Here is a 141,175-nt window from a genome sequence, read left to right on the forward strand (position 1 = left end):
CAGACCACTGAATTCTGAATCCTATTGTTCTAGGACCAATCAGACTGCTGCATTCTGAACCCTATTGTCCTAGGACCAATCAGACTGCTGCATTCTGAATCCTATTGTTCTAGGACCAATCAGACTGCTGCCTTTTAGATCCTATTCAACTCAGTACATACCAGGTTGACCCTCCCCCTTCCATTGCACGGCAGTAGCCACGAGTAACTCAAGCAAGTGATCCAAGCTACATGCTACAAGGGGAGACGGAAAGAGCAAGAGTGTCGCCCTCTTGATGAGATGAGAGAAAATCTGCTTTGTGAGCCCAGATTCCTGCCAAGGAGATTTGAGCTAGAAGATCAGAGGTAGACCACTTGCCATGCATGAAGAAGGTCAACGATTTAATCTCTGGTATCTCCAGGGAGGGCCGGGAGGAGAGATTCCTGCTTGAAACCCTGGCAAGCCATTGCCAGTCAGCGAAGAAAACCACCGATGAGTTTGTATAAACTAGCAACTTTTTAAGTTCCTAGGATCTCTGCAACTTGACCCCATGCACATTACTCCAGAAACCAGCAGGATTTACTCCCAGTTAAGTGTATCTCGGATTTTGCTTCGCAACAATAAGCATTTCAACACTCTTTAACTTTCTGTAACTTTCTGGGACGCGGGTGGCGCTGTGGGGTAAACCACAGAGCCTAGGCTTGCCGATCAGAAGGTCGGCGGTTCGAATCCCCGCGACGGGGTGAGCTCCCGTTGCTCGGTCCCTGCTCCTGCCAACCTACCAGTTCGAAAGCACGTCAAAGTGCAAATAGATAAATAGGTACCGCTCCGGCGGGAAGGGAAACAGCGTTTCCGTGCGCTGCTCTGGTTCGCCAGAAGCGGCTTAGTCATGCTGGCCACATGACCCGGAAGCTGTACGCCGGCTCCCTCGGCCAGTAAAGCGAGATGAGCGCCGCAACCCCAGAGTTGGCCCCTAATGGTCAGGGGTCCCTTTACCTTTACCTAAGTGTATCTCGGACTTTGCTTCGCAACGAAAAGCATTTCAACACACTCTAACTTTCTGTAGGATCTTATCAGCCTATTAGCACTCAGCTTCTGCCTCCGATTTCAAAAGAATATTGAGGGACGCCCGTTCCTGGCTGAAGATTCCTAAGATCCCAGCCTTACAATAATGGAGGCAATTCTAAATGGGGATCAAGCTGTCTGGAAGCCTGTCAATCCTGGATATATGAAGGCAGCAGAATAAGGGAAGCGCACTCTGCCCATGCTCAGAAACACTCTATTCCAAGGGGTGGAAGATAAAGGAGATAAAATTCCGTCAAAAGAGGAGTGGCAAATAAAAATGCTTGGAACTAGCATACATGACGGAAAAGATCAGAGATCGACCAACCCAAAAGTTTAAAAGGGAATGGGAGATCCATAGACAATATTTAAAAGAACAGGGTCCCCATATAAAAACTTTAGAATGCTTTGAATAACTCTCGGAATTGAAAAAGGTATAAAGATCACAAACAAGATTTAATAAAGTTTATTGAAAAAATAGAGGCAAGTAATTAAGGAAACAAAGAACCCATAACAAGGAAGTCGGAAGTTGATGGCTGGAATATTTCTGTGCATTTGTGATGTATTGTTCTATTTCTTCTTCTTTTTGGTAGGAGATGTATTGTGTTTTTTCTTTTCTTTTCTTTTTCTAAGCTTCCGTTGTGTGTGAATGTGTTAATTTTAAACCAATAAAGATTGAATTGCAAAAATAAAAACAAAAAAATTGAAACACTCTCTTCTTTATACTACGTCACGCTCTCCGGCGTTTGGCAAAGACAGATTTTGCAACGTGATTTTGGAGAGTTGAGTGCTGCCTTCTGCTCAGTTATGAATGTACACCAAACAGTTGAAGTGCAAATGCTACCCCCCCCAAAAAAAAAAAATCCTGGGGAAAATAGTTTACCCCATCCATCATCCTTAACAAACTACACCTCCCAAGATTGGCAGGGGGCCAACTTTAAACGTTTGGGGTGTCACTGGGTGACCTCATTGCTGGGCCAGTGTCGGATTTACGTACAAGCTAAACAAGCTATAGCTTAGGGTCCCACTCTCTTGGGGGGCCCCATAAAATTTAAAGGAAAAAACACCTGGCTGTACATTTCCAAAATATAAGATAAAAAACAAATAAAACCGACATACAGCAACAGTGTTTTGTGTTGTGTAGGCTCCTATGATGTAAGTAATGGGCCTCGCCTGCTAGCCTGCTCCCTAAAATATCACTGGTTTGCTCATTTCTATATATAGGGTGCCTACATTCTGCATGTTGCAAATGGCTTTAGATACCTATTAGGTCCATAAATTACCATATAGCATATACAGTGGACACTCGGGTCGTGAACGTAATCCATGCGGGATGCACGTTTGCAACCCACAGCGGCACGTCTGTGCACGCGTGGGTTGCGATTCAGCGCTTCTGCACATGCGCAAAGCGCAATTTAGCACTTCTGCGCATGTGTAACTGCCAAAACCCGGAGGTAACCCGTTCCGGTACTTCCGGGTTTCAACGGTCTGTAACCCGAAAAAAACGAAACCTCAAGCATCTGAGGTAGAGAGGTAGAGTGCATGATACCCAGCTCTACCTCTTTTTTAAATCAGAACCAGTGAGGGCGGTGAAGGTCCTGTGTGAGTGTCTGGAGGCGGTTGGAGGATGGATGGCGGCTAACAGATTGAGGTTGAATCCTGACAAGACAGAAGTACTGTTTTTGGGGGACAGGAGGTGGGCAGGTGTGGAGGATTCCCTGGTCCTGAATGGGGTAACTGTGCCCCTGAAGGACCAGGTGCGCAGCCTGGGAGTCATTTTGGACTCACAGCTGTCCATGGAAGCACAGGTCAAATCTGTGTCCAGGACAGCTGTTTACCAGCTCCATCTGGTATGTAGGCTGAGACCCTATCTGCCTGCGGACTGTCTCGCCAGAGTGGTGCATGCTCTGGTTATCTCCCGCTTGGATTACTGCAATGCACTCTACGTGGGGCTACCTTTGAAGGTGACCCGGAAACTACAACTAATCCAGAATGCGGCAGCTAGACTGGTGACTGGGAGCGGCCGCCGAGACCATATAACACCGGTCTTGAAAGACCTACATTGGCTCCCAGTATGTTTCCAAGCACAATTCAAAGTGTTGGTGCTGACCTTTAAAGCCCTAAACGGCCTCGGTCCAGTATACCCGAAGGAGTGTCTCCACCCCCATTGTTCTGCCCGGTCACTGAGGTCCAGCGCCGAGGGCCTTCTGGCGGTTCCCTCATTGCGAGAAGCAAAGCTACAGGGAACCAGGCAGAGGGCCTTCTCGGTAGTGGCGCCCACCCTGTGGAACGCCCTTCCAGCAGATGTCAAAGCGATAAACAACTACCTGACATTCAGAAGACATCTTAAGGCAGCCCTGTTCAGGGAAGTTTTTAACGTGTGATATTTTAGTGTATTTTTGGTTTCTATGGAAGCCGCCCAGAGTGGCTGGGGAGGCCCAGCCAGATGGGCGGGGTATAAATAATAAATTATTATTATTATTATTATTATTATTATTATTATCTGTAACCTGAGGTATGACTGTATTCAACACAAAAACAGTGACAGTTTGTTGTTGACAAAGGACAGCTGGGAGGAGCTGAGGGCCTCATCAAACCTAAATCCGGCCCTGCATTGCCCCCTAACCTCGCCTCTGCCTGACCACCCTATACAGCACCGCTTGCTCTGAAGCTACAACTGCAGCCAGAAGGATCCAGTGCCCCAAGAATGGCGGCTAGGAATCTTTTTTTGACCCTAGGGGAAACGTCTTAAGAATAAGTTCAGATATATAAGTTTTAATGAGAAATAAGATTAAATAAAGTAAAAGTGGATGGTTAATTGGTGAAAGAAAGAATGGAAAATTACAGTATATTAAGATAAGATAAAAGGATAAAAATAAGATGAAGGATTTGCTGAAATATCTATATGAATTAGAATACAAAGAGGGGAGGTGTGAGGAGGTCAAGGAGATAAGTTAAGAAAGGGAGTTATATTGAGGCTTAACTTGTCCTTTTGTTTTGTTTTTTGATTGTATCTTTTTTTTCTTTTTTAGCTGTTTTTTCTTTTGCTATTTTTCTATTTTTATTTCTTTCTTGGATATGTTTTCTTTTTGTATATTGTGTTTTTTTTTGTAACCTTTTAAAACTTGAATAAATATTATTGGGGGGGGGGGGAGAGAATGGCGGCTAGGCAGTGCCAGGCCCAGCCCAGAATACAGAGAAGAGGACCTCTGCTGCAACCCCCACCCCCAAAGCTGGCCCCCCCCTCGGCTCTCAACAGTCTCTCCAATGCCTTATAAAACCAGAAATGAATGGTCACAAGAAGGAGCACATATCATTTCCATGCAATAGGCACCTGTGTGTTTGAAGAGGCTTTGTGTGGGTTTGCTTTCCTCACAGAAAGAACCCTGAATTTTAATGGGGGGGGGTTTGGTAAGCAGAGCAAGCACTTACCATACCCTCCAATATTTCTCCGATGAAAATAGGCATCCTAAATCAGTGTTTCCCTACCTTTTGGTCTCCAGCTGTTTATGGACTACAATTCCCATCATCCCTGACCACTGGGTCTTGCTAGCTAGGGATGATGGGAGTTGTAGTCCAAAAACAGCTAGAGGCCAAAGGTTGGGAAACACTGTCCTAAATAATAATCATCATAATCATAACAACAACAACAACAACAACAACAACAACAACAACAACAACAACGTTTTATGCGTTGGAAGCTACACAGAGTGGCGGCTTCCAACACATTATTTTATTATTTATTTTTATTTTATTTTTTTTATACTCCATCATCTGACTACTTCACCCCAGCCACTCTGGCCAGCTTCCAACACATATAACAACATAATTAAACATTTTAAAACTTCTCCCTATACAGAGCTACCTTCAGGTGTCTTCTAAAGGCTGTTTTGTTACTTGTCTCCTTGGCTGGGGGGTCCCCTACCTCCAGGCCCGCCAACATTCCTCGAATAATTAAAATAGAGATACCCTATGGAAAAATGGGACATTCGGGGATCAAATAAAAAAACTGGGGTGGCTTCTGTAAATCTGGGACTCTCCCTGGAAAATAGGGACGCTTCGAGCGTCTGCAAAAGGCGGCTGTGGGTTTGAGGATGTTTGCGTCCTGGATATTTATTTTGGTTCATTTTTTTTTTTTTTTTTTTTTTTTGCGTGAGCGCAGCAAGCACTTTCCCTTGCCAGAATCAGCCCTCCCCCACGCGCCCAGCCCCCAAACTCGCGTGGAAACCTCGCCGCCACTTTACCGGTCCTTTCTTTTTTTCCTCTCTTTTTTGTTTATATTTGTGATCTTGTCTTTTTTCTCTCCCCCCCCCCCGTTTTTCTTTTGCTGTGATATGTGTTATATCTGTAAGAAACTTAATAAAAATTGTTATTTTTTTAAAAAAGAAAGAAACCTCGCCACCCAGTGGCGTAGCGTGGGTTGTCAGCACCCGGGGCAAGGCAAGTAATTTGCGCCCCCTAACCCGTGGATTTGCGCCCCCTAACCCTAACCCCCAGATGTTGAGCCCGGTGCGGCCGGCCCCCCCTGGCCCCCTAACCCGTGGATTTGCGCCCCCTAACCCTAACCCCCAGATGTTGCACCCGGTGCGGCCGGCCCCCCTGGCCCCCTAACCCGTGGATTTGCGCCCCCTAACCCTAACCCCCAGATGTTGCACCCGGTGCGGCCGGCCCCCCCTGGCCCCCTAACCCGTGGATTTGCGCCCCCTAACCCTAACCCCCAGATGTTGCGCCCGGTGCGGCCGGCCCCCCCTGGCCCCCTAACCCGTGGATTTGCGCCCCCTAACCCTAACCCCCAGATGTTGCGCCCGGTGCGGCCGGCCCCCCCTGGCCCCCTAACCCGTGGATTTGCGCCCCCTAACCCTAACTCCCAGATGTTGCGCCCGGTGCGGCCGGCCCCCCCTGGCCCCCTAACCCGTGGATTTGCGCCCCCTAACCCTAACCCCCAGATGTTGAGCCCGGTGCGGCCGGCCCCCCCTGCACCCCCCACGCTACGCCACTGTCGCCACCACTTTCCCCGTCTAGGATGGGCGTGCAGAAGCATCCACGCGAGCCTGGCGAGTTGGACGGCGGCGCGTCCTGGGCAGCTTGGGGAGGGGCGCCGTCGGGCGAGTGCGGGGAGCTGCCGGGCGTCTCTACCTTGGGAGAGGGGCGGCGGTGGGCGGAGGAAGGCGCCGGAGGGCGGGCGGAGGAGAGGCGGGGAGGCGGCGGCGGCGGCGGCAGGACGGTGCCTGGAGGGGGCGGTGCCGCGGCTCCCGTCTCCGGAGCGCACGTAGCGGCCGCAGGGCGCACGGGCTCAGTCGGCAGGCGCTCCTTCTCCGTCCCGGGTGCCTCCGCTCGCCTCGCCTCGTCCGATGCTCATGCTGCGGGCTCCCGATCCCGGCTCGGGCGCCGGAGCGCCCGACGGGGCGGCGGACCCGGCCGGCTGCGGCGTGGACGACGAGGCTCTCCAAGCCGCGCGCCTTCGCGGCCGCAGGCTGTCCGGCCGCCGCGGCTCCAACTACAAGATCAGCCGCCGCAGCTCGGCCGAGCTGGCGGCGCTCAGGGGCTTCGACGGCGCCGACGAGCCCCGACGGGAGCTGCAGGCGGCGGTGGCGGCGGCAGGAGCTCCGGCCGGCGCGCCGCCGCCGCCTCCCTCCTGCGCTCCTGCCGCGCCGGGATCCGCCGGCAGCGAGAGCCCCCGCGAGGCCGCGCCGTCGCAGCCGCCCACCGAGCGCGATCACTGGGAGCAGGAGGAGAAGGAAGAGGCCGAGACGCGCGCCGTGGCCACGTCCCCCGACGGCCGCTTCCTCAAGTTCGACATCGAGATCGGACGCGGCTCCTTCAAGACCGTCTACAAGGGGCTGGACACCGAGACCACCGTCGAGGTGGCCTGGTGCGAGCTGCAGGTTGGTCAGCAACCGGTGGGAAGGAAGGGGGGGGTCCCGTTTTCTTGGGGGTCCCGCTTTGGTTTCAGCCGTCGCCTTTAGAGGCTCAGCCTCTGGGATTTGCTGGAGTAGGGGAAGAGGAGCGAAGGAAGAAGAGCGCCTCTGAGCGCGTGCAGAGTGAATTCCCGCCAGCTGCAGCCGCGACTTCGCCAGTTAGGGTTTTGTTTTTGTTTTTGAACTTTTTTCTTTATTGGTTTTCACAACATTATAAGACAAACAAACATAAATCATAGCCTTATTGAAAATAACACTTGTTAACATTGTTAAGGGACTTCCTCGCTTCCCCTTGGTTGAATTTCATTGCATGTCCTTTTAACGGTTTTCCAAATCACAGTTCTTATAAAATGTAACTTAAACATTAACATCTTTAGGGTTTTGAAGGGCTTTGAGGCTCAGGGAGTGTCCGAGACGCAGCCCCTCTCTTTTGGGGAGCTCAAGTGTGAGGTAAAGGGTAAAGGGACCCCTGACCAATAGGTCCAGTCGTGGCCGACTCTGGGGTTGCGGCGCTCATCTCGCTTTATTGGCCGAGGGAGCCGGCGTACAGCTTCCATGTCATGTGGCCAGCATGCCTAAGCCGCTTCTGGCGAACCAGAGCAGCGCACGGAAACGCCGTTTGCCTTCCCGCTGGAGCGGTACCTATTTATCTACATGCACTTTGAGGTGCTTTCGAACTGCGTTTAACCCACAGCAGCACCCGCGTCCCTAGCTCAGGTGTAGGGAGAGAAAATAGCGGTGCCACAAGAGCACAACCCCCGGGAACCGCAGTTTACCCTTTTCCGAGCTACAATTCCCAGCACCCTTAACAAACGGCATTCCCCAGGATATTTTGGGGGAAAGAATGTGCTTTCAATGTGCAGTGTGAATGTGAAAGGTGTTGAATGTCAGGGTGTCTGAAGCTCTGAGACCCTTTGACCGGTGACTTAAATTTTTCTCACTTACATCTTCCTCGCTTTCCTAATGCCAGCTGGCACAGCTCTGCTTAGGACCTGCTCTAATGTTCCACCATTGTTTTCTTTCTTTATGCCCCTTCTCTGGAGTCGGGTACTTATGGTTCGTCGATTTATATGGGCTTAGTTCATTCCAGTGATTTCAGAGCAGAAAATTCTGCTCAATGTTGGAAAAAGAGCTCTAGCTGTTAGGTGTGAAAGTCGCCAAAGTGAATCACTGCTTCGGTTGTTCGTTCCTTCCAGGAAACAGAATGCCAAGATTGGGTCGAAATTTTATATATAAATATATATACATAGAAAATGACAGGCACTGCATCCAGTAAGCCTATTTCTAAAAAGAGGAGTTCAATAAATTGGAAATTGGGGGGCGAGTGGTTGTAGGGAGAACCCTGTTAGAGACTTACATACTCTGTGGGACCAAGGTGAGAATTTCTGGCATCTTCTCATCTTGGTGGGGGGTGGGGGTGGGGGGTGGGAGAACCAGTGGAGCTCAGGTCCAGATGAGGTAATGGAGAGGAACAGGAGCACCCCCCCCCTTGAAGAAAATCTGCCTGCTTGTCTGGTTATGAAAAAAGGAGGGCAGACGATATCACAAAATAATAACATGTCTTCTGCACAGCAAATTGTTGTATGGGCTTCTGTTATGCATCTCAGAGGGGAATTGCAGGTTTCTTTACTGGCTGCGGGGTACAGATCCTATTGCTGGGTCGCAGACCCATGGGATGTAGCTGTCTGCCTGCTTTCATTCTCTTCGCTGCTATTCTGGAAGACTAGAAGCCAACTTTGCCCTCTCCCTCCAGATGTGATGGAGCGGGAGGGGAGGGGTGTTGTCAAAGCCAAAGGGTCCAATATTTAGTTCTTGCCTTCTCTTCCTCCAGAGGTGTAGTTCTCAAATCTACATGATCATTGGAAATGTACTCTGCATATGCTCAGAGGCACAACTGCATTGGCACCTTTTTTTCAGAGCTGAGCCCAGGTTTGGACTCTGGCTTTAGAGCTGAGGCCGGATGCAAGGCGATCCCTCTTTGAGATTAAAGTTGTTGCCGTTCCGTAATGATTTTGAGTGAGGGTGTTTCGTTGGCACAGCTTTCTTTGCTCAAGGACTGGCATGGGGAGACGGCAGCAACCTGGGCTTTGCCACTGCATCAGGGCTGCACGACTTGATTCTGGCATGGAGAGGAAGGGAAGGCAATGGAGCTGGCTGCCGCTTTTGTGCAAGCCGTGTTTGCCAGGGGGATTAATTTGGAAGAGTTCAATGTGACTTGCTTGGCACTGCGAAATCGATCATGTGCCATAAAGGTGTACGAGGCAGACAGAGTCTCCTGCCTTCCCCAGAGCTTTGGGAAATGTGTGTGTGTGTGTGTGTGTTTGTGTGTGGTTGGAACAGGTGCGAGGAAGGGCAGAATTTTTTATTGTGTTTCCAAAAATGGAAAAATTACACACCACCCCAGTTGTTGTTTTTTTTAAAAAGTGTACAGACTGTTACGAAAGCTTTTATCTAAGGATAGGTATAGCAAACGAGACCCACTCAGAGCTAGAGAAATCCTAGGAAGTTGCCCAGGCACTAGAACTTCTTGCATTGTGCCTAAGAAGTTGAAATATTTTTCTAATCCTAATTTGAAACTGCCTTCCGCTTGATTGAATTTTCTGGGAAATTCAAATGTCTATGTACCAACCCAAGTTATCTGAATAGAAGATTTTTAAAACTGTGCTCTGGCCAATATTAGTTCTACTCCCGAGTAGACCTTTTGAAATTAGAAGGCACTGGTGCTATTTTTCCTAGAAAAAAAGGCGCCAGAGCTCACCATGAAAGCCTCCCTTGTTCTCTCCTTGTTCTCCTTGAGAGGTGGCCGGAACTGAGTTCCTGTGGGTTCTGGCTGAAAAAATATGCCCTGGAAGGCATAAATAACTTGGGAATGTTAAGTTCAACAGGTCCACTCTTGAGTAGAACAACCCTATATATTCAGAGTTGCTCAGCTGGTAGAGCAGGGGTCAGCAAACTTTTTCAGCAGGGGGCCAGTACACTGTTCCTCAGACCTTGTGGGGGGGCCGGACTATATTTTTGGGGGGGGGACACGAATTCCTATGCCCCACAAATAACACAGAGATGCATTCTAAATAAAAGCACACATTCTACTCATGTAAAAACACACTGATTCCTAGACCGTCCACGGGCTGGATTGAGAAGGCGATTGGGCCAGATCCGGCCCCCGGGCCTTAGTTTGCCTACCCATGTGGTAGAGCATGAGACTCGAGGTATGGGTTCGAGTCTCTTGTTGGGCAAAAGATTCCTGCATTGTTGGGGGCCGGGACTAGATGGTCCCTTTCCAACTTTGCAGTTCTGTGATTCTGCCCTTAAGAGCCCAGTGGAACAGTCGCCCTCTACTGAACATTGTTTCCATCCCTCGGCCGTTCAGTGAGAACAAAGGTAAAGTTAAAGGGACCCCTGACCATTAGGTCTAGTCGTGGTCGACTCTGGGGTTGCAGCGCTCATCTCGCTTTACTGGCTGAGGGAGCAGGCATACTGCTTCTGGGTCATGTGGCCAGCATGACTAAGCTGCTTCTGGCGAACCAGAGCAGCACATGGAAACGCCATTTACCTTCCCACCACCAGAGTGGTACCTATTTATCTACTTGCACTTTGACGTGCTTTCAAACTGCTAGGTTGGCAGGAGCAGGGACCGAGCAACGGGAGGTCACCTCGTCGCGCCGACCTTCTGATCGGCAAGTCCTAGGCTCTGTGGTTTAACCCACAGCGCCCCCCGCGTCCCAGTGAGAACAAAATGTTATTTAAAATGAAGGCTCTCTCTTGCATTTATTAAACTGTCTAATCAGTCCTGCAGCCAAAGATCAGGCTGGTTAGCACAAATCAGGATGTAACATGCAGCCCTCTCAGCAATTCCCCATCCTCCCTCCTTGGTTCCCCCATTCATATTCCCCCACCCTCCAAAATTTTACCTGTCCAATTCCTGATTCCCCCCTTCAGCTCAGTATTCACTCTTTCCTTCAGACCTCTGTCTCCGCCCATTCTTCGCCCAACTTCCTGCTCTTCATCCTGCTTCACCACTCTGGGCACCTCGCCCGTTTCCTCTATACCATCTAGGATTCCTTCCCACTCCACCGCTCGCCGTTCATTCTTTCTGCCTGCTTGGGACCACATCCTTGCTCTGGTCTTGCGAAAGGGCGTAAAGTCTCCTGTTTCCAGGTTCTGCGTGAGGTTTCTCCCAGCCAAAATGACTTTCCCCCTTCCCTCACAGAAGCAGCAGTACAGTGGTACCTCGGGTTACATACACTTCAGGTTACAGACTCTGCAAACCCAGAAATAGTGCTTCAGGTTAAGAACTTTGCTTCAGGATAAGAACAGAAATCGGGCTCTGGCGGTACGGCAGCAGCAGGAGGCCCCATTAGCTAAAGTGTTAAGAACAGTTTCAGGTTAAGAACGGACCTCCGGAACGAATTAAGTACTTAACCCGAGGTACCACTGTATCTGCTTGCAGTGCTTCTGCTGACACCCTTCTCTGAAGCAGGTAGAATGTTATTTAATCTTTTTTTATCTGACCTCCCATTATTTCTTCACAATGTAACCACTCATATCCCTTATTTAATATTTACTTTAATAGTGGCTGAATTTTTGAGTGCTGTCCATGTAGAAAGACTGGGCCATTATAAAGAGATTTAAAGGTAAAGGGACCCCTGACCATTAGGTCCAGTCATGGCCGACTCTGGGGTTGCAGCGCTCATCTCGCTCTATAGGCTGAGGGAGCCGGCGTACAGCTTCCGTGTCATGTGGCCAGCATGACTAAGCCGCTTCTGGCGAACCAGAGCAGCACACGGAAACACTGTTTACCTTCCCGCCGGAGCAGTACCTATTTATCTACTTGCACTTTGACGTGCTTTTGAACTGCTAGGTTGGCAGGAGCAGGGACCCAGCAACAGGAGCGCACCCTGTCGCGGGGATTCGAACCGCCGACCTTCCAATCCACAAGTCCTAGGCTCTGTGGTTAACCCACAGCGCCACCTGCATCCCATAAAGAGATTTAGTGGTTCTTAATTGATCGGTGATGTGGTAGTGTTGTATTATTTATGCAAATTGATTTTCTCTTGAGTTAAAGATCTGATTGGGACAAACCCTGCTATGCTGAGCTCTTATTTTGCACAATTTGTATATGGTGTCTGTTTGATAATGTGTGGTTTGCTGTACCTAATACCTAACGCTGTGTTTAATAAAGGATATTTGATTAGAATGTTTGTGAACATTCCATTCCAAACCAGTCTCCCAGGAAGCCAATGTGGGAAGAAGGAGGTGGCCAGCGAGCTTGGAGTTTGACAAGTGCCACATTTTAGCCTATAAAATATACAAATATGAAGGAGTTGGTTGCGTTTTACGCATGTCTTCGTTTGCTTAAGGTCATTACGAAAGGCCAAACGTTATGTGTCATCGGTGCATTGAGTTAAAATAAAGGAAGGACACTGAGGCTGGCATTTTGGAAATTTATTAATGTTTAAGTTTCGCTCTTCTCGTTCCAAGAGTGACTAGGGCTCGTTGCAGTTCACCAGGCCCTGACTACACTGATACGGTTTATGTGTATGTGGTAGGAGAAGAGGAGCTTTATTTTTGCCCAAACGTTTCTTTTCTACAGACATTTGCATTTTTCAGCCAAAAAACGGGAAAAGAAGCAGAACTTTTCTCTGCACTGTGGCAAGTTTCAGAGGTGTGGCTAGGTTGATTTATTACAAGCGCGCACACACACACACACGAACTTGCACACTCAACTTGCGGCACCTTGAAAGGCAAACAGATTTATTGTGGCGTGCGCTTTCAGAGCCGTGCGCTAGATTGAGTGCTGGATAAATTCAATCAAACTTTCCTCGTGAATCCTCGTTCAGCCATTCCATGCGGTCTCCCTTTGAAGCTTGAAGCACGGCGACTTTCAGGTCAGCAAGCAGAGTGCTCTGGAAGACCGGCTTCTGAATTTGATCGTTTTTTGTCGATGTCCATGGATTGTTTTGCGAGGAAAAGATCAACTTCCAGTGTTCAGCGTGCCAGCCATCACAACCTCTTGAGCGGGGCAGTTCCATAGTTCGTGTTGCATGAAGAAGGACTTTCTGAATATTCCAATGAATTCTAGACTTATGGTAAAGGTAAAGGGACCCCTGACCATTAGGTCCAGTCGTGACCGACTCTGGGGTTGCGGCGCTCATCTCGCTTTATTGGCCGAGGGAGCCGGTGTACAGCTTCCGGGTCACATGGCCAGCATGACTAAGCCACTTCTGGCGAATTAGAGCAGCATACAGAAACACCGTTTACCTTCCCGCCAGACTGGTACCTATTTATCTACTTGCACTTTGACGAGCTTTCGAACTGCTAGGTTGGCAGGAGCAGGGACCGAGCAACGGGAGCTCACCCCATCGCAGGGATTTGAACTGCCGACCTTCTGATCGGCAAGTCCTAGGCTCTGTGGTTTAACCCACAGTGCAACCCGCGTCCCTTTCTAGACTTATGAGAGAGGGAGGAAAAAGTTTTCTATCCTGTTTCACCGTGGCATGTTGAAGCTTTTCCTCGGCAGGCAGGGGTGTTCTCTACCCCCCTGATGATGTTGGTTGCCCTTTCCCGAACCTGCGATATCCTTTTTGAGTTGAGGTGACCAGAACCATACATAGTATTCCAAATGCAGTCGCACCGTAGATTTTTATAACAGCGTTACAATATCCGCAGTTTTATTTTCAGCTCTTTTCCTCATGGTTCCCAACATGGAAGTCACTCAAGGCCAGTTCAGAATCCATTAGTATATTTGTGAAATGAAGATATTTAATATTGTGATGCTTGCTTTACTGAATTTTACTGCTCATCCGCTCAGTTTGGAAAGGTCTCTTTGAAGCTCCCCATCAGTCCCTTTTTGTTTTATCCACCCAGAACAATTTCGTATCGCCAGAAAACTTGGCTGCCTCGCTGCTCACCCCTCTAGATCATGTGTGAACAAGTTTAAAAGAACAGGTTCCCAATACTGATCCTTCGAGGATTCTACTTTCTTCCGTCTGGAGAACTGCCAATTATTCCTGCCCTGTATTTCTTACTGTCGCTCCAATGCCGACCTGAAAGGCACTGTTTTCCAGTGGGTGGGGGACTTCAAAGGCTGAAATAGATGAACTGGAATTTACCAGTAAAATTTGATTTTATTTACTTAGGACTCAATCAGGTCCAAGGTTTTCTGTCCCGCTACAGCGTTAAGTAAGCACAGTAAAGCTAGGAAGATTTGTGTTATCACCAAGTACTGTTGCCTTGAGTTGTCACTGCGCTTAACTTGTATACAGACTGTGCACCTGACATTTCTTCATTTTGTATAAGCGCACAGACACACCCAACTGAAGACGACACTCGAAGGTGCCATAGGACTCTGTTGTTGTTTTTCTTTATTGTCACCGCAATGTCTCTGGGAACCTCCTAGTCCTCTAGAGGTGCAAATAAAGTCACCGGTGGCTGCTTAGACACTTTTCCTTCATCCTATCTGCTGTGGCTTCTTGGCCATGTCAGAAAAACCAAGAAAAAGTCACCCTCTATTCTTTTTGTCCTACTGACTCACAGGTCTGGCCACCTATCTTTGGCCTTTGCTCTCTGTTTATACCCAGATTACACAAAATAAGGTGTTGAGGCTACCTCTGGACTCATAGAATCATAGAATAGAATCATAGAATCATAGAGTTGGAAGAGACCACAAGGGCCATCGAGTCCAAGCCCCTGCCAAGCAGGAAACACCTTCAGAGCACTCCTGACATATGGTTGTCAAGCCTCTGTTTAAAGACCTCCAAAGAAGGAGACTCCACCGCACTCCTTGGCAGCAAATTCCACTGTCGAACAGCTCTTACTGTCAGGAAGTTCTTCCTAATGTTTAGGTGGAATCTTCTTTCTTGTAGTTTGGATCCATTGCTCTGTGTCCGCTTCTCTGGAGCAGCAGAAAACAACCTTTCTCCCTCCTCTATGTGACATCCTTTTATATATCACCCCTTAACCTCCTCTTCTCCAGGCTAAACATGCCCAGCTCCCTTAGCCGTTCCTCATAAGGCATCGTTTCCAGGCCTTTGACCATTTTGGTTGCCCTCCTCTGGACACGTTCCAGTTTGTCAGTGTCCTTCTTGAACTGTGGTGCCCAGAACTGGACACAGTACTCCAGGTGAGGTCTGACCAGAGCAGAATACAGTGGCACTATTACTTCCCTTGATTTAGATGCTATACTCCTCTTGATGCAGCCCAGAATTGCATTGGCTTTTTTAGCTGCCGCGTCACACTGTTGGCTCATGTCAACTCATACATGTTGGGAAGTTTAACTCCTGAATAACCAGAATAATCCAAACAGGTGTTGAAGGCAGCAGTCTTCGAAATTAGCCAGGCGCATTTTGCACCTGGCTTTCAACCACTTGTGACCAAGTGAAGATGACTGGGCACCAGGATGTCTCCATCATCTGGGGATCATTGGATTGGGACTGTTTTCACACACTTCACACCCCACCCTGTAGAATTCTATCAGCTATATTTTATCTATACAATCAGGATGAATTTCTGGAACCAACATGTGTTTTCTGTGCAGCCTGAGCAGGAACAGTCACCACTAAGCAAAAGAGGTCAGAATAGGCCTATATATATGTTGGCTGCCCCCTGGATCAAGTGACTTTTCTTCTTTCAGTTCTCAAAGCTCTTAACCTAGCTCAAGTTAGTCCTCCGAACTAGCCAGACATTTAACTGAGAATCAATCACAGTCAGTCCATCGTTTGAAAAATAAGGCTTTTGAGCCGTTTGGCTCCAAAACGGCAACTAGACCTTCTGTTTTGGGACTACAGTTCCCATCATCCCTGACCACTGGTCCTGTTAGCTAGGGATGATGGGAGTTGTAGTCCCAAAACAGCTGGAGGGCCAAGTTTGGCCATGCCTGGTTTAAGGAGTCTTTCTGCACCTGGCTTATATATCTGAGTTTCTAACACAGGAAGGAAGGCTACTTAAGGTGACTTTGAAGGGTGAGGGGTGCTAGCTTTGGATAGGTTTTTTAAAATGTTGAGGTTTACTATTGTAATATGGCTTCTCAGTGCAGGCACCGAATTAATTTGGAATTATAACCAAAAGCCTCTGTAGACAAACTGGACTAAATTGACATAGTAGTCATTTCCACCAAGTATTTTACATTGGTTAACAAGTTAAAAGCATCATCCTCAACCTGAGAAATAGCCTGTTGTTCCCCTCAAAAATGCAGCACCAAAAAGCTTTTGCCAGACTCTTGTTTTGAACAGATGGATCAAAGGTTCAACTGGGGAGATCTGGGGGGCATCCCAGTCCAAGACGGATTATGTATCTGTGGGGGAGCAGATTTAGTGAGTAGGGTTGCCCCATTATATTCTTGAATGTCAGCTTTATTCTGATTTTAAGAACTCTTTCCAAAGAGCAGTTCAGTATGAGAGAATGACAGAAAAATTAGGCTTTCTGTTACAAGGAACTAATCACCATGTGGCTTTTGCTGTGTGGGCTTCCAGTTCTGGGAAAATATATTTGGAATCCATTTCAATTCACTGCTGTAGAGATGCAGCAGTTTCCCCTATCTGGTTTGTTTTTAACAAACACTTACAGTGGTATCTTGGTTTACAAACTTAGTCCGTTCCGGAAGCCTGTTCTTAAACCCAAATCGTTCTTAAACCGAGGCGCGCTTTCCCTAATGAGGCCTTCCACCAACGGTGCCCTTCCACCGTTCGGATTCCGTTCTTAGACCGAGGTAAAGTTCTCAAACCAAGACACTATTCCCAGTTTTGCGGAGATTGTAAACCAAATCGTTCTTAAACTGGACTGTTCTTAAACCAAGGTACCACTGTACTACAAAACTTTGCCCGTGTATGCTTTCTGCATCGCATCGGAAATGTGTGCCTTAAATGGACACCTTTCATGTGGTTAGTTTGTTTCGTCTTAGAATCAGAGAATTGTAGAGTTGGAAGGGACCAACTAGTCCAACACCCCCCCCCCCAGGCAGAAATGTTTTTACCCAATGTGGGGCTCAAACCTACAATCCTGAGATTAAGAGTCTGACAATCTGCCATCTTAAAAGGTAAAGGGTAAAGGGACCCCTGACCATTAGGTCCAGTTCTGGCTGACTCTGGGGTTGCTGCGCTCATCTCGTTTTATTGGCCAAGGGAGCCGGTGTACAGCTTCTGGGTCATGTGGCCAGCATGACTAAGCCGCTTCTGGCGAACCAGAGCAGTGCACGGAAACGCCGTTTACCTTCCTGCCGGAGCGGTACCTATTTATCTACTTGCACTTTGTCGTGCTTTTGAACTGCTAGGTTGGCAGGAGCAGGGACTGAGCAACGGGAGCTCACCCTGTCGCGGGGATTTGAACCGCCGACCTTCTGATCGGCAAGTCCTAGGCTCTGCCAGCTTAAAGTAAAGGTAAAGGTACCCCTGCCCATACGGGCCAGTCTTGACAGACTCTGGGGTTGTGCGCCCATCTCACTTAAGAGGCCAGGGGCCAGCGCTGTCCGGAGACACTTCCGGGTCACGTGGCCAGCGTGACATCGCTGCTCTGGCGAGCCAGAGCCGCACACGGAAACGCCGTTTACCTTCCCGCTGGTAAGCGGTCCCTATTTATCTACTTGCACCCGGCGGTGCTTTCGAACTGCTAGGTTGGCAGGCGCTGGGACCGAGCAGCGGGCTTCAGGCTAATTCAGCCAATTCTTTTCTGCTTTTGAATACGAGGGTTGCAGCCTGGCTTTGGGGTCGTACGGCCCTGAATCTTCCTGGTGGGTGTGATTTACTGCTGTCCAAAGTGCACGTCAGCCCCCCTGAGGTACACAGTTCAACAGGGTCCCAAGTCCTTATTTGCCAGGTTGAGGGCTGGAACTGAACAGTCATATGACAATTGCAGGTGGGTTGCCCTGTTTTCTGGGCTGATGGTCTGGGGCAGCTTGCTGTCTCTTTTTAGGGATGCGGGTGGCACTGTGGTCTAAACCACTGAGCCTCTTGGGCTTGCCGATCGGAAGGTTGGCGGTTCGAATCCCCAAGACAGGGTGAGCTCCCGTTGCTCTGTCCCAGCCCCTGCCAACCTAGCATTTTGAAAGCACGCCAGTGACAAACGTAGACAGCATTTTAAAAAGCAAAGACATCACCTTGCCAACAAAGGTCTGTATAGTTAAAGCTATGGTTTTCCCAGTAGTGATGTATGGAAGTGAGAGCTGGACCATAAAGAAGGCTGATCGCCGAAGAATTGATGCTTTTGAATTATGGTGCTGGAGGAGACTCTTGAGAGTCCCATGGACTGCAAGAAGATCAAACCTCTCCATTCTGAAGGAAATCAGCCCTGAGTGCTCACTGGAAGGACAGATCCTGAAGCTGAGGCTCCAATACATTGGCCACCTCATGAGAAGAGAAGACTCCCTGGAAAAGACCCTGATGTTGGGAAAGATGGAGGGCACAAGGAGAAGGGGGCGACAGAGGACGAGATGGTTGGATAGTGTTTTCGAGGTTACCAGCATGAGTCTGACCAAGCTGCGGGGGGCAGTGGAGGACAGGAGTGCCTGGCGTTCTCTGGTCCAGGGGGTCACGAAGAGTCGGACACGACTAAACAACAAAAATGGCAGGAAAGTAAACGGCATTTCCATGCGCTCTGGTTTCCGTCACTGTGTCCCATTGCAGCAGAAGCGGTTTAGTCCTGCTGGCCGCATGACCTGGAAAGCTGTCTGTGGACAAACACCAGCTCCCTCGGCCTGAAAGTGAGATGAGTGCCGTAACCCCATAGTCGCCTTTGACTGGACTTAACTGTCCAGGGGTCCTTTACCTTTTACCTTTTTCTCTTTTTTGTTGCCCTAGGCCTGTTAGCCATTACTCTGGGGCAAAGTCTGGAGCATTGAGTGGAATACTACCAGTAAACTGCATCTCCGTGGGGCTGGTTCAGATTTCCTGCTCACCTGGCTCCATCCATTCCCAGAGGTGTAGTGCTTACCTCTGGGAGTGCATGGAAGTTTGGAAGACAGCATAAATGGGCTTAGTAACAGTCGGTGTTTTATTTACATATTTATTTAAAAGCTAGGTGCTGGGGCTGAGCTCCTGCTAAACTCTGCACCCTATGGCCCGTGTTATAAATTTGCCAGGCACGTTTTGCTACTGGCATGGGTCCACTTGTGACTGCAAAGAGATTTCTGAGTTGGCGGCCTCAGTTTAAAAATCTCTGCCTTAATACTATTTCCCCTCTGTGTGTGTGTGTTTCTCCTTCTTGCATACAAGTGAATTGTTGGAAGAGCAAGCTACATCAAGCAACGTGGTTGAGATCATAGAATCGTAGAATTTTAGCTTTGAAAGGGACTCTGAGAGTTGCTTAGTCCATTTGGCACCTAGCTTATAAACTGAGTTTCTAACACTGCCTGTGACTTTGAAACCCTTCCTTTGTCCTCTAATCTCAGACATACAGCGAGAGGCTTTGGGGTAGATGGGAGAGGAGACACACACTCTGCTTATAATGGACAATTATGACTTCCAGTGACTTAAGGCTAAGCCACATCCAGCCACTTGTTTGTTATTAGGCAATATAAGAATATTGCAAGTAAATGAAGATATAATCCTGCAGCGGCATGGCGTTTCTTCCTTCTCCAATGACGCTCTTCAATTTGCAGATGTTTTTCAGGAGGCCAACTAAAAATAAGGAACATTTATCAAGCTTTTCCAAGTCTCTCTCTCTCTCTCTTTTTTAAGCAGTCCTTCTGCTGGGGATAAGCCTCTTGCACAAACACAGGATTTACTGTCACTTGTTCGCCTTTTAAAAAATAGCTCTGTCCTATTTTCTCTTGCAGTGGATCATTATGTTGCCTTTTAAAACATCTGTGGCCAGCAAACCACAAACCTGAGCTATTGGGACCCAGCCTCCCCATCCGAAAAGTTCTGCCCGGGTCTATTTCTGGTGTGCAGATGTAAATTTAAAGCATCGTTTTATGGCTGGCCTTCTTTTTTGGGGGGGGTGGGGGTGGGGAAAGAGGTAGCGAATACAGTCTGGAGCTGTCTAACCAATATTTGCTGAGGACGACTATTTTCTGCATGTATTAATGGGCACGGGAACCAGCGGACATTGGGCGCAGCTCTGAGGGTCTCTAGAGAAAGGGGAACAGATTCGAGGCTCAGCGCTGGGGACCCAGCATCCGGAGGGCTGAACAAATATTTCAAATGCATAAATGCAATCCTTCCAGGTACCACTCCCTTCTCAGAAGGCCTAGAACTATTTCCAGGCACCTACGTAAGATGGGCAGTCCTCTTTAGGCCTCAGTGACAAGTGCTGTGGTGAGATGACAACGTCAGAGGGCGACTTGTCACCTGGCCCTGCAGCATAAAAGGTAAAGGTAAAGGTACCCCTGCCCGTACGGGCCAGTCTTGACAGACTCTGGGGTTGTGCGCCCATCTCACTTAAGAGGCCAGGGGCCAGCGCTGTCCGGAGACACTTCCGGGTCACGTGGCCAGCGTGACATCGCTGCTCTGGCGAGCCAGAGCCGCACACGGAAACGCCGTTTACCTTCCCGCTGGTAAGCGGTCCCTATTTATCTACTTGCACCCGGAGGTGCTTTCAAACTGCTAGGTTGGCAGGTGCTGGGACCGAGCAGCGGGAGCGCACCCCGCCGCAGGGATTCGAACCGCCGACCTTTCGATCGGCAAGTCCTAGGCGCTGAGGCTTTAACCCACAGCGCCACCCTGCAGCATTATTTCATCTAATTAATTTCATAATTATTTTACAGCATAATTAATTTCATAATTATTTTACAGCAGTGCTTTTCAAAGGGTGTTGCAGGAGAGGATGGCAAACGCGACTGTGAGATTCGAGGACAATCAATATTCTATTAAGGGAATGATTTGGGTTCATATGTAGTTGAATTGTTTGATTATTTCTGGGTGTCCCACAATTATATTATAAAGTAGCTGCGTTCTGTGTTATAAATCAAGCACTGCCGGGAGTGGTTTCTTTTTTTGCTTTCCAATGTATTTCTTAGCAATTAAAAAAATATTGGTGTGGCACGAACCAATTTTTGTTCTGGAAGTGTGTCCCAGAGGGAAAAGTTAGAGAGCCGCCGAGTTATAGGCTCTGTACCTCAGAGGCTTGGAATGGATAACAATGCTTTAATTTAAAATAAGACAGAAATAAATGCCACACGCTTCTTATATGATACCTTTCCCCCCGCTACTTGAGCTCAGTCGCCAAATAGCTGCCCCTACCAGGAAATGGGAATTGCTGGCAAGGATCTCTGTGTCTTAATTTCAGGGCTGATATCGCTTCCACCGCGAGGCTCCCGGTCTCTGCAGATGGGGTGCAAGCAGTGGGGTTAAAACTAAACTAAAACTAAAACTAAAAGAAGTTCCAGGCCTCAAGTTAGCTTTGAAGTTGGATCTTGGGGTCTGAAGACTCTTCTCTCCCCAATGAGTGTTTTCATGGGCTGGAAAGGGAGAGGCTGTAGAGCTCTTTCATTTCTTTAAAAAATTAAATACAACACATAAAAAGGGGTTTGAAAAAGAAAGAAAGAAGGAAGGAAGGAAGGAAAAAACAAAAGGTATATATATCACGAAAACAATTGTTAACAGTTAACATTATGTCCAAAAGACTGATAACTGCTGCATTAGAAAGATAAATGTAAATGATTAAGAAATTGCATTAGAAGGGTTTCTGCAAAAGCGTTTGATCTATAACACAGTAGAAAAAGGGTTTGAACAAAAACCCTGTGGAGATGAGGGTGGGAAGTCAATTTGTGGAGCTATTCAATCAAATGGCGAAATTTTAGAAACGGAATTAAAAAATTATAGTACGGAAACAAAGAAAGATAAATGTACGGCTCCGTTTAGCCAATGGATCGAAGACCTCACTACGCTTGCCCATCTGCGAGTGGATTGCTCATAGGTGTAGACTTTGCGTGGACAAGTGAAATGGAATTTGGAACTGGTTTGTGGAAAAAGCAGTAGGTTGTAAGTTGCAGGTGTTCACTGGGCTCAAACCTAACCCACAAGTGAATCCCAGTTAATCCCAGTTATCTCCTTCTGAGTCTTTTTCATCCTTGTGAAAACTGCCGCGGCCTGCAAGAACCCAGCTAGGGGCAGAATGTGTGTGTGTGTGTGTGTGTGTGTGTGTGTGTGTGTCTTGGGGTGTCATTGAATGAAGGCGTCTTTCTAGGCTTGGCATTCTCCCTCTTGTCTAATCCTGATTTATCCTGCTCTCTCCCTTCCTCTTAGAGCTTCGTCTATATCACATTACCCAGGGTTGCAGCAAAGGCCTTGGAACAGCATCAGCCAAGTGTCATTTCTCTGGGCAGCTGTTGTTTGCACCCAGTGCCCTAGCTGGACAGGGGGGCTCTAGGTTAAAATATATAGGGGCAGGCTGTGGTCCTTAGCTCTAGAGAGGAGTATGTTTCCTGCCTTCCAGCGCTCAGAAGGGTTTTTCAAGGAAGACAAGGATCCTGCCTTATACTAAGTCAGACCGGGACTCGAACCTGAGGCCTTCTGGATGCAAAACAAACACTCTGCCCCTCCACCGTAGAGAGGCATGGAGTGAAGTGCCTGGAAAACAGAAATAACTGGATCCACTTTCTGACACAGCGTATCTGTGAGAACGCTCTGCAAATTAAAAAACTGCTGCTAGTTCTGTAGGCAGGGGTAGACAAACTAAGGCCGGGTGGCCAGATGCGGCCCAATTGCCTTCTCAATCCGGCCCGCGGACAGTCCGAGAATCAGCATGTTTTTACACGAGTAGAATGTGTCCTTTTATTTAAAATGCATCTCTGGGTTATTTGTGGGGCATAGGAATTTGTTCATTTCCCCCCAAAAAAATACAGTCCGGCCCACCACATGGTCCGAGGGACGGTGGACCGGCCCACGGCTGAAAAAGATTGCTGAATAATAATAATAATAATAATACCATATTTTTTGCACCATAGGACGCACCGGACAATAGGACACACCTTGTTTTAGAGGGGGGAGAACAAGAAAAAAAATTCTCCCCCTCTCTGCCCAGCGCCCCTTCAGCAAAGCGGCAGGAGGCGCTGCGCAGAGAGGGGGAGAATTTTCCCCCTCTTCTTTTCCCGCTCTAAAACAAGGTACCTTGGAAGCCGGTAGAGCGAGAGGAGTCGGTGTGCACCAACCCCTCTCACTCTCCAGGCTTCAGGTTCCTTTCGACCTGCTCTTTGGGGCTGGCGGAGTGAAGCCAACCACCAGCCCCAAAGAGCAGTTCAGGGAGCAGCGGAAAGGCGCAGCGGAGAGGCTGCTGCCATAGTCGCGCATCACCTCTCCAGCTGGGAGAGGGTCGCGGGGGGCTAAAGAAGCCATAGCCCCGCGACCCTCTCCCAGCTGGAGAGGTGACGCGCGGCTATGGCAGGATCCTCTTTAGCCGCGCGCCACCTCTCCAGCTGGGAGAGCGCATGATGGGCTAAAGAAGCCATAGCCCTGCGACCCTCTCCCAGCTGGAGAGGTGACGTGCAACTATGGCAGCAGCCTTTCCGCTGCTCCCTGACCTGCTCTTTGGGGCTGGTGGTGGGCGTCCCCCGCCAGCCCCAAAGAGCAGGTCGAAAGGAACCTGAAGCCTGGAGAGTGAGAGGGGTCGGTGCACATCGACCCCTCTCGCTCTCCAGGCTTCCACGGTAGCCGCCTGAACAGCACGTTGTTTTAGAGCGGGAAAACAAGAGGGGGGAAATTCTCCCCCTCTCTGTGCAGCGCCTCTTGCTGCTTCGCTGAAGGGGCGCTGGGCAGAGAGGGGGAGAATTTTTTTTTCTTGTTCGCTTCTTTTGCCCCGCGCGCGCTCTCCCGGCTGGAGAGGTGACGCACGGCTTATGGAGGCTCCTGCCATAGCCGCGCATCACCTCTCCAGCCGGGAGAGGGTCGCGGGGCTATGGCGTCTTCGCTCCATAGGACGCACACACATTTCCCCTTCATTTTTGAAGGGGGAAAAGTGCGTCCTATAGAGCGAAAAAATACGGTAATTTATTATTTATACCCCCGCCCATCTCGCTGGGTTTCCCCAGCCACTCTGGGCGGCTTCCAACAAAATATTAAAATACAATAATGCCTCAAACATTAGAAGCTTCCCTAAACAGGGCTGCCTTCAGATGTCGTCTAAAAGTCTGGTAGTTGTTGTTCTCTTTGACATCTGGTGGGAGGGCATTCCACAGGGCAGGCGCCACTACTGAGAAGGCCTTCTTGCCTGGTTCCCTGTAACTTGGCCTCTCGCAGTGAGGGAACAGCCAGAAGGCCCTCGGCGCTGGACCTCAGTGTCCGGGTAGAACGATGGGGGTGGAGACGCTCCTTCAGATATACTGGACCGAGGCTGTTTAGGGCTTTAAAGGTCAGCACCAACACTGCTCTAAGGCTGGTTGCGGTCTAGCGGCCTGAATAGACCATTTCAGCCTAATGAACCCTGCCTTGTCAAGGTGAGAGCTGGTGCAGTATTATGGCTCAGTGTAAAGTCTGAACCATGGCTCAGGGCAACCCTGGTTTTGAATCTTGCATCTCCAGTAAGCAGTCTGGGGCAAGTCACTCGTATTCCCTCCCTCTGCTCTCGGTTGGATTCAAACCTTGATCTCAGGTCTTAGTCCAGCACTAACCACTGTACCACACTGCCTCCTCTTTTTCCAGGCGGGGACACTTTCAGTTTCCTCCTCCTCCGTCTGTATTGCCCTTGTAGCATTCAGCGTGGAAAAGATGGGGACAAACTTAGACTCAGGTGTCTCTGGCGCCTATTAGTCTCCCCAGCTTCCACCCTACTGTTCCCAATGGGCTCCAGTGTATGGTCTATTTTGGGGAAGAAGAAGCAAGCTAATCCGATAGGGACTGGCACATTATGTCAGGTTGGTTCCCTGAGCAAATAAAAGTCAGAAGGGCCTAGCTCAACCTTGTGTGAAATGAGCCTTGGCCACATTGGTTGTCACAGCAACTTTGGAGTCTGGCTGGGATGCAGATGGAGCCAAGGCAAGGCCCCCTGTTTCGCGGAGCAGAGGGTCCAATTTCAAACAGCAGCAAGCTCAAGAACCGAGCAAATTCCACGTTGTACTCCTGTGTGTGGCCTGGGCCACAAAACTCAGCAGGACTTGTAGAGAAGCGGTGGACGTCTTGACGGAAATACAGTGGTACCTCAGGTTACGCTTCAGGTTACAGACTCCGCTCACCCAGAAATACTGTATTTTCTGGCATATAAGACTACTTTTTAACCCAGGAAAATCTTCTCAAAAGTCGGGGGTTGTCTTATACACTGGCTACAGCAGCAGCTCCTGCAGCAACTCCCCACCAAAGGACAAAACGACAACAAATTAAATTAGAGGACACCAAGCTCTCTAGATGAAGCAGAAATACACTTGAAAATTGGCCCCAGAAGCCCCCGGCCACTGGGAAGTGGAGCAGATTTCCGAGCCGGACTGGAGACTGGTTTTTTAAATTTTTATTTGGTGTGCATTGGAAGAGGGGTAGTCTTATACGGCGAGTATATCCCAAACTCTGTATTTTAACTGGAAACGTTGGGGGTCGTCTTATACGCCCAGTCGTCTTATATGCCGGAAAATACTAGTACCTCGGGTTAAGAACTTTGCTTCAGGATGAGAACAGAAATTGTGCTCCGGCGGCACGGCAGCAGCAGGAGGCCCCATTAGCTAAAGTGGTACTTCAGGTTAAGAACAGTTTCAGGTTAAGAACGGACCTCCAGAATGAATTAAGTTCTTAACCCAAGTTACCACTGTACGGAGAATCTCCAGGGCAAGGCGGAGCCTTACGCTGTCAGCCCCCCAGGATAGGAGCCGATCGGGAGTGAGCTCTTCCAGGGGTGTGGGGTAGGAGTCCGGACGGATCCACACCTTCCTTCCAAGGGGCAAACTGCCACTAAAAGTGGGCCGTCTAGACTTGCGAACCGTAAATCCCAGGAATCTGAATGACTTCAGAAAGCAATTAAATGTTCCCTTTCCCGAAGATGTCAGGCTCTAAACTAATAGCTTCTGGCAAGCCTGTCTGGCAGTGGGGTAGCAGCTGAAGAAGAGGAAGAAGCTTATTCGATGCCTTAGCGATTAGGGGACGGGGCTTCCAGGGTAGAGGGTATCGCTTCTAGGATGGCTTCTGTCTTCGATGGCTTTCCTACAGCTTTTCTTTGGCTTTTTCTTTTGCATTCTTGATTATCTGTGCTCACGAAAGTGTCAGGGCGGTTCTGTGCAGATCCCACTTTCAAAACTGCTCTTACAAACGTCTTGGGGCAGACATACTGTCTCAGTTCCATTCAGTGCATGTCCTATAACTTACGTGGGACCACATAACACCGGTCCTGAGAGATCTGCATTGGCTCCCAGTATGTTTCCGAGCACAATTCAAAGTGTTGGTGCTGACCTTTAAAGCCCTAAACGGCCTCGGTCCAGTATACCTGAAGGAGCATCTCCACCCCCATCGTTCAGCCTGGACACTGAGATCCAGCGCCGAGGGCCTTCTGGCGGTTCCCTCATTGTGAGAAGTGGAGTTACAGGCAACCAGACAGAGGGCCTTCTCGGTAGTGGCACCCGCCCTGTGGAACGCCCTCCCCTCAGATGTGAAGGAAATAAGCAGCTATTTTATCTTTAAAAGACATCTGAAGGCAACCTGTTTAGGGAAGTTTTTAATATTTAATGCTGTATTTTTAACACTCAATTGGAAGCCGCCCAGAGTGGCTGGGGAAACTCAGCCAGATGGGTGGGGTATAAATAATAGATGATGATGATGATGATGATGATGATGATTCCTGCTGGAATCCTAGAATTGTAGAGTTGGAAGGGCCCTGTGGATCAAAGCAAGCTGTCCCATGCAGGGATTCGAACCTGCAACTTTGGCACCATTTCTACCGCTAACCCTTGGGTAGGCAAACTAAGGCCCAGGGGCCGGATCCGGCCCAATAGCCTTCTAAATCTGGTCCACAGACGGTCTTGGAATCACTGTGTTTTTACATGAGTAGAATATGTCCTTTTATTTAAAATGCATCTCTGGGTTATTTGTGGGGCATAGGAATTCGTTCATTTTTTTTTTTTTTCAAAATATAGTCCGGCCCCCTACAAGGTCTGAGGAAGAGGTTTTCTGACCACTACTCTAACCAACTGAGCTATCCTGTAGCTTTTTATACCATAAATGTTCCAGAGTCATTTGTTACCCTAGTTTTGTGGCACTATAGCTCAAGAGTGCCCCTCCAGAGGGCAATAGTATGGCAGCTTGGGGGGAGTATCACCAAGCCGCCGATAAAAGCAAAATGGTGTGTTTACAGTCCGGTGTAAATCCACCACTAATACGCTGTCATTGCATCAATTGCATGTTGCAGAAAACACCTACAAAAACGCCAGTCTGGTGGGGACCATGAGGAGTTCTTAATCCACATGGATTGTGTGGATGCAAATTCAAAGTTTGCTATAGCAAACTCTGGCACTTTTGGAAACACATATTTGCAAGCATTTACTTCTACCGTAAAAAGAGCCGGTTCACACATTCTGATAGATATGGCACTGCTCTAAAGATGGAAACGCAGTACATGCAGTTACTATCGCTTCGATCAAAATATTGCAGCTTCTTTAAAGGTAAAGGGACCCCTGACCATTAGGTCCAGTCGTGGCCGACTCTGGGGTTGCGGCGCTCATCTCGCTTTACTTGATGAGGGAGCCGGCGTACAGCTTCCGGGTCACGTGGCCAGCATGACTAAGCCGCTTCTGGCGAACCAGAGCAGCGCATGGAAACGCCGTTTACCTTCCCACCGGAGCGTTACCTATTTATCTACTTGCACTTTGAGGTGCTTTCGAACTGCTAGGTTGGCAGGAGCAGGGACCGAGCAATAGGAGCTCACCCCGTCACGGGGATTCGAACCGCCGACCTTCTGATCGGCAAGTCCTAGGCTCTGTGGTTCAACCCACAGCACCACCCACATCCCTTGCAGCTTCTTTAGCACATTGTAAAAGTATTTCACTCCATCTCCGAATGTTCGCAGTTCGCCTTTTTATGCAGCTAGTTACTAAATCCCATTTACCTAGCTGCTTCGATAATGTTTCTCTATCCTTTAGCGTAGTTGTGAATTTAATCCAGTTGAGCTGCTCTCAGATTTTCCCGATCGTATCCAATTTATTTGGTTTGTGGGCATTAGCAAACTGTGGCTCTTTCTGTGGCGCACCAGGCCTAAGAGGGTCTGCTGGAGCTCATCCAGAAACCGAGGAGCTGAGGCCCCTACGGTTCATAGAGACCGTAGTCAGGCTCCCCTTTCCTATTGCACTGTTTCGCTCCTGAACAGCTACCACTCCTCATGCAAGCTGTAGGGGCTCCTCTCCCCCCTTGTTACAAATGTGCCTTCATTTATGAAGCTGTTCTGGCCCCGTGTTTCTTTCCCTCGCCTCTCCTGTGCTGCGGACAATGAAGCTTTCACAGCGTCTGACGGCACACAGCTGCATCTGTAGCAAAACTTCATAAACACCCCGAGTGTAAAAATACGAACCGCCTCCAGCTCCACCACCGAGGCCCGGGCCAATGAGGCCGTGAGGCGGTTCCCGCCGGCACATGGCGGCAGTGTGGCCTAGCAGGTGGGCGCCGCGCCACCGGAAAGAGACGCAGCCGAATCCCTGGCAGAGCGGCCGCTTTTAAAACACGTTCCGTCTGTCGTCCCCCCCGCCGTTTCTCTTCCAACTGAGCTCCCTTGAGGCGCAGAGGAGGGGTGGACCTGGGCTGCCGTGTTTGCCTCGGCAATTTTCGCTCTTTTCGCAGCCAGCTCCTGCGAGCCAAATGGCCCCCTCTGTTCCAGCTGCATCTGGACAGAGCGGAGAGCTTGGTGCCGGCAGCGGTTCTGGCCCTTGCCCAACTGGGGTCCGATTCTGGCTTGGCGGGAGAGAAGGCTGGATCCTTGCCATTGCCCTTTGCTCGTTGCTGCAGCTTGCCTGCCTGTCTGCGCTGCCCCCCACTCCCAGACTTCCCCCCACCCCCAACTTCAGGAGGGGGGCAGCCACACCACATGAGGTAGCAATTAGAAGACATATTGTATGAGCAAAAAAGGGGGGGCTCCAGATGTTTTCCAGGGCAAAACACCCCCTGTCCCAAACCTCACATCCTGCATAGGGACTGCCTCACCAGAGTGGTGCATGCTCTAGTTATCTCCCGCATGGACTACTGCAGTGCGCTCTACGTGGGGCTACCTTTGAAGGTGACCCGGAAACTACAACTAATCCAGAATGCAGCAGCTAGACTGGTGACTGGGAGCGGCCGCCGTAACCATATCACACCGGTCCTGAAAGACCTACATTGGTTCCCAGTACGTTTCTGAGCACAATTCAAAGTGTTGGTACTGACCTTTAAAGCCCTAAACGGCCTTGGTCCAGTATACCTGAAGGAGCGTCTCCGCCTCCATCGTTCTGCCAGGACACTGAGGTCCAGCTCCGAGGACCTTCTGGCGGTTCCCTCACTGCAAGAAGTGAGGTTACAGGGAACCAGACAGAGGGCCTGCTTGGTGGTGGCACCCGCCCTGTGGAACGCCCTCCCAACAGATGTCAAGGAAATAAACAACTATCTGACTTTTAGAAGACATCTGAAGGCAGCCCTGTTTAGGGAGGTTTTTAATGTTTAATGTTTTATCGTGTTTTTAATATTTTGTTGGGAGCTGCCCAGAGTGGCTAGGGATGCCCAGCCAGATGGGTGGGGTATAAATTATTATTATTATTATTATTATTATTATTAGGCACAGCTCCTGGGGACCCCACTTCCACAGCTGCAAAATGAACCCAGGAGACCTGGCTCCGTGCGATTTCTTCCTTGTACCTGTTCCGCCCACCTTGACCTTGGTTGTGCCATTGTAGATCAGGACGCAGAATGGCTACAGCTCCTTTAGGAAGCTGGCTGCTGCTGGTGCCGTGTATGTTTGCAGTGGTGGTGATGGAAAGGTGGTTCTGGGAAGGTCTTTTTTTACGGTTCCGTTTGGCTCTCCGGCGTTGGAGAAAGGCTGCATTCATCCTGTCCGGCTGCTGACGTCCGTGGAGCAAAACGGTGATCAAAGAGATTAGGGCGATGTCTCCTTCCAGCTCCTCGGCCCAAAGCAGAGAACCTGGACGAACTGCAGCGGGGAGGGACTGAAATATCACGAGGTGATGAGATCTTCTAGACATCTCTCCCTGCTTTTTATGTTGGGAAATGGAAGTTTCCCCTCAGGGACCATCTACCTGGGACATGCGAGAGGGACTAGTTCAAACCAGGCAGGATTGGTCTCGCCAACGTACTTTGCAGGATTTTCTGTGTGTGTCAGACGCAGAGCTCTCTTGGACTGCTGTGAAATGAAACGAGAACAGGAAACCCCCCCCCCATCATTTTCTAGCTAGGCCAATATTACTCTTTGTCCACATTTACAGTAAATTGAGTTGGGAGAGTACCCTGCTAAAGAGAGGCACTACTTTTGATTGCTCCCCTTCAGGAAAAAAACATGTCCTCGCAAGAAGAAAAGTAGCATGTCAAGGAAAGTAATAGTGCCACTGTATTCTGCTCTGGTCAGACCTCACCTGGAGTACTGTGTCCAGTTCTGGGCACCACAGTTCAAGAAAGACACTGACAAACTGGAACGTGTCCAGAGGAGGGCAACCAAAATGGTCAAAGGCCTGGAAACGATGCCTTATGAGGAACGGCTAAGGGAGCTGGGCATGTTTAGCCTGGAGAAGAGGAGGTTAAGGGGTGATATGATAGCCATGTTCAAATATGTAAAAGGATGTCACATGGAGGAGGGAGAAAGGTTGTTTTCTGCTGCTCCAGAGAAGCGGACACGGAGCAATGGTTCCAAACTACAAGAAAGAAGATTCCACCTAAACATTAGGAAGAACTTCCTGACAGTAAGAGCTGTTTGACAGTGGAATTTGCTGCCAAGGAGTGTGGTGGAGTCTCCTTCTTTGGAGGTCTTTAAGCAGAGGCTTGACAACCATATGTCAGGAGTGCTCTGATGGTGTTTCCTGCTTGGCAGGGGGTTGGACTCGATGGCCCTTGTGGTCTCTTCCAACTCTATGATTCTATGATTCTATGAAAAAGATTCTAACCTCCTCTTTCTGGTTTATCTATTTGCTGGAAGTTTTTAACTTGAAGCCTGAAATGCTGCGATGCATTCTAGCGATTTAGCATGTTGTCGGCATCCATCTGTCTCACCTCAGTTTTCTAAGCATCTGGATAGGCTTGTCCAGCAGGTGGGAATGTAAAAAGGTGAAATGCTTCTGGGAGATGATATATAATGAGATGAAAAAAATGTTGAAATATACATTTATAAAGAAACCAGAAGCATTCTTATTGGGCATTGTTGGGAGTGATATAAATAGAAAGGAATATAAGCTCTTTTTATATGCAATAACAGCAGCGAGAATATTATTGGCCCAAAAATGGAAGCAAGAATGGAGGATGAAGTTAATGGACTATGCAGAACTAGATAAACTAACAGGAAGGATTCAAAACCGGCGGGACCAGAAATTCATGGAAGACTGGAGTAAATTTACGGACTATTTGAAAAGTATTTGTGAAGATCAGACGACGTTTGTAGGTTTGCAAGAAGTTTTGTGAGGAGTATTATTGGAAGTATTGAAAAAATGGAGAAGGGGAAGGATGATTTGTTAAGATATGTAAAGGCAATATAAAGCTAAGAAATGGTGGTAAAAAAGTGGTAAAACGGTGGTAAAACGGTGGATCATCAGAGGTGCTGATGGAAGTCTAAAAAGATTGTATAACTGATAAGTTTTGTGGTACATTTTATAATTTATATGTTAAAATCAATAACTTTTTTTTTTAAAAAAAGGCTTGTCCAGTAGGATTTTTTTTAATCAGACGCCGAAAATAGTACAGTTGAAGGCGCCTGCTTGAAGTCAATAGGCAGGGAGTTCCAAGGGTAGACGCTGCCACAGCCACACTAAACCATCAAATGTGGAATGGGTATTAGGTGGCTCCTGTAGTAGTGCCAATTCTGTCAATTGAAGTGGTGTGTAAATATAGTGGTGGATATATGAAAACCATGTACAGTGGTACCTCGGTTCTCGAACGTAATTTGTCCCAGAAGACCCTTCGACTTCTGAAACGTTCAAAAACCGAGGCGCAAAGGGTTCAATTGAGAAAATTGAAAAACACACAGCGGAAGCCGTTCGACTTCTGAGGCACGTTTGAAAACGGAAGCATTTACTTCCGGGTTTTCGGCGTTCAAAAACTGAAATGTTCGGCTTCGGAGGCGCTCAAAAACCGAGGTAGCACTATAGATTGATTTAATTCTATCCATGCTGATTTTGTTGTTGTTAGTGATTGTTTGTGCTTTTAGCTGTTCTTATTTTATCTGTAAGCCGCCTGGAGTCCCTGTCAGAGGAAAAGGTGGGGTATAAAAATTAATAATAATCATAATAGCATTTACCAAAAATTAAAAATGTTCCCCACTCACAGAGTGTAGGTTTAGAAAAGTGCACAAAGATGTATTCAGAGTGAAACTCTTCCATTCCCTGAGGGCTCCCCTTCCTCTGCAGGAATTGCCACTCTTTGCCTGCTTCCCTGATAAAAATCACTGTTTCCAGGAGATTTAACTGAACACCCCATCTTTAAATTTTTATTCACTGGAGCCTGGTGCAGCTCCCCTCTGTGAGTTAAACACCCTCCTTTTTAAAATGAGATCCTCCTAATTGAATTAGCCGCAGTAGAAGTTGGGGGAAGCCAGCATGGTACAATAAAAATCTGGCAAGCTTGTGAAGGAGCCCATCTCTGTGAGCTTACCAGCTTCTTGGTGACGAATTAAGTTGGCAGGCAAGTTGAACAGCACAAGAAAGTCACCTTGCCACTTTTTTTGATCTTGCAAACCCCAACTTTTAACAGGAAGGGGTGGGAGCAGGCGGGGGGGGTGAACTTTAGAAGACACTGACACCTTAAATTGTATGTCACATGTCGAAATTAAAACGAGAGTTTGAAAGTTTGCTTACACTACAAAAACTCAGTTTGGCTTTTTTGTTTGTTTAGTTTTTATTTACAGTGGTGCCTCGCAAGACAAAAATAAACCGTTCCGCGAGTCTCTTCGTCTAGCGGTTTTTTCGTCTTGCGAAGCATCCCGATTAGTGGATTAGCGCTCTTAGCGGCTTAGAAAAAGGGGGGGGGGGAATGGAAAAAACTCGCAAGACGTTTTCGTCTTGTGAAGCAAGCCCATAGGAAATTCGTCTTGCGAAGCGCCTCAAAAAACAGAAAACCCTTTCGTCTAGCGGGTTTTTCGTCTTGTGAGGCATTCGTCTTGCGGAGCACCACTGTATACTTTTCAAGTCTATACATTTCATTGATTGTACAATCAATTTAACATTTCAAAATTTGACTTCCCTCCCCCTCTTTCTGTGGTTCCTTAAATTTATTTTTTTATATACCTTCTGCATATCCAAATTCATTTCACTTGCTCATTTAATTATCTACTGCAAATATATACTCTTGTGAAACTGCAGGTTATTACAGTAATCCTGCCAATGTTTTCATCTGTTTACAATTTCTCTGTAAATATTCAACAAACTGTTTCCATTCGTTTATAAAAAGTTTGTTATCTTGATTTCTTATTATTCCAGTACATTTCGCCATTTCTGCATATTCCATAAGTTTTTGTATCCATTCTTCCTCTGCTGAGACTTCTTCTTCTTTCCATTTTTGGGCAATTAACATTCTTGCTGCTGTAGTAGCATACATAAATAAATTTCTATACAATTTTTTTTTTGTCAATACAATATTTTTTTGGGTTTTTTTCCATATTTCATCACAATATAAATAAACCAAAGCCACCACCACATCCTCCCCATCCCCCATATATCTGTCAATCAAACCTAATATTCTCCCCCCCGCTTCCCTCCGCCCCCACTCGATTTCCTCCACATTCCGAGATTACATTTATCTTTGCATTTTACAACCTTGCCCAATCTTCTATATATTCTAACTATCTTTCCTTACTAATTTACCTTCCCTCAGATACTTTACATTTTAATCTAGGCATATTAGGATTTCCTTTTTTTTTGAGCAATATTTTACCATATATTCATCAAAACATTCCCACTCCTTTTTAAATTTTTGATTCGATTGGTTTCTTATAATAGCCGTTAGTTTTGCCAGAGTTAAGTATTCATTTAGTTTACAAATCCATTCCTCCCTTAAGGGTAGAGTTTGTGACTTCCACTTAGCAGCAATCACTACTGTACTTGCTTATAAGATGCCCCCCCCCCCGTGGTATCTCTTCCCCTATCAATCCATTATTATTGATATTTTCAACATCTTCTTTAATTCTTCATGTATTACTGTCCAAAATTTCTTAATTTCCTCCTTCTTAATTTCTGTACAATTTAGGTAGTTCTGTCCCTATAATTCCCAAAAGAAAAGCTTCTGGGTTGTTGTTTTTTAATAAAAGTTATTCTGAACATCCTTTTCGATTCATCGTATATCATTTCCCATTTCGTTTGCGTGACGTCGGCTGCCTCGGACGTTGGCCGTGCAGCTCTTAACGCTTCTGCCTTCTCCTTTCTCAGACGCGGAAGCTGTCCAAGGTGGAGCGTCAGCGCTTCAGTGAGGAGGTGGAGATGCTGAAGGGGCTTCAGCACCCGAATATCGTCCGGTTCTACGACTCGTGGAAGTCTTCGGTGAAGGGGCAGGTCTGCATCGTCCTGGTCACGGAACTCATGACCTCAGGCACCCTCAAAACGTGAGCATGAAACTGGCTGGGTGGCCACCGTGGGAAGGCGGTAGTGAGGTCAATGGGTAGAGGGCCATGGGGCCTCCGGGGCTGTTGTCCTAGGGTAGTGGGGCGCCCACCATTTCATTTCACGAGGCCTAGGACCCTCGTACCTACGGGACCGCCTCTCCTGGTATGCCCCGTGGAGGACATTTGTTGTTGTTGTTGTTTAGTCATTTATTTGTGTCTGACTCTTCGTGACCCCCTGGACCAGAGCACGCCAGGCACTCCTGTCTTCCACTGCCTCCCGCAGTTTGGTCAAACTCATGCTGGTAGCTTCGAGAACACTGTCCAACCATCTCGTCCTCTGTCGTCCCCTTCTCCTTGTGCCCTCCATCTTTCCCAACATCAGGGTCTTTTCCAAGGAGTCTTCTCTTCTCAAGAGATGGCCAAAGTATTGGAGCCTCAGATTCAGGATCTGTCCTTCTAGTGGGTGCTCAGGGCTGATTTCCTTCAGAATGGATAGGTTTGATCTTCTTGCAGTCCATGGGACTCTCAAGAGTCTCCTCTAACACCATAATTCAAAAGCATCAATTCTTCGGTGATCAGCCTTCTTTATGGTCCAGCTCTCACTTCCGCGGAGGACCTTAAGGTCCATAAATAGCAGTACAGTGGATGATTGGGTTGCGAACGTGATCTTTGCGGGATGCACGTTCGCAACCTGCAGCGTTCGCAACCCGCATCAGCGCACGCGGGTTGCGATTCGGCGCTTCTGCGCATGTGCAAAGCGTGATTTAGTGCTTCTGCGCATGCGTGACCGCCGAAACCCGGAAGTAACCTGTTCTGTTACTTCTGGGTTTTGGCAGTCTGCAACCCGAAGCGGCTGTAACCCGAGGTATGACTGTACTCTAGAGGTCCCGGGCCCTAAGGAAGTCAGATTAGCCTCAACCAGGGACAGGGCCTTCTCAGTGATGGCTCCGGCCTGGTGGAACGCTCTGTCTCATGAGACCAGGGCCCTGCGGGATCTGATTTCTTTCTGCAGGGCCTGTAAGACAGAGTTGTTCTGCCTTGCCTTTGGCTTGGAATCAGCCTGATCCCCTCCCCTTCTTTCTTTTTCCTTCTGTGATGGAACCCCTATTTGGGGACTTCCCTGGCTTTCTTCTGGCCCACGTGGGACCAGTCTGGATAGTTGGCCTTGGTGAAGATTTGACTCCCCCCCCCCCCCCCCCAGTTTTTGATCTGGGCTTCGGCTGAAATGAGGCTGCGCTTTAAGTTGCATTTTAATCCTGTTTTTAAGTTGTATTTCAATCAGTTGTTTTTATCCTTGATGTTGGCCGCTTTTTATAAAAGAATGGAGATGGTTTATTGAATATTTACAGATAAATTGCAAACAGATAAAAGCATTAGCAGGATTTCAGTAATAACCTGCAGTTTCACAAGGGTATATATTTAAAGTACATAAACAAGTGAGCAAATTAAATGAATTTGGATGTGTGTGTGTGTGTGTGTGTGTGTGTGTATCTTTATCTTTAAGGAACTGCAGAAAGAGGGGGAAGAAAGTCAAGTTTTGAAATGTTAAAATGATTGTAAAATTATGCAAATGCATAAACTTGAAAAGTATAAATAAAATTAAATTTAAAAAGAGATTGCAGGGTCCAGTCTTAAAGGTAAACGGTAAAGGGACCCCTGACCATTAGGTCCAGTCATGGGCGACTCTGGGGTTGTGGCGCTCATCTCGCTTTATTGGCCGAGGGAGCCGGCGTACAGCTTCCGGGTCATGTGGCCAGCATGACTAAGCCCCTTCTGCGAACCAGAGCAGCGCACGGAAATGCCGTTTACCTTTCCGCTGGAGCGGTACCTATTTATCTACTTGCGCTTTGACGTGCTTTCGAACTGCTGGTTGGCAGGAGCTGGGACCGAGCAATGGGAGCTCACCCCGCTGCGGGGATTCGAACCGCCGACCTTCTGATCGGCAGGTCCTAGGTTCTGTGGTTTAACCCACAGCGCCACCACCATTCCTAGAGGGTGGAGCCCACAGCTGGTTCTTTAGGCGAGGTGGCTATGAGTCTAATGGCGCTTCCATTTTGTAGGTATCTGAAGCGCTTCAAGGAGATGAAGCTAAAAGTCCTCCAGCGCTGGAGCAGACAGATCCTGCGGGGTCTCCATTTCCTCCACACGCGGTCGCCTCCTATCATCCACCGCGACCTGAAATGTGACAACGTCTTCATCACGGGGCCCACAGGCTCCGTCAAAATCGGGGACCTTGGTCTGGCCACACTCAAGCGGGCATCATTTGCCAAGAGTGTCATAGGTACCTGAATGTTTCTGTCTCTGGGGGCCAGGTTTGGATAACAGGAATTAGAGCAGGCATGTATCTGGTAAAGAGATCAAAGACTGAGTGGGGGGGGGGAGTTGGATGAACCAGCCAAAGACCATAAAGGTAAAGGGACCCCTGACCATTAAGTCCAGTCGCGGACGACTCTGGGGTTGCGGCGCTCATCTCGCTTTATTGGCCGAGGGAGCCGGCGTACAGCTTCCGGGTCATGTGGCCAGCATGACTAAGCCACTTCTGGCAAGCCAGAGCAGCACACGGAAACACTTTACCTTCCCGCTGGAGCGGTACCTATTTATCTACTTGCACTTTGATGTGCTTTGGAACTGCTAGGTTGGCAGGAGCTGGGACCGAGCAATTGGAGCTCACCCCATCGCGGGGATTCAAACCGCCGACCTTCTGATCGGCAAGCCCTGGGCTCTGTGGTTTAACCCACAGCACCACCCACGTCCTGCTAAAGACCATAGAATCATATAATTGTATAGTTGGAAGGGACCATTCTGCAACGCAGGAATCTTAGCTCAAGCATCTATGACAGATGGCCATCTAACCTCTGCTTTAAAACCTCCCAGGAGATTCCCCAACCTCCCGAGGGAGACTATTCCACTAACAAACAGCTCTTACTGTCCAAAGGTTTTTTCCTGATGTTAAGTCAGAATCTCCTTGGAGCTTGAAGCCCTTGGAGTCCTCCCTTCCAGAGTAGGAGAAAACAAGCTTGCACCATCTTCCATGTGGCAGCCATTGAGATACTTGACAATGTTTGTCAAATATCCTCTCAGCCTCCTCTTTTCCAGGCTAAACATACCCAGCTCCTTCAATTGTTTCTCATAAAGCTTGGCTTCCAGACCCTTGATCATCTTGGTTGCCCTCCTCTGCACACGTTCCAGCTTGTCAACATCCTTCTGAAATTGTGGTGCCCAGAATTGGATGCAGTGTTCCAGGTGTGGTCTGACCAAGGCAGAATAGAGTGGAACTATTACAGTGGTGCCCCGCAAGACGAACGCCTCGCAAGACGGAAAACCCGCTAGACGAAAGGGTTTTCCGTTTTGGAGGTGCTTCGCAAAACGAATTTCCCTATGGGCTTGCTTTGCAAGACGAAATGTCTTGCGAGTTTTTCCGACTTTCCCCCCCTCCCCCCCCTTTTTCTAAGCCACTAAGCCGCTTATCCGGTAGCTGATAAGCCGCTAAAAGCCGCTAATAGCACTAATCCGCTAAGCCGTCAATGGGCTTGCTTCGCAAGACGAAAAAACCGCTAGACGAAGAGAATCGCGGAACGGGTTCTTTTCGTCTTGCGAGGCACCACTGTAATTACTTGCCTGAAAAGGGATGCGGGTGGCGCTGTGGGTTAAACCACAGAGCCTAGGACTTGCTGATCAGAAGGTCGGTGGTTCGAATCCCCGTGACGGGGTGAGCTCCCGTTGCTTGGTCCCTGCTCCTGCCAATCTAGCAGTTTGAAAGTATGTCAAAGTGCAAGTAGATAAATAGGTAACGCTCTGGCCGGAAGGTAAACAGCATTTCCGTGCGCTGTTCTGGTTCGCCAGAAGCGGCTTAGTCATGCTGGCCACATGACCCGGAAGCTGTACGCTGGCTTGCTCGGCCAATAAAGCGAGATGAGCACCGCAACCCCAGAGTCGGCCATGACTGGACCTATTGGTCAGGTGTCTCTTTACCTTTATTACTTGCCTTGAAATGAACAGTATACTTCCGTTGATGCAGCCTAGAATAGCATTAGCTTTTTTTGCTGCTGCGTCACGCTGTTGACTTGTGTTAAACTTGTGGTCCACCAAGTCCAGTTAAAGTTAAAAACTCCGTAAGAGGCTCGGAATTGTTGTGATGCTTGCCAAGGATAGGAGTTGCACAGGTGAGGAGCAGACACCAAGGATACCTTCTCTGCCTGCTTTCACCAGGTGCACAGATGGCACGATGAGAAGTGTGTTGTGCTTGAATTGAGAAATAGTTGTGGAAGAGATGTGCTGTAGCTCAAGGTTAAAAAGGTAAAGGTACCCCTGACCGTTAGGTCCAGTCATGGCCGACTCTGGGGTTGCGCGCTCATCTCGCTCTAAAGGCCAAGGGAGCCGGCGTTTGTCCGCAGACAGTTTTTCCAGGTCATGTGGCCAGCATGACTAAGCCGCTTCTGGTGAACCAGAGCAGTGCACGGAAATGCCGTTTACCTTCCCGCCGGAGCGGTACCTATTTATCTACTTGCACTTTGTGCTTTCAAACTGCTAGGTGGGCAGGAGCTGGCACCAAGCAATGGGAACTCAGCCCGTCGCGGGGATTCGAACCGCTGACCTTCTGATCGGCAAGCCCTAGGCTCTGTGGTTTAGACCGTAGCGCCACCCGTGTCAAGCTCAAGGTTCTTAGATCCTTATTGATCAGAACTGGAGATCTTCAGCGGAAGCTGGATGTGTAATGGGGTGGCACCCATTTCACATTAAAGGGTTATCCTACTGGATAGGTATGTGTGGCATCGTAGAATCCTGGAATTGTAGAGCTACAAGGGGACCCCAAGGGCCATCTACTCCAACCCCCTACGATTCCACCCATTGTGTGTCTCGAACCCATGACCTTGAGATTGAGAGTCTCACGCTCTACCGGCTGAGCTAGTGGCTGAAGGGGGCTGAGCCTCAGATAAAACCCCTTCCCTCCTCTTCTCCCAGGAACCCCAGAATTCATGGCTCCAGAGATGTACGAGGAGAAATACGACGAAGCGGTGGATGTCTATGCCTTTGGCATGTGCATGCTGGAGATGGCCACCTCGGAATACCCCTACTCAGAATGCCAGAATGCGGCTCAGATCTATCGCAAGGTCACTTCGGTGAGAGCATAGCCTCTTGTTTACTCGGGAATCTAGGGCTGGCCTCTCTCCCTTATGGGCTACATCCCTTGCTAGGTCCCCAGGCGTCTCCTCCTCCTCCTCCTTCCAGGGAGAAGAAGAAGAAGCGTAGAAGAGTTTGGATTTGATATCCCTCTTTATCACTACCCTAAAGGTAAAGGTACCCCTGCCCATACGGGCCAGTCGTGTCCGACTCTAGGGTTGTGCGCCCATCTCACTTAAGAGGCCGGGGGCCAGCGCTGTCCGGAGACACTTCCGGGTCACGTGGCCAGCGTGACGAAGCTGCTCTGGAGAGCCAGCACTAGCGCAGCACACGGAAACGCCGTTTACCTTCCCGCTATAAAGCGGTCCCTATTTATCTACTTGCACTTAGGGGTGCTTTCGAACTGCTAGGTGGGCAGGAGCTGGGACCGAACGACGGGAGCTCACCCCGCCGTGGGGATTCGAACCGCCAACCATGCGATCGGCAAGCCCTAGGCGCTGAGGTTTTACCCACAGCGCCACCCGCGTCCCCACAACCTACCCACAATCACTACCCAAAGGAGTCTCAAAGCGGTTAACATTTTCCTTTCCCTTCCTCCCCCACAACAAACACTCTGTGAGGTGAGTGAGGCTGAGAGACTTCAGAGAAGTGTGACTGGCCCAAGGTCACCCAGCAGCTGCATGTGGAGGAGCGGGGAAGCGAACCCGGTTCCCCAGATTACGTGTCCACCACTCTTAACCACTACACCACACTGGCTCTCACTCTCCTGCCCCCCAAATATTTCACTATTAATAAACTACTACTTAAATTTCAGTTCAACAATTACTTCGATAAAATACACATTTTGTCATGTGCAAATGTCTTTAAATACCTATTAGGTCCATAAATCACCATGTAGCATATATTCCACTCAAAAAACAGTGACAATTTCTTGTTGACAAAGGACAGCTGGACATATAAAGGGCCCCGTTACCTTCAGGAGCTGAGGGCCTCATCAAACCTAAATCCGATCCTGACTGCCTCGCAGGGTTTTTCTACCACTCTTAACGACTACACCACACTAGAGAGAGATCCAAGGAATCTGGAAAGTGTTTGATGCAACTTTGGGATTTAAGGAGCGAAGGTTGGGAATAGGTGGGCTTTTATGGCCAGGGAAGAGTGGTCATTACAGAAGGGGGATCTGGTTGATGTGCATATCACAGAATCCTACCCACATACAGCAGCTGGGACAGAGCAGCACAGGTTTGACTTCTGATCCAATGTTTCCTCCATGTTTGCAAACTTTTCTGCAGCTCCAGAAAACTGGGTCCTCCACCAGCCCCTGTGCTGCTTTCCCCCTCTTTTCCTGGTATGTCCCACGGAGGACCTTACGGTCTTCAAACAAAAACATCTTGGAGGTCCCGGGCCACAGGGAGGTCAGGCTGGCCTCAACCAGAGCCAGGGCCTTTTCAGCTGTGGCCCCCATCTGGTGGAACGCTCTGTCACAAGAGATTAGGGCCCTGTGGGACTTGACATCTTTCCAAAGGGCCTGCAAGACAGAGCTGTTCCACCAGGCCTTTGGCCAAGGCACAGTCTGACCCCCCTCCTTTGGTAATCCTCACAGAACTCTAGCCTAATGGTTGCCATTCATTTGATTCAGAATTGATTTTAGAATGAATTGATTTTAGAATGCTGTGTTACCTTTATTGTTAGCTGCTCTGAGCCCGGCTTCAGCTGGGGCGGGCGGGATATAAATAAAATTTTATTATTATTATTATTCCTTTCCAAAAAATGTTGGAACATTTGATATGCCAAATGTTATGGCGGTCCGGTATGGGATAATGAGCATCATTTTTTAAAACCTGTTTGGGGGCCTCTTGTGTTCTGGCTTTTTGACTCTCCGTAATTCATAAAAAAGAGAAGTTCTGGGGGAATCAAACTTAACTAGAAGTCATGCTCTCCTACTTGGAAGCCCTGCCCCCAAAGCCAAATGAGTGGGTCATCTCTAATTACTGCAGTCACACCCATGCCATACCTTCAAAGCACATGCCTTTCCCCATAGAAGCCTGGGAACGTTAGTTTGTTAAGGGAGCTGGGAGTCATAGCTGTCCGAGGGTAAGCAACGATTCTCAAGATTCTTAAAATGCATGCTTAAAACATATGGGGTGGGTGTTGCCTGATCGAGGCAAAGGCACATAGGGTCCTGGCCATAGCTGTCAACTGTCCCTTATTTGGCGGGAAAGTCCCTTATCCCAGCGCTGCTGTCCCTTATTGATGATGTCCCTTAAATTTCCCGGGTTTCAAAGGAAGCAGCTCCTCTCCCTCCCTGCCGGCCAGGGAGGAGGGAGGCTCCAACTGGGTTGCTTGGCTGCCCGGCCTGCCCCCCTCCGGCCTCCTCTCACCAGCTTCGGCCCCCGGGAGCCCCTCCCCGCCGGGACTGGCGGGAGCCTCGGGCCCTTCTGCCGCCATCCTCCTCGCGGCCGCTGAACTGAGCTGCTCTGCTTGGAGCCTCCGGATGAGATGGGTAGCCTGGCACGGCCTATGAATTGCTGAGGAGCCTTGAGAGGAGAGCGAGGGCAACCATAGAAAAAGCAGTTCAGAGAGAGGAGGAGGAAGAGGCAGAGGCGTGGGCAGGTGTTCCAAGGGCTAACCATAGAGGGGGGGAAATGGAGGAACTACCGCAAGCACTCCTCCCATAGATTTGTAGCATAGATGGTCTGATCCGCGGGTTTACTTCGGGCGCTATTCCCCCCCCTTCCTCCCGCCCCGCCTGATGGGACTGAGAGCTGCAGATGGAGCACAAGAGAAAAGATACAGAACTGCAGCAGCATCTTCGTAGCTTGGACTTCGTTTTGCGCAAAAAGTGGTTGCTGCTTGTAGTTATTTAACTGCAGTGTTTCATCGGCTGGTGTCTTGAGCAGCAACCTCTGGAAACGAAGGGCTAAAAACCGGCGCTGCTCTCCCAAATTATCTGGTCCCTTTTAACTTCGTACTTCAGCTGGTTGATTAAAATCCCTTATTTTGGCTGATAATCCCTTATTTTTGAGGCTGCTGGTCCCTTGTTTTCAAATCTGTAAGTTGACAGCTATGGTCCTGGCATTCAGGCCAGCTCTGGGCCTGAGCCCCGGCTATGTGAAAGACCTGCTGTTGACCATCAGAGTCAGACAAGGATGGGGAAACTCAAGCTTACCTTCTCTCCAAGGCTGGATTGTCTTACCCCTGTAGTAGAAACCTGAAGGCTTGGGAAAAGGCCAGAAAAATTGGGCGAGGAATCCAGGCTCCCCCACCCATTTGTTTCTGAAAAATTGGGGTGGGGGATGGCAAGGAACTGCCATCAGCTCAGAGGCGAGAGGTGGAAGGGCAGTTGTGTTATAGGGAGCCTCCGAAAGTCTTGCGAAGCAGTTCCTTCTCTGGCGAGGAGGAACCCCCACCTCCAGTGGGGAGGAGGTGGTGAGACCAGGGGATACTAAGGAGAGCCTCAACACCGACCCTGAGCAAGCCAGAGAAGAGGGAAGTACAATGGTGCCCCGCAAGACGAACGCCTCGCAAGACGGAAAACCCGCTAGACGAAAGGCTTTTCCATTTTGGAGGCGCTTCGCAAAACGAATTTCCCTATGGGCTTGCTTCTCAAGACGAAAATGTCTTGCGAGTTCCTGCGGGTTTCCCCCCTTTCCCCCCCCTTTTCCTAAGCCCTAAGCCGCTTATCAGCTGATCCGCTGATAAGCCGCTTAACAGCTGATCGCTAAAAGCCGCTAAACCGCTAATAGCGCTAATCCGCTAAGCTGTCAATGGGCTTGCTTTGCAAGACGAAAAAACCGCTATACGAAGAGAATCGCTGAACGGATTCTTTTCGTCTTGCGAGGCAGCACTGTACCCCTTTGCCAACGCCGACTCTGCGCAGTAGGTTTCGGCGCAGGGAGGGGAGGAGAAGGTTGGGGGTCAAGTGACTGTTATGCTGGGGGAGCTACAAGGACCGACCACTCCCAGATTCTGCTAGCGACTGAGCCAGACATGAACTTCCAACGCTCTCCAGTGTAAATAGTTTTGCACTAAGAATAAAGCCTGGAAAAGACAGGTCGGAGTCTTGCCTGTTTGCTCTCGAGCAACCACACCACCATCTGCCGGGGGGGGGGCTGGTAAAATTGGGGGGGATTGATGTCCCACTCCCTAGTTTTCTGGTTTCTTCCCCTCCCAGGTTTTCATATCCCTAACCTGCAAGCAAAATCTTTCTCCCACGGGACAAGGGGCTTGGAAGCCTCATAATGCCCTTACTTCTTTCCCCCCACTAACCTCCCCCAAAACCTCTTAACTCCCTGACCCCATCTGAACTGCCCTCTGTCCCTTTTATCACAGGGCATCAAGCCCAGCAGTTTTCACAATGTGAAGGTGCCAGAACTGAAGGAGATCATTGAGGGCTGTATCCGGATGAACAAGTACGAAAGGTAGGAGAGATCTCTGCTGCTGGCCCGACTTTGGCTACCCTTGGCGGGTAAATGGTTATGGGATCAGGAAAACGTGTTGCTCTCTGGGTTTGGTTGGGCTGCCCCTCTTATCACCCCTGCCCAATGGTCAGGCCGGCTGAGGCTGATGGGGGGTTGGAACCCAGCAACTATTCCCCGCCCCTGATACAGGTTACAACCCAAATAATTATTTTTCTTTAAAGAAATGAAGTAATAATAACAATAATTTATTATTTATTCCCTGCCCATCTGGCTGGGTTTCCCCAGCCACTCTGGGCGGCTTCCAACAGAACACTAAAATACAATAACCTATTAAACATTAAATCTTCCCTAAACAGGGCTGCCTTCTTCTAAAAGTTTGGTAGCTGTTTTTCTCTTTGACATCTGATGGGAGGGTGTTCCACAGGGCAGGTGCCACTACCAAGAAGGCCCTCTGCCTGGTTCCCTGTAACTTGGCTTCTCGTAGTGAGGGAACCACCAGAAGGCCCTCAGAGCTGGACCTCAGTGTCCGGGCAGAACGATGGGGGTGGAGACGCTCCTTCAGGTATACAGGACCGAGGCCGTTTAGGGCTTTAAAGGTCAGCACCAACATTTTGAATTGTGCTTGGAAACATACAGTACAGGGCTCTTCTTTTGCGAAAACTTGAGGACATTTGGGCAAAGAACAATGGTCCTGGTTGTTGTGGAGTAGAAACCTGGAGACACGTGGAAATGCAGAACACGTTGGAAGCCTCATCCCCAACCTGCAGAAAAAAGTGTGACACATTTTTAACATGTCACCTGTTATTTTATGCACGTAAGAACGGAAGAATTCACTTGCTGGATTGGACGAGTCTGTGGGTCATGTAAGCAGTGCTCTTTTTCCTATGGGAAAAAAAAAGCTGCCAGTACCACTCAGCCGCAAGTGGGCCAAGGGTGGGTACTCTGCACGTGCTCAGAGGCACGCTGCTTTTGCCCATCATTGCTTAGGCGCCGACGGACAGGCCAACCGTAAGTGATCCGCAGGTTTTGGGAGCGACTTTGCAAAGAATGCTGGTTTACAGGAGGGCTGGAGGCTCTCATTCCTTCCTCCCCCAATAATGTTTATTAATTTTCATACAAAAGCATAACTTTAACATAACGGAAAAAGAAAAGACAATAATAAAAGAAAAAGAGACTAAAGGAAATAAAGTAATTCAAACCTCACATATACCACCACATACAATAAGACTTAGTTAGTTAATTAAAATCCAACTTCATAAACATATTACTTGACTTCCTCTAATCTCTTCCAACTGAATTTCCTCGGACGTAAGATCTCCGGGCTAATGGTTTTTTGAGTGGATGGATTTATGGTGGGGACTGAAACCGGGAAGGGGTATGGGTGGAATGGAAATGGTAAGCTCAAAGGATATACAATATAATTTGCTTTTGTTTTTTATGGGAGTCGGGAAATTCGTGGAAGGGAATCGTTTTCGACCTTAGAAAAATGTTTTAAGAATAAGTATTGGTACATAGGTTTGAATGAGAGTTAAGATTGTATAAAGTAAAAGTGGTTTGGTTTTTTAAAAAATAAATAAATTAAATTGTTTAAATGAAAATAAGGTTGGAAGGATTTGCAGAAATAACGATTTGAACTAGAATACAAAAATGGGAGGTGTGAGGAGGTCAAGGAAATAAGTTAAGGAGGAAAGTTTTGTAAAGGTTTAATCTGGTTTTTTTTTTTTAGTGAGTGTATTTTTTTCATTTTTTATGTTGTTATATTCTTTGTTTTTTGTATTTTGTATCTTTTCTTTTCTCTTTGTAATTCTTAAACTTTGAATAAATATTATTTTAAAAAAAATAAAAAAGAAATTAAATGTAGCAGTTTCCAATATCATTATTTCATATAACAATATTCCAGTCATAATCAAATTTCCTAACTTTTCTTATCGTACCTTTTCTTGGAGGCTGTCTTTCGTAAGAGGGCCTGCCGTTTTTGTTCTCATCCAGCCTTTGGTTGGCCTCGGCTCACAGAGCAGCGTTTTCTGCTGCCCGCCTGCCCCTTCTGTGAGCGACATTCGCCGCTGTGCTCTCCAGCGGGGAACCGAAGAACCGCTTTCACTTCCTCCTTGTTAGACAACACCGTGAGGCACGTCCGGAAAAGCAGAGCGCCAAACGGCTCCTCCAGAGCGCGCTTGCGCTGCCCTCAGCGCTAGTGATTTATTTTTTAAATACAGTGGTACCTTGGTACTCGAACAGCTCGGCTCCCGAACAAATCGACTCTTGAACACCGCAAACCCAGAAGTGTTCCAGTTTGCAGATGTTTTTCGGAAGCTGAAAGTCCAACGTGACTTCTGCTTGAGTGCCAGAGGCTCCTGCAGCCAATCGGGAGCCGTGCCTTTGTTTTCCAACGGTTTCGAGAGTCGAACAGACTCCCGGAACAGATTAAGTTCGACAACCAAGGTACCACTGTACCGCAGTATCACTGGAAATTCCATATATCAAATGCTAATGAGAACTTCAACATGCTGCTCAAGTCTTCAGAAGACTTTAGGATTTTTTAAAGAACAAACACATAAAATGGGATCTGTGCTCATGGACTAATCTTGAGGTCCTGCTCCGAGGGCCTTCTGGCGGTTCCCTCCCTGCGAGAAGTGAGGTTACAGGGAACCAGGCAGAGGGCCTTCTCGGTAGTGGCGCCCGCCCTGTGGAATGCCCTCCCATCAGATGTCAAGGAAATAAACAACTATCTGACTTTTAGAAGACATCTGAAGGCAGGCCTGTTTAGGGACGCTTTTAATGTTTGATGTTGTATTGTGTTTTTAATATTCTGTTGGGAGCCGACCAGAGTGGCTAGAGAAACCCAGCCAGATGGGCAGGGTTTAAATATAAATAAATTATTATGGGCCACCCAACCCTTCAGCCTCTGCCAGGGATATATTTTCCCTCACGCTCTCTAAGCGTTCCCTTCGCCACCATCCTAATTCTGTGCCCTTCTTTAAATCCACCTCGCCTCCCTCCCTCTCTTGCAGATACACCATCAAATATCTCCTGGACCACTCCTTCTTCCAAGAGGACACGGGAGTCCACGTGGAGCTGGCTGAAGAGGACGATGGCGTGAAGTCCAACCTGAAGTTGTGGCTGAGGATGGATGACACAAAGAAGCTCCATGGGAAGTATAAGGACAACAACGCCCTGGAATTCCGATTCGAGCTCTATAAGGATGTGGCTGAGGAAGTGGCCCAGGAGATGGTACGAGTCACTGTTCTTCTCAGGGGTCGGGGAGGCTGGTCTGGACTTTAGGGAGTCCAGGAGTTATTAGGGGCTCGTGGGCAGGGAAGACAGGAGAGGACCGGAAGCATTGGGTGGGTTGCAAAAAGGAGAGGTGCCCTGGCTTTGGCCTACCCAGAAGTCACTGGGAACCGTCTCCTCAGTTGCATTTTCTTCAGGATTCTACAGCGTTTGCCTCTCGGGCAATGGCTGCATAGTTACCTTGTATAAGCGCACAACATCATTATGGAATCTTTCATTAGAGGAAAGCCAGTTCATCGCCCATACGCCATGGAGTTACAGTGGTACCTCGGTTTTCTAACGTAATCCATTCCGGAAGACTGTTTGACTTCTGGAACATTTAAAAACAGAAGCATGCATTTCTGGAAGCATTTACGTCCGGAAAACTCAATACGGAACCCGTGTGGCATGTTCGCCTTCCGAAAAGCGTTCAAAAACCAAAGCAGTTACTTCTGGGCTTTCAACGTTCGAAAGCCGAAACGTTCTACTTCCGAGACGTTCGAAAATCAAGGTACCACTGTGAGTATATTCCTGGGGCTCGAGGTAGATTAGGACAATGAAATATTAATACAGTGGTACCTCGGGTTAAGAACTTAATTCGTTCCGGAGGTCTGTTCTTAACCTGAAACTGTTCTTAACCTGAAGCACCACTTTAGCTAATGGGGCCTCCCACTGCCGCCGCCGCGCAATTTCTGTTCTCATCCTGAAGCAAAGTTCTTAACCCGAGGTACTATTTCTGGGTTAGTGGAGTCTGTAACCTGAAGTGTCTGTAACCTGAGGTACCACTGTATAGTGGACGCTCGGGTTGCAAACATGATCCGTGTTGCAATTCGGCGCTTCTGCGCAAAGCACGATTTAGCGCGTCTGTGCATGCACGACCGCCGAAACCTAGAAGTAACCCATTTCGGTAGTTCCAGGTTTCGGCAGTCCGTAACCCAAAAAAACGGAACCTGAAGCATCTGTAACTCGAGGTATGACTGTATAGCATTACTTAGTACTACTAATAATTTCATATGTCTCTTCTTTAGGGAGTGGGAAGCACAGTTGTCTCACAGCTAGGGCATTAGAAAACGGAATCAAATGAGCTCTCAGATACATTGCATCAGTTCCTTTTGCAAGGGCCGTGGTCATTCTCACACCGTAACTTCAAAGCATATTCATACCGCTTTGAACAGTCATGGCTTCCCCCGCAAAGAATCCTGGGAACCGTCGTACATTGGGGAGGCTGAGATTTGTTCAGAGCCATGATCCCTAGCCCCCTTCACACAAATGACAGTTCCCGGAATTCTTTGGAGAAAGTGCGTTTGTGCCAGAATTCAAACTCTTGTTTCCTCCAGCTCCTTCACTTCTGTCCCTGCCTGCTCCCAACTCCCCGCTTCCACAGGTGGTCTTGGGCTTTGTGTGCGAAGCCGACTACAAGCTGGTGGCCAAAGCGGTGCGCGAGCGAGTCCTGGCCATCAAGCGCCAGCGCGAGAAGGCCAAGCGGGCCCAGGAGGAGCAGAGGCGGCACGAACAGGCTCCTGACATCCTTCATCTGCTGGACCTAGACTCTCCGCCCCCTCTCAGCCCTGCCCAGCCGTCGGCACCCACCACACCCGGATCCGGGGATTCTGCACTCGGCCCAACTTTCCCCCCTGAGCCAGAAGAACCAGAAGTCGACCAGCACCAGACTTTCCGATATCAGCATGGCTATTCCTCAGCCACATGTAAGCTCCCTCGCTCCGTCAGCTAAGGTTCCTCCAAGCCACCTTTCTATAGGCAACTATTACATATGAGAGCATACACAGCGGGTGGCGCTGTGGTCTAAACCACTGAGCCTCTTGGGCTTGCTGATCGGAAGGTCGGCTGTTCGAATCCCTACGATGGAGTAATAATAATTATAATTATAATTATTTAATTATAATTATTATTTAATTATAATTATTATTTAATTATAATTATAATTATAATTTATTATTTATACCCCGCCCATATGGCTGGGTTTCCCCAGCCACTCTGGGCGGCTTCCAACACAACATTAAAATACAGTAAAGCCTCAAGCCTAAAAGTTTCCCTAAACAGGGCTGCCTTCAGATGTCGTCTAAAAGTCTGGTAGTTGTTGTTCTCTTTGACATCTGGTGGGAGGGCGTTTAGAGGTAGGCGTTTAGAGGAGTGAGCTCCCATTGCTCTGTCCCAGCTCCTGCCAACCTAGCAGTTCGAAAGCACGCCTGTGCAAGTAGATAAATGGATACCACTCTGGCGGGAAGGTAAACGGCGTTTCCATGCGCTCCGGTTTCCGTCATGGTGTCCCATTGCTCCAGAAGCAGTTTAATCATGCTGGCCACATGACCCGGAAAGCTGTCTGTGGACAAACGGCGGCTCCCTCGGCCTGAAAGCGAGATGAGCGCCACAACCCCATAATCGCCTTTGACTGGACTTCTCCTTTACCTTTTACCTTTACGAGAGAGTACCAGCATGGTGTAAGTGGTTAGAACGGCAAAATTAATTCAGTGTCACCTCAGCTTGCTGCTTCTGAAAGCTGAACCCTCAACGTTGACATGAGGAAATTGTGGAGGGCAGATATTACATTTACCACTTGTTATGCCATTAAGGAAAATTGTGTGAAAATTGTATGGTATTTGACACTCTGACAGTTGGCTAAGATGTGTAGAACAGTCTCAAATAAGTGTTGGAAGCCTATGCTGGTGGGAAGGTTCATTTTTCCCTACCTGGTGGACATGCAAAAAAGTAATTGGGAGATGATATATAATGAACTTTTAAAAAAAGATGTTCACAATAGATCTACTGTACCCCCAAAGCCAGAAGCATTTCTTCTGGGAATATGTGAAACAGAGATCCCCCAAAAAGTTGGTAAAATTCTTTTTGTATGCCACCACGACAGCCCAGAGTACTCTATGACAAAAATGGAAAACACCAGAAATCCCAACAAAGGAGGAATGGGTACTCAGAAGTGGCAGAACTCACAGCTAAAATAAGGAATAAGAAAGACAAAATATTTGTGAAAGAATGGAGACCCTTTTCAGTCTATATAAGAACGCAATATGGCCAAATAAAATTTCAAACAGGTTTTGACTTATGAGCAAGGTAATAGAAAAGATTGTAATACGCGATTTAGGTAAATAGATAAGCTTTAAGAGGTTGGAGAGGCAGTGAGGAAGAGAGAGAATTTGACCATCAAAGATGTAAGGATGGGAAGTCGCCAGGACAAATAAATAGATTTTGATGTAAATTGTGTGTTATATGATCTGAATGTAAATCAGTGTAAAATAATAAACATATCTGGGACAAAGTTCCCAGTGAACTTGTAAGTTAGAAGCCAGGCCTGGTCTTTCGTTTCACAGTCACCCTTTTTCTTTCTCATTTCCACCCCCTAGCTGATTGTGAGACGGATGGATACCTGAGCTCCTCTGGATTTGTGGATTTGTCCGACTTGCCACAGAGCTGCTCCAGCCCCCCAGTCGCCCCTCAGCATTCCTTCGCTTCGGTGAGTGGCAGTGCTGAGCCCTGGCATGGGCGGCCGTGGTGCCCCTGTGCGCTTCGAAATAGGAAGGTGTCGAATTGTCACGGCAACCTGCCTTCAACGGTGGTTTTTATATCCCCAGACTATTGCTGTGAGCGTGAACTCCATCAGTGACTTCCCTTCCCCTGGGGACAGGTAAGAACATGCCGGATTGCTGTGGGGAGATAATTTGCTGCAGGGTTTAGGTTGCTGGGAACGTGAGGAGATACAGTGGTACCTCTGGTTATGAACTTTAATAATAATAATAATAATAATAATAATAATAATAATAATAATAATTTATTTATACCCCGCCCATCGGGCTGAGTTTCCTCAGCCACTTTGGGCGGCTTCTAATCAAGTGTTAAAAACAGTACAGCATTAAATATTAAAAACTTCCCTAAGCAGGGCTGCCTTCAGATGTCTTTTAATGATAAGATAGCTGCTTATTTCCTTCACATCTGAAGGGAGGGTGTTCCACAGGGTGGGTGCCACTACCAAGAAGGCCCTCTGTCTGGTTCCCTGTAACCTCACTTCTCGCAGAAGGCCCTTGGAGCTGGACCTCAGTGTCCGAGCAGAACGATGGGGGTGGAGACGCTCCTTCAGGTATACTGGACCGAGGCTGTTTAGGGCTTTAAAGGTCAGCACCAACACTTTGAATTGTGCTCAGAAACATACTGGGAGCCAATGCAGATCTCTCAGAACCGGTGTTATGTGGTCCCGGCGGCTGCTCCCAGTCACCAGTCTAGCTGCCGCATTCTGGATTAATTGCAGTTTCTGGGTCACCTTCAAAGGTAGCCCCACGTAGAGCGCATTGCAGTAGTCCAAGCAGGAGATAACTGAACCTGAAACCATTCTTAACCTGAAACCGTTCTTAACCTGAGGTACCACTTTAGCTAATGGGGCCTCCCGCTGCCGCTGCACCACTGGCTCACAAGTGTTTGTAACCCGAGGTGTTTGTAACCCAAGGTACCACCGTACCTGCTTTTCTCACATTTCCTCATCCCAAGCTTTGCTGTGTAGCTTGTGGGGTGGTGTCAGAGGCATAGCGTGAGGCAGGCAGAGGGGCCATGGGCCCAGGCGCACGATTTTGAGGGAGTTGAATTAGGTGGCTCCATCACCGATGCCACAGCCGCAGGGAGGCGAGCTGTGTCTGGGCTGGGCCTTCAGGGCAATGGTGCCTCCTTCTCCTCATGACTGGTAAAGGATGCCCACATGTGCCCTTGCCACAGATTCACCCGTCCTGGCACAGTGAAATCAAGAGCAGAGAGAGATTCAGAGGGGCAGTAAGCCGAGGCACATTTCGTCATGTGTGCCCAGATCAGTCACATTTGCTCACGTTTCACTTCCTGTTTTGGTCGCCCGCGACGCAGCTACACGTCTGACGTAGCGTCTGGCTTGAGCGATGGTTACGAGGGTATCTCTGCGAGCGAGCGCCGAGCGAAGCCCCTGGCCAAGAAAGGGTCTGGAAGACTGCTGCGCCGCCGTGCCCGATCTCGCCTACGCATCACAAACGTGAGTGCTGCCCGCATTGCAACAGGCTTGGGTGCTATGTGTCCTGATCGGGATATTTGTGTGTGGTTCTGAACTCCCATCTCCATTGCGCTAATATATATCCTGTAGTTCTCAGCTGGTTAGGTTTCCTGACTGACTGACAGTGGGCTGGATCCAGACTTTGAGTAGTGCTTTGAGTAGACCCACTGGAATTCAAGCCCCATGGATTGCAGTGGGCCTGCTCTTGACATGACTAAGCATGGATTCAACACTGTATTTTTCCCCCCAGAGTGAGACAGCCTGAGCTCACATGAATTACTGGTGTTCGAAGGAAAGGCTACTGTCAAGGAACTGCCATCAGTACTGGAGGGGGAGAGTGAAAGCCAGAGGGATTCCAGAGAGCATCCAGGGATCGGGAGGAGCAGCTCATCTTCTGGGGAAGAGAATCAGCGTAGCACCAGTGGAGAAGGGGGGCAGGTGGGGGAAGTGGCGAGGTGGTCCCATGACTCCTTGCCTGGGACCAGCGGGGAGAGTAGGGGTCCTCCGTTGCCCACGCCCTCCCTGCGCAGAAGGCTTTCGTGCAGAGAGAGTAGGAGGAGACTAGGCGTCAAAGAGCTTCTTTGCTGGAAGAAGTTCAAGAAACGCCCACTGACGGATTCTGCCAGCGATTGAGTCAGCCACGGGTGAGTGGCTGTCCGGACAGAAAAGGTTCACTTTGGCAACCCAGCCAGATGTTTGCACCCAGCCGGGGAGATAGGCACCTGCTTACTCACGAGCAACCCCTTAGAACCATTACAGCTACCATTAATGTTTTCATTTTGCAGGGGGGACAACAGAAAAAAGGAACCCTTTGAAAACCATATGTAGACACAAAGCGCCTTGTCCTCCCCCTTCCTTTCCGGCTGTTGTGAGGGAAACCCCGCCAGATGGGCGGGGTATAAATAAATTATTATTATTATTATTATTATTATTATTATTATTATTATTATTTCTATTTCCAAGCTTGAGAATTCAAATACCTTCAAAGAGCCAAACCCAGTCATTTCGGCAGCTGATTGATTGCAGCCCGTTATCATATATCGTTTCAGGAGCGCCTCCTGATTAATGCCAATATTCCAAATTAATGAGGAACCAGTCACTAATCTTGTCGGAGAGAGAGGCAGAGACACACTCCCAGGTCGCACCCGCTCTTGTCTTTCAAGTTGGCAGACACGAGCTTAAGCGACACAGTGGGATGCAGTGTGCACCCCAGAACCCCCTAGGGAGCAATTGGCAGGAATTTTACCTCATAAATCCTGACTTTCCCCTGCCTGAACCTCCCCACTGCTCCAGATGGCAGTGGAGAGCTACCTCCATTAATCATGACGTCAGGAGGAAACCCTGTCGACCATGATTTTAAACGAGCTGTGTCACTAGCGCGTGATTCTAATTGTTCAGTGAGTGCTGCAGTAACTTCAAGCCGAAAGGCAAATTATTGGGCTAGCTTTGAGTACAAAACCGCTGTGTGGCACCAGTTCATTGCTCTTCCAGCTTCCCAGCCAGGGGCGAACGAAGGCATCGTGACACCCAGGGCAGGCCGTCGCTACATAGGGCGCATGTGTGGCATTGCTATGTATGACGCATTTGCTGTATGTAGCGACGTCGCACATGAGCTGTATATAGCGGTTTGCTGGCGCTCTAGCACCATACGGACGGTGCCGGGATCCTCTGCTGCAGCCATGAACGAAGGATCCTCTACATAGTGGCAACGGAGGGATCCCACCGCCGTCTGTACAGCGCTTGAGTGGCGCCGGCGGCAAACCGCTATGTACAGTGCATGTGCGGCAGCGTTACGTTGTTATGTACAGCGATCCTCTGCTCACTGCTGCAGCCACAAACGGAGGATTCTCCACATGGGCCTGCAGCAGCGCAATGGCTGCTTGTGCCGCCGCTGCGGGACGAGCCCCCAAAGGGTGCCTTCTTGGCACCCCCCCTCCCAGACATGGCATAAAGTTACATCGTGCAAGAGAGTGTATTCAGAAAGGACTCATTCAGGTGTCCTACATGCCAGGAAACGAAATTCCTGCAGATCTGTTGTCTAAGGTTGTTAACAGAGAACAACTTAAGGTTTATGTACAGAGGTTGCAGTTGGGTTGCAGGTACGACAGGTTACACGGAAAGGGGGAGGGTGCTAGGATATAGTTCCGTTCCACCTTAAAAGGGAACAGGCATGTGTACAGGTTTGTGTGTCACATGCCTGTTTACTTCCAGCACTTGCTGGGAACTTCCATTTGTATATAGCTTTTGTGTTGTTGCTGTTTTGCTGGAGACGAAGGGAAGCAGACATGTTTCCTTTGTTCCTGAACTGTCCTGAATAAATGCTGTAAATACAGTGGTGCTCCGCAAGATGAATGCCTCGCAAGACGAAAAACCCGCTAGACGAAAGGGTTTTCCGTTTTTCGAGGCGCTTCGCAAGACGAATTTCCATATAGGCTTGCTTCGCAAGACGAAACCGTCTTGCGAGTCTTGCGATTTTTTTCGCTCCCCCCCCCTTTTTCTAAGCCGCTAATAGGGTTGCTTCGCAAGACGAAAAAACCGCAAGACGAAGAGACTCGCGGAACGGATTATTTTCGTCTTGCGAGGCACCACTGTATTCTTACGCATTTCGCTGTCCGCTACTTCTGCTGTGAGAATATTTATTCACTCTGCTGATAGAGTGTGCATGGGTCTCTAAACGTATCTGAGGCTCTTGTCGCTGACTGACGCTGTTCCAAGGGAGACAGGTGATCGTCCAGCTGCCGGCCGGTGGCTCGAACCAGCTGGGGGCCTGCCTGATGCCCCCGTCTCCCCGGCAGTATCCCAACAGGCACCTGGGGCGCACTGCCCCCCTTCACCCCCGTTGCAATGCCACTGTTCCCAGCACCAACACCGTGGGAACAGGATACTGAATTAAATGGGGTATTGGCCTGATCCAAGAAGTCTTTTCTTATGTGGCTTCTTCAAATCTAGTGTATTTGTTTTTAGACTCTTAAAATCAAGTGGCAGTTCAGACAACTGTTTTCCTTCCTGCATAAGGAGAGCCTGCTGGATCAGGCCAATGGCACAACCAATTTGCATTCTGTACTCACAGTGGCCACCCAGAGGCTCGTGGGAAAACCCTCACGCAGGACCTCAGTACAAGAGCACACGCCTTTCCTGTGGTTTTCAGCTACTGGGCTTCAGAAATATTTGCTGCCTCCGAAACATAACTGGCCACCCAGCAGGCATAATTCATCTGCAAACGAAAGCTAGAACTGGTCGGAAACATCATATTTCACTCTGTTCATCCAATGGGCTTGGGGAAAGGGGCACGCACCATTTCGTCCTTTCCCCTGCAAGGTTCTAGTTCAGGGGTCCCCAAACTAAGGCCCACGGGCCGGATAAGACCCAAGGGACTCATTTATCTGGCCCGGCACTATGCTGCGCAGCTACCCACTTCCGGGTCAGAGGAGCACCAGAAATAGCTTGTGCACATGCGTAAGCATTATTTGCGCATGCGCAAGCATTATTTCCAGTGCTCCTCCGACCTGGAAGTGTGCCGGAAATAGCGTGTGCACACACGTATGGGCACGCGCTCCCCTCCCTCTGGCCCGCCACGCGATTGGCGCTGGAGACACCGGCCCGAGGCGCGGTAAGTTTGCTGACCCCTTTTCTAGGTGGTTGGATAGTCTCAAGAGTCTCCGTGTGGTAGTGTTGTTGTTTAATTTGCAACCTTCCATGTGTGCAGATGCCAGTCCAGAATGACCGAGTGGTTGAGTGCCAGCTGCAAACGTACAACAACAAGATGGTGACCTTCAAATTTGACCTGGATGGAGACAGCCCAGAGGAGATTGCCGCTGTCATGGTGAGGACGCAGGGTTTTCACATTTCGGTAAGATTTTGACGTGCTCTCTCCTGACTCTGACTCCTCTCCCCCTTTGTGTCTCCGTCTTCTTCAGGTTGCCAAGGAATTCATCCTGAAATCTGAGCAGGAGGGATTCATCCGGAGAATCCGTGATATTATCCAGCGTGTGGGGACCCTCCTGAGCAAAGACCTGGGGTCTCTGGGCAGCCCTGAAACAGGGAGCCTGTCCCCAATTTTGGCTGCTGATGGACTCTCGGTGAGTGCCAGACCCACGGAAGCCGGGGAAAGTTAGGTAGCCTCCCGGATGTTTCAGCCCTGATCTCCCCCTCTGGTTTCAGTGAAGCCAGAATGAAGTCCAGCAAACCTTTTAGACACACAGATGTGCTTTGTCAGTTGTTTCAAACGGACTTACAGGTGTCTTTCCCACTTCCCCATTTTGAATTTTATTGTTATTCATGTTTTTCTACTGTATTTTATGCTGCTTTTATAATTAAGTGTTTTAAATCTGTTGTTAGCCTCCCTGAGTCCGGTTTTTGAACAGGGAAGGGCGGGGTATAAATAAAAATGTATTATTATTTTTTATTCCGTGTCAAATTGAGTAAAGATCCCTTCCGACATCATCAGCCTTCCCACAGCTTCCGGCGGCTTTTTCCTTGTTTCCTCCTCCCTCAGAATGTGAGGCCTATTTTCCCTGCAGAGACAGGGCGGGTGGGACGAGGAGGAAGGGTCCAAGCCCTTCTGAATGCGACACCCTGAGCCAAAAAACCTTCCATTTAATCCCAGGTTTATGGTGGTTGGTTTGTGAAAAGGCAAAGGCGCTCTGCACGTGGTCCGAAGTGTGCTTGCTTTATTACTTTACACATTTCAGGCCTAATTTCAGAGTAAACCCTGCCGGCAAACTAGCCCTATGTGCCTTTGCTTTCATCCATATGATGTTTTAGATTTCTCCTGGGCCCAACGAAAACATTTTATTTTTTAATTCTGTGTCATTGTAGGGTGAGCTGCCTCCGCAAGGCCTCTCGCGCTCCATCTCTTCATCCTCATCTCTTAGCGGTATGTAACCCAACACCTTCCATACCCCAGATTAGCACACCTGTGCCCTTTTCTTAACCAGGGCTGGTCTCTGAAGTTAACCGTCAAATTGAATGGGAGAAAGGGTGAAAGGCAAGGGTCCACACGTTGATCTGGAACTGTAATTCAAGAGAATATTTCTCAGGGGAAGTCAGCTTCTTCAGTCTGCCTCATGCATGGGCCATCCCTGATATTACAGTACAGTGGTGCCCCGCAAGACGAATGCCTCACAAGGCGAAAAACCCGCTAGATGAAAGGGTTTTCCGTTTTGGAGGCGCTTCGCAAGACGAATTTCTCTATGGGTCTTGCGAGTCTTGCGATTTTTTTCGCTTCCCCCCCCCTTTTTCTAAGCCGCTAAGCCGCTAATAGCCGCTAAGCCGCTAATAGCGCTAATCCGCTAAGCCGCTAATAGGGTTGCTTCGCAAGACGTAGAAACCGCAAAACGAAGAGACTTGCGGAACGGATTCTTTTCGTCTTGCGAGGCACCACTGTACTCAGTCTGGTTCTGCCACACGCACACTTGGAATAATGGAAGGGTTGATATTTCAGGGGTTCTCATCTCTGCTCTATCTGATTTAAGAGACCTTCATCATTTAAGAAAATAGGTGTGCATGAGTACAGTGGTGCCTCGCAAGACGAAAAGAATCCGTTCCGCGAGTCTCTTCGTCTTGCGGTTTTTTCATCTTGCGAAGCAACCCTATTAGCGGCTTAGCGGATTAGCACTATTAGCGGCTATTAGCGGCTAAGCGCTATTAGCGGCTTAGCGGCTTAGAAGGGGGGGGGGGAGCGAAAAAAATCGCAAGACGTTTTCGTCTTGCGAAGCAAACCCATAGGGAAATTCGTCTTGCGAAGCGCCTCAAAAAACGGAAAACCCTTTCGTCTAGCGGGTTTTCCGTCTTGCGAGGCATTCGTCTTGCGGGGCACCACTGTACAGGGAATGGATGGGGTCTCACAGGACTGTATGCCTCTTTCTACAGCAACTAGTGAGTCAGAAAGAGAGCTATGCTAAAAGCAGGGAGAGATAACAACAACAACTTATTTATATGCCGTCCATCTGACAGGTTCCCCAGCCACTCTGGGCAGCTTCCAACAAATTAAAATCATTAAGCACAGTAAAATATGAAACACTGAAAACTCCCCTATACAGGGCTGCCTTGAGAAGTCTTCTAAAAGTCAGGAAGATTGGAAGAAATTTAAAGTTTATTTACAGAAACATTGTAAAATTAAGGAATGTTAGAAGGAGGCTGGAATGAAGTTATGTGGCTTTAGCGGAAATATTATAAAGGATTAAGTAAAAATAGATTGTTAATGGATGAAAGGAGGAAAGGTAAAGCTACATTATATTAAGATAAATTATAGGATAAAAATTGGGAAAGATGGAAAGGATTTGCTGAAATAGCTAACTGAACTAGAATACAAAAAAAGGGAGGTGTGAGGAGGTCAAGGAAACAAGTTATTGAAAGATAAATTATGGGAAGGTTCGTTGTGTTTTTTTTTAATTGTTTCTATTTTTCTGTTTTTCTGGGTTTTTTATTATTATTATTATTATTATTTATCTATTCTCTTCTATTTTTTTTTACTGTGATGTGTGGTTATGTTTTTGTTCAATTTGGAATTACAGTGGTGCCCCGCAAGACGAACGCCTCGCAAGACGGAAAACCCGCTAGACGAAAGGATTTTCCGTTTTGGAGGCGCTTTGCAAAACAAATTTCCCTATGGGCTTGCTTCGCAAGACGAAAATGTCTTGCGAGTTCCTGCGGGGTTTTTTCCCTTTTCCCCCCCTTTTCCTAAGCCCTAAGCCGCTTATCAGCTGATCTGCTGATAAGCCGCTTATCAGCTGATCCGCTAAAAGCCGCTAAACCGCTAATAGCGCTAATCCGCTAAGCTGTCAATGGGCTTGCTTCGCAAGACGAAAAAACCGCTATACGAAGAGCCTCACGGAACGGATTAATTTCGTCTTGCGAGGCACCACTGTATGTCTTTTTCTTTTTGTAACATTTAAAACTTTAATAAATATTATTATTCTTTTTTAAAAAAAGAGAAGTCTTCTAAAAGTCAGATAAGCTGTTTATTTCCTTGACATTTGATGGCAGGGCGTTCCACAACTACTGAAAATGCCCTCTGCCTGGTTCCCTGTAACCTCACTTCTTGCAGTGAGGGAGCCAGCAGAAGGCCCTCAGAGCTGGACCTCAGTGTCCAGGCTGATCGATGGGGGTGGAGACGCTCCTTCAGGTATACTGGGCCAAAGCAGTTGAGGGCCTTAAAGGTCTGCACCAACACTTTGAGTTGTGCTCGGAAATGTACTGGGAGCCAGTGATGATCTTTTAGGAACAGCGTGAGGAGTACCTTAAGGAGAAAAGAAGCTGTAGCTGATGGTTATCAGACTGGCCTTTCTTCTTGTATCAGATTTTGCATATAATTTTAAATTAAATTTTCTGTTTTATAATTTAAAGTACTCATTTTTACATCCTTATGGTATCAATGACTTCCCTTCTTCTCTGTCCATGGTTCACTTTACGTATCATAAATCCCTGCATATTTTACAAAAACTATACCATTCAGTATTCCATTATTACGCCCCTCATAACTTTCTTATACTGCTGAATTTATCTTAATGCTGCCAGCTTTTTCAGCTGTACGCAGTTATTTCCCATATATTCAATAAGCGTTCTCCAATCTTCTCTAAACATGTTCTTCTTGTTCTCTTATTCTATATGTTAAGTCTGCAAGCTGTGCATATTGTGTCTACTTAAGTTGCTATTCTTCTTTGGTTGGGACCTCGCTTGTTTTCCATTTTGGGGCTAACAAAACATAGGCCGCAGTGGTAGCATGCAAAAACAACCTTTTTTGACACCTGGGAATTTCAGTCTGAATTATCCCCAACAGAAAGTTTTTTGGGAAAGCACTTTAAAACATTTTTAAAAATTCATTATAGATCATTTCTCAATACAGTGGTACCTCGGGTTACAGACGCTTCAGGTTACAGACTCTGCTAACCCAGAAATAGTACCTCGGGTTAAGAACTTTTCTTCAGGATGAGAACAGAAATGGCGTAGAGGCAGCGGGAGGCCCCATTAGCTAAAGTGGTGCTTCAGGTTAAGAACAGTTTCAGGTTAAGAACCTCCAGAACGAATTAAGTTCTTAACCCAAGGTACCACTGTACCCTTTTATGAGTCCACCACATGTGAAAGAACGTTCCCTCAACCTCTTTGCTCCTTGTTTCAGATTTTGGTTGCTCCAGCCCTGGGCAGTCAGTCACGTCCCCCGTCCAAGCTTCTCTGGTAGACCCCGTCTCTGAGAACGAGTCCTTCAACTCCAGTGTTCCCCCTCCAAGCACCCATAACTTTGGGTTGCCTTTGCTTTCAACAGTACCCACAGGTAAAACCAATCTGTTTCCTGCTTTGGTAGAAATGCTCAGGCAAGTGTGAGCCTGGGAGCCTTATCGCTCCTGCTTTCCCATGGGACATCAGTCCAGTTCTTTGAAATGCGGAACACGGGTTGGATATCTAAGTATTTAGCAAGGAAATGGGATGATCCGTTGCAAACAGAGGGTTTGGAGGCTAGATGGGTGTGGGTGTGAATCCTGAACAAATACACCGAATCGGACACACTTTCATATAGGAGTGTGTGGGTTTTTAAAAAGGTTTTCTGGGTTTGGAGAAACATGTAGGCCGAGTCTGGCGAAATATCCAATCTTCTGTAGGAGCCAGCTGTGTATCATCCATAATTTTATTAAGAGAATTTTAATGGTTAAGCAGGCCATCCATCTCCTTTCTGTACATAGTTTTAGTTCCGTTACTGTTTTAACTACAGTCGTACCTTGGAAGTCGAACGGAATCCGTTCCGGAAGTCCGTTCGACTCCCAAAATGTTCGGAAATCAAAGTGCGGCTTTTGATTGGCTGCAGGAAGCTCTTGCAGCCAATCGGAAGCTGTGGAAGCCTCGCCGGACATTTGGCTACAGAAAATCCTTCGAAAGCCGGAACACTCACTTCCGGGTTTCAGTCGTTCAGGAGCCGATTTGTTCAGGAGCCAAGGTGTTTGAGATCCAAGGTACGACTGTATTTCTTAATTATTGTCCCCCCCCCCCTGTGTTTTTAAGGATTCTTGCTTTTATCTGTAAGCCGCCTTGAGTCCCACCATCAGGGAAAAGGCAAGGTAGAAAGAAACATAAAATGATGGTGATGATTTATAAATACAGTGGTACCTCAGATTACATACGCTTCAGGTTACAGACGCTTCAGGTTACAGACTCCGCTAGCCCAGAAATAGTACCTTGGGTTAAGAACTTTGCTTCAGGATTAGAACAGAAATCATGCTCTGGCGGTGTGGCGGCAGCGGGAGGCCCCGTTAGCTAAAGTGGTGCTTCAGGTTAAGAACAGTTTCAGGTTATATGTTTAATTTCATAATGTGAAGATCTAAGGATGTTAATGTTTAAGTTAAATTTTATAAGAACTGTGATTTGGAAAACCGTTAAAAGGATATGCAATGAAATTCAACCAAGGGGAAGCGAGGAAGTCAATTAACAACGTTAATAAGTGTAATTATTAACAAGGCTATTATTTATGTTTGTTTGTCTTATGTGTTTGTTTGTTTATAATGTTGTGAAAACCAATAAAAAAATTTGGGGGAGGGGGAAAGAGAACAGTTTCAGGTTAAGAACGGACCTCCAGAACGAATTAAGTTCTTAACTCGAAGTACAACTGTAAATAAAAACAAAGGCATCTTGCTGGGCCGCCCTGCCAACAAGAGCTTTGTGTTCTGCAATGATGCTGTTTCCTTGCCTCTCCTGCTCACCTGCCAAATCTGCCTTCCTCCTTACAGGTGTCCCCTGCGTGCCGGCACAAACCTGGCCGCCTTACCACATGCTGCCGACAGCTCCTGCCACGCCTCCGTACCTCTTCCCTGTTCCCCAGCCCATTGCCCCACTAAGCCCCCTCCTTCCCACGCTGTCCCTCCCCCCGCCGCCCGCCCCGCCAGTCGTCCCTGCCGTACAGCCTCCCGCCGCCTCGCTCTGGACCCCCTCCACGTCCCCGCTGCTCTCTCTCGCCAACGTCTTCTCCCTGGCGGTGATGAGCGTGGCTCAGTCCCTTCTTCCTGCCGTGACCGCGGCTTCCGCCCAGGCAGGACCTCTCTACACCTCGCCGGTCTCGCAGTCACCAGTGCTCTGCCCGCCTAGCCCAGCTCCCGCGCGATTCGTCTACCCTGAGGTCATGGTTCCTCCTGCCAAACCGGCCCAGCTAGTCAATGGCGCATTGGGGATGCCAGCACCTCCAGGCTCTCTGCCGTCCCTGAGTACACCAACCACCAGCAGGCCCGACGATGGCATGGTGAGTGTGCAGATGTGCGTGCAGGCGTCCTCCCGCCCCCCACATTTGCGCATGATCGCGTGTGCATGTGGTGCTGGGAAATAAAGAAATGGAACTATCTCAGGAAGCAGCATGAGAGAGCTGGAGAGCAAGGCTGGGTGATAACCTGGTTTAGAACACCATAATATATCCCTCAGGAACGCGGGTAGCGCTGTGGGTTAAACAACAGAGCCTAGGGCTTGCTGATCAGAAGGTCGGCGGTTCGAATCCCCGCAATGGGGTGAGCTCCCGTTGCTCGGTCCCAGCTCCTGCCAACCTAGCAGTTTGAAAGCACGTCAAAGTGCAAGTAGATAAATAGGTACCATTCCGGCGGGAAGGTAAACGGCGTTTCCGTGCGCTGCTCTGGTTCGCCAGAAGCGGCTTAGTCATGCTGGCCATATGACCCGGAAGCTGTACGCCGGCTCCCTTGGCCAATAAAGCGAGATGAGCGCCGCAACCCCAGAGTCGGTCACGACTGGACCTAATGGTCAGGGGTACCTTTAATGTAGCCCTCAGGCAGAAGATATAGAAGCATGATTAGTCGCACCAACAGGGTAAAGAACAGCTTCTATCTGTGGGCTGTTAGGCTGCTGAATGAAAAGATAACAACAGGGCAACTGACTTTCAGGTTTGGTGTGTGTGTGTAAGTAAACGAGGGGAATTAAGACTAAGAGAGCTGAGTGGGGTGTGTTTGTGTAATCTGTATACAAGTTGTACAAGTGACTATAAAGTATTTCAAATGTACCGCCAGCAATACAGTGGTACCTTGGTTCTCAAACTTAATCTGTTCCGGAAGGCCGTTCCAAAAGCAAAGCGTTCCAAAAGCAAGGCAGCTTTCCCATAGAAAGTAATGTAAAACGGGTTAATCCATTCCGGATGATTAACAGCAACCCCTCAAACATGAATTTTACTATCTAACGAGACCATGGATCCATAAAATGAAAGCAATAAACAATGTACTGCAGTCACACAATCAATCAGTAGCCGAACTGGGTACCACAGTCACAAAAAAGAGCCAGCTTATGCCTCTGCTGACATAGTTCCATCGTCATTTCAAACATCATGATATAGCAGTATATCGCAATATTTAGATGGCGATATATCGTGAAATTGAAAACCAGCCATCACCCAGCTCCTTTATGTAGTTCCACCATTATTTCAAGCATTGTGATATAGCGGTATATCACAATATTTAGCTGGAGATATATCGTGAAGTTGAAAACCAGCCATCACCCAGCTCTTTTATGTAGTTCCACCGTTATTTCAGGCATTGTGATATAGCGGTATATCACAATACTTAGCTGGCGATATATCGTGAAGTTGAAAACCAGCCATCACCCAGCTCTTTTATGTAGTTCCACCGTTATTTCAGGCATTGTGATATAGCGGTATATCACAATACCTAGCTGGCGATATATCGTGAATTTGAAAACCAGCCATCACCCAGCTCCTTTATGTAGTTCCACCGTTATTTCAAGCTGTGCTGGTCCCGGGGGAAAGGTACCGTGATCGTAGTCAGAGTTCACGAGATGAGAGGCGAGGTCCGAAACAGGGAGCCGGGCGGGGAACAGGAACGCTGGGAGGTCAGAAGCAAAAGGCTGGGCAGGGAACAGGAACGCTGGAAGGTCAGAAGCTGGGAGCCAGGCGGGAACAGGAGCACTGGAAGATCAGAAGCAGGAGGCCGGGCAGGGAACAGGAACGCTGGAAGGTCAGGAACAGGAGGCCGAGCAGGGAACAGGAACACTGGAAGGTCTGAAGCCAACAACGACGTTGCTCCCGCAACCTGGGACCGGGCTGACTGACCTTTATCTTCTTCTAAGGCCAGGGGCGGTCCCGGCCCCCAGGAGCCCCGCCTCCTCTGGCCTTAAGGCGAGCACTCCTCCTGGGAGCAACCAGTTCCCTTCGCCTCTCTGCCCTAAGCCTCTGTAGTTCAGGAGAGGCCGAAGGGTTACTGGGCCCCGGAGGAGGCTCACCTGTAGCCACTGAGTCCTCAAGCACCTCTGGGGCCAGAAGGGTTTCACCTGGTGCCTGCTCTTGAGGATCTGACACAGGTGCAGGCTCCTCAGAATCTAGGCCTTGCCCCAGTTCAGCCGGCCCTGGAGGCGGGGACTCCTGTGCAGGCTGGGATTCTTCTGGTTCAGCCTCTGAATCGGAATCCCAGGCCATCACACAAGCATTGTGATATAGCGGTATATCACAATATTTAGCTGGCGATATATCGTGAAGTTGAAAACCAGCCATCACCCAGCCCTACTGTTCCTCTATACATAGTACTATCGTTATTTCAAACGCCGCGCTATATCGGTATATCGCAATATTTAGCTGGCAATATATTGTGAAGTTGAAAACCAGCCATCACCCAGCCCAACTGTTCCCCTTTACATAGTACCATCGTTTTTTCAAACATTGTGATATATCGGTATATCACAATATTTAGCTGACGATATATCGTGATGTTGAAAACCAGGTATCACCCCAAGCAGATTAGTTGTCCCAGGGTGTGTGTGCTAAATGTGGGTGTCCAGGAGGCAGGGAACTAACATTAGGTCCAGCGAATGGGGTGGAAATGGGGAGGTTCGGTACTGACGTCTCACACAAACCAAACTTTCTCTCAACAGGTGCCTCCCGCCTCCTCCTGGTCTGGGTCACTGCTCAGTGCGCCAGATTCTTCCACCTCCAAGGTGCCGCCACCTCGGCTCTCGCCCATCAATGAAGGTGTGGAGTGTTTGGGGGCCAGAGATAAATCTTTGCGGCTGTGGCATAGAATCATAGAATCATAGAGTTGGAAGAGACCACAAGGGCCATCGAGTCCAACCCCCTGCCAAGCAGGAAACACCATCAGAGCACTCCTGACATATGGTTGTCAAGCCTCTGCTTAAAGACCTCCAAAGAAGGAGACTCCACCACTCTCCTTGGCAGCAAATTCCACTGTCGAACAGCTCTTACTGTCAGGAAGTTCTTCCTAATGTTTAGGTGGAATCTTCTTTCTTGTAGTTTGGATTCATTGCTCCGTGTCCGCTTCTCTGGAGCAGCAGAAAACAACCTTTCTCCCTCCTCCATGTGACATCCTTTTAAATATTTGAACATGGCTATCATATCACCCCTTAACCTCCTCTTCTCCAGGCTAAACATGCCCAGCTCCCTTAGCTGTTCCTCATAAGGCATCGTTTCCAGGCCTTTGACCATTTTGGTTGCCCTCCTCTGGACACGTTCCAGTTTGTCAGTGTCTTTCTTGAACTGTGGTGCCCAGAACTGGACACAGTACTCCAGGTGAGGTCTGACCAGAGCAGAATACAGTGGCACTATTACTTCCCTTGATCTAGATGCTATACTCCTATTGATGCAGCCCAATAGGATGTGCAACTGTTTGGGGCAGCAGCAGGGCTTGAGAATGCAGCTGTCTTCAGCGCAGCGTTCCGCCTACAGTCCTGGAAACGTATTCTCTGTGCTCAAGAAAACGCAAACTAGGAATGGAGAGACCTCTCACTGTGGTGGCCTTTTCACCTTTGCAAAGCTAAGCAGGGTCCGCCATGGTTTCAAATGGGATGGGGGACAGCATGTTGAGATTCCTGCATTGCCAGGGGGGTTGGGATAGATGACACCCAGGGTCCCTTCTGATTCTGTGATTCTCGCTTGGCAACTGCAGCTGAGCTCCCTTGGAATAAGAGGAACGAGCGCTCAGGGGAGAGATTTATGGCTTCAGGGCATTTTACGTTATTAAGCTTTATAAGACTCAAATTTATTAATAAGAGTTTTCAGCATATGATACGTTAAAAGCCAAACTAATCTAAAAAGCAATAATACAAAACAGTACAAAGAACAGAGGAGAAAGTAAATAATAATAACAAAACGATATTAGCAAGAATCGTAATAAAACACAAAATTAAATATATATATAGCCCTCTATTTTACCTTAATCTTCAAACCACATACAAAGAAGTCAGTCTTCCCACCTCTCATTTGGGAGAGTTTTCCCGCTTCCTCAACCTGAGGAAAACCCACTCTGGTTTCTCTTGTCACACAGAGATTCCCTTCCTTTTCTACCCATGACCTTTCTGCATATATCTTCATTTATCCTGAATATAAATATTCAGAAATCAAAACGTATATGTAAGAAGCATTAGAGAGCTATCAAGAATTGACAATCATAAAGAAAACAAAGAGGGGAAGGGGGGGGAAACAAAGTAAGAAAAGATTTAAAGGGGAAAGAGGTTTCCGCTTCTCTTTCTGCTGCTATCAGTTATTTGAAATATTAAGCTTTCCCCCCCCCAGATGATCTTTATTGAATTTTTAGTTACATACTGTACATACACATACATTATATTTCACATTTGTTCTGAAATATTAAGCTTTATAGAGAGCTTTAAACATCATTAAGCTTTATAGAGAGAACTCGGCACATGTTTATTGATTATTATTATTATTATTATTATTGATTGAATTTATATACCGTCCTATACCTGGAGGTCTCAGGACAGTTCACAAAATAAAATCAAGATATAAAAGCACAAAATACATAATAAAAATAAAAACAACACCCCAATAGCCACCTCCCCCAAAAAACCACATTTTAAAAGGGCATATGATGTAAATCAGATCAACCAAAGGCCTGGTTAAAAAGGAATGTTTTTGCCTGGCGCCTAAAGGTGTATAATGAAGGTGCGAGGCAAACTTCCCTGGGGAGTGCATTCCACAGACGGGGAGCCACTGCAGAGAAGGCCCCGTTCTCGTGTTGCCACCCTCCGGACCTCTCGAGGAGGAGACACACAATTAGTACCAACATTATTAAAGAATTTAAGCACTGGTGGTTCTTTCTCCAAGAACCCCTTTATATTGGGGGACGCCTGAGGCTTCTCCCCATCCTCACTGTTAACCTAAGGTAAAGGTAAAGGGACCCCTGACCATTAGGTCCAGTCGAAACACCGTTTACCTTCCCACCAGAGCGGTACCTATTTATCTACTTGCACTTTGACGTGCTTTCGAACTGCTAGGTTGGCAGGAGCAGGGACTGAGCAGCGGGAGCTCACCTCATCGCAGGGATTCGAACCACCGACCTTCTGATCGGCAAGTCCTAGGCTCTGTGGTTTAACCCACAGTCCCTTATTATTATTGTTAACCTGCCCCCCAATTTTCCCCCCGCCGACAGAGCCCAAGCCCCAGATCCTGGGCCGTTTCCAGGTGACCCCCACGCGGGATGTGCTCCCCGAGAACCCCCCAAGGGGCGACAGCACCAGCTCTTCCAGCACCACGGAGTCGGACAGCGGGTCTCCGGGCGGGACGCCGGTGCAGGACGCTGAGGAGGGCACCACCCCTGTGGCGGAAGCGGAGGGGGAAGGGGAGGCTCAGCCCAGCACTCCCGTCTGGATGAGCTGCTCTCACAGCCTCTCGTACCCGAGCAGCGACGACTCGGACAGCCCTGAGGATGACGAGGTCTGGGACGAGCTGCAGGCCTTGCGCCAGAAGTGAGTGTGGGGTTCGTTGGGGGGTGGAGGTCCCTTTCTCCCCGCAGCCCCACCTCCCTGACCCAACGCCCGCTCTTTCCTTCTCAGGCACCTCTCTGAGGTTGAAGTTCTCCAGGCCCGGCAGAAGAAGGAGATTGAGGCGCTGTACGCCCGCCTGGGCAAGGTGCCGCCCGCCGGGATCGTGTCCCCCGCCGACATGCTCTCCAGCCGCCAGCGCCGCTTCTCCAAGGGAAATCCCTTCGCGCGCCGCAGCAGCCTGCAGCGGGTGGACTTGGCGCAACCTCAGGGTAAGCTGCCTCCGCGCCGCCGCCCTAGGTTGGCAAGTGCCAAGTAGAGGCAGCGACTACGTGGCTCTCGGTTCTGCAGCTGGTGTGCACTTTCAGATAATAATAATAATAATAATTCATTATTTGTACCCCACCCATCTGGCTGGGTTTCCCCAGCCACTCTGGGCGGCTTCCACAAAGACCAAAAATACACTAAGATGTCACACATTAAAAACTTCCCTGAACAGGGCTGCCTTAAGATGTCTTCTGAATGACAGGTAGTTGTTTATCTCTTTGACATCTGGTGGGAGGGCATTCCACAGGGCAGGCGCTAATACCGAGAAGGCCCTCTGCCTGGTTCCCTGTATATTTGTTTCTCGTAATGAGGGAACCGCCAGAAGGCCCTCGGAGCTGGACCTCAGTGTCTGGGCAGAACGATGGGGGTGGAGATGCTCCTTCAGGTATACTGGGCCGAGGCCTTTTAGGGCTTTAAAGTTCAGCACCAACACTTTGAATTGTGCTCGGAAACGTACTGGGAGCCAATGTAGGTCTTTCAAGACCGGTGTTATGTGGTCTCGGCGGCCGCTCCCAGTCACCAATCTAGCTGCTGCATTCTGGATTAGTTGTAGTTTCCAGGTCACCTTCAAAGGTAGCCCCACGTAGAGCACATTGCAGTAGTCCAAGTGGAAGATAACCAGAGCATGCACCACTCTGGTGAGACAGACTGTGGACATGTAGGGTCTCAGCCTGCGTACCAGATGGAGCTGGTAAACAGCTGCCCTGGACACAGAATTAACCTGCGCCTCCATGGACAGCTGTGAGTCCAAAATGACTCCCAGGCTGCGCACCTGGTCCTTCAGGGGCACAGTTACCCCATTCAGGACCAGGGAGTCCTCCACACCTGGTTTTCTTTGATTCATTAGTCCAGACTATTTTATTAAGGCAGCTTTCAGGGCCGGCCCAGCCAAGAGGCAATGTGAGGCAACCGCCTCGGGCGGCAGGATCCGCTAGGCAGCAAATCCGGCCTCCGAGGAATGCAACGCCCGCTTCCTCTGCTAGGTGCCTCTTCATAGCTGTCAACCTTCCCTTTTTTTACGGGAAATTCCCTTATTCCAGTGCCGTTTTCCGCTGCTATCCCGGATTGTTAGATACCTCTTAGACTGTCCCTGGGACAGGTGAGGCTGCTGATCCCTTATTTTCGAGGCTGCTGATCCCTTATTTTCAAATCTGAAAGTTGACAGCTGTCTGCCTCTTGAAGGCCAGATCTGCTGCCTCCGCAACAGCCTCTCAGCAAATAGGAGGCACTGCTGGTCTCCTCCCATTCCTGGGGAGGAAATGGCTGGGAAATGCCCTCTGGGGTCCCTTAGGCTCTGCACGCAGCTTGGCGTGATTCAGAGCAGGCCCCTTTCCCCCACAACGGCCTTTGATGCCCATTTCAACCATCGGGTTAAGGATGATTCGGTACCCCACTTGTTCCCAGTGTAGATCTTCACCCACTGTCAGGGGCACACCCAAGAGCCCCCACAGGAAGTGCACAGAACACGACGACTTCGATCTCAGACCCCGGTGGTGGGACACTGAAGAGCAGTCAGCAGAAGGGACGAGCTGGGAGGTGCTAGAAGCAAGGGGTTTGAGCAATCAAGGGGGGGTCAGGAGAAGCAGGGTTTTCCAGGACTAGGGTTAGAGCAATTTTTTTTCAGCAGGGGGCCAGTCCACTGTCCCTTAGACCTTGTGGGGGACCTGACTATATTTTGGAAAAAAAGAAGAACAAATTCCTATGCCCCACAAATAACCCAGAGATGCATTTTAAATAAAAGGACACATTCTACTCATGTAAAAACACCAGGCAGGCCCCACAAATAACCCAGAGATGCGTTTTAAATAAAAGGACACATTCTACTCATGTAAAAACACGCTGATTCCTGGACTGTCTGTGGGCCGGATTTAGAAGACCATTGGGCCGAATCCGGCCCCCGGGCCTTAGTTTGCCTACCCATGGGTTAGAGGCTGAGAGTCACAGTGGGAGCTCAGAAGAGTCTGAGGTTGGCCCTGTTACACAGCAGCAGACAGTCCCAGCCGCCTCTGTGTTTGGTAGAACGGTGTTTTGGCACTGCCGATATTGTGAACAATCTCTTGACAAGGGGGCTGAAATGTATGCCATTATTTATCAGTTCTTGCTTCCTACCTTTCCTCTCCACAAAACTGTGGGATTTGTCACTGGGCTTGTAACTTTGCTGAAATACAAGTAATTTAAATCTTTTTTTTTCTTCTGCTTTTTACCCTATCCCCGTTTTCCTCACTTGTACCCGTGTTGAGAATGTAGGCTTCTTGGGGCAGGGACCTGCCAATCCCCTTCTCCACCAAGAACCATGTGCATAGATAGCCATTATAAATGTTGATCATGTGTAGCTCTGTATTTTCCTTATCGCCTCCACCCGCCCCCTCCCATACTAATGGTATCATGAATGAGCTCAAAACTCTTTGTAATAGTCCCTTTCCCTCGCTCTTGTTGCCTCTGCAGGGATCATGAGGAGGAATTCTGTAAGCGGTGGGAGCACCAACACTTCCCAGGAGCAGCGACAGAGCAAAGGTGTGACCTTCGCCAGTGATATTGGATGCATGGTGAGTCGTGACCCTGGGGTAGAGGGTGAGAGAGTACTGGACCTCGGGCCACGCTCCAGAAGATTTAGATAGACAGACATACACATGGGCGTGCACACACATCTTTAAATATTTATTCAAAAGTGAAGAGGGTTAAACAAACCCTCTGGAGGGAACAAGTCCCACATCAAGGTGTGTTCTATGGCAAAGTTTCATTTTACTCCCCCTGTCTTAAGGCAGAAACCCCAAATGTGTGTGGTGGTGGTGGTGGTGGTTTAGTTCTTTAGTCGTGTCTGACTCTTCGTGACCCCATGGACCAGAGCACGCCAGGCACTCCTGTCTTCCGCTGCCTCCCGCAGTTTAGTCACGCTCATGCTGGTAGCTTCGAGAACACTGTCCAACCATCTCGTCCTCTGTCGTCCCCTTCTCCTTGTGCCCTCCATCTTTCCCAACATCAGAGAGTCTTCTCTTCTCATGAGGTGGCCAAAGTATTGGAGCCTCAGCTTCAGGATCTGTCCTTCCAGTGAGCACTCAGGGCTGATTTCCTTCAGAATGGATAGGTTTGTTCTTCTTGCAGTCCATTGGACTCTCAAGAGTCTCCTCCAGCACCATAATTCAAAAGCATCAATTCTTCGGTGATCAGCCTTCTTTACAGTCCAGCTCTCACTTCCATACATCACTACTGGTGGTATCTTGGCACAAAGTGAGATTTGAGCTTTATATAGTCTGAATGCCCATTGTTCAAGAACTTAAGAACTGTCACTGTGTGTTTGTGCTCCTTTGTAGCAGCAGCTTGGTGGCCGTATCTGTGTTCAATTCCTAAACCTTGAAATTAGAAGGATTATACACAGCAATGATATTCACAGTCTCCCTCTGCATACACACCGTAGATTTAAGGCACACCCCAAAGAAGAACCCCGGGAGCTGGAGTTTACCCATTGCACCCAGCCGCAATTCCCAGCACTGTTAGCCAACTACAGCTCCTGGGAGCCTTTGGGGGAAGAGAAATGTTCTTAAAAATGCTTGGTGATTCCCAGGCCTGCTATCCAAGCTCCGCTTTTAACTGGAGGTAATGGGGAATGAAGCCAAGGCCTTGTAAATCCAAAGGACATGTTTACCACTGAAGTACCTTATTTTTCACTCCATAGGGCGCACGTTTCCCCCTCCAAAAATTAAGGGGAAATGTGTGTGCATCCTATAGAGTGAATGCAGGCTGCGCGGCTAAGCCCAAAGCTGGAACAGGGAGACGGAGTGCTGCGGAGCGCTCCGTCTCCCTGATCTAGCTTGGGGATGGCTGCGCACAAAGCCTCTGCAGGGCAGCAGGGTGCCTTCACCCCGCTGCCCTGCAGAGGCTAGAAAGGCTGTTCCCAAGCCAGAACAGCAAGACGGAGCGCTCCGTCTCGCTCTTCTAGCTTGGGGTTAGCTGCGCAAAGCCTCTGCAGGCTGCAACGCTTCCCCCCACCGCCAGCCCCACAAGCTCGGGGGGCAGCGGGAAAGCGGTGTGCCACCTTTGCATTGCTACCCAACCTGGTCTTTGAGGCTGGCGGTGGGGGAAGCAGCGCTCCCCCCCCCCACCAGCCCCAAAGAGCAGGTTGAAAGGAACCCAAAGCCTCCAGAGGGTTCGGGTGAACGCACCCGAAGGCTTCGGGTGAACGCACCTTGAACGCACAGAACACACCTTGTTTTAGAGGGAGAACAGGAAAAAAAATTTCCTGTTCTCCCCCTCCTATGGTCCGGTGCATCCTATGGTCCAGTGCGTCCTATAGAGCGAAAAATACGGTACACCTCCCTGTCTCTTTTTCACCTATTTCCTTTTGTTCCTACAGTAGCAGCCGTGGACACTTTTTGGACTACCTCAGCCTGCTGCCCACCATCGAAAGGACGGGAGCAGGCAGCGAAGGGTCCTATGCAGCCTTTGCCTCACGCTCCCAACGTCAAGGCCAGCAGCCATCGACGTAGGAAAGTTCCCCTGGCGGAACGAACGGACGAGCTGCCTCTGAGCAACGTACAGAGGCCAAGTGAGCAGCCCAACACTACAGACATTTCCTCCGCACAAGACTTTGTGTCTGCAGAGAGAAGCCAAGCCCCGGTTGTTTGGGGGTGCGTTTTTGTGGGGAAGCCTGAGCTGGCATGCCTTTCCCGCTGCTTCTGCCTCGCAAAGGAGCGTCACTGTAAACGGAATCAGGGTGCCGCCTGTTCTGTATGTGCTATGGGATGGGATCTGCACACATGGACGGTGTAGTGTGTGTGCGCCCCCAAGGCCGGGTCTAACTTAAGCGAGCGTCGTTTGATCCTTGTGCCTTGCATGGCTCAATTCACAAAGCCACCCCAAGGCCAAAGCGCTTAGAAAACTTTAAGGAGCTGCCTTAGGAGAGGAAACTTCCAGAATTTGTGCCTCAGTGTTAAAGGGATTGGGGGGGCACCTCTCTTTCTTGCTTCCCTTAGCCTTAGCCCCCGCTCAGCTCCTGCCTCCAACAGCAGTGGCACTACATGTGGCCTCCTCTTTGCACTTTTTTACAAACAAACAAAAAAAACCAAAACCCTGACCCTGATTGGGGCAATGAACTGCTTGGGCTCATCCTTTTACTTGCATGGGAACCTGCACTTTGGAATGAAACACTGATGCTTTCTGTTTTGTGTATGATTTTTTTTTATTATTACACACACACACTTTCATTTTGGAAGCGAAACAGATAATGCATCTGTGTTTTTCGGTGATTAATAAATAAAAACAACCTCAAACTCCCTCCAAGCAACACCCGGGACGTGAGGAAATTTTGCCTGTTATACTCAGCACTCGGGACTGCTCTCTCCTTGAAGGACAGACAACACACACCCTGCCAGGAAAGTAAACTCAAGTAGAACCAAAGACAGTAAGCCAATATGCATGCAGCTGGGAGGTTTCCAAGTTCCCTGATCCTTCCCACCCCCAAATTACACTCTGAGCACACAATTGTGTTGTCAATACTGTACTGTCCTTCTGTCTGAGAGGGGCATATTCTACAGGTGTCATGCACCACCCCACAAACCCATCAAACCCTGGAGACATCACATTCGGAATACATGAGGGGCGGAGGAGGTGGGAATGAGCTCCTGCAACCAACCCTCTCACAATCTGGGGTACAGGAAAGTTTTAACGGATTCATAACGGCAGAGATCACCATGGTAGGCCGGTGGTCGGCGTGCTAATTTCAACAGGTGTTCTCTGAGCGGCACTTAAGTTGAACACCACCCATAGCTGCCCCAGGACGTTTTGCTGCTCTGGTGGTTGTGCACAAGTCTTTGGCTGCGCACGGCGTACAGGGAATTGTAGAACTGTAGAGTTGGAAAGGACCACAACAGACATCTAGGCCACCCTGGTGCAGTGCAGGAATCTTTTGCCCAACACAGGGCTCAAACCCTGGGGCTAAGAGTTGCATGCTCTACTGACTTGGGGGGGGGGACTGAAAGAGTGCTAATATAAAGAGAAATTTAGTACAGTGGTGCCCCGCAAGACGAATGCCTCGCAAGACGGAAAACTCGCTAGACGAAAGAGTTTTCCCTTTTGGAGGTGCTTCGCAAAACGAATTTCCCTATGGGCTTGCTTCGCAAGATGAAAATGTCTTGCAAGTTCCTGCGGGGGTTTTTTCCCCTCCCCCCCCCCTTTTTCTAAGCCGCTTATCCGCTAAAAGCCGCTAAACCGCTAATAGCGCTAATCCGCTAAGCCGTCAATGGGCTTGCTTCGCAAGACGAAAAAACCGCTAGACAAAGAGACTCGCGGAACGGATTCTTTTTGTCTTGCGAGGAACCACTGTATGTCAGCCTCACCGGACCCACACATGCAAAGGCGTATACTGGAGATGCAAGGCGTTGACTGCTTTTCTTAAAGGAGCCACAGCAAGGGTTAATTCTTCAAGCTAAATGTTTTATATAATGGATACCGAGAAGAATGAGACATTTGTGTGATTGAATACAAATCCTTCCACTTAAAATACAGGTGGCTTCTCTTTAAACATCTGCTTAACTCTACTGGAAGAAAAAGCAGGCATGTAAATCTGCAGTATTAATCCCATAAGCATGTAGGGTAGCTGTAACTTAAGTTTACCCAAGACTTTTGGAATGAAGTTCGCAATTGTTCTTGGAAACATCTTTTGGTTTTGATTTTTTTGGCAGGTGAGGTGAGTTATTCATGCAAGTAAGCTTCAGCCAATAGGCAAGTTCAAAATGAGCACAAGTTTAAATGGAGATTAGCTCAGTTTATGCTCTTAAAACAAAACACAGGTGTACCTTGAAGGACAGGTAATAAAGATCGCAAGAAAGAATTCTGCATCATCTCCAAAATAGAACCTTGGTATATCTTCTTATCTCTACTAGGCATCAACTGCAGAGCTGCTATCTTCAAGGATGCCTCAGGGTTGTTGTTTTTTTTGCAAAATCTCCAGAAAGCAAGTACTGGTAGTTTTAACCTATTTCTTAGGGAAATTGCCAAAAAAAAAAATCATCACTTCCGATACGGGCTGCCCTGTGCCCAGGTTTCCCCGGACATTTCAGCCACTTTCAGAAAATTCTGCCCAAATACCATTTCAAAGGACAAATACCGGCTATGACATATGGCAGCCCCATGAGCGGCCCCAAGTTATTCAGGGTGGCGAAAAACGAAATGGACTGCAAGGCACTCCAAAAGAAAATCTTCAAACTGAGTGAAAGGGCAACGAATTGGCAAACAAAGTCCAATATAAACTGCTGCACACCACAGCAAAAAATAATTATCATAATTTCACATATACACATGATGTTTCTGCTGACAATGACTGACCAGGAAAGGAATCCTGGGGTCAGGGAGGTTAGCTCAATGAAAACAAAACCAGGGTGCAGCAGCTGTGAAAAAGGCAAATTCCATAGTGTGGATCACTAGGAAAAGACTCTAAAGCCAAAACTGTTAATTCCTTTATACAAACAAGGTGCAGCCACATTTGCAATACCGTGTACCTTTCTGGTAAAGGTAAAGGTAAAGGTACCCCTGCCCGTACGGGCCAGTCTTGACAGACTCTGGGGTTGTGCGCCCATCTCACTTAAGAGGCCGGGGGCCAGCGCTGTCCGGAGACACTTCCGGGTCACGTGGCCAGCGTGACATCGCTGCTCTGGCCAGAGCCAGAGCCAGAGCCGCACACGGAAACGCCGTTTACCTTCCCGCTGGTAAGCGGTCCCTATTTATCTACTTGCACCCGGAGGTGCTTTCGAACTGCTAGGTTGGCAGGCGCTGGGACCGAGCAGCGGGAGCGCACCCCGCCGCAGGGATTCGAACCGCCGACCTTTCGATCGGCAAGCCCTAGGCGCTGAGGCTTTAACCCACAGCGCCACCTGCGTCCCTACCTTTCTGGTAGCCAGTGCAGAAAATTGCAACCAAAATTATCAGGGAGCTGGAGCACCGCCACAAGGGAAGGTGACAAAATTTGGGTTTTAGTTCAGGAAATAAAGGCAAGCAAGGGGACACGGTAGCTCATAAAATTATACAACTGGGAGAAAATACAGAGGTTTTTCATAATCAGGGGTCAGCAAACTTTTTTAGCAGGGGGGCGGACTATATTTTGAAAAAACAACAAATTCCTATGCCCCTCAAATAACCCAGAGATGCATTTAAAATAAAAGGACAGGACACATTCTACTCATGTAAAAGCACGCTGATTCCCGGACTGTCCACAGGCTGGATTTAGAATGTGATTGGGCTGGATCCGGCCCCCAGGCCTTAGTTTGCCTACCCATACTCAACACTAAAACTGGTGGTCATCTGAAGAGCTGAATGGCGAGACATTAAGGACAGGCAAAAGGAAGGACTTCACATAGCACTGGTTTTTCTAATTTGCAGCCATAAGTGGTGACAGACACTGGGCAGCTTAATTGACAACTTGGATAAAGGTATCAAGGGGATTACTTCTGAGTAGCCATGTACAGTGGTACCTCGGGTTAAGTACTTAATTCGTTCCGGAGGTCCATTCTTAACCTGAAACTGTTCTTAACCTGAAGCACCACTTTAGCTAATGGGGCCTCCCACTGCTGCCGCGCCGCCAGAGCACAATTTCTGTTCTCATCCTGAAGCAAAGTTCTTAACCTGAAGCACTATTTCTGGGTTAATGGAGTCTGTAACCTGAAGCGTATGTAACCTGAAGCGTATGTAACCTGAGGTACCACTGTATACCATTCTGGGCAGAACATGCTTACAGCTTACATTTAAAGTTAAGGCAGGTGGCTTAATTTGCAAATACCAGATTTTCTTGGTGCACGGTGAACTTTTAATTGCGCTAACTGTTCTCTTAAACAGAAGGCATTTGGTTGCACATCCCTGAATTCAATTATCTGTATTTAAAAAAGAAGAAACCAATAAATTAATGGAACGAGATGAGCTCCCTCCAAAGAGCAGTGGGAGAAGGCAGCACTTAATTTCATGGCCACGTTTTATTAATATTGTAGAGGCTTCCATTAACAAAACCAACAAGTGATAGGGAGAACAAACAGATTGAGCAGAGGTTAATGGTGGGGCAACGAAGGTTTGGCACTTCATAAATGCACCCAGAAAAGACGTGATATTAGTTTTGTATCAATGACTTCAGCTGTCTTGGGAACTTACTATTCATAAGTTAACATAACAATGTTAGTAGGTTAAGATACCTTTGCTCTATCCTGTTCTAAACTGTTCCAGTGCTGAAATTACTGTTGTATCTTTTGTGTGGAGGGAGCAAGGCTCTTAAGTCTTGCGCGGTGGAAGCCTGCACTGCAGACAATACAGTCCAGCTTCAGCTAAATGGAAAATTCCCTTCCCTCCCTTAAGCCTCTTAAGAGAATTGTGCATCTGACAATTGCCTTGTCTGGCTCCAAGCCAGCCACCGCTTTAATGATTTACTAGCCCCGAATACTACTTAGGAGAGACAATAACAGCAACAACACAGCTGTGAAAGCAGCACACACAGAATACGATGCCCTGGAACAGAGCTGGTCAGAGTTCATAACAGTTGTTCTTGGTTGATAGGACAAGCCAAGCTGATTATTCTATTGGAAAACAAACTCTCAGCATACCTGCTGGAGGAGGTACAGAGATCTTTCCTGAGGACCATACTTCTTTAAATTTCATAAGCAGGAAAGGTTCACTTAATGTCCATAAAATGTAGCACTGTGTCAAGGTCACTTTTCCAAGTCTCTGGAACCCACCCCTGCAACCATGCTTTGAAAGGAGCCTGCGGGTCCCATTAAGACCTGTACTATTTTCACTTCTGTGACGCGGGTGGAGCTGTGGTCTAAACCACAGAGCCTAGGGCTTGCCAATCAGAAGGTTGGCAGTTCGAATCCCCGCGACGGGGTGAGCTCCCATTGCTCGGTCCCTGCTCCTGCCAACCTAGCAGTTCGAAAGCACGTCAAAGTGCAAGTAGATAAATAGGTACCACTCTGGTGGGAAGGTAAATGGCGTTTCCATGTGCTGCTCTGGTTCGCCAGAAGCGGCTTAGTCATGCTGGCCACATGACCTGGAAGCTGTCTGCAGACAAACGCCAGCTCCCTCGGCCTATAGAGCGATATGAGCCCCCGCAACACCAGAGTCATCCGCAACTGGACCTAACGGTCAGAGGTACCTTTACCTTTTATTTTCACTTCTGAATGTCCGTGGTTTTGCTGTGGACCTACAAAACTAGTTGAAACTGACATGTGACCAGCACAATATTCACCTATCCAATCTTTTAAAATGCGTATTTCATCCTATGTAACAGTACATAGTCTTGTCTGTGCTACTCTGAAAAAAGAAATAAGCAGCTGCTTATAAGCATAATCCACATAACAGATTTATTGTTCTTTCACATTAAATACAGTATCTGAAATTGTTAGGCTTTGACATATTACGCATGGCAAAGAGTTTATAAACAGATGAAGAAGCCAGTTCTCAATGAGCAGCAGGGGGGCATCAATGCCCCAGGTCACTGTGCCATCGCATCCTCAGCTGGCAGCACAGATGGCATCTGTCCCTGTGCTTCTTAAAGTGTAAGTACTCCGTCATCCTCATTCCGCTGAAGCCTTTGCTCTTCGGGCCTGCATGACTTCGGCATCCCGTTCTAGCTCATCCAAGAAGCGTTCTTGGGAGATGGAATGAATGGTGTAGGCATCTGTGCGCAGACAGCTCAGGAAAACAATTTACAAATACTATTTGTGACAGCCAGGTAAGTCACTGCACACTGCCACCTAGCTCCCTTCCAGCCCTGAAGCCGATGCCAAGGGCAAGGAAGGAGAAAGGGCATTTGCCCTTCAACTGAGCCAAACCTTAAAGTCAGAAGACGTGCTTTCACAGCACAGGGCGGCGCTGGTCTCAATGAGGCAAGAACGGATCCAAAATGGTTGGAGCGAGTCACTTCCACTAGCACTAAAACTAGCCTCCTTCATGCAAACATGCTGGCAGGGAAAATGGGTTTGGGAGGGAGGCCTCCCAAGATATTGAGGAAGAGAGGAGTTTTGCAGTATGCAGCAAAATCTGCTTCTGCTACCAAGAAGGTTGCCAGTGCATGCCCCTAAGGCAGCCTCAGCTGGAAGTGAGCAATGTCTAGGCAACACATTGACTGTTTCAGTACCACGCTGACGAAGAATTTTACGAAACGGTAGTCAATATCTGGAATCACTGTTCAGTGTTGGACATCATATTTGCTGAATACGCAAAGCTTCACAGCTTGTCTTTCATCATACAAAGTCCGGTACTTTGCTTCATTTAAAGATTTTCAGAGACTTTGAGACTAAAGATTCATTTTGTACTAGTTATGGTTTGAAGGAATTCTATAAAGATTGTCTATTGCGTATGTACATGGTCATCGTGTTGCCTAGACATTGCTGACGTTCTCTTTGCAACACAGGGGTTTGTTTGGTTACTTATCGGCTGGAATTGAGGCTGAAGGAAAACAAGCAACCTACACCTTGCTTGGGGAAGGCGGGAATTGGCCTACTAGGAGGAGGCATGGCCTTTCCAGAGTGCTTCTTCCGCATCAGAAGCAACTGTGGAGGTTTGCACCAGGTTGGAAATTGGTGTCAGAAGTCAAGCCGCACACATGCACACCCCACACCGGAGGATTCTCCGGGGCCAAATCGTCCCGCCTTCCAAATTAAGCCCAAACACAGCCCCCTCACATCTCAACGCTTCTCTGCCCCAAATGGATGGGGCAGGGTGGGGTGGGGTGGTGAGAGCCACCCAGATTTTGAGGAAAGACCCTCACCTGGACCCCAGAGGGGGAAAGCAGAGCCAAATGTCTCCACCATGCCCTGTGTTCTCCTCCCTGCACTTTCTTCAACGGTATGATGATGATTATTACTCCTTTGTGTGAGTTCTGCATTGAGCCCTGGGCGTACTGGTTTGTTTTATAGAATCACAGAATTCTAAGAGTCAGAAGGAACTCTTCCTTGCTTTTATTTTGTATTTTTATGCCGTGAACCACCCCGACCTCTTCGGATGAAGGGCAGTATGCAAATTTAATACATAAATACAGTAACTTGTGTGTTTTTTGTTTTTAAAAAGCCATTTTAGGACATTTGCAAAGCTAAGAAGGGTTCAGTATGGTTCCAAATTGTATAGGGGGCGGCTTGTTGAGATTCCTGCATCGCAGGGGCTTTGACTAAATGACCGGGGGGCGGTGTCCCCTTCCAACTTTTCATTTCTATGATTCTATAAAGCAAACTGATACATCCCCTATCAGGGACACGGGTGGCACTGTGGGTTAAACCACAGAGCCTAGGACCTGCCGATCAGAAGGTCGGCTGTTCGAATCCCCGCGACGGGGTGAGCTCCCATTGCTCGGTCCCTGCTCCTGCCAACCTAGCAGTTCAAAAGCACGTTAAAGTGCAAGTAGATAAATAGGTACCACTCTGGCAGGAAGGTAAACGGTGTTTCCGTGCGCTGCTCTGGTTTGCCAGAAGTGGCTTAGTCCTGCTGGCCACATGACCCAGAAGCTGTACGCTGGCTCCCTCGGCCAATAAAGCGAGATGAGCGCCGCGACCCCAGAGTCTGCCACAACTGGACCTAATGGTCAGGGGGTCCCTTTACCTTTACCTTACACCCCCTATTATCGCCCAAGGCTCAACGCAGAACCCACGCAAACTAACAACAACTTCTCCTTCAGGTTTGGGTGGGATGCTCCAAGCCAGGGGTCAGCAATTTTTTTCAGCAGGGGGCCGGTCCACTGTCCCTCAGACCTTGTGGGGGGGGCCAGACTATATTTTGAAAAAAAGAACAAATTCCTATGCCCCACAAATAACCCCACACAAAGATTCACAAAATGTTTAGGGGTGTGCGCCCACCCCCACCCCCATAAAAAAGGGACTGGCAATAAACACCCCCTTTCACAGATACAGATAGGTAGCCGCGTTGGTCTGCCATAGTCAAAACAAAATAAAAAAATTCCTTCCAGTAGCACCTTAGACCAACTAAGTTAGTTCTTGGTATGAGCTTTCGTGTGCATGCACACTTCTTCAGATACACTGAAACAGAAGTCAACAGACCCTTCTATATAGTGAGAAGGTGGGGAGGGGTATTACTCAGAAGGGTGGTGGGATTGGGTGATTGGCAGGTAGCTGTGATGAGCCTGTTGACGACTCTTAACGACTGCAATAGGTCTGTAGCTGCTGAATTGCAACTTATTACCAAACTTAAAACCATGGAGAGACCTGGTCTGAACAAAGACATTGGATTCTTATCTCATTATACATGACAAAGCCATTTTTCACCTTCTCACCCCTTGCTTTTTCCTGTAAGACCTATTGCAGTCCTTAAGAGTCGTCAACAGGCTCATCACAGCTATCTGCCAATCACCCATTCCCACCACCCTTCTGAGTAATACCCCTCCCCACCTTCTCACTATATAGAAGGGTCTGGTGACTTCTGTTTCAGTGTATCTGAAGAAGTGTGCATGCACACTAACTTAGTTGGTCTTTAAGGTGCTACTGGAAGGAATTTTTTTATTTTGTTCCCCTTTCACAGACTTCATTTAAAAGTTGGAATGAAGGCGCCAGGCGAGCGACTCCCCTTTTCTCTCTCTCCACAGGAACCCGTATCCAGACGGGCGGGGTGAAAAGAGCGCCCCTGAGCATGTGCAGAGTTGCTTTCCCCCCTCGAAAGGCCGCCCACCCTCCCGCTCCCCTTCCGTCCAGAGAGGGATACAAATTCCTACGACCACCGCGCCGATGCCGAGCGCCGTGAGGGCGTTGCGGGCCCTCAGCCCGCGCCGGGCCGCGTCCACCGCGGGGCTGGAGGCCAACCCGCCAGGGGCCCCGGCGCGGTGCAACTCCCACCGCCGCCGGACGCTCGAGGTTGGGCCGCGCGGGGGTCCCGCTCCTCCAGGCCCCGACGAAGACGGCGACGGCGACGGCGACGACATCTTCCCCGCCCGCTCCGGATCAATGGGAAGGGCCTGCTGGGCGCGCCCTCATGGGGACGGCTGAGGCGGGGCGGCCATCTTTGTTGAGGGCCCGCGGCGCGCTGCAAGGAAAGCGGCGGCCATCTTAAGGGGGGAACTGAGCGGCGGTGCCGCTCCCGCCATCTTTGGCGAGGGCGGGCGCGGGCTCAGGGCGGCTTTGGACACGCGTGTGCGCGCGCGTGTGTATGAGGGTGCGTGTCTGGGGACGGTTGATTTCGGAGGAGCAGCTGTGTGGTGTTGCGGGGGGGAAACCTATTCCTGAGAAACGAAATAGGAGAGATTATGTATATAATTACATTAGTACAGTACTATATTATTATTATTATTATTATTATTATTATTATTATTATTGCTATTATTTATTATTGCATTTATATGCCACCTTTATCTTCCTAGGAAGCTCAAGGTGGCGTACATGGTTCTCCCCGTTTCATCCTCACAACAACCTTGAGAAGGAGGAGAAAAGGGGGATTATTGGCTTTTTTTAAAAAAATTATTACTATATATAGTTTGTGTGTGTGTGTGTGTGTGTGTGTAGATATATATATATATATATATATATATATATATATATGCATAGTGAATTTTATGTTGCAAACCACCCTGAGACTTCCGGGTATGGGGCAGTATACACATTTAAGGAACAATAACATAATATTTATGTTATTTAATTTATTTATTTAATTTAAATTTAAGGAATAGTAACATAATAGATTAGGCTAAGAGATGGTGACATGGGCATAGCCAGGGTTTTTGTTAGGGGTGGGGCATGAGGGGGCAGAACCTCAGATTTTTATTGATGGGGGTGACAGCTGCCCCTCTGTCCCCCCCTTGGCTGCACCCATGGATGGTGACTGGCCCAAGGTCACCCAGTGAGTGTGGATTCGAACCCTTGTCTCCCAGGCCATAGTCCAACACTAACGCCTACGCCACATTGGGTCTCTGGAGATGGCAGCTGGGCAGCACGTGGTGGCAACCCCAACCCCCCCAGTCCTATATCTAGGCGTGCCCGCCGGCCTTTGGGGTGGTGGCTCAGTGGACGTGTGTCAGTAGGATTAAAACAGATCCTCTAGAATTGGCTTTTTTTTTACGTAAGCCACCTCTCTCACACACACACTTGCACACCATCTGGTTCATTGATTTTGTTGATTTTGTTAGGCGCTGTGGGTTAAAGCCTCAGCGCCTAGGACTTGCCGATCGAAAGGTCGGCGGTTCGAATCCCTGCGGCGGGGTGCACTCCCGCTGCTCGGTCCCAGCGCCTGCCAACCTAGCAGTTCGAAAGCACCTCCGGGTGCAAGTAGATAAATAGGGACCGCTTACCAGCGGGAAGGTAAACGGCGTTTCCGTGTGCAGCTCTGGCTCGCCAGAGCAGCGATGTCACGCTGGCCACGTGACCCGGAAGTGTCTCCGGACAGCGCTGGCCCCTGGCCTCTTAAGTGAGATGGGCGCACAACCCCAGAGTCTGTCAAGACTGGCCCGTACGGGCAGGGGTACCTTTACCTTTACCTTTTTTTGCCTTGCCTGGGGCAACCCAAAGCCTGTTTTGCAAACAAAACAGACCCAAAAATGAAACAAAACCCTGCACATAGATACATTAAAACCATGAGGAAAACAAAATACATTACAAATGTCCCAATGTAAGTGGTCACAGGTAGTTTAAGGCCTGATTATAGAGGAATGTTTTCGCTTAGTGCCTAAATGCAATGCTTTTTTCAGAGGGTGAGATGCAAGGGGATGCATACCCCTAAACATTTTGTGAATCTTTGTACTTTTGTCCAGTTACTGTATTTATTTTCCCCGATATGAACTATAAAATGGTGATTTTCTTGAGTCAAAATGAGAGTATTTTTTCTTTTTAAAGAAAAAAATCACTGCCTAAAAGTACGGTATATAATGGTGGCCGCAAGCGAGCTTCCCTGGAGAGAGTATTCCACAAATTGGGGAGCCACCGCAAAAAGGCCCCGTTCTCATGCTGCCACCCTCCGGATTTTGGTTGGAGGGGTGGGCCATTAACCTGTTCAAGCAGGATATTCCTATGTTTGTGTCTTGGACCATGAGAGTGCTAGAAAGCAGTTTTTTTATGGTTCAGTCAACAGAAACATGTATTTTATGGCTAGGTGGTGGTGAAACTCCCAGATCATTCCCTTTCACCTCTTAGTTGCTTCACTTTCTGCTCTGCTACTCGGGTGCAGATCTGAGCGCTGAAAATCACATAGAGCTGAAAGAGGAAGTGGGGGAAAGGCACTTCTCTTCCAACTTCTTCCTTCAACTTTCCAGAGGAGAAACGGTACCCACCAAAGTCAGCACCTGATGAAGGGAAACTGTGATGGGTGGGTCAGAGGTTTTGTGGGCATCAGGGGGAAGGCCTTCTGCGTGCCATTGTGCCCATAGGCACCACATTGGCAAACTTCAGCCAACATGCATATAGCATTGGGTCCCACTGAGCAGTGGGCCTTAAGATCTGAGTAAATATGCATAGGATTGTGTTTTAGTGTGGAAGGCAATTCTAGATTTCCTCTTGCAACATGGAGTTCCAGAACCCTTCATTTCGAGAGAGGCAATAAAAAGGCATGGGCAGAGAAGGGAGAGGGGAAAGACAACAATTCTAGAGAAAGTAAGGAAATTATACAAATTAAAATGGTGGGTGTTGAACTGCTCCTTCCTCCTTGGCAGAACTCTTCCAATGGGCTCACCCACAAAGGTGGCGTCCAGGTACCATTCTTCGGAGCCTGTCTTTGGAGCAGTGGCCGGCGGAGTTATCCAAGATGCTTTACTCCACATGGCCAGGGAGAATGAGCAGTACCTGAGCGAGCTGTGCGAAGAGGCAGGTTGCTTTAAAGAGACACAGATCGTGGGTGAGAACTGAGCTTGGCAAATTCAGTAGGCTGACATGCCAAAAGAACCTGCGGTTATGATTCTGTGGATCCCCCACCTCTCACCCTTTATTTATTTTTTTGACAGAATTTGTGTTTCTTCTGTCCGAAAAATGGAGCCTGACTGAATCAGCAAGATACCAAGCCATAGAAATATTTGAAAGGTATTGATTTGTTCTGCCCACCTTGAGAGAAGATAACATTTTACATATTCTTCACCTTTGAGGTGTAGCTTTCGGACAACCATGTTATCATCTCCGAGTGATGACTAGACCTTTACATGCTCCCCTTATATATATATATTTTATAAAATCCTTTTAAGAATGGCTACCACAGGTATTAATTTAGAGCAGGAGTGAGGAGCCGAAGGCCCAGGCTGTACAGACTCTGCCTGCAAATGGTAATGTAAGAAACACCTTCCATTAGTCATAAATGCAAGAGTTTAAGGGGAAGGCAATTGCAAGATGTCACAACCTTCTTCCTCGGTGTGCTGCTGGCTAGTCACATCAGGCCCACCAAGCATTTGCAGTTTTCTTTTCTGCTCGAAGTGACTGCCAAGGGGCCCATCCTGGCTGGCAAACACTTTCTGTTTAGGTACGCAGTAGCAGAAAGAAGCTGGAGGGATCTGGAATCCCAAGGACGCGTTTGTGGAGCAATTCACCGCTCCTGGGACAGTAGAGCAAGCGTAGAGGGCTTTTCACACTGTTTCACACATAGTCCGTCACTGCCAGGTATCTGCAGCAAGCAAGCACCTTGCAATTTCCCTTTCAGGACTCAAGCTGCTTTAACTCCCTGACACAGATCTAAGCAAGCACCTTTGATTCTAGGGTGTTGTAGAGAGCAAGGTTTACAGGTACTGCCAGCCTTGCTTCATTTTCCTTTTAACCAGATTTTTTATCCTTGTACTTTCCTAGGTTCATGCTTACACTCATTAAAGAGGCTTCTCATCTCACGAGAGCAAAGGATGAAGACAGCAAGTGGGCCTCAGTGAAACAGCAGATTGAGAGCACATATGTGCTGCGTCTGGTCTCTTGCATCCAGCTTGCCAGCAAGCTCTCCTTCCATTATAGTGTAAGAAGATTCAGGAAGTGCCCTTACATATTTTGACATAATCTTTGCTCTCTTTATGCACCATCCCAGAGCAATTCTGTGGGAGGGAATGTTAAGACAGTATTTTTTTTTTAGAGCAATGTTACAGTAATGCCTGCCCAATAAATGAAAATGGGAGTTATTGGTTGCAAAGCCAGATGTACTCTGCAAGTAAAGGTAAAGGTAAAGGGACCCCTGACCATTAGGTCCAGTCGTGACCGACTCTGGGGTTGCGTGCTCATCTCGCTTTATTGGCCGAGGGAGCCGGCGTACAGCTTCCGGGTCATGTGGCCAGCATGACTAAGCCGCTTCTCTCGAACCAGAGCAGCGCACGGAAATGCCGTTTACCTTCCCGCCGGAGCGGTACCTATTTATCTACTTGCAGTTTGACGTGCTTTCGAACTGCTAGGTTGGCAGTAGCAGGGACCGAGCAACGGGAGCTCACCCCGTCACGGGGATTCGAACTGCTGACCTTCTGATCGGCAAGTCCTAGGCTCTGTGGTTTAACCCACGGCGCCACGCGCGTCTGCAAGTAGCTATATTAAAAATGGCTAATAGCTATATAGCATCATGAGGCTTTCACAATTATCAACTTGTAGCTGAAGGGGGCGGGACACCTTTTATATTATTAGAAAAAACTATGAACAGAGTTTGGGGAAGGTTTTCTTTACATGTTTATAGAGATTTGCATGTATTTTTAAAATACGGGGTCTTGTTTTAAGAACTGCTACCAAAGTTCTGCTCATAGAACAAGCTCTCCTGCCTCCCCCGCCCTTCTGCAGCTCCCTTTGCAGCCCCCATAGCATGAAATGTCATTTTAATGCAAAGTGTGTGTTGCAATAAATAGACAACAGAACTCCTTTAGCACCCGGTCGTGGTAGACAGATGTAAAGTTGGCATTTTGAGAGTAATGGTCACATTTCTGTCTTCGTACAGATAGTGAATAACAACGTGGTTCTGAGGTTTCTGAAGTCTTTGGGCTTCTCCTATACCACAGAAGAACTACTGGAATCTGAACTGGCCATTTTGAAGGCTCTGCATTTCCAAATCAATTTTCCAGCCCCTTTTGCTTATGTTGAAATGCTGCTGGAGGTTTTAGGTAAGGGTCAAGAACAAGACATAACATTGGGCAAGCTTTAGCTAAGGAGGTAAAAATAAGTCACAGCCCCCACTCGTCTTCTTTGAGCAGCAAGCAGCTCTAGGGAACCCTTAACAGGGCATTTTTTTCTGGTGTACAGAGCAGTGGAAGAATAAGGGTATGTCTCGAAATCTATTCGCTTAAGCTTCTTCTGGCATATTGGGCTCCTTGTTTCAGGAAAATGAATACTTGGATCAACTTGCAGTGTTCCCATTCTGCAGCAAGTCCCGTTCTGAACAGCTCCACTTTAAAGGAGATGCTGTTAATCAGAAGAAGGGGGAAAGACAATTTTTTTGCTGCAACAGAATAACTGTATCTTTTGAATTTGTTGCTAGATCTAGCCTGAACACACATTCAGTTTGTTCCCCTTGTAAGCTATTCCAGAGAGAGCAGTACCTTTTTGGCTTTAGGTTTTTGGGGAAAGTCTACAAAAATTAAGGCGCTGAAACCGAGGCAACAAATCCTATAATAGTTTGGCCACATAAGGAAGAAGGGTGTGGTGAACTACTAGAAGGCATCTCCCGTAGGTCCACGCATCTACCCTAAATTGTCCAAAGGGGTAGTCAAGACATAGGTTTGTAGATTCTGGTTCCAGACAGAAACCTAACTGCAGCTTCTGCTGCCTTCTGTTATTCCTCATGATTAGGGTACAATGGCTACATGCTGCCCACAAAACAGCTGCTTGAAATGTGCAGACATTTGCTGGCTTTAACGTACCTCTTGCGGAGCAGCGTTTATGACACCTTGCTGAAGACTTCGATTAAAAACTCCTCTCCGAATGAGCTCCAGCTGTAAGTTCTGGGAAGTGACAAGCTAGAAATGAATTCATTCTGGTAAGGGGGGAGCTTTTGTTGGGGGGGGGGCAGAACCTCAGATTTTTATTGATGGGGGGGACAGCTGCCCCCCTTGGCTACACCAATGGCTGGTGACTGGCCCAAGGCACTTCCAGACTCCACTGTGTCTGTTGAAGCAGCACAAAGAGCAGAGAGCACTTTAGAGACCAAGAAAGTCTGAGTCACTTTTCCAAGCAGCACACCTTAACAGAGGCCTGTTTGTAAGCAATGCACATGGGATGGAGCCTGACTTCACAAAATTTGGCAACAGCACAGCATGCACAGCTCTCGATGTCTATTGTAAGGTATCCTTTAAATACAGTGTGGGAATTAGCAGGGCTGGGAAGGCTGGTATTTTCTAACCCAGGCTAAAAATGTCCTATTTGGATATGTTGCTGAAAGGAGACATAGTTCAGCTATAGACAGTGGATGAGCAATGTTCTATTCTTACAGCTCCAGAAGTAGAAAAAAAACCTTGTGAAAGTGCCACACACACACACACACGAAGGTTAAAGGGAAACACAGAACACTACTCGGTACAACTGTGGCTTAAAAAAAAGGAAAAAATCTGCATCACCATTAATACAATAAATTGATACAATAAAAAGTATCAATGTGGTTGAAATGGACCATCAGGCAATAGCAGCTAGAGCCCTAGCATTACACAAGTCCCTTAGGATGACTGGAGAATTGTATCATATTTTTTTACAGAAACCTTTCAAAAGAGTTATTCCAGAGCAAGTTTCAAACTACTTCATACAAGGAATTAGTCTGAAAACGGCATGTGATGGTCCTCTGTTGCAAGATACACTGCAGTCTGGGTCTTTTATTGTCTCCCTTTATATAAAAAAAGCTGCATTTTTAGGGCCTTTTCTACCTAATTGGTTCTAAAAATGTCTCGTTGGATATAAGTGTTTTTCCTCAACAGAAACACTTTTGTTGCAAGGATAATGCATTTTCATAGCACCTGTAACACATTACATTGCGGCCGAGAAAATACACCCACTCTGCTGGTGTGGTTTATGGGATGTGGCTGCATAAGTGTTGTGGGCATATACTGAATATTGCCTAGGACAGAGGTTTTCAACCTTTCTGAATCCACAGCTCCCTTGGCCAACTACATTCTTTCTGCGGCACCCCTGTGGGGCTCAGGAGCCCAGTTATGTCACTCCTTGCCTGCAGAGCTGCCACCCTCTCACCCTTTTTCGAACACCCTCCCTTGTGGAGTGTTCCCTTAGCCTCCTCTCCTCAGGAGTCCTCTGGGCAGCCCCTGGGCTGCTGCCCATGGTCTCTGAGCTGCCCCAAAGGGAGGTGCCTCCTCACACTGCCCCACAGGGGCCTGGGACTTTTCTGCCCATTCCCAATAGCAAGGGCTGGCAGACTATAGCTGGCTGGGCTCCCTCACCCATTTGCTTGCTTACTCCGAGACCGCCTCAGCTCCTGGCACCCAGCACCCCTTGACCAGCCCCAGAGGCACCATTCACCTGTGGATCTTGTAGCCAGGGCTGCTGCAAGAAACAACTGTGCAAGCCTTTTGGAAGCAGAGATGTGAGAGGGCATCAGAAGAGGGAGAGAAGGAAATGAGGACAGAGGCTAGTGTTGCCCATGGCACCCTTCACCATCATTCAAGGCACCCCAGGGTGCCACAGCACACTGGTTGAAAACCACTGACCTAGGACATAAACGATACATCCTTCTCCTATACCGTTCCGTGACCTTTTGAAAAACTCCGTTTTAGACTTCTATAAGCACATCCCTGCTATAATACTCAAGCAAAAGACAACTCGTGTACTCAGTTAACAAAAGAAATGTATGAAAAGCAATAGAAATTTGCCCTTTCTCTTCCCCCTGCCCCGCCTCCCCCGGCCCTGCAGCATTGCCTATAATGTCCTGATCTATTTACTTCTTAAAATCTAAAAAGAGATTCTCTCCCCCTCCTCCAACACTGGTGCACTTATCTCCAGTGGCAGAGTGTCTGAACTTTTATATTTTTATAGAAAGGAATGAAAACACCAAAGAGGTTTACTGTTCTCCCATTATGTGCAGACAGGATGTGGTAATATTGCCACTGGCTCAGTCACATGCAAGGATACCATAAAGTGACTTCTTTGTGTGTGTTTTTAGCTTGTGGATAGCCACACATTCTCCTTTTTAGATGGCGGTAGCTCCCCCCCAAGGGACACGGGTGGCGCTGTGGGCTAAACCACAGAGCCTAGGACTTGCCAATCAGAAGGTTGGCAGTTCGAATCCCCACAACGGGGTGAGCTCCCGTTGCTCGGTCCCTGTTCCTGCCAACCTAGCAGTTCAAAAGCCCGTCAAAGTGCAAGAAGATAAATAGGTACCGCTCCGGCAGGAAGGTAAACGGCGTTTCCATGCGCTGCTCTGGTTCGCCAGAAGTGGCTTAGTCATACTGGCCACATGACCCAGAAGCTGTTTGCAGACAAACGCTGGCTCCCTCAGCCAATAAAGCGAGATGAGTGCCACAACCCCAGAGTCGGTCACAACTGGACCTAATGGTCAGGGGTCCCTTTACTAGCTCCCGCCCACCTAAAAAAAATCTTCTGGTGCCATGTTTCTTTGTAAGGAAATAACTCCTCCTTTTAGACTTGGGTGTGGAATTCTGACAATTCCCAATAACCTAGAACAGGGTGATCTAACCTTTCATACCAAGTGGGCCACAAGAGTGCTTTGACAGGGAACCCATGGGCCACACACTGCCTTGTCACACGGGGTAGGAGAGCGAGTCCAAAATTTTATGCTCCTCACCAGCCCTCCCAAAGCCGGGCGAGATGCTGGGTTTGGGGAAGGAGGCAGGAGGACTCTAGGACTCTTGTCAAGAGCCCTCACACCTCCTTCCCAAAGCCCAGTGCCTCTGCGGGGAGGGGCGTCAAATGTTACCGAGGGCCGCCAAAAAAAAGGTCTCAGGCTGGGTCTGGTGGAGTGGCAGTAGAACGAAGCTTCTCCAGCCCGATGAGTCTTCCTGCGATTAGTGGTGTGCAATGCCACACCTTGTCTTACTTTGTTGCTTCAACTGGACAGGGCGAAGTTTCTGCCAGTAAAAGAAGATCTCATGCTATTGGCTGTCGGAGTCATTGGGGCAAGCACTTTCCTCTTGAATCCCGAGGGCTTGAATCAGGTACTTACACTTTTGTGGCTTAGCCACAAAACTGCCATGGGGTTACAAGGTGTGGGAACCCAGGGGCGATGGAGTGGATTCCACTCTTTTCCATACACCCCCGACCCTTGCCACCTTCCTTGCCAGGTATCCATGCGCTGTCCTAACCTCTCGCCCTATTTCTTTTGAAAGGTTACGGAATACCTCAGCGACACCACAGGCATCGGTCGGCAAGACATTATTGAGGCAGTCTACGCAATTCTGAAGCACAGCGTGGGCGACGACTAGTTTCTGCCACCTTCACCCCCTGCCCTCCAAACAGCATGCTGCCACACTTCATTTGGGGCTCTCAAAGAGATGGTTGTGCTCCAAAGAAACAAGGCAACCAGTTATATTTAAATGTTAATGGTTACCTCAGAGGCTTTTGTCCTGTTACCGTAACCTTTTGAGAAGGCCTGGGGCGGGCACTTAAAGAGGACACTTAAAAGGGGCCTTAGGCCTACAACCATTGATGCCTTGCACAGTTACAAGACTGGTGAAGAAGCATGGTTCCTGAGGGCAGACGCTGAGATGTGTGTGCTGCCGCAACAGGAGAAGAATGTTTCTTCTGAAGGCCTCCCTGGAAGGCAGACGTCTCAGTGTAAGTGGATGAACTCATTCACAAGGGAAGAAGAAACATTAAATGCATCTATGGCAGCTCATGATAAATAAGGATGCTGTGTTCTTCCGGAATACAAACGGCTTTTATTTATTCTTGCATTTTCTAGGGCATCTTAGTGTAGCAACCAAACTGCAATTCTAATAATGTTATAGCTTAGTAAAGTCACTCCTCCAGTCTGAAAGCTGTTAAGAGCTCCTCAAGTAGGTCTCTTTTTACTGCCGTACGTGGGTCCCCCCTAACTATTCAGGACCCAGTTCGCTTCTTTCCCCAAAAGCAGCAGCAGGCTGTGCCGCAACAGAAATCCAACCATGCTGTTGAGCCGTTTTGCTTCATATTACCCGACAATGACATTTTAAGACAAAAGTGCTTTGCAGTTTTTTGGTCTTGTAAGGTGATGATGTACTGATATCACAGGCCAAGTCCTGTTTTGGGTAGCTTTGAAACAAACTATAGACACATGACGGGATGGAGTCCTCCTCTCTTACAAGAGTCATTTGTTGTAGAACTGGGAAGAGACCCAGGCTAGACCCCACTTCAGGTTCGTCAGCATGAACTTGAGTGCTTTTGTCCACTGCTCCTCCGAGTTAAACTGAGTCTTTATGGAGTAGGACCCGCCGCTTCCACCTGTGTCTTCAATCTTGCCCTTCTCCACATCCATTCTGCAGTGGAGAAACACAGATTCTTGTCAGGCTCCAAACCTGAAACTCCTAGCAGCTGACACCATCGCAAACCTCGAGTTTGTCGACAGAGCAAGCCCCCCCCCACTTTTCTGCAATACTGTTAATTTACTAATTGTAAAATGCACGGGTGATGTCAAGGCTCCTGCTGAGACAACAGCCCTGCCCTCCCCTTTTTTACCACAGCACTTAAAACCTTGCTTTTTATTTCAAATAAAGGTCACCCAAGCAGGCTTGGCTAGAATGAAAAAAGTGGGCAACGCGACAGGACACCTGCCCTTGTGAACCTAAACAGAGATGCATTTGGTTTTAGAGGACTGCCACAGCCTGGTAGACAATACTCTAATGATGTTGCAGGTGGTGAAAGTGGTTATGAGAACAAAGTGGGGAGCTCTAAAGCAGGGTTAGGTAGGCAGAATGGAGTATGCTTGCAGCATACAAGAGTGGTTAGAAGACATTGCCCCTGCCATAACACCTCTTTTTAACAACACAGGAACCCAGCCTCACACCTTGGAGGGGCCTTCATAAGTCAACAGTCATTGTAAGTTGATGAGACAAGACAAAAATGTTTTACTACTACTGTATTGCAAGCTGGTGCAGTCATAACTTGAGACTGTGCAAAATTACTGGCCTGGCAAGTCCCAGAAATGTTGTGAACAAAACAAGCAGAAGCCAAACCTAATAGAGCAAAAAAATGCTCCAGGTGGGCTGCTGCTAGACTTTGCCCATCTTGCCTTGCAAAAAATACGGTCAGCATCCTTTTAAGATCACACAAATTATCACACTAGAGGACCATCTGCTCCAGTGCTGTTTCTAGCAATAGCTACACTGAATACTCAAGGCCCTCCAGATATTTGTCGGACTACATTTCCCAGAATTCCTGACCATTGCCCATTACTGGCTGTGGAGCTGATGGGAGCCCAGCAACCCTGGGAGGTTCTTCATCCCCAAGCTAGGGCAACTCACAGCTCTGATGCCCTCTAAACGTGGTGGCTCTGTTGTCCACCAATACATTCATGGACAATTGTTGCCACATTCCATTTTTAATGCCCTATGCCAAATGCTAATCACAAATCAGCCTGTGTCAGTGAAATCCTTAAGTTAATTGTGCTAGCATGAATGCATACATACATTCATTTTATCCCAGATACAGTGGTGCCCCGCAAGTCGAATGCCTCGCAAGATGAAAAACTCGCTAGACGAAAGGGTTTTTCGAGGCATTTCGCAAGACGAATTTCCCTATGGGCTTGCTTCGCAAGACGAAAACGTCTTGCGAGTCTTGCGAGTTTTTTCCCTCTCCCCCCCCCTTTTCTAAGCCGCTAATAGCCGCTAATCCGCTAATAGCGCTAATCCACTAATGGCCGTGCTTTGCAAGATGAAAAAACCGCCAGACGAAGAGACTCACGGAACGAATTATTTTCGTCTTGCGAGGCACCACTGTATCACACTAGTCAGTTTTAGTAGATAACTATTGTCCAGAGAAACCCATGTCTTTCTGATGCAGTGATTTTTTTTATTACCTGTAAGGCAAACAGAAGCGGGTCTCGCCCTTTTCCACTTCCTCTTTGAACTGTTGCACACAATCCAGGAATGCCACCATGGCATGGTCAAACTTGTTGTCCCAGAAAAACCGCAATCCTCCTGAACAGTAAAGGGGCAGCTCCTTGAAGACACAAACGCTTACACCAGAAACAAAGGGAATTACTCTGCAGCTGCCCCAAGACCTTTAGGGGGTGGCTTTGTTTTTCCAGGAAATTGGGGGCACACCATCCTTGATTCAGTTGCACTATATACCCCACGGGACTGTAGCCAGTCTCAGTGTCATTCTGCCACAATTCTTTCCTTAACCAAGTCTAGGGCAGCAAGAACCAACAAGCGAGAGAAGTGCTTTACTCTAGTGGGGAGCAGCTGTTACCTATTACGAGTTTCATATTCATTAATATTATCTTAGAGAAAAATATTCCAGAATCACAAAGAGCTTCTGTGACATTCTCAAATGCAGATAAAGAGCAGGGCCTGCTCCCTCAAGGGAGCCACACACTGAATTTGGGAAAATAAGATGTCCACTTTTCAGTTATTTCAACCCAATCCTATATCAAAGTAAGTCCCCTTAAGTTTTGCTTAGGGGACCCTTGCTCATTATTTCAGCCATGTGCTATGGTGCATAGAGGTGCACCCCCCCCCAAAAAAAGCTCCCTTTTCCTGGAAGCTCACTAGAGTTGAATTAAGCTGATTGTATAGAATGAAGAATTGAATGGAAAACTGAAATCTGTGCTTCTGAGGTTTGATGCACCTTGCATAGAATTCCTCCAAAGAAACAATCAGAAGAAAGAAATGTAAAAGAAACAGAATCAGGTGTAGTCCCAAGCTGAAAATAGGAGTCATCCATGAAAATAGTTGTGTGTCTACAAACTTGTGATTTAGAGATCACTACAAACTCCTGCCAACCTAGCAGTTCGAAAGCACGTCAAAGTGCAAGTATATAAATAGGTACCGCTCCGGCAGGAAGGTAAACGGCGTTAAACCACAGAGCCTAGGACTTGTCGATCAGAAGGTCAGCAGTTCGAATCCTCACGATGGGGTGAGCTCCCATTGCTCGGTCCCTGTTCCTGCCAACCTAGCAGTTCGAAAGCATGTCAAAGTGCTAGTAGATAAATAGGTACCGCTCCGGCGGGAAGGTAAACGGCACTGCTCTGGTTCGCCAGAAGCGGCTTAGTCATGCTGGCCACATGACCTGGAAGCTGTATGCCGGCTCCCTCGGTCAATAAAGCGAGATGAGCGTCGCAACCCCAGAGTCGGCCACGAATGGACCTAATGGTCAGGGGTCCCTTTACCTTTACCTACACAATAAACCAAACTATTCAGTTACCTTTCCTCAAGCCCTTTGAATCTTCTCCATGTGATTTAAAAAAAAAAAAAAACGAAAACAAACTGCACTCGGAAAACCTATCAACCAAGTAATTTTGTGTGAAAATAGAATTCTGGCCCAATTTTCAACATCCACCTTATTGCCATACGACTGACGGCTAAACTACGGGATATAAAATTTGGAAACCTTGGTTTTAAAATTCAGTACAATTTCTTCCTGTTAACACCTCGTTTCCACGAATGCTCCCTGAAATGCTTTCGCTGGATTTCTAGAGGCCTCTGGGTTTCTGACCGGTGTATCCTGAGCCTTAACTGACAGGACACTCTAGAAGACCCAAACACTGATGTGTTTTAAGACTGAGATTGTATGGAGCCCAACCTCTTACCTTGGATTTGTCTGTGAGAGACTCTAAATAAGAGTGGTTCCCGTATGGGATAAGGCGGTACCTGCAAGGATAAAGGGAAAGTTGCATTGAGAATCCTTTTGATTCCAAGGTGCGGTATTAATCATCTAAGTAATAGGTTTATTAGACTTATTGCTCCTATAGGCTCAATGGCCAAGAAGAGTGTGGGGGATGGGGAGGAAGCCAGTATTTCTGCTCCCACCTTTGAAAGGTCAGCCCCATCTTGTTGGCAAGGGCATGGAGAAGCAGCACAGTCTGCCCCCAGGCTGCGTTGATCTCGTTCCACTCCACGGGGACACTCGGAAGCCGGCCGAGGCGGAAGTTGTTTATGGTGCCAAACTGTCCACTGTGCCTACAGGCAAGAGGGAGAGTTCATCAGTCAAACCCTCCGAGGGCCAAGAAAAGGCTTAGTGCCTCTAGCTGTCTTGGGACTACAGTTCCCATCAACCCTGACCACTGGTCCTGTTAGCTAGGGATGATGGGAGTTGTAGTCCCAAAACAGCTGGAAGGCCAAGTTTGGCCATCGCTGGCTTAGTGTGAGTGCAGTTATTTCCCAGGCAACTTTTTAGGCGCACCCAGTTATCTAGGAACCCAGCAGAACCTAAAACATCCCCCAAAACTTTGGTGGAACAATCTATTCCACCTGCAGAATACTGTATTTTTCGCTCTATAAGACGCACTTTTCCCCTCCTAAAAAGTAAGGGGAAATATGTGTGCGAATGCAGGCTGTGCAGCTATCCCAGAAGCCAGAAAAGCAAGAGGGATCATTGTTTTCGCTGCACAGCGATCCCTCTTGCTGTTCTGGCTTCTGGGATAGCCGCGCGAAGCCTCCTCAGGGCAGCTGGAGGAACGTTCCCCCTGCCCTGAAGACGCTTTGCGTTGCTTTCGCAGAAGCCAGAACAGCAAGAGGGATCGCTGCACGGCGAAAGCAGCGGTTCCTCTTGCTGTTCTGGCTTCTGGGATTCAGAATATTTTTTTTCTTGTTTTCCTCCTCCAAAAACTAGGTGCGTCTTGTGGTCTGGTGCGTCTTATAGAGCAAAAAATACGGTACTTGGTTGTTGTAATCTTCAGCCATCATCCAGCAACCCATGCTGCATGTCTCAGAATACCAACCCTGGTGCTTTCTGGCATGCAGCCACAAAGACTCCAGCCTCTTCATTGGAGGAATGAAGCTCGTGACCAAAGGGCTTGCAACCCATAAAGGAAAATTCCAAGGAAGGGCTGCTGTAGGGCAGACAGATGTGTTTGTGTAACAGGCTCCAGCCCTTCCTATAGGCTTAGCAATGGAAAGGGGAGAAAATGCCAAGAACTGACATAATAATAATAATAATAATAATAATAATAATAATAATGTCTGCTGTAGGGCACAGATGTGTTTGTGTAACAGAGGCTCCAGCCCTTCCTATAGGCTTAGCAATGGAAAGGGGAGAAAATGCCAAGAACTGACATAATAATAATAATAATAATAATAATAATAATAATAATAATAATGGTGAGCTATGGGAAATCATATTGTTATTTGCGGAGGGAAAGCTGGTGCAAGATTTTTGGAATTTAATTTTGACAGAAATAATAAATATTACAGTGGTACCTTGGGTTAAGTACAGTGGTACCTCGGGTTACATATGCTTCAGGTTACATACGCTTCAGGTTACAGACTCCGCTAACCCAGAAATAGTACCTCGGGTTAAGAACTTTGCTTCAGGATGAGAACAGAAATCATGCTCTGGCAGCGCAGCAGCAGCAGGAGGCCCCATTAGCTAAAGTGGTGCTTCAGGTTAAGAACAGTTTCAGGTTCAGAACAGACCTCCAGAACGAATTAAGTTCTTAACCCGAGGTACCACTGTACTTAATTTGTTCCGGAGGTCCGTTCTTAACCTGAAACTGTTCTTAACCTGAAGCACCACTTTAGCTAATGGGGCCTCCCGCTGCTGCCACACTATTTCTGTTCTCATCCTGAAGCAAAGTTCTTAACCTGAGGTATACTATTTCTGGGTTAGCAGAGTCTGCAAACTGAAGCGTATGTAACTTGAGGTACCACTGTACTGGAGAAACTCTTGTTGGTTGGGCAAAATTAAGGTTACTGACTATTTTTGATGACACCAATGTCAAAGGACATATACACAATATTAACAGCAGAAATAGTAACTGCTCCAAACATTGCACTGGGCACTTGGAACCACACACTCTGTAATATGGATATAATTGATAGAAATATGAATAATTTGAGATTCCGACAAGGACTACAACCTCCAGACACTTTTTACATCAAATGGAATTCTTTGTTTCTGTATACAGTAGAACCATCATTTTCAAGATGAACTTTGTCACAAGCCTAGCAAAACTGGAACTAAATAAGGTTGTGGAATGTTCTCCTCAGGGAGGTTCAGCTGGAAACTTACAATAATATAATAATAATTCATTATTTATACCCCAACCATCTGGCTGGGTTTCCCCAGCCACTCTGGGCGGCTCCCAACTGAATATTAAAAACACAATACAGCATTAAACAATAAACTTCCCTAAGCAGGGCTGCCTTCAGATGTCAACTTCATTATACAGCTTCAGACGCCAGGCAAAAATGTTCTTCTTTCACCAGGCCTTTGGCCGATTGACATCCGATGCCCTTTTAAAATGTGTTGGGGAGGGGGCAATTATTGGGTTTTTCTTGTTTTTATTTGTATTATGTATTCTGTGTTTTCATATTGTCGTTTTGTGTTGTGAACTGCCCTGAGACTGCTGATATAGGGCTGCATACAAGTTTAATTAATAATAACAACTACAGTGGCACCTCGGGTTACATATGTTTCAGGTTACATACGCTTCAGGTTATAGACTCCGCTAACCCAAAAATAGTACCTCGGGTTAAGAACTTTGCTTCAGGATGAGAACAGAAATTGTGCTCCGGCGGTGCGGCGGCAGCGGGAGGCCCTATTAGCTAAAGTGGTACCTCAGGTTAAGAACAGTTTCAGGTTAAGAACGGACCTCCGGAACGAATTAAGTACTTAACCCAAGGTACCACTGTACTACTACTTCTGATAAAGCTAACAGTCTTTATTGGGGCCTTGTTGTTTTAACCCATATGCAACTAACTGTACCTGTTCTACGTGCCTATTCTAGCTTTGTTTTTCACCTCTTAATTTGCGTTGGCTGTTGTATATTTTTATAATATATTGTTTCAATTTTATTTTTTATATATTTTAGTTTGACAAAGTAACAATCGCAAACAAATAAGAATAAAAACGTGCGTCCCGCCAACGGGACCGTTCGATTGTAATTATCCAACCTCCCAAAATTTCAACACCTCTTGCTATGGGTTTGAGCCCTTTCCGTATTAACAGTGCAAATTCTACAAACTATGCTACCACTGCCCTCTTCGTTTTATATACGTTTTATAAAATGCAATAAAAGAAAACTTTACCAAAAGTAAATAAATATATCCAGGAACAAAGAGTCTCCACCAAGCCTCTCTCATTCATTATGGCTATTGATATCTGACAGCAGCAGTTACTCAGAAAGCAAAAAAAAAAAACAACCCACAAAACCCAGACAGCCTGGTTAACTGCAACCATGGATGGAAGCATCTGGCCTGGCATCTGCAAGGAGTTTTAAGACCTGTCACTCGCTCTCTAACGCTAACCAGAAAACCTTCTGGATCCTGCATGGCCAAATAAGGCCTTCTCTCTCTCCCCCCCCCCCCCCGATTCTGCTACGGCTGCTCCATCGCATTAGGCCAGTTTAACCAGCCTCCTGGCCTTACCAGATATGGAAGGTGGCATTAAACACGTTGGTTTTCTTCAGCTTGTCCAACTGCATCTGGGCATAGCGCATTTGATTATCCACACTCTTCAGTTCGTCATCCAGCTCTAGTTGTTGCCGCTTGAATTCGCTGTACTCTTTCTGGTACCTGCGTGCGGGGGTGGGGGGGGAGGCATTAGGGAGACCAAGGTTACACTCACCTGCGACCCAGGACACAGCGCCCCTCCCCAAAATATGGTGCGAAATGAAATTGGACCAGCGGCATGCAGGAAAACAAGACCTCTGTTCTCAGGAGGGAGGGGAGAATAAGATTTAATAGGAATAAGATGAGGTTAAAATAAGGTTACTAGAGTTTTTTCAAAGAATCCGGGGACTCTTTTTTTTTTTTTTTTGAAAAGAGAAAAAAAAATATTTTAAAGTTTTTGTTGTTTTTTTTTTTAAAAAAGAAGCGCCATATTTTTCACCCTATAAGACACACCTGACCAGAAGACGCACCTAGTTTTTAGAGGGGGAATGCAAGAAAAAAAAATTCTTTAAAGGGAGCGCTGAGCAGAGCCTGTATGCATCCCAGGCTCTGCTCAGCGCTCCCTTTCACAAGCCGCACGGAGCGTGTGTGCGGGTCTTGAGGGCTTTTCCCCGAGGAGGGAGAAGGGACTGACAGGCTGCCCTTCTCCTCCCTCCTCGGGGAAAAACCCCCACACAGGCTCCACGCGGATCTTTAAAGGGAGCGTTAAGCAGAGCCTCCCGCCTGCATTCGCTCCATAAGACACACACACATTTCTCCTAACTTTTTAGGAGGGGAAAAGTGCGTCTTATGGAGCAAAAAATACTGTAATATCTTCTGTGGGCAGTTGGCCAGGTGGCTGGGCGCTCTCGCTCCTGGCTCGATTTGGGTTGCAGGGAGGGGGGGTGTCAGTGGTTCCTCCAGTTGACGTGCCAGGCGTCCCGGTTCCCCTTGGCAGTGGCAGTAGCAGTCTCAGCAACCCAGAGCCAGCCTGGTAGCGCAGTTGGCTCTGGCTGGCTTCAGGAGCTGCTTGCCCGCCATTTTGCCTCGCCGGAAGTCCCCATATGATGTGTCTTGTGCCGTTGAACCAATCACACAACATTAATTCCCTACTAATAAATCTACAACACTACAATATAAATCTGGAGACATTAAATGAAATCCGGGGACATTCCGGGGGGCAGATTTTGTCCAGGGACAGATTTGTAAATCCGGGGACTGTCCCCGGGAAATGGGGATATCTGGTGACCATAGGTTAAAAGGCAGGGATCACATGTGAATGGATGGAGGGGATTTCTGGTCCAGTGCATTGCAAAGGCTCCTGGCCGTCCGCCCCCCCCCCCAAAAAAAACACAACAAAGATATTTGACAAACTGTTACAGTCAAATGAAAAGATGGGCAGGGTTTGAATTATGAGCAGCAGAATGAAAACAATTATAAGTGAAAAATAGTGGAGAACTGTGCTGCACGCTGAAAGAAAATTATGTGAAAATGATGTATCGATGACGGGGTGAGCTCCTGTTGCTCAGTCCCTGCTACTGCCAACCTAGCAGTTCGAAAGCACATCAAAGTGCCAGTAAGCCGCTTCTGGCGAAACCAGAGCAGTGCTCGGAAACACTGTTTACCCTCCCACCGGAGCGGTACCTATTTATCTACTTGCACTTTGATGTGCTTTCGAACTGCTAGGTTGGCAGGAGCAGGGACCAAGCAACGGGAGCTCACCCTGTCGCGGGGATTTGAACTGCCGACCTTCTGATCGGCAAGTCCTAGGCTCTGTGGTTTAGACCACAGCGCCACCCGCGTCCCAAACCTTACTATAGCAAAGCCTCAAAATGGAGTTGCCTGATGGGTAAGAAGCTAAAACTCATATGGAATGCAACAGAGCCAGCATAAGGCCTGAAGTAAAGAGATAAGGAAGTGGGGAAAGGGAGTTTAGAAGAAGAAGAGTTTGGACTTGATGTCCCACTTTATCACTACCCGAAGGAGTCTCAAAGTGGCTAACATTCTCCTTTCCCTTCTTCCCCCACAAGAAACACTCTATGAGGTGAGTGGGGCTGAGAGACTTCAAAGAAGTGTGACTGGCCCAAGGTCACCCAGCAGCTGCATGTGGAGGAGCAGGGAAGCAAACCCAGTTCACCAGGTTACGAGTCTACTGCTCTTAAGAACAAGCGGAGGAGGAGGAGTTTGGACTTGATATCCCGCTTTATCACCACCCTAAGGAGTCTCAAAGCGGCTAACATTCTCCTTTCCCTTCCTCCCCCACAACAACACTGTGAGGTGAGTGGGGCTGAGAGACTTCAAAGAAGTGTGACTAGCCCAAGGTCACCCAGCAGCTACATGTGGAGGAGCGGAGACGTGAACCCGGTTCACCGGATCACGAGTCTACCACTCTTAACCACTACACCACACTGGCTCTGATGCAGAGAAAGGGCTCCCACACAAGATATTCAGGAAGAGGGGAGATGCTTCTTGCATACTTGGTCTGGACGGAAGTGGGGATGGGAAGCAATGGAAAGAGGTGGACATAGATTTGGGGTTCAACAACAGGTTTAGCCAGGAAGAGGCAAGCCTTCGAGATGCTAACGGTTGCAAGAGCTGAATACTCACTCAGCTTCCTCGTGATCCAGCCTCTCCGCCTCAGCCCTGACCTTCTCAAAGTCTTCAGCCATCGTTTTCCGCTTCTGCTCCACCCCTTCCAGCTCCTCTATCAGCCTCTCCTCCTCAAGAGCAAACTCCTTCAGCTCCAGCTGCAACTTCTCCTTATCGTCCTCGTTCATCTGCTCCAGGATTTCCAGGCATCTCCTGCAGACAAACCCAAGGCAGAAGTGATTTAGGGGGAGGCAAGGAACTAGGCAGAGAACTGCAGGACGGCCTGGTCTTGCTCCAAAACCACAACGAAAAGCGAGGCAGAACCAGTTCCGTGTCGTTATCTCCACGGTCATCGTGGATGTTTATCTGCTTCCTTTTAAAAGGGAAGCCGAGACTCGCACGGCAGGGCTGTGAAATGCACATACAGTGGTACCTCAGGTTAAGTACTTAATTCGTTCCGGAGGTCCGTACTTAACCTGAAACTGTTCTTAACCTGAAGCACCACTTTAGCTAATGGGGCCTCCTGCTGCTGCTGCTGCTGCGCCGCCAGAGCACGATTTCTGCTCTCATCCTGAAGCAAAGTTTTTAACCCAAGGTAATATTTCTGGGTTAGCAGAGTCTGTAACCTGAAGCGTATGTAACCTAAAGCGTATGTAACCCGAGGTACCACTGTACCTTGGTTCTTGAACTTAATAATAACAATAACAATAACAATAATAATAATTTATTATTTATACCCTGCCCATCTGGCTGAGTTTCCCCAGCCACTCTGGGTGGCTCCCAATCGAGTGTTAAAAACAATACAGCATTAAATATTAAAAACTTCCCTAAACAGGGCTGCCTTCAGATGTCTTTTAAAAATAGGATAGCTGCTTATTTCCTTCACATCTGAAGGGAGGGCGTTCCACAGGGTGGGTGCCACTGCCAAGAAGGCCCTCTGTCTGGTTCCATGTAAGCTCACTTCTCGCCATGAGGGAACCGCCAGAAGGCCCTCAGCACTGGATCTCAGTGTCCGGGCTGAATGATGGGGGTGGAGACACTCCTTCAGGTCCGTTCGACTCCCAAAACGGTTCCAAAACCAAGGCGCGGTTTCCAACTGGCTGCAGGAGCTTCCTGCACTCAATTGGAAACCGCGTTGGACGATCGACTTCCGAAAAACGTTCACAAACCAGAACGCTCACTTCCAGGTTTGTGGCGTTTGGGAGCCAAGCCACTCAGGAACCAAGGTACCACTGTACTGTCTCCTTCGGTGGAAATGACTTGGGGGAACAGTAGCAAAGTTCCTCCGCTGTAATAAACATTCTATAGAGTGGCCGTCTTGCAGCGTCCCTGAACTTTCATTCTCACTCACTTGTAGTTCTGACATTCATTCTCTGTGATGTTGAGCTGTGTGTCCAACTGGTCCAGAAGGGTATCAGTGCATTCTTCACAAAGAGGGTGATCCACATCTGTCTGACCAGACATGATGTCAAACAGGTCCCCTGTAACCTGGAGCAGAGGAGATCACTTTTAACAAGAAAATGTGGGGGAGGGGGAACCCATCGAGCAAAGCTGATATGCTGTGTTATATATACACACACGAGGGCGGTTCATAAAAAACATTTTTTTAAGAAATGCCTGCTCCAAAGGTCTTATTTTACTACACAAGGAATTATATAGCTATATCTGAAATTTCATGCATATCATTTAATATCTTGACCCCGCTCCACTGAATTGAAATTTCAGCCTTCACGACATACGAAAATGGCCAAGTAAGAAGCTGTTTTTGTGGAGGAGGGTCAGATACACAAGTATTTGAGCTACATTTGATTACATTTAGACTATGGCATTATTGAGAGACAGAGAGAGAGAGAGAGAGAGAGAGAGAGAGAGAGAGAAGCTGGTCACAAGACTAGGAGTAATATAACCTGGAGAGACCTAAAGCTAGAAATTGCTGAAAAGCCATTTTATGCTTTTTGACAAAAGAAGACGGTTGGGTCATGTACTAAAAAATGGCATCTCAGTTGAAAGCAATTTGAAAGAGATGAGTCTTCGAAGCCCATCTGGAAGCCAGGACCAATGGGGAGAAGCCATATACAGTGGTACCTCAGTTTAAGAACAGTCTGGTTTAAGAACAATTTGGTTTACAAACTGTGCAAAACCGGAAATAGTGTCTTGGTTTGAGAACTTTACCTCCGTTTAAGAACGGAATCTGAACGGTGGAAGGGCACCGGTGGCGGGAGGCCTCATTAGAGAAAGTGCGCCTCGGTTTAAGAACGGTTTTGGTTTAAGAACGAACTTCTGGAACTAATTAAGTACATAAACCGAGGTACCACAGTATCTCTTGGGAAGAAGATTCGCAAATGAGGATCCACCGCAGCTAGGGCTTGGTAAAGAGAACTGAATTAGCGGTAGCTGAATTATGTACTTCAATATGCCCAAATATCTCCAAGGTTTCCCTAAAGATGCACAGCACACACAAGGGTAAAGAACAACTTGCCTTGAGTCTTCTGCTGAGGTTTTCCATCGTGCCTCCATCTGAGGCCTCCCCAATCAGAGTGAAGCTGTTGGCACTTTCTGTTGACATCATCCTGGAAGAAACAGGGTGGTTTCGCTACGACGTGCATTCCCACAGATGTTTACCCAAAACTCAAGAGATGCTTAGTTACTTGAGCCCATGTTCCTCTGTAATTTTTAAACAAACAGGTCTTGCGTCTGTATTCAATGAGTGAGCAAATGCAGAGGAACTGCTTGCTCAATGTTTAAGCACATAACAATCTTTAATTTGGGGCCTCAAGCTATTAGAGAGAAGACTGTCCAATATATATTTTATCCCCCAGCTCTCAACCCTGCAAGTCTTTGGGTCTGCCCAACCCCCAGGAATCCCTTGGGATCAGCGTTTGAAACTCCCATTGTTCTAGATGCATTTTGAGACAGGAAATTTCATTAGCGCAAGCAGTTTCTGAGCTCTGGGCGCAGTACCGTGCTTAAGATTTCAGATTAAAACTGCAGAGTGGAAGGAAAGGAGGACCTTTTTCTGCCTCCCCACTTCCAGCTACTCTTTGAAGACTGGAGAAGAGACCCTCTTAAGAATATTAGGAGGGTGGACAGGGGAAGGACCAGACCATGTGAAAAATGAACATAATATTTTAGCTGCAGTTCTTTCATTTTCAGCTTTGTATTCTTGTTATTAAAAAAGCATGCCTAGACAGTCTGTTGTTGTGCCCATAATCTAGGTTTAAGCTCCTAGCTTTCATATCTCTCTTTCTAACACTGCTTGGGATCATCTTGAGGGAACTGCAGATTTCTGCCCCAAATCTGTCCATTAGGAGACTAGATTCAGGTAGGTAGCCGTGTTGGTCTGATGCAGTCGAAATAAATTTAAAAACTGTCCAGTAGCACCTTAGAGACCATCTAAGATTGTTCTAAGTATAAGCTTTCATGTGCATGCACACGTCTTCAGATGCATACTTCTTACATGCACATGAAAGCTTATACCCAGAACAATCTTAGTTGGTCTCTAAGGTGCTACTGGGCAATTTTTAAATTTTATTTATTTCGTTAGGAGACTGTTTTCCTACTCTATCAGTGTGCAGCTTGACCATTTTACACAAGCCTGGAGTAAATGCTTTGTAAGCAAGTTTGGCAGTGTACTTGCTCTCATTTTGTGGAAATTCATGGTCAGAACTTCATCCTAGGAAGGAGTTGATAGTAGGATGGAACTGGCTCACAGTATGAGCAGAGGGGGAAGCAACCAGAGGTCAACTTGCTCTTTGAATCCTTCCAACCTTATAAGCTCAACTCAAGTTCCAGAGTTCCTTCTCAGCTTATAACAGGGCAATTTGAAGCTAATAAAAGTATTGGAGCATATACAGAGAGACAACTGAAAATGACGGCCAGTACAGTGGGCCCTCTTGATATAAATTTAATTCGTTCCGGGGGTCCGTGCGCACCCTGAAAAATTTGTACCCAGAGGCGCCCTTCTGCGCATGCACACAGTGCGATTGAGCGCTTCTGTGCATGCGGAGAAACCCAGAAGTATACACTTCCATGTTTGCCGTCTTAGCAACCCAAGGGTTATGTTACCCGAAGGTAACGTAACCCGAGAGTCCACTGTATTTACCGCATTTTTTGCTCTATAGGACGCACTTTTTCCCCTCCAAAAATGAAGGGGAAATGTGTGTGCGTCCTATGGAGCGAATGCAGGCTCCTTGGCTTCAGCAATAGCAATGTGAAGCCTCCGGAGGCTTCGTGTTGCTTTCGCTGAAGCCTGGAGAGCGACAGGGGTCAGTGCGTTCTGGAGGCTTCAGGTTCCTTTCGCTGAAGCCGGGAGAGTCTTGCTCTCCCGGCTTCAGCAAAAGGAACCCGAAGCCTGCGGAGCACAGCGAGAATTCGCGCTGAGCTCCGAAGGCTTCAGGGATCTTTGAGGCTGGCGGTGGGGGAAAGCAGCACTTCCCCCCACCGCCAGCCCCACAAGCTCAGGGGGGCAGTGGGAAGGTGGCATGCTGCCTTAGCGCTGCTCCCCGACCTGGTCTTTGAGGCTGGCGGTGGGGGAAAGCAGCACTTCCCCCCCACCGCCAGCCCCACAAGCTTGAGGGGCAGCACAGTTGAACACACAGAACGCGCCTTGTTTTAGAGGGGGAGAACAAGAAAAAAAAGTTCTCCTCCTCTTTGTGCAGTGCCCCTTCAGCGAAGCGGCAGGAGAAATGGAAGGGCCCCCGTTTCTCCTGCCACTTCACTGAAGGGGCGCTGAGCAGAGAGGGGGAGAATTTGTTTTCCTTGTTCTCCCCCTCTAAAACAAGATGCGTCCTATCGTCCAGTGCGTCCTATAGAGCGAAAAATACGGTAAGTGCAGGAAAGTAACGGGGGCTGAAAAGCACTTTCCTTTCAACAAGTGTTCAAAATTCACATTTTGCCCCTGTCTATCAGCCACTCGTGACCAAGTGAAGATGCCTGAGCACCAGGAAAGTGTCTGTCATCTTTACCATCTGGGGATCATTCGATCTGGACTGTTTTCACACACTAATACCCCACCCTGCATAATTCTATTGGTTGTATTCTATCTGCACAATCAGAATGAATTTCTGGAACCAAAATGCGTTTTCTGTGCAGCCTGAGCAGGAGCAGTCACCATTAAGGAAAAGAGGTCAGAATAGGATCCACTGTCCCTGGATCAAGTGATTTTTCTTCTTTAAGTTCTCAAAGCTCTTAACCAAGCTCACGGTTGTCATCTGAACTAGCTAGATGTTTAACTGAGGATCAATCACAGTCAGTCCATCACTTGAAAAATAAAGACTTTACCCCAAAATGGCAACTAGACATTCCGTTTTGGCAACTGCAAACCTTGGTTGAAGGAGCCATTTGGTGCCTAGCTTATATATCTGAATTTCTAACCCTGCTTTTAAAGCCTACATGCAGGGCACAGAATCCAGGGCCCTGCGGGACTTGACATCTTTCCGCAAGGCCTGCAAGACAGAGATGTTCCGCATGGCTTTTGGTTTGGACTCAGTCTGACCCTTATGTTTCCCTCCCCTTATGGTGTTGATCTATGGGCTACTTTTAAAATGAGGCTGCATTTTAAATTGCATTTTAACCTGTATATTAAATTGGTCCGTCCCCCCCATCATGTTTTTATTGTAATTTTACTGGTGTTAGCTGCCCTGAGCCCGGGAGGGCGGGGTATAAATAAAAAATTATTATTATTATTATTATTATTATTATTATTATTATCCTGCTTCAGAGCTGTATGTGTATATACCGTATTTTTCGCTCTATAAGATGCACCAGACCACAAGACGCACCTAGTTTTTGGAGGAGGAAAACAAAAACAAAAAAATATTCTGAATCTCAGAAGCCAGAACAGCAAGAGGGATCGCTGCGCAGTGAAAGCAGCAATCCCTCTTGCTGTTCTGGCTTCTGGGATAGCTGCGCAGCCTGCATTCGCTCCATAAGACGCACACACATTTCCCCTTACTTTTTAGGAGGGAAAAAGTGAGTCTTATAGAGCAAAAAATACAGTATACAGTGGTGCCCCGCAAGACGAACGCCTCGCAAGACGGAAAACCCGCTAGACGAAACAGTTTTCCATTTTGGAGGAGCTTCGCAAAACGAATTTCCCTATGGGCTTGCTTCGCAAGACGAAAATGTCTTGCAAGTTCCTGCGGGTTTTTTCCCCTTTCCCCCCCTTTTTCTAAGCCGCTAAGCCGCTTATCAGCTGATCCGCTGATAAGCCGCTTAACAGCTGATCGCTAAAAGCCGCTAAACTGCTAATAGCGCTAATCCGCTAAGCTGTCAATGGGCTTGCTTCGCGAGACAAAAAAACCGCTATACGAAGAGCCTCACGGAACGGATTAATTTCGTCTTGCGAGGCACCACTGTACATATACACATGAGGACCCCAGAAGGTATGAAAATGCAGTAGTCCCGACAAGGCTAGCTTGCTGCACTGTTGGGGCATTTGCAACCTCTGAAAGAGGGCATTTTCAGGGCGCGAACAGAACTCCTAGTCAATACCTGGCTGGGGGGATGAATCTTCGGGACACGCCATCCTGGCGGTTTTCGACAAATTCCTGAGAAAGAAAGTCAGCATCAGTCCACACCCAACAGAGAGCATCAGCCACACCCAAATGTCCCCACTAGAAAGCTAGTCAATATGCCCTTGGTAGAGTCTTCCAGCCATGGCCAGAAGCGCTGCAATGTGCATTCATGAATTGCACCAGCCCATCAACCGTTTTATCAGCCCACCCACTTACATGATGTGGCTGCATCACAAGGCAAGCTAAGAAGCAGGTCTGATAAATAAACATTTGCAACTTAATTTACAGGGTTCCAGTAAGAATTTGCAACAAGTGTTTTCCATAGTGTTTCCCCCCATTTTTCCTAACATAATGTCACAATGTATGCTTGCATAAATTTTGTTTAAACTAAAGCAAAAGCTCTGGAGAACTGATTTAAACGACTTGATACATTCCCTAGTTCATCTTGCTTTCTTAATCTTGCAAAAAAAAACCCCACAACCCTCCCCTGCAATCTTTCCCTTTAACTGACTAAACTTCGTTCTTTATAACATTGCTGCTGCACAGGTGTATTGAAGCTACTGCATGGAACTGTACTAAAAGCTGGTAGTCTTTTTAAATTAATAAAAATTGTGCTCTAGTCATTGTAATGTGACTTTTGTGGTTATGTCAAATAAAGTTTGCCATGCCTGGTAAAAACAAAAAAACAAAAAAAAACTATTTACAGAGAACAAGAAATATAATTAGTAATAACAGAACATTATGTATCCACAGCAGAATGTAACATTTGGTGTAATAAACCAAAAATGGAAGTTGGGGGAAGTCAACAAGGAGGGGGAAACTAGAAAATGATGTTAAATATTGAATATTTGTTATGAGAAAAGAAAATCAATAAAAATTATTTTTTAAAAGAAAGAAGAAGCAGGTCTGATAAGGGATGTTTCCTTCTTGGCAGATAATTTATTAGGAGCTGGTGGCAAACTGCGTAGCTGCCTTAGTTTCTTTATAAGGGAGTCAGACCTAAATTCCTTACCTCTGTAAGTGTAGTCTCTTCCTCATGGGTGTCTCCAAGTTTTGCCGGCGCAGTAGTAAGTAGAGGAGCTAGACAAAAGACAAATGAAATAATTGCCAAGGGTAAACCTTTCCTAATGTGTGGGGCTCCTGTGTATGTGAGGTGTAATGAACCTCTGGCCCCCCAGATGTTACTAAACTACAACTCCCCTCATTCCTGGCCACTGATCAAACTTGCTTGGACTGATGGGAGTTGTAGTTCAGTAACACCTGGAGGGACAAAAGTTCCCCACGCCAGGTATATGGGGACAAGCTGTAAGGGTTTAGAAGCAACAGAAGCGTACACTATACTAGAGGCGGGGGGGGGGGATGGGGAAAAACAGTGTTTTTTCCCCATTTCCCCCCCCCAAAGCCTTTTTTTCTGGAAAAATTGAAGAAAAAGAAGGTGTCTGGAATATTCAAACTATATCAAACTGGTTTTTTCCCCAATTTTTCCGGGGAAAACAGCTTTGGGGAAAAACGGGGGGGGCTGTCCCCCCCCCAATTTTTCAGGGCTTTTTCCAGGCCTTCCCATCTCTACACTACACATGCAGTTACTTCCAAATTCTTGACAATGATAACAATAATATATATTTATATTCCACTTTTCTACTAAAAATACCCAGAGCAGCAAACAAACAGTCATAACATGTGGAATAATAAATAAAAGTGCAGGTATTATTGATATATATATATATCCCAATAGCAAAATGCAGACAACCTTTAGAAGAAACAAACCACAAAGCTAGCAACAGCAAGAGTAAAAAAATGTTCTGAATTAAAATGAGGAGGAATAAACCTAGATACAGTGGTACCTCGCAAGACGAATGCCTCGTAAGACGAAAAACTCGCAAGACGAAAGAGTCTTTCGTTTTTTGAGTTGCTTCGCAAGACGAATTTCCCTATGGGCTTGCTTCCCAAGACGAAAACGTCTTGCAAGTTTGTTTCCTTTGTCTTGCAAGTTTGTTTCCTTTCTCTTAAAACCGTGCATTCAGGGGGTGCAGTTGCAACTTGACTTCGAGGAGCAACTCATAGCACGCGGTGTGGTAGCCTTTTTTGAGGTTTTTGAAGACTTTGGTGATTTTTGAAGCTTTTCCAAAATCCGTGCTTCGCAAGACGAAAAAATCGCAAGACCAAAAAACTCGCAGAACGAATTAATTTCGTCTTGCGAGGCACCACTGTACTATGTAGTAGAAGCCTAATGAAACGAAAGCTTCTTCCATTTCTGGCAAAAGATTCACAAAGAGAAAGCCTGATGGACGCCAACTGGAAGGGTGATCCAGTAGTTCCAAGCCCCGAGTCCTGCATTCACCTGCCAAATCACCCAAGACAGAACTAATGATGACAGGTTCTGCAGTCAGTGATGGGGATTTTCCGGGGCAAAATCGTATGCAAAATAGTATTTGAAAAATCAGTTTGCATTAAAAAAAAATTTGATGCCCTACAGAGTGATTCAGTTCAGCAGGTTTATTTTACTTGTGCTTGGTAAGCCTGCACTAAGCTCGCCTTATACTATAGTTTCTGAAACAGAAAAATTTCTGCAGAGAAATAAAACCCTGGGAAATGTTGCGTTCCACATCAGTGCCTGCAGCTCAGGCACAAAAGCATGCCTTAAAACAGGGGTCAGCAAACTTTTCCAGCAGGGGGCCGGTCCACTGTCCCTCAGACCTTGTGGGGGGCCGGACTGTATGTTGAAAAAAAATATGAACGAATTCCTATGCCCCACAAATAAGCCAGAGATGCATTTTAAATAAAAGCACACATTCTACTCATGTAAAAACAGAAGGCAGGCCCCACAAATAACCCAGAGATGCATTTTAAATAAAAGGACACATTCTACTCATGTAAAAACACGCTGATTCCTGGAACGTCCACGGGCTGGATTTAGAAAGCGATTGGGCCGGATCTGGGCCCCGGGCCTTAGTTTGCCCACCCATGAACCAGAGCCAGGGGTCAGCAGGGGGCCGGTCCACGGTCCCTCAGACCTTGGGGGGGGGGCGGACTGGTACCTCGCAAGACAAATGCCTCGTAAAACGAAAAACGAAAGAGTTTTTTGTTTTTTGAGTTGCTTCGCAAGACGGATTTCCCTATGGGCTTGCTTCGCAAGACGAAAACGTCTTGCAAGTTTGTTTCCTTTGTCTTGCAAGTTTGTTTCCTTTCTCTTAAAACCGTGCATTCACTTCGAGGAGCAACTCATAGCACGCGGTGTGGTAGCCTTTTTTGAGGTTTTTGAAGACTTTGGTGATTTTTGAAGCTTTTCCAAAGTCCGTGCTTCGCAAGACGAAAAAACTGGCGGAACGAATTAATTTCATCTTGTGAGGCACCACTGTATATTTTTTTGGGGGGGAATGAACAAATTCCTATGCCCCACAAACAACCCAGATGCATTTTAAATAAAAGCACACATTCTACTCATGTAAAAACATGCTGATTCCTGGACCATCCGCGGGCCGGATTGAGAAGGTGATTGGGCACCATACCTGGCCCCCAGGCCTTAGCTTGCCTACCCATGTCTTAAAATAAAACTCAGCCTGGTTGGCACCTGTGGCCTGTACTCCCCACTGTCTTTCTTCCCCATTCCTTTTCTTACCTGTCAGTTCTTGGATGGTGACTTTATCAAGGACCTTGAAAGACGTGTCCAGTTTAAGGGGCTGGCTGCAGCGCTGGCAAACAAAGCTTACCTGTGTGGTGCAGGCAGGTGACTTTGACCCATCCATTCCTGCAAGGAGAACAATAATTTCAGAAGCTGTGCATTGTGCTTCCAGCACTGCCTAGGTGGGCACACATTTGTAAACGAATACCTTATAGTTCAGGTGAGACATTTCAGGTGTAACCAGCTGAGGCACCAGTCAGGACTCTGAATAAGGTAGAGGCTCCAATATTAATCACTTTAAGCAGGGCTGGATTTAGGTCTGATAAGGCCCTAAGCTACTGAAGGTAAAGGTAAAGGTAAAGAGACCCCTGACTGTTAAGTCCAGTCGCGGGCGACTCTGGGGTTGCGGCGCTCATCTCATTTTATTGGCGGAGGGAGCCGGCGTACAGCTTCCGGGTCAGGTGGCCAGCATGACTAAGCCGCTTCTGGCGAACCAGAGCAGCGCATGGAAACGCCGTTTACCCTCCCACCAGAGTGGTACCTATTCATCTACTTGCACGTCGACGTACTTTCAAACTGCTAGGTTGGCAGGAGCTGGGACCGAACAACGGGAGCTCACCCCGTCGCAGGGATTTGAACCGCCGACCTTCTGATCGACAAGCCCAAGGCTCAGTGTTTCAGACCACAGCGCCACCTGTGTCCCTACTGAAGGTAATGGGGCTCTTTATAAGTCCAGCTTGTTGCTTTTGTCCATGGAGTTTTCTTGGCAGGGATACTGGAGTGGCTTGCTGGTTCCTGCTCCCATGGACTGCAAGAAGATCAAACCTCTCCATTCTGAAGGAAATCAGCCCTGAGTGCTCACTGGAAGGACAGATCCTGAAGCTGAGACTCCAATACATTGGCCACCTCATGAGAAGAGAAGACTCCCTGGAAAAGACCTTGATGTTGGGAAAGATGGAGGGCACAAGGAGAAGGGGGCGACAGAGGGCAAGATAGTTGGACAGTGTTCTCGAAGCTACCAGCATGAGTTTGACCAAACTGTGGGAGGCAGTTGAAGACAGGAGTGCCTGGCGTGCTCTGGTCCATGGGGTCATAAAGAGTCGGACTCGACTAAACAACAACAACATGTCCAGCTGTCCTTTGTCAACAACAAATTGTCGCTGTTTTTTGTGTTGAATATATGCTATATGGTAATTTATGGACCTAACAGGTATCTAAAGCCATTTGCACATAACAAAATATGCATTTTATTAAAGTAATTGTTGAACTGAAATACAATTAAGAAGTAGTATCCAGGGGTTTTTTGCCTTTAAATTTTTGGGGAGCCTCCAAGAGAGTGGGGCCCTAAGCTATAACTTGTTTAGCTTATACGTAAATCCGGCACTGACTTTAAGGAAACTAGAGTTGTCACCATTTTTGCAGTTAAAAACAAACTACGCCAGACCAGTAAAACTCCACTATTAACAGCCCAAAATGACAGGTTTACTATGCACTCCTAAACATATTTTGATTTTAATTAATTTTTATAATGTTTTTAATGTTGTACTGTTTTAGTGTTGTTAGCCGCCCTGACCCCGGCTTCGGCTGGGGAGGGCGGGATATAAATAAAATTTATTATTATTATTATTATTATTATTATTATTATTATTTTTACTACTTATAAGTTCCACTCAGTTCAGGGGAATCTACTCCCTGAACAAATATGCAGAGGAACAGAGCAGCAGTAAGTTGTGTTTACTATTCTCTCACAGACCAGGGTGTTGCTTAAGAGCGAAATATAGTGGAGTGGATAGGCTGTGGCCACAGTTCACAGAATCATAGAATTGTAAAGCTGAAAGGGACCTGAGGGTCATCTAGCCCAACCCCCTGCAATGCAGTTACTCGGGAGATAATCCCTGTTGAGTTCCATGGGGCGGCGCTCCCCTTATAATGCTTCCAGCGGATCAGGAATTAATGCCCAGCCAGTTCCTAAATACCTGTGCTGGAATTAGGGCAATGAAGGTGATTCACCTGCATGGGGCGCTGAGCCAAATGGGGGCAAAATATAACAACAAAAACAACAACAACAAAACAATACTAATACCTCCTATATTTACCCAGGTACCTAATGAGATCCGGGAAATTCTGGATGTATGGCACTCCTATTGGTTGCGTTTGTTATAATTGATTTCAGTGCTTTTGTGCTGTTTTTGTAGGTCACTTTGGGTCGCCTTCGTGAGGAAAGCAACATAATAAAATATAATAATAATAATAATAATAATGATGATGATGATGATGATGTGCCTCCTATATTTACACAGGTACCTAATGAGATCCATAAAAAAACCAACTGTGCCGAAAGGAATTATGTATTGTGAAACTGTGGGACCAATTTCAGGTGCCCCTCAAGCGTGTTTCATAGGATTTCCAAGGCGCACTTAATTGTATTTCATTTTGGACTATATGGAATTGGCTGAAATGACCGGCAGAATCCGAGACCAGGGAGAAGAGTCGGTGGAAGAAGATTGGAAGAAATTTAAAATCTATTTACAGAAACATTGTAAAATTATTGAATGTTAATGACGTTGGAATGACATGAAGTGGTTCTAGTAACAAGATAAAATAAGAATATGCAAGAAGGGATGGATATTAGAAGAAAATTTGAAGTTTGAATATGTGAGGATAAATAATGCAAGGGTAAAATAAGAGGCCATGAATTTGCTGAACAATTTTTTAAATGGAATACAAAAAGGGAGGTGTGAGGAAGTCATGAAAATAGGTAAATGAATGTAAGTTATTATAAAAGAGGGATTTTTGGTTTTTGTTTTTATTTTTTTTATTTTCATGTTGGATTTTGGTTTTTTGTATTTTCTTATTTTCGTATTATTTTATTATTTTCTTTTGTGTGTTACTCCTTTGTAACTCTTTTTTGTTAAAAGCTTAATAAATATTATTTTAAAAAAATTAATTGTATTTCATTTTAAGGCATTTTGACTTATTTTTTTGCATTAAATTTTCAAGGAGCTCCCTTCCCCGGGAAGCCGCTTGGCGAGCGATACTCACTTCCTTCGAGCAACGAGAATTGCTGGACCAGCTCCGCTTTCCTTGGACCTGGAGTCCCTTCTTTCTTTATCTTTCTTTCCTTCCTTCTTTCCTTCCTTCCTTCTTTCCTTTCTGGCGGGGCTCGTCTTCCCACCCGAATCCCTTCGGACCAGGTCCTTGCAAAAAGCTTTGCTTCTTCCGGGGAAGGCGGAGGCCCCGGACCGACGTCACGGGGAGGATTGCAGGGCAAAAATAAATATATATATATATATAAGCCAGTAATTAAAAACCGCAAGCGCCGCCCCCCCTCCGTCGTCTCCATGGCAACCCCGGGGCCCGGGCGCCTGGTGCGCGCGCGCGATGCGCTGCAGGGTGACTTTGCGCGCCATGCGCCGCCATTTCAATTGCGCGTCGAGTTTGGTCCAAAGGGCCAAACGCGGCCCGCTAGTTATGACCCGCTTCTTCCACCCCACGCAGATTTACGTTGTCAATTTAGGAGGAAGGGCGGTATACAAATTTAATAGGGAATAATAATAGTTGCAAATTTTTTTGGGGGGGTGGGTGTTGCTGAGAAAGAATGGTGTCTTGCCACAACCCTGCACTGTGGGACACTGTTGCTCTTCTCATGTTTTAAGGCTGTGAAGCAATAGCGAATAATGCAAATGATAATAATGTAATAATAATTTATTATTTAAGCCCCGCCCATCTGGCTGGGCTTCCCCAGTCACTCTGGGCGCCTTGCAACCGAACATTAAAAAAACAGTTACAGATAGGTAGCCGTGTTGGTCTGCCATAGTCAAAACAAAAAAAATTCCTTCCAGTAGCACCTTAAAGACCAACTAAGTTATTGGTATGAGCTTTCGTGTGCATGCACACGAAAGCTCATACCAAGAACTAACTTAGTTGGTCTTTAGGGTGCTACTGGAAGGAATTTTTTTTGTATTAAAAAAACAGTACAGCATTAAACATTAAAAACTTCCCTAAACAGGGCTGCCTTCAGATAATATGATGATGATGATAATAATAATAATAATAATCTGATAATAATTTGATAATTTTAATAATAATCTGATAATAATCTTATGGTAAAATAGAAGGCTCTGGGACTGATTTGACCACCCATTATGGGCAGATTTCGAAAAACTGGCTAGAGATGTCCACTTTTGAAGCTGCATTTAAGGAAGAGGGGTTCAGTCTTCCTCTAGCTGTCATTAAAAATATTTACCTGTTCTGGTTCATAGCAAACATGATTGGCGCTTTTATGAACTTCATAGCTCTAGGAGGTGGTGGCTGTGTTATGTATTTTGTTTTTATACTGTAAACTAATCTTCAGATGAAAGGGGGAATGTAAATTTAATTAATAATTTTGTGGTCATTAGGTCATTAGATATGGGAGGTTGAGCTACCCTATGCTTCCATATTTTGGGGAGTAAGACCAACTGACTATAATGGGGACTAAAATGTGAGACAGGCAAATTACTCTTTAATAATGGCCACAAGAAGTGTCATCTTTTCAGTCTTTATTGGGGAAATACAGCATCAAATTCACAGAAAAAATGATCCAAGTAAATAAGTAAACAGCCCCTTTCTCTCTTTTTCTAATAAATTCATCCTGGCAAAATGTGTGTGTGTGTGTGTGTGTGTGTGTCTCCTCCAAGGTTTATGTGGGGTTTTGCAGTCAAATTTGTGATTCAAACCCTTATTCAAACGCTTTTAACTTTTGTATGTTTTAAATCAAGGCAGTAATTTTTCTCCATTTTGCTGTTTTTATTCTTTTATAAACCAGTGTGAGGAATTTTTTTTTTAATTTTTACAATCAAGTGGTGTGCAATATTTATGAAATAAGTAAATAAAATAGATTGTATGCCTTTCCATTACGATTCCCATCTAATGTCCCAACTTGGGGGGAAATATATTTTAAGATCACTGAATGCAAGCTGTGATTACATTTAGCAACCAGGGTAGCTGATCATGTACAGTGGTGCCTCGCAAGACGAAAAGAATCCGTTCCGCGAGTCTCTTCGTCTTGTGGCTTTTTCGTCTTGCAAAGCAAGCCCATTGACGGCTTAGCGCTATTAGCGGCTTAGCGGCTATTAGCGGCAAAGCGGCTATTAGCGGCTTAGAAAAAGGGAGAAAAAAGCGAAAAAACTCGCAAGACTCGCAAGACGTTTTCGTCTTGCGAAGCAAGCCCATAGGGAAATTCGTCTTGCGAAGCACCTTGAAAAACGGAAAACCCTTTCGTCTAGCGGGTTTTTCGTCTTGCGAAGCATTCGTCTTGAGGCATCTAATCATAAGCCTGAATTTTTATCAAAGCTTATATGTTTAATCAGGGCTTGTATTTTAAAAATGAGCTTAAAGATCTTCAAATGTTTTATGCCAGGCAGAAGACCAGCTGCCTAGAAGAACCTTGGCAATGTTTTTCTCCTAGACAAGGGGCCCCCTGATTTATAGCAGAAAACAATTCTCAAAGTCGTAAAAAGGGAATTACAGGCTGACAGCCAAGGTTACACTGACCCTACAAATTAAGGGTGGATAAATAGTAAAATGAGCCATATCTTCTTCCTAAGGTTAAAAAGGTCAAGAGCAGTGAAAAAGCAACTGGTCTGGCTGGCAGAAACAGAACATTTTTGGGAAGTCTTTTCTAAAGCTGTTTCTTTCTTAAACTAAGATCCTTTTAAGATTTCTTTTCCTTTTAAAAGGTTATTTATGTATTAAATATATTAGTTTAAATATAATTATGCAAAGGATTTAAGAAATGCTAGATTCTTATTTCATATATTTGGAAGAGATCACAGGGGCCATCAGCCACCAGCCCCCCTTGTCAGACAGGAGACGCCATCGAGCACTCCTGATATATGGTTGTCAGGCCTTTTGTTTAGAAACCTTCAAATGAAGGAGATCTCTCAATGTTGATGTGAACTCAAAATCCTTGACGTATGTTTAAGATAAAAATTCAAGATTAATCATCTGTTTTGGAAGGCAATAGGGCAAGGAGGGCAAGAGGTGAGCTGGTAATTAAGATTCCTTGTTGAGACACATGTAAGATATATTACTACTTATTTGTCATTTATAGATAGAAGAATATATAGCTTTTTGATTTCCATAAAAGGGCAAGAAGGAAATGGGTGTATCTTTTGTGATTGGTTCTAGCAAACAGCCAATAGGAATTTTAACCAGGCTGATTGGACAGAGGCAGCCACAGGAGGAGCAAGGGGGCTGGATTAAGGAAATATAAGTGCTGGCCAGAATGGCAAGAGGCCAGGCCAGAGCTTGGTAACCATATACCACTGTGCCTCATATTTATTTGTCTGACAAATAAATTATTATTTTAATTTCTCTATTGCTGCGTTGAATATTTCATTCCAGCTAAGCGTTAACCACAAGCAGGGTGCTACAGTCTTGTGGGGCACCACTGTATCAATACAAAACGCTGTGGTGGAAATTACGGTAACCACCCACACTTTTTGCCGGTGGCCATTTGGGTTTCCTAACCAAGCCAGTACAAGTGCACAGGAGAACATGTGCAGAGGGCGAACGAGATGATCAAGGGTCTGGAAACCCAGCCTTAGGAGGAACAATTGAAGGAGCTGGGTATGTTTATCCTTAATAAGAGGAGACTGAGAGGAGATGGGATAGCGCTCTCCAAATATCTCAAGGGCTGTCCCATGGAGGATGGAGGAAGCTCGTTTTCTCCTCCTCTGGAGGGCAGGACACGAACCAAGGGCTTCAAGCTCCAAGAAGGGAGATTCCGACTAAACATCAGGAAGAACTTTCTGGCAGTAAGAGCAGTTAAACAGTGGAAGACTCCCTCAAGAGGTGGTGGACTCTCTTTCATTGGAGGTTTTTAAGCAAAGGTTAGGCGGCCATCATTCATGGATGCTCTAGCTGAATTCCTGCATTGGGATGGGGGGCTGGCTATATGACCCTTGGGGTCCCTTCAAACTCTGCATTTCTAGGAGACATCACCTTGCCAACAAAGGTCCGTATAGTTAAAGCTCTGGTTTTCCCAGTAGTAATGTATGGAAGTGAGAGCTGGACCATAAAGAAGGCTGATCGCCGAAGAATTGGTGCTTTTGAATTATGGTGCTGGAGGAGACTCTTGAGAGCCCCATGGACTGCAAGAAGATCAAACCTCTCCATTCTGAAGGAAATTAGCCCTGAGTGCTCACTGGAAGGACAGATCCTGAAGCTGAGGCTCCAATACATTGGCCACCTCATGAGAAGAGAAGACTCCCTGGAAAAGACCCTGATGTTGGGAAAGATGGAGGGCACAAGGAGAAGGGGACGACAGAGAACGAGATGGTTGGATAGTGTTCTCGAAGCTACCAGCATGCGTTTGACCAAATTGTGGGAGGCAGTGGAAGACAGGAGTGCCTGGCGTGCTCTGGTCCACGGGGTGACGAAGAGTCGGACACAACTAAACGACTAAACAACAAAAGCTGCCTAAAAATCAGGTGGACACATTTTTAAAAAATATATATTATTTTTTACTGCATTCATTACAGGGAATCCGGTAGAGGGCCTTCTTGGTAGTGGCGCCCGCCCTGTGGAATGCCCTCCCATCGATGTCAAGGAAATAATCCGACTTTTAGAAGACATCTTAAGGCAGCCCTGTTTAGGGAAGTTTTATTCTGTTTTTAATGTTCGGTTGAAAGCTGCCCAGAGTACCTGGAGAAACCCAGCTAGATGGGTGGGGTAGAAATAATAATAATAATAATAATAAGTAATATTTAAATATATCAATTTATATTAATATATGAGTATAATTAATATATTTTAATATACTCATATATTAATATAAATTGATATATTAAAATATTAGTTATTATTATTATTATTATTATTAGCTTTTAATCACGCCGGAACCATTTATCGCGGGATCAGTTTCACCGCGCGCTCATTCCCGTTTCTTGGTAACTCCTGTCAGGCTCCGCCCACGCCTCTCGGAAGCTGCTTGTCCAGCTCGTGCGTCAATTGCCCCGGATGAGGCGGGAGAGCGGAAGACAAAAGACACGAGCTGGGGGGGGGGGAGCGAGCGAATCACGTGGGAAGCAGGAGGCGCGCGCGGCGGTTGGCTCAGCGGCGTCGGCGAGGCGTTATGCCGTCATTTCCGGCCGCGGCCAAGAAGCCGGTGGTGGTTTGCTCGGACGGCGGCGGCGGCGGCGCGTTCGCGGAACGAAAACGAGACGGACCCGGCTAGAGGGATAGCGGTTCCCCCGCCCTGCCATGGCCTCCCTGCTCAAGGTGGATCCGGAAGTTAAGATCAAGGTAGTGAGGGAAGCGGGGCCTGAGAGGGGCGGGAAGGAGACGAGAGCGGCGAAGCTGCTTCGCGGGGCGGGCGTGCCCCGGAGCATGTGCAGAGCGCCGGCCTCCGGAAGGAGGAGGGAGGGGTTTTCCCCGGGGCGCTTCAGCCGCGGCTCCTCTCCGCTGACGGGGCGAGCGGGCCGGTTGCCATGGAGGGCTGAGGCCCTGCTGGCCCAGCGCCCTGGGGGGGGGGTCTGTCCCGGGCCCGTCACCCCCGCACCCCGCTTAGCCGAGACACAACGGGCCCGGCTCACCACCTCGCCATTTATGGAGGGAGGCAGTAGGAACCCTTAGCCTTAAGATTTCCGGATTGTATCCTCTTGGGATACAATTTCCGGATTGTGCCTCTTGGGAAGTTGGCATGATCACACGGAGTCCTATTGCACGGTTGCAAGGGATCCCGGGGGCACTCGGGGGTTGAGGATCAGAAGGTCGGCAGTTTGAATCCCCGCAACGGGGTGAGCTCCCGTTGTTCGGTCCCAGCACCTGCCAACCTAGCAGTTCAAAAACACATCAAAGTGGGGGGAAGGTAAACGGCGTTTCCGTGCACTGCTCTGGTTCGCCAGAAGCGGCTTAGTCATGCTGGCCACATGACCGGCTGTACGCCGGCTCCCTCGGCCAGTAAAGCGAGATGAGCGCCGCAACCCCAGAGTTGGTCATGACTGGACCTAATGGTCAGGGGTCCCTTTACCTTTAAGGGACCGGGGGTGTCATCTAGGCCAGCCCCCCTGCAATGCAGGGATATTTCGCCCAACATGGGCCTTGAACCCACGACCTTGGGATTAAGAGTGGTTGGGGAAACCCAGGCAGATGGACGGGTATAAATAAATTATTATTACTTGTTGGGTCTCTGAACCGTAATAAAGATTGATGATGATATCAAATTATTATTACAGTGGTACCTCTGGTTACATACTTAATTTGTTCCAGAGGTCCGTTCTTAACCTGAAACTGTTCTTAACCTGAAGCACCACTTTAACTAATGGGGCCTCCCGCTGCTGCCGCACCGCCAGAGCACGATTTCTGTTCTTATCCTGAAGCAAAGTTCTTAACCCGAGTTACTATTTCTGGTTTAGCGGAGTCTGTTACCTGAAGCGTATGTAACCTGAAGCGTCTGTAACCCGAGGTACCACTGTATTATTATTATTAGAGTCGTGTTCTACCGATGGTGCGTCTTTTCTGCCCAAGCTGCTTATCATTGGAATGACACTGCCTCTGACCACGGAGGATGCTCTCTGCTTGACTGACAAGCCAAGGGCACCTGCCGTTGCTGCATCCTGCAATGGTGGCTTTTTTAGGCTGCTTGGACGTTACTGTTTTTTACCTGCCCTGCAGAGGATGGGTTTATTCAGATCAAAGTGATTTGAGGAAAAGTCTCCATTTAAGTCAAACTTCCAAGTTTACAGTAGCTCGTATATTTTACAAACAAGCAATGCATTCTGGCTGGTAAAGCACACCTGTTTGCATCTAAATTTATTATATCGTCCAGGAACGTGCTATACACCTCAGATCATTCACCCAATATGACTTTTGCCCTGGCTAGATTTTATCAGCCTAGAAGAGTAATTGCCAAATTAAGGATTTCTGTGTGAAGTTAAGGAATGATAAGCAAGGCTATGTTTTGGAAGCTCAGTACTGTACTCAGAACTGTGAGTTGGCATGTAGCAGCTGGTCAGAATAGATAGAAATTAGATGGCCGTGCCACTTGACAGCATGCTTATTCAACATTTGAACAATAATATATACAAATATATATACAGTGCATGACTTATTGTGCAATATTTATAATGTTTGACTTAAGAGGTCACATAGTGTTCCTCAGGATTCATTTTTCATGTATAATAATAAAAAATCAGGCTTTAGCTCAGATCAGTTTGATAGAGTGTACTAGATCCAGTTTCATGGGTATTTTTAATGGTTATGTTCCACTTAGATTTCATTTGAACCCCAGCTATTTTTAACAGTTTTTTAAAAGAAATTAAAAAAAAATTAAGAGCCATTTCTTGTTCTGAATCAATAGCCTATCAATTTTCTCTATTTTCTTCTCTTTTACCGAGCCTTAAAGTTAAGTTTCAGATTGGTAGCATGTAGGAAATAGTGCGGGCTCTGTTGCATTTTATAATGTATTACTATTCACCTGTCAATTTTCTGTTGCGGTAATGGGCTTTTTTGCACAAACTTTCTTGTACTTTAAAGTGCAGACTTTCTTATAATCGGTCTGGATAGAAGTCTTGTGTGGTCCTTTTTTGCTTCTTTGTGTTTGGGAGAGCTTCCCATTATACAAATTAGTTTGCCCATTCACCAATTTTTAGGTAGATGTTAAATTGTCTACTGCTTATTTTATTTAATGCATTTATACCTTGGTCTTCAGCTGAAGATAAAACTTCCAGAGTAACTTGTAAAGATCAGGGGGAAAACAGGTCTTGCGTACAGGCTTTCAACTTAAACACAATACAAGATTGGGAGGGTGAAGGTAAAAAAGCAAACTCTTGCACTAGTTCTTAATTATAAAGCTCAACAGCTTTGAATTCAACAGATCATGGAGCTGCGTCTAAACATAATGGAGTAACTGCTGCTTCCTCCATCAGTGATGGCAGTTGGTAGTTAGAGCAGAATGGTGCTGAAACAAAGCTACGGCAAAGCATCATTTTTTGGGGGGAGAGGTATCAAGAGTGCTGCCCCCTCTTCTTCTGGTGGCCTCAAGGATGGCAGCTGGCTATTGAAAACAGTGCTTTCCAGGAAGAGGGCACCTGTACTGAGTATTTGGAGGTGTGTCTGTTTTGCTTTCTGATCCTGCAAGTGATCGTCATGCTCTGATCTCCTACATTGGATTGAAGTAAAAAGCCATCCATGCGAGGGGGCAGGGATGGGAAATCTGTCTTTCCCTGGACCCTCTTTAGGCCCTTTGCCCCCCCCCCCCCGTATACTCTTAATATTTGAAATCAAGATAGTGTTGTGTATTATTTTTTAAAAGAAGGAGATGAAACAGAAGAAAATGAAGAAGCAAAACTGTTTCTCCCCTAGTCTTCACTTGATCTCTGTTATCACTAACAGATCATGGACAAAAAAGAGTGTGGAAGAGTAGGAACATCTCTGCTAGACCCTATATTCTTGCACAAAAGTAGTTGGGGGGGATTTCTGTTGGCCGCCACTACCATCCCAACCTACCTGAGCCAAGGGTGGCACACTTCCCTGTGCTGCCAGGGAATATTTGCATCAGCAGAGGAAAGTATGGTTGTCACATCCCTTGAGCTGTTTCAGAGGAAGGAGCCTCAAATCCTTTTCCTAAAGAGGATGAAGAGTGGCAAGTATGAGGGGAAAAGTTGTCCTGTTTAAGCAGACTCCTGAGAAGTCATTAGTACAGTGGTACCTCGGGTTACATACGCTTCAGGTTACATACGCTTCAGGTTACAGACTCCGCTAACCCAGAAATAGTGCTTCAGGTTAGAACTTTGCTTCAGGATGAGAACAGAAATGGTGCTCTGGCAGCGCAGCCGCAGCAGGAGGCCCCATTAGCTAAAGTGGTGCTTCAGGTTAAGAACAGTTTCAGGTTAAGTACGTACCTCTGGCACAAATTAAGTACTTAACCCGAGGTACCACTGTAGGAGGGTTTTAGAATTGTGAGGAGGGAGAAAGGGGGAGCAACTCTTGCCCCATTCATCTCCTTCTAGCAAATAATCTATCCGTTTTACAGATTTTTTAAATTTCTCATTATCATAAAAACCCAAATACAAAGATCTTCAACTATATAACGGTAAAACATTAAAGCAGTCGTGAAACTAGCAAGAGTCAGCATTAAAATCTTTACACCCAGTACAGTGTTAAAACAGGATGCCTAACTTGCCCCAAAGCCGCCTTGAGTAAAAACACGTTCTTAACTTGTCCACAGAAAAAAGACACATGATGGGGAACAGTGAGTGCTGCAAAATTGGTGGCTCCAAGTAATCCTGAGAGAGAGGGCTGCTTTCTGTCTAAGTAACAGACCAGGTGGAAATATGATGCAAGCCTTGCTATGCAAATATATGACTTTGCAACCCACATGTAGGAGGCAAAGTATTGCTTCTTGTGATGCATTATGTGCTCTTCTTAGTAAAAGGGATTTATATTCTTTGGAGAAAAAACAAAACTGTGCTACAGCCTTGAGGCTGAATCTATCCAGTGGTGGTTGTTGTTTTTAAATCATATTTGGTGTGCCATAGGTGAGGCCTAGATCCAGGGAAAGCATGTGTGTGGAGGAAAAATAACGTTGACTGACCCATATGCTAGCATAAAAAAGTACAGTGGTGCCTCGCAAGACGAAAAGAATCCGTTCCGCGAGTCTCTTCCTCTAGCGGTTTTTTCATCTTGCGAAGAAAGCCCATTGATGGATTAGCGCTATTAGCGGTTTAGCAGCTTTTAGCGGCTTAGCGGCTATTAGCGGCTTAGCGGCTTAGCAGCTATTAACGGCTTAGCGGCTTAGCGGCTATTAACAGCTTAGCGGCTTTAAGAAAAAGGAAACAAACTCGCAAGAACTCGCAAGACGTTTCATCTTGCGAAGCAAGCCCATAGGAAATTCGTTTTGCAAAGCACCTCCAAAATGGAAAACTCTTTCGTCTAGCGAGTTTTCCGTCTTGCGAGGCATTCGTCTTGCGGGGCACCACTGTACAGTAGACTGCTATAATTTGGAGGCTGTTTTAAAGGGAACATAGGAGATGGCCCACCTCATCTCAGTAACTTCTTATACTGACACATCAGCAGATCTAATGGTTGACCAGAGGTAGGGCTGAGCTTTGTCTGGTTTTCAACATTGTGATATATCACCAGCTAAACATCACAATACGGTAGTACCTCAGTTCTCAAACGTCTCTGTTGACAAACATTTCAGAACTTGGAACTTCTAAAACCCGGAAGTAAATGCTTCCATTTTCGAACACACCTCGGAAGCATAGCTGTCAACTTTTCCCTTTTCTTGCGAGGAATCCTATTCGGAATAAGGGAATTTCCCTTAAAAAAAAGGGGAAAGTTGACAGCTATGCTCGGAAGTTCAACGGCTTCCACTGCGTGTTTCTCAATTTTCTCAATGAAATTTGCAGACCGTGCCTCGGTTTTCGAATGTTTTTGAACTCGAACTGTCTTCCGGAACAGATTATGTTCAAGAACCGAGGTACCGCTGCATACCGATATATCACGATGTCTGAAATAAGGATGAAACAATGTAGGGTAATGTCCTGGCAACTGCCACTACTTAAGGTTGCAGAACTGACACATTTTTACTTGATTTTAACATATCGTTACACCTGTACAGAGCAACAGGGGTGGCAGGAAACATGAGAGAAGAAAGCCTCACAGTTTTCCCCACGTCACATTTTTTACATAGCTCACGGACCAATCATGATATATCGCAGTGTCAAATGTTAAGAAACCATTACCGCAGTGTGGGCTTCAATTATGGACGATTTATCGGCATCAGAGGAATATGTAGAAGAGAGCTTCAGTACTGGCATAGCTTAATGGAGCCATCTTTGCAAGAATTAGCTATGTCAGTTGTTCAGGCATGAGACATATTCTGTAGGCGCTGCGTATGTACAACTCAGATAAAAACAAGGAAGGATGGAGAAGGCAGGTAATTTTAGCCACTGGCTGGAGATGGCAAGGCTATGTTCTCTTGTGGATAGTCTGGTGGGGGCTTCATGCCAGGCAGGGCATGCTGAAAGAGGGGAAGACCGAAGGCATAGGCATGTCCCGTTCAAACAAATCCAGGCACGCCATCTAGCTGTGACAAGGACCAATGATCTGACTTAGTATGGCCAGCTTCATCTGTTTATATGCACATGGGCCAAACCAAAAACACCCACTTGGGAACTTGTTGCTCTGGCCTTAGCCAGCTTAGCTGTTAGCAGCAATACTGTGCTGAGTTTGAAAAAAGAGCTAAAGAATGGGTTGGTGCAGGATAGGAAAAGAGATTGTGGATTCTCTAGTGGCAGCACCAAACTTCTAGATGGCCAGGAAGTAAAGAGTTTTCCAACCCCGTAATCCCTCGGCGGTTGTTAGCCAGAGTCAGCGGGGTCTGTAAAGAAACTTGGAACACGGCTAAATGATTTCAGAAAAATGCTTTCCGGTGGCACATAACTTTTTGTGCCCTGGGTTGTTGATTCTAAGCAAATTCTGGACCCCTGAGGCCCACAGTGGGTTTGAGCCCCATAGGGCCACCTGCATAAGCCTGCATTGCAAGGGTTTGGACTAGATGACCCTCGGACATCATTTCCAGCTCTACAGGTCTTTGATTCTATGAGAATATTGTGCTACTGTACAGAACACAGCTCTGTGTATGCTCTGTGTATGTTTGACCCAGTTTGGACTCTGTTCTAAACTGCTTCTTTTCCCTCCTGCAGGTAGACTCTTTCAGGGAGCGGATCACAGGCGAAGTAAGTGTCGCAATTCCTTCCCGCCACCTGCCCTTAATGCCTGCCCTTAATGTCTGGATGTTTCTGTTGCTGGAACATCTTGCTGGAGACCCTTTGATGACTCTTAAGAGAACTTCAGCTAGTCAGTTAGAGAGCTTGTCTGTAGCTCTGTTCTGGCCTCTGCAGTATCCAAGGCTCATAGTTTTTGCCTTTGGAAGTGGTTCTACTGGTTCATACAGAGGGTTAATTTGGGGTTAATTTCTAATCTGCCCATTTGCAGATAATCTCAGTATTAATTGATGCGTCACAGCTGGCTTTTCTTTGTCCATTAGGCTGAGGATCTGGTGGCAAGTTTTTTCCCAAAGAAGCTTTTAGAACTCGATGTGTTCCTTAAGGTAAGAGTTGCAAGCCCATTGCCTCTCACCTGGTTTTTCTTGTCCAGTGAGTAGCTTCTGACTATACAGTGGTGCCCCGCAAGACGAGAAACCCGCTAGACGAAAGGGTTTTCTGTTTTGGAGGGGCTTCGCAAGACGAATTTCCCTATGGACTTGCTTCGCAAGACGAAAATGTCTTGCGAGTTTTTACGACTTTTTTCCCTCCCCCCCCCCCTTTTTCTATGCCGCTTAGCCGCTAAGCCGCTAATGGGCTTGCTTCGCAAGATGAAGAAACCGCTAGATGAAGAGACTCGTGGAACGGATTCTTTTCGTCTTGCGAGACACCACTGTAGCTGACTTTATTATTATTATTATTATTATTATTATTATTATTTTCAGCCCTATACCTGGGGGGTCTCAGGGCGGTTCACAGAATACGGGTTTGGTGTTGGATTCAAGTTTGGTTGGTTCTGTTTGGGAATGTGTTAAGCAATTTAACATTATGCTTTGGCTATTGTTCTTTCCTAGGATCCCATTCTGAACATTCACGATCTCACCCAAATCCACTCAGATATGAACCTTCCTGTTCCAGACCCAATCCTGCTCACAAACAGTCATGATGGACTGGATGGGGTAAGGCGGTTCACTTTACCTGGGTTTAATATTTGAGATGTTGATCAAAACTGCATAATGCTCACATTTACTGACAAGGTCTGGACAGAGAGATAGTTGCTTGTGTCAGCACCCATGTCTTCCTCTCCATATTCTGTGTATGCAGAATAGAATTTCCTACCCTTATGGCATGAGTTAACCTCCTATAGAACAATCAAAGAAAGTCATGCAGCTGGCAAATTTCTCAAAAGTCGAAGTTTTATTTATAAATCATTGGAATTTCAAGACAATGTAGGGACTTGTGTTTCATTTTCGCTTGTTTGACTGAGATGGCAAGTCATGAACGTGATTCTTATACGTTCAATTAAACTCTTATTTAATTAGTTAAGGATGCAAATGGTATATACTTACACCAAATACACCTATTATTTTCTCTTCCTCTTTGCCTTCTTTGGGTCCTTTCTTTTTCCATACTCTCCTTTTGTAATTTCCTCTACCTATTTCTCTTTTCCTACAGTTTTATTTATTTGGATAAACACGCTTCTTTAGATTTTACTTTGTATATGATTTGATACTGTCAGGGAACTGCCATCGGAGCCAGAGGGAGAGGGAGGGCTCCAGAGGGATTCCGGAGAGCGTCCCAGGATGGGGAGAAGCAGCCCATCTTCTGGGGAAGGAAATCAGCGTAGCACCAGTGGAGAAGGGGGGCAGATGGGGGAGTCGGCGAGGCGGTCCCACGACTCCTCGCCAGGGACCAGCGGGGAGAACACAGGTCCTCCGCTGCCCACACCCTCCCTGCGCAGAAGGCTTCCGCGCAGGGAGAGTAGGCGGAGACTACGCGTCAAAGAGCTGCTTTGCTGGAAGAAGTTCAAGAAACGCCCACTGACGGATTCTGCCAGCGATTGAGACAGCCACGGGTGAGTGGCTGTCCGGACAGAAAAGGTTCACTCAGGCAACCCAGCCAGGTGTGGCGCCGATTTACGCATGAGCAACCCCTAGAACCATCACAGATACAATACAATTTTTCCCCTGTAAATAATTTTGTACATATTTGCTTGCTTTCTGTAAAAAAAATAATAATGTCCTCTTTGTTTTTTGTCAGCCCAATATGAAGAAAAGAAAGCTGGAAGACTGTGATGAGACCTTCCAGGGTGAGTTCCTAAACTTCTACTGCTAAATTCATGGCATCTGATTGCTGTCAATGCTGGTTTGGGAGCTTGTGTTTGTCTTACGAAACTTGTCCAATTAAGTGAACACTCTGAGCATACGGGGTTGGGAAAATCCAGAAACCTTAAACTTTCATATTGGTGCCAAGGAATTGAAGTATTAATTCATTGATGTAATTGTGGCCTGCACCTTGGCCATAAATTTGTCCCAGATGCAGCTGCTCAGTACACAGTTGACTCCTAGGAATTTGAAATGATCCCTTGAAATACTCCAGCTTTTCGCTACTTTACTGCAGGATGGCTGGATCCTTATGTTGTTTGAATATTACAGTGGTACCTTTGGTTCTTAAAATTAGCCCATTCCGGAATTCTATTCCAAAACCAAAGCATTCCAAAACTGAGGCACACTTTCCTATAGAAGCCATGGAGCCTGCATTCGCTCCATAAGACACACACACATTTCCCCTTTTTAGGAGGGGAAAAGTGCGTCTTATAGAGCGAAAAATACAGTATTTAAAACGGTTGCTTAGAAGTAGGAATAGACTGATCCAGAGTGGGTAAACACTCTGCCTGCATAAAACCCCACAGGTATCCCGGAACATAGGAAGCTGCCTTACACTGAGCCAGACCATTGGTCCATCTGGCTCAATATGGCCTACACTGACTGGCAGCAGCTCTCCAGGGTTTCAGACAGGCATCTCTCCCAGCCCTACCTGGAGAGGCCAGGGGTTCAACCTGGGAACTTCTGCTTGCAAAGCTGTTGCTCTACCACTGAGCTTATGGCCCTTCCTGACCTGCTGAGCGGCAATCACATGCATGCGCACCCATGCTCACACTCCATGGAATAAGTGGCAAATCTTTTCTCGTGGCACCAGGTACCAAAGTCTTTGTCATGCCTAATGGGATGCTGAAGAGCAACCAGCAGCTGGTGGACATCATTGAGAAAGTGAAACCCGAGATCCGGCTGCTCATTGAGAAATGCAACACGGTGAGTGCTGGGCTGCCTTTTCCTTCCTCTTTGGGCTCAGACGCTTTACAGATCAGTTTCCTGTGGCGGTGCTCTGAACAGCAGTGATAAAATCAAACATGCTTTTTTTCAGTTAGCTCCTCAGAGAGAATGAGGTGGCCAGTTGTGCATATCAGCAAGAATGTGGGGTCACAGATCCGGCCTCTGCTTGCATGTTACTGTGGCAAACCTTTATGAAGTTTGCTTAGTTCTTGTTGAGGTGCCTAGACTTCAGATGACAAACTGGTGCCTTGTGTGACTGAATCCTTCTCTAATTCCCCCCAGTGTGGTGTAGTGGTTAAGAGCGGTGGACTCGTAATCTGGTGAACCGGGTTCGCGTCTCTGCTCCTCCACATGCAGCTGCTGGGTGACCTTGGGCCAGTCACACTTCTCTGACGTCTCTCAGCTTCACTCACCTCACAGAGTGTTTGTTGTGGGGGAGGAAGGGAAAGGAAATTATTAGCCGCTTTGAGACTCCTTAAGGGGAGTGAAAGGCGGGATAACAAGTCCACACTCTTCTTCTTCATACCAGCATTTATTTTTATTTTATGATTTAAAAGCATTTCATAGACCACTTTTTCTTTCTTTAAAAAAAACCTAAATAGTATTCAAAAACACTGTAAAAACAGTGAACAGCATTATAACAAATGAAAAGCAGAAATAACAGGGTAAGATCTTATGCATCAAGGAAAGACCATGCAGAAAGATATATCTTTGCGTGGCCTGGATAGCTCAGTTGGTTAGAGATTGGGGCTGATAACACAAAGGTTGCAGGTTCGATCCTCATATGGCACAGCCTTGCTGGGGGTTGGACTAGTTGATCCTCAGGATCCCTTCCAACTCTTCTGTTTTATGATTCTAAGACGTCTGAATCAATTCATAGACCATGCTTTACATATGATAAAAGGAAATGCATTCCACCATGCAGGGGAAATGGCAGAAAGTGCCCTTTTTCAGGTTGCTGTCCTGAGATAGTCTGCAGAATGTGATGCCACTTCAAATTTCCCCCTAGAGCTAGGTGATCTTACAGGTCTATACAGGGGCAGGCTGTCTTTCAGGTAACCTGGTCCTAAGTTGTTCAGCGGTTCTATATGTTGGTACAGTGGTGCCCCGCAAGACGAATGCCTCGCAAGACGGAAAACCCGCTAGAGAAAGGGTTTTCCGTTTTGGAGGTGCTTCGCAAAACGAATTTCCTATGGGCTTGCTTCGCAAGACGAAAATGTCTTGCGAGTTCCTGCAGGTTTTTTTTCCTCCCCCCCCCCCTTTTTCTAAGCCGCTTATCAGCTGATCCGCTAAGCTGCTTAACAGCTGAGCCGCTTATCAGCTGAGCCGCTAATAGCGCTAAGCCACTAAGCCGCTAATGGGCTTGCTTCGCAAGACGAAAAAACCACAAGATGAAGAGACTCGCAGAACAGATTCTTTTTGTCTTGCGAGGCACCACTGTAACAAGATTTTGGACATGGTCTGGTAGACAAATGGAGCCAGTGCAGTTCCATCAGCCCAGGTGTAATATGTACACATTGAGGGGTTCCACTCAGCAATTTTGCCACAGCCTTCTTGGCCATGGAAATCTAGCATATCGGGGAGAAAGTTAGCTTAGAACTCTCTCTGTCTCTGTGATCTGTTGGTTTTCTGTGCATGGGAATGTTTCGTTTGCATGGAGGAGCGTTCAAGTCATGTGACAACACCCCCTTCTGTGGTCTGAAGAGGTCCCCTAGGTTTGGGTTTACCATCTCCGTGAAAACTGGGCCAGTGTTGGCTTTGAATGCAGGAGACTAGATTTCAAATCCTTTGGTTTGGTTTTGGAGTTTTAATTGTTCTGCAGCAAATCTCTCTGTTTGTCTCAGCCTGAACTGCCTGACACAGATGCTGCATGTAAAACAGTCTGCCAGCTGTTTTCAAAGTATACAGCAAAGCAGTGGCACCTATTTAATATGACACATTCTGCCCTGCAGGTCAAAATGTGGGTGCAGCTGCTGATTCCCAGGATAGAGGACGGCAACAACTTTGGCGTTTCTATTCAGGTAGGTCAGCAGTTGGGGGGCGGGGACAGAATCCTGAGGAACTGTCCCTTTCTGGGGTGGCGAGCACAATCAGAATTTCAGGAACTAAAATGCTTTTTCTTAGCAGGAGCAGTCACCATTAAGAAAAAGCGGTCAGAAAAGGGCAATATATATTTGGACTGCCTCTGGATCAAGCCACTTTTCTTCTCTTAAGTTCTCAGCATCCTTAACCTAGCTCAAGGTTGTCATCTGAGCTAGCCATACGTTTAGCAGTCACAGTCAGTCCATCATTTGAAAAATAAGACTTTAGAGCCATCTTACCCAAAAATGGCAACTAGACCACGGGTAGGCAAACTAAGGCCCGGGGGCCGGATCTGGCCCAATCACCTTCTAAATCCGGCCCGCGGACAGTCCAGGAATCAGTGTGTTTTTACATTAGTAGAATGTGTCCTTTTACAGTGGTACCTCGGGTTAAGAACTTAATTCGTTCCAGAGGTCCCTTCTTAACCTGAAACTGTTCTTAACCTGAAGCACCACTTTAGCTAATGGGGCCTCTAGCTGCCGTCAGAGCACGATTTCTGTTCTCATCCTGAAGCAAAGTTCTTAACCCGAGGTACTATTTCTGGGTTAGCGGAGTCTGTAACCTGAAGCGTATGTAACCCGAGGTGCCACTGTATTAAAAATGCATCTCTGGGTTATTTGTGGGGCATAGGAATTCGTTCATTTTTTTTTCCTTTTCAAAATATAGTCTGGCCCCCCACAAGGTCTGAGGGACAGTGGACCAGCCCCCTGCTGGAAAAGTTTGCTAACCCCTGAACTAGACATTTCCGTTTTGGTGACTGTAACCTTGGTTTAAGGAGCCGTTTGAGTATATATATCTGAGTTTCTAACACTGCATTTTGGCCAAGGCTGATTGGGTGGCTCTTTCTGCCTTGCTGGGGCTCAGGCCTCCAGTTCATGGCAGAGACTCATCAACATGACCTGTTAAGATATTGGTTGGATACGTCCAGGTATGAGTGCACCTGAAAATTCTCTCAAATGTTTCTTTGTTGGCTCCTTCCTTTGCAGGAAGAGACTGTGGCGGAGCTCCGAACTGTGGAGAGTGAAGCAGCTTCATATTTGGACCAGATCTCTAGGTGGGTGCCTTCAGAGGCTGGCTTTTGTTCCAGAGGGGTCTGTCCCTCTCTAGTGTATGCTGTTTGGGCACCCCCTTGCCAACCGCTGAACCAACTCTCTTGCTTCCATTTCAGATACTACATCACACGGGCAAAGCTGGTTTCTAAAATAGCTAAATATCCCCATGTGGTAAGTGCAGGTATTACGGTGATAGCTGAGTTTCGCGTTACGAGCTTTTAATAATAGCATTAGAGAAGTGGCTAAAAGGCTTCCTGACTGAACCCTTGGGGAATATTGTTGTCATGAGGGTCTGCTTCGAATTAAATTCTGGAGCACTTCGGTCTCTGCTTCTGTTTCTGTGGGTTTTGCGTAGGCCTGTTGTCTCTTCCGTCCAGTTCTTGATTGTCAACATCCTTTTGGGTTGGGGTTGGAGTCTAGGTATACTGATGGTAGTGCCTGAGAAGACCCCGAGAAAATGGCAGCTTTGCAGGTGACTCGGCTGGGAGATGGAATGAGACAGCAAGCCCACTTAGTGCAAAGCAATTCTGGCTAAATAACTATCTCTGTAGGAGGATTACCGTCGCACGGTGACTGAGATGGACGAGAAGGAATACATCAGCCTGCGGCTCATCATTTCGGAGCTCAGAAATCAATATGTAAGTCCAGTCTTGAAGACGATTCATAACACCTCCCTGTGCACAAGCCCTATTAAGGTGCTTGAGGGTGGGGGGCGGGGGCCAGTTTTGTAGAGGGCTGGTCTCTCAACCCGTCATTAATTGCCGAGGCCTCTTAGACTAGATGGGACGCAGGTGGCGCTGTGGGTTAAACCACAGAGCCTAGAACTTGCCGATCAGAAGGTCGGCAGTTCAAATCCTCACGACGGGGTGAGCTCCTGTTGCTCGGTCCCTGCTCCTGCCAACCTAGCAGTTCGAAAGCACGTCAAAGTGCAAGTAGATAAATACCGTATTTTTCACTCCATAGGACACACCTAGTTTTTAGAGGAGGAAAACAAGAAAAAAATATTCTGAATCAAATGTTGTATAAACTACTGTATTTAATAAACAACCAGTATATCAGAATCATTTTACAACCATGTAAAGTAAACAGCAGTCAACAATGGCATTAAGAACCATCATCACTGTCATTAACAAATGAAGAGAGACTTTAAGATTTGAGTACTCTTCTAGTCTTCTGTGAACCCCAAGAACTCATCTCTGCTAGAGTCAGAATTTATGAAGCTCATTTGCTCATAATCACTGACATCACTTTCTTCGCTATCTTCATGTAAAATACCATCTTCGTTTCCATCCAAAGCATTGCTAATGCCACATTTTTTTCCTCTCAGTTCTCTTCCTCCCCTCTCTCAGCGAACAGCCTGCCCGCTGCTCGCAAACATTCCCTTTACTTGAATTACAGTCAAGAAACAGCTGAGCAGAGCCTCTCTATCTTTAAAGAGCTGCACCGAGCGAGCGTGTCTGTGGCTCTTGCTGGCTTTTCTTGTTTTCCTCCTCTAAAAACTAGGCACATCTTATGGTCAGGTGCGTCTTATAGAGTGAAAAATACGGTAATTGCCGAGGCCTCTTAGGGTAGATGGGCCCCTTCTTCCTGGAGTATGTGGGGTGGCATCACTTGTCTAGGCAATAGCGAGCTCTGCCCCTTTTTTGCCTGGGGTGTGTGTGTGTGTGCAAAAAAATCGTTTGCAAGCCGGATCCTCCCTGAGCCAAGAAGAAACCAACCCCTGTCTCCTCTCCCGCCAGGTGACTCTCCACGACATGATCCTAAAGAACATTGAGAAGATCAAGCGACCCCGGAGCAGCAACGCCGAGACCCTCTACTGAGCTGTCGACAATCTGAACTCATGAACTGTTCAGTAGGCTCAAGGCAGCCCTTTTGCCTCAGTTTATGTGACTATCAAGATGGGGAATCTGGCTGGAAACAGTCCTCAACACACTTTTAGTTAAAAAAAAAAAATCTAAAGAAACTCTCCTAGCTCTTTCTGGTTGGTTTTTATTTGGGTCTCGGGATTTGCCCCCCACCCACCCCCATCTCTTGACACCCAAAAGGTATGGGGCAGAGCTTCTCTTCCTGCGTGGGTGGGAACAGGATAGCGGCCAACCTGCTCCAGGCAACCATCCCTGTGCCAGCAGTCCTGAATGACCCTGTTCTGTAGCAGCCGGGACGAACTCTTCCCTTCTAGGTAGTGTATCTTTGAACTGGTCGAGAGCAGCGTCAAGTTCTGCTGGACCAGTTCAGTTTTCCCATTGAAAAATGCATTTGGGGGAATCGAGTGCCCTTTTCATCTCACATGGCTGTCCATGCCCACTGTCCAATCATGCAGATTCTGATGCCACTGTGTTGAGTTTTTCCTTCCTGCCCCCCCTCCCCCCCCCCCCCGTTGATTCGTTGTTCTGAATCTACAGTAATCTATTCCAGATTACGTACTGCACTTAAGCAGCTCTCCTCTCGATACAGCACTCCTTTTGCCTGGCAAGTAAACCCAGTGGAACCCTTGAGTGCAGTGGGCGTACTCTGGATTTCGGGCTGGGGCAGCGCTGCATAGACAGTTGGCCCTGCAGAATCGGCTTGCCTAATACTGGCACAGCCAAGCGAGTGCCGAAGGACTGGAGAATTTCCCCGTCTTCGTTCTTCTCCTCTCCCACCCGAATATAACAAGCCTAGCGGTTGTTCCTGGAGGTGCCCTTTCGGACCTTTAAGAAACCCCAGGAAAGCGTGTCTAGGTTTTGGCCCTTTGCTGCGTGAACGAATCCCGCTGGGATTCTTTGGTTTTGCTCTTTTCTAGTCTTCAAGCGAGCAGGTAGGGGGCACCAATTAATAGGAGTGCTTCAGTTTCCCTTGAGATCTACTCTTAGTCTTTATATTCCTCTTGTGCCGTAGTATTGTGAGTGGTGTTAGATATGTAAAAACAGTGGCAGCGTGAATGCCATTTATCGGCCCCTCTCCCTTCCCTTGGTTGCTGTTTTTCTTTTTAAAGAAATCTCTGCCAGCCTCCTAAGAGCACAGGAAGCTCACCTTCCCTGTGCCCTTTGCAGATGCCTTTGTTATTGTCATTTGTAGCTGGGCAAACCTTAGTCTTCCCTGGAGGGCAGACTCTTGCGACAGCTGCCGTTGTAGCTGCATCCCGAGAGTAGTCCTCTCCTGCGTTTCTTTGTATCGGCTGCTTTGTTGGATTGTTCATATTTCCTTGCCACATTGAACGTATGTACAACTTTTACTATGTTGACAAATTAAAAGTAATAGGTACTTTGAATTCATCCTCGGCAGTCACCGTGTGTACGAGCAACCGGGGTCTCTGCGTGATGCTCAGTTGGTCTTCTGCCCCATCTGGCCTCCCCCTGTTTGGACTTTGTTCGGTAGCAGCAATCTGTTATGATGCTGAGTTGAAATTGAATATTCACTCTCACGTTCTCCTCTAGAAATATGGGATATTGGTGGCCTAAGGAGCCCTAAGGGGCATTGGTTAAGGCCCCAGCTTCTGCTCCTGTCAGTATTAATACTTAGTACTACATCACCAATTTTATCTTTGCTGCTCCTGGCGCTGAAATCGGCTCATTGTGACGTTCTGCTTAGGGCACCTATTGTAGCATCGACCCGTGGTCCAACTGGCTTCAAGGCTGAACTAACATTAATTAGCTCAAGGTGAGTTGTGGGTAAATATCTGCTCAAAGTGGCCGCCTGTACTTGACGTTTGCCTAAAGTGAGCTGAGCAAAGTGACAGATACGCTACGGCTGTTGCAGAGCTGTGCATCTCTGAATTGCCTGTCAGATTTTGTGGAGAGCAGTGTGTCTCCATAATATCAATCCCTTCAGTTGTTGCCCGTTCGCCCAGAGGGTTCGAATCATGCCTTTTTGGGCGCTTGCTCTGCCCCTGCAGCTTGAGAGCTGACGTTCTGCTCAGATCTCTGAGAGCCAGAGTTCTAGGCCATGAATTGCTATATTCACCCTGATGTAATAACACAGCTTCCTACCTCTTAACCTTGTAGGAGAAATTGGGCTGAGTTCTTATTGTGAAAGTTTTCCTTTGTGCTGAGAATTTTGCAGTACTTCCTACTCTGTATTAGCCCTCTGCCCAGACAAGCAAGAGAGCTTAGATAGAAGGTGTTTGCTCCTTGTGTGTGTCATGTAGACTGCCCTCGTGGATTCACTATTTTTGTGCAGTGTTGCAAATGTGTGTGCCTCCAAAACCCATTGGCAGCGCACCGTTCAGTGTATTTACTGCACTGTGAACTCTGGAGTTTGCATAACTAACTCTTTTTTTAAAACAAAATCACCACCTTATCTGTGTCCACAGTTAACCATCTTCTTAGACCTCCCTGATCAATAAGAGACCTGGCACAACATGACAAAATGAGTACAACGGCACATATTGCCGTGAGATCCACATTCCATTGTGGCTACCCAAGGTTCCAGCTGGGATGAGGTGGTTTGAGTAAAGGTGAAGGATTGGTCAGGGGACTGTGTCATTCCGGCGCCTCGGTTGCACAGGAACAATCTCAGTACAGTGGTAAAGGTAAAGGTAAAGGTACCCCTGCCCGTACGGGCCAGTCTTGACAGACTCTGGGGTTGTGCGCCCATCTCACTTAAGAGGCCAGGGGCCAGCGCTGTCCGGAGACACTTCCGGGTCACGTGGCCAGCGTGACATCGCTGCTCTGGCGAGCCAGAGCCGCACACGGAAACGCCGTTTACCTTCCCGCTGGTAAGCGGTCCCTATTTATCTACTTGCACCCGGAGGTGCTTTCGAACTGCTAGGTTGGCAGGCGCTGGGACCGAGCAGCGGGAGCGCACCCCGCCACAGGGATTCGAACCGCCGACCTTTCGATCGGCAAGTCCTAGGCGCTGAGGCTTTAACCCACAGCGCCACCTGCGTCCCTAGTACAGTACCTTGGGTTAAGTACTTAATTCATTCCAGAACTCCGTTCTTAACCTGAAACTGTTCTTAACCTGAAGCACCACTTTAGCTAATGGGGCCTCCCGCGCCGCCGGAGCACGATTTCTGTTCTCATCCTGAAGCAAAGTTCTTGCCAAGCAAGCCTTGACCTTAGGTTGACCCCTAACAGGCAGGCTGGAGGTCATGTGGCCGTATCCAATGCCTTTCCAAAGACCATTACATCTGTCTTCAATAAAGTTGTGGCCTTATTTGACCCAATTAAAATAAAAATAATAAATGAAGCAAAGTTCTTAACCCAAGGTACTATTTCTGGGTTAGCGGAGTCTGTAACCTGAAGCGTATGTAACCCGAGGTGCCACTGTACCTGTGCTTGAAGCTGCTGTTCTGTAACAGGAACGTAACTTTGTGCTGCCCTGGAAGTGAAGTGAATACCCAATTCACCCCTGAGAGCTGCAGGCCTGAGAGTGCCTTCTACTTGTCAAGGGACCTGCTGATGATGATGGTGAAGATCGTTCCACTATATAGGAGAGTGTGAAGTCCAAATATTCCAGATCTATAAGAAGAGAGATGCTCTGGATGGGGGGGGGGACCCTCGTTAAACAAGTCAATATACTTGAAATAATACCATATAAAAAAGCAAGCATAGTGGTGTGAGAACTGCTGCTGTGTGAAAACCACTCAGTACAAACATGCAACTTTTACATGGCCCTTTTGTCTTGGTCAGCCTCCGTTGCTTTTGAAAGGAGAATTCGCTTCTGATGTACCATACTGAAACTTGAGAAGCTTCATTCCTGCTTTGTTTCTTTGAACGCAATGAAAGGGGAGGGAAATGGCAAATAACAAAGAGGCTTGGAGGCTGGGGTCTTGTCATGGAGGTGTGTTTCATGAATGGCTCTCTCAACCAGGGATGGGAACCTCTGGTCTTCAGATGATGCTCAGTTCAGATTCCCCTCAGCCCCAGCCAGCATCGCCAGTGGTCAGAGATGGTGGGATTTGTAGTCCCTAGCAGCATGCGAAAAGTCACACATTCCTTATCCCTGCTGCAAACCTTTCCTGGACCTAAGGAAGCTGGAGAGCCCCTTAACACTGACCTAGGGTTATCGTTCTAGGTAACTGGACTGATTGCGTGTGAGAGCAAAAGCCAGTTCGGCTTTACTGATGACATCCAAAGTGATTGTGGCCAGTTTGCAAGTGGAAGAATGGCAGGTCATCAAAGATAACGAGGCCTTGTTCTAGTCCATGGCGGCTTATTCTACAATGGATCTGTTAATCTTCAAGGTGCTGCAAAGTTTTGTTTTGCTGCAAAAGACTTAACATAGCTACAGATATACATATATGCTCATCCATTATACATCAGCTGCCTTTGGTAAGCAAGTAACTTGCTTTCCTCTGTAAGCAAGTGTAAGGCATGGTTAATGTTCACACTGATGGTTGCAATGGATGGAAACTCAAAACTCAGGTTTGAATTTGGATGGCTGCAAAACTATTTAGTGCATAATTCAGATTACCAACCCCCTGTTCCTTCAGATGGGACCATCAAGTTGCATTTAGTTGACCTGTACAATGGCATTGGTTGTATTCTCCAAATCAGTGTTTTTACATGTGAGCCAGGGGCAAATTGAAACGTCCAGGTCTGCTGCGTAGGATCTTTGCTGAAAAACCACAGCATTAAGTCCCTTTGTAACTTTTTTGTTCGAAATTCCTGCCTGCAGTTCTCCTGGAATTCTTAGAACTGTAAAGTTGGTTTTTCAACTTTTTTGCCTTATTGTCAAAGGATCTACCAACAAGTAGATCTGGTGGTGAGATTACACATTAACAGGCACACAATGTGGTGACAGGCTTTTTCTCGGTACCATATCAAAAGGCAGGTTGAATTCCATCCTGGCACTTTTGCAGCAGAAAATAGTGTGGTTTGGCTTGGCTTTTTCAAGTATGCATTTCACAAACAAAGTGTTTTATTTTTAACATGACCAACATTAAAGTCAGTTTGTTCGATTTAGGATTAACCTAAGTTCACGATCAATGCTCATATAACTTGGGAACTGCTACCATAGCTTCCCACTAATGTACTGAAAAAAGAATTACGAGCAAGTAAACAATGCAATAGGGACGCGGGTGGCACTGTGGGTTAAACCACAGAGCCTAGGACTTGTCAAACCGAAGGTCGGCGGTTCGAATCCCCGTGACGGGGTGAGTTCCCGTTGCTGAGTCCCTGCTCCTGCCAACCTAGCATTTCAAAAGCACGTCAAAGTGCAAGTAGATAAATAGGTACCACTCCGGTGGGAAGGTAAACAGCGTTTCCGTGCACTGCTCTGTTTTGCCAGAAGCAGTTTAGTCATGCTGGCCACATGACCCAGAAGCTGTATGCTGGCTGCCTTGGCCAATAAAGCGAGATGAGCGCCGAAACCCCAGAGTCGGCAACGACTGGACCTAATGGTCAGGGGTCCCTTTACCTTTTTAAGTTCATGATCAATGCTCAAATAACTTGGGTACTACTACCATAGCTTCCCACTAATGTCCCGAAAAAAGAATTACGAGCAAGTAAACAACGCAATAATAAATCTTAGCCATCCTTGGCAGGGGGTTGGACTCGATGGCCCTTGTGGTCTCTTCCAACTCTATGATTCTTGCTTGCTACTCCCAATTCCTCACCTAGTCTTCACTTCCTGAGAGCTGCTTTTCCTTAACACGCCAGGCTCTTCCTAAAGCTTTTCTCTGCCTAGGTTACTATTTGCTCCCTCTCTAACAAAT

At 47.3% G+C, this 141,175-nt stretch overlaps 5 protein-coding genes and 1 long non-coding RNA gene across 11 annotated transcripts; 3 read left to right on the plus strand and 3 right to left on the minus strand.

The window, feature by feature from the left end:
* Positions 1-6,392: 6,392 nt before the first annotated feature.
* On the plus strand, positions 6,393-73,725 carry WNK4 (WNK lysine deficient protein kinase 4; the record flags this gene model as incomplete). Its single annotated transcript, XM_079949280.1, has 20 exons — positions 6,393-6,926; positions 34,393-34,565; positions 36,626-36,846; positions 39,528-39,685; positions 44,019-44,107; positions 47,119-47,338; positions 48,762-49,083; positions 50,752-50,861; positions 50,980-51,032; positions 52,250-52,391; positions 56,116-56,232; positions 56,327-56,488; positions 57,228-57,285; positions 60,529-60,681; positions 62,126-62,631; positions 65,268-65,364; positions 67,796-68,111; positions 68,199-68,398; positions 70,899-70,999; positions 72,805-73,725. The coding sequence occupies 20 exons, from the start codon at positions 6,393-6,395 to the stop codon at positions 72,805-72,807; spliced, it is 3,735 nt and encodes a 1,244-aa protein (XP_079805406.1). The 3' UTR covers positions 72,808-73,725.
* LOC307201134 lies at positions 71,009-76,527 on the minus strand. The gene is made up of 3 exons (XR_013832572.1): positions 76,331-76,527; positions 72,762-75,946; positions 71,009-72,107 (listed from the first exon to the last, which is right to left on the minus strand). It is a non-coding gene; the product is annotated as an uncharacterized lncRNA (long non-coding RNA).
* Positions 76,528-78,758: 2,231 nt separating this feature from the next.
* COA3 (cytochrome c oxidase assembly factor 3) lies at positions 78,759-82,458 on the minus strand. The gene is made up of 2 exons (XM_079950181.1): positions 82,131-82,458; positions 78,759-79,101 (listed from the first exon to the last, which is right to left on the minus strand). The coding sequence occupies exons 1-2, from the start codon at positions 82,345-82,347 to the stop codon at positions 78,998-79,000; spliced, it is 321 nt and encodes a 106-aa protein (XP_079806307.1). The 5' UTR covers positions 82,348-82,458; the 3' UTR covers positions 78,759-78,997.
* A 27-nt stretch (positions 82,459-82,485) lies between these two features.
* Positions 82,486-91,953, plus strand: CNTD1 (cyclin N-terminal domain containing 1). 4 transcript variants are annotated; one of them, XM_079949975.1, is made up of 8 exons: positions 82,486-82,577; positions 85,060-85,241; positions 85,348-85,423; positions 86,174-86,330; positions 87,285-87,447; positions 88,133-88,277; positions 91,359-91,455; positions 91,627-91,953. In XM_079949975.1, exons 2-8 carry the CDS (start codon positions 85,070-85,072, stop codon positions 91,720-91,722), a joined length of 906 nt encoding a protein of 301 aa, XP_079806101.1. In that variant the 5' UTR covers positions 82,486-82,577; positions 85,060-85,069; the 3' UTR covers positions 91,723-91,953. The 4 variants fall into 4 exon arrangements, with proteins under 4 accessions (XP_079806101.1, XP_079806100.1, XP_079806103.1 ...); XM_079949974.1 differs by having other exon boundaries at positions 82,518-82,670; XM_079949977.1 differs by having other exon boundaries at positions 82,523-82,567.
* A 202-nt stretch (positions 91,954-92,155) lies between these two features.
* Positions 92,156-115,849, minus strand: BECN1 (beclin 1). Of its 3 annotated transcripts, none has more exons than XM_079949670.1 (12): positions 115,576-115,847; positions 112,531-112,659; positions 109,924-109,991; positions 108,889-108,944; positions 104,876-104,966; positions 103,748-103,884; positions 102,415-102,609; positions 99,805-99,951; positions 96,247-96,396; positions 96,027-96,087; positions 94,293-94,413; positions 92,156-92,754 (listed from the first exon to the last, which is right to left on the minus strand). In XM_079949670.1, exons 2-12 carry the CDS (start codon positions 112,655-112,657, stop codon positions 92,693-92,695), a joined length of 1,215 nt encoding a protein of 404 aa, XP_079805796.1. In that variant the 5' UTR covers positions 112,658-112,659; positions 115,576-115,847; the 3' UTR covers positions 92,156-92,692. The 3 variants fall into 3 exon arrangements, 2 of the variants coding, with proteins under 2 accessions (XP_079805796.1, XP_079805795.1); XM_079949669.1 differs by having other exon boundaries at positions 94,293-94,435; positions 115,576-115,841; XR_013832422.1 differs by having other exon boundaries at positions 92,617-92,754; positions 94,293-94,451; positions 115,576-115,849.
* Positions 115,850-120,597: 4,748 nt separating this feature from the next.
* Positions 120,598-136,790, plus strand: PSME3 (proteasome activator subunit 3). Its single transcript, XM_079950067.1, has 11 exons — positions 120,598-120,822; positions 127,230-127,262; positions 127,574-127,636; positions 128,144-128,248; positions 129,330-129,378; positions 130,269-130,381; positions 132,355-132,423; positions 133,471-133,538; positions 133,653-133,707; positions 134,088-134,174; positions 135,276-136,790. The coding sequence occupies exons 1-11, from the start codon at positions 120,781-120,783 to the stop codon at positions 135,354-135,356; spliced, it is 765 nt and encodes a 254-aa protein (XP_079806193.1). The 5' UTR covers positions 120,598-120,780; the 3' UTR covers positions 135,357-136,790.
* The last annotated feature ends 4,385 nt before the right edge of the window (positions 136,791-141,175 follow it).

Source organism: Podarcis cretensis (assembly GCF_951804945.1).
Source record: "Podarcis cretensis genome assembly, chromosome: 13".
Taxonomy (NCBI): domain Eukaryota; kingdom Metazoa; phylum Chordata; class Lepidosauria; order Squamata; family Lacertidae; genus Podarcis; species Podarcis cretensis.

Bases quoted from the DNA above. Each gene is read 5' to 3' on its own strand.
- COA3 (XM_079950181.1), bottom strand. From the start codon at position 82,347: ATGTCGTCGCCGTCGCCGTCGCCGTCTTCGTCGGGGCCTGGAGGAGCG. The intron at 79,102-82,130 runs GTATCCCTCTCT...GTCTGCGCACAG, and splicing joins CGCGGTGGTCGTAGGAATTT to ATGCCTACACCATTCATTCC.
- CNTD1 (XM_079949975.1), top strand. From the start codon at position 85,070: ATGGGCTCACCCACAAAGGTGGCGTCCAGGTACCATTCTTCGGAGCCT. The intron at 86,331-87,284 runs GTAAGAAGATTC...GTCTTCGTACAG, and splicing joins AGCTCTCCTTCCATTATAGT to ATAGTGAATAACAACGTGGT. The intron at 91,456-91,626 runs GTACTTACACTT...TTCTTTTGAAAG, and splicing joins ATCCCGAGGGCTTGAATCAG to GTTACGGAATACCTCAGCGA.
- BECN1 (XM_079949669.1), bottom strand. From the start codon at position 112,657: ATGGATGGGTCAAAGTCACCTGCCTGCACCACACAGGTAAGCTTTGTT. The intron at 109,992-112,530 runs GTAAGAAAAGGA...TCTTTTGTCTAG, and splicing joins CACCATCCAAGAACTGACAG to CTCCTCTACTTACTACTGCG. The intron at 104,967-108,888 runs GTATTGACTAGG...TGTTTCTTCCAG, and splicing joins AGATTCATCCCCCCAGCCAG to GATGATGTCAACAGAAAGTG.
- PSME3 (XM_079950067.1), top strand. From the start codon at position 120,781: ATGGCCTCCCTGCTCAAGGTGGATCCGGAAGTTAAGATCAAG. The intron at 120,823-127,229 runs GTAGTGAGGGAA...TCCCTCCTGCAG, and splicing joins ATCCGGAAGTTAAGATCAAG to GTAGACTCTTTCAGGGAGCG. The intron at 128,249-129,329 runs GTAAGGCGGTTC...GTTTTTTGTCAG, and splicing joins GTCATGATGGACTGGATGGG to CCCAATATGAAGAAAAGAAA.